At 36.2% G+C, this 144,179-nt stretch overlaps 10 protein-coding genes, 2 long non-coding RNA genes and 3 pseudogenes across 20 annotated transcripts; 9 read left to right on the top strand and 6 right to left on the bottom strand.

The window, feature by feature from the left end:
• Positions 1-36,847: 36,847 nt before the first annotated feature.
• On the top strand, positions 36,848-38,263 carry LOC147280094 (uncharacterized). Its single transcript, XM_086252129.1, has 7 exons — positions 36,848-36,912; positions 37,100-37,251; positions 37,368-37,414; positions 37,516-37,586; positions 37,669-37,782; positions 37,894-38,069; positions 38,171-38,263. Exons 2-7 carry the CDS (start codon positions 37,168-37,170, stop codon positions 38,261-38,263), a joined length of 585 nt encoding a protein of 194 aa, XP_086108255.1. The 5' UTR covers positions 36,848-36,912; positions 37,100-37,167.
• A 197-nt stretch (positions 38,264-38,460) lies between these two features.
• On the bottom strand, positions 38,461-39,024 carry LOC147280093 (uncharacterized). The gene has a single exon (XM_086252128.1). The coding sequence runs from the start codon at positions 39,022-39,024 to the stop codon at positions 38,461-38,463; it is 564 nt and encodes a 187-aa protein (XP_086108254.1).
• A 1,175-nt stretch (positions 39,025-40,199) lies between these two features.
• Positions 40,200-40,763, bottom strand: LOC147280092 (uncharacterized). Its single transcript, XM_086252127.1, has one exon. The coding sequence runs from the start codon at positions 40,761-40,763 to the stop codon at positions 40,200-40,202; it is 564 nt and encodes a 187-aa protein (XP_086108253.1).
• Positions 40,764-43,353: 2,590 nt separating this feature from the next.
• LOC147280091 (uncharacterized) lies at positions 43,354-44,839 on the top strand. 2 transcript variants are annotated; one of them, XM_086252586.1, is made up of 7 exons: positions 43,354-43,445; positions 43,644-43,784; positions 43,901-43,947; positions 44,049-44,119; positions 44,202-44,315; positions 44,427-44,602; positions 44,704-44,839. In XM_086252586.1, the coding sequence occupies exons 2-7, from the start codon at positions 43,701-43,703 to the stop codon at positions 44,794-44,796; spliced, it is 585 nt and encodes a 194-aa protein (XP_086108712.1). In that variant the 5' UTR covers positions 43,354-43,445; positions 43,644-43,700; the 3' UTR covers positions 44,797-44,839. The 2 variants fall into 2 exon arrangements, with proteins under 2 accessions (XP_086108712.1, XP_086108711.1); XM_086252585.1 differs by having other exon boundaries at positions 43,361-43,443; positions 43,633-43,784.
• Positions 44,840-46,048: 1,209 nt separating this feature from the next.
• On the bottom strand, positions 46,049-47,469 carry LOC147280090 (beta-1,6-galactosyltransferase GALT29A pseudogene; annotated as a pseudogene).
• Positions 47,470-49,514: 2,045 nt separating this feature from the next.
• On the bottom strand, positions 49,515-53,223 carry LOC147280089 (uncharacterized). 3 transcript variants are annotated; one of them, XR_015123581.1, is made up of 6 exons: positions 53,124-53,223; positions 52,829-52,906; positions 51,718-52,379; positions 51,443-51,484; positions 51,193-51,348; positions 49,515-49,830 (listed from the first exon to the last, which is right to left on the bottom strand). It is a non-coding gene; the product is annotated as an uncharacterized LOC147280089 (long non-coding RNA). The 3 variants fall into 3 exon arrangements; XR_015123582.1 differs by having other exon boundaries at positions 51,718-52,052; positions 52,151-52,379; positions 52,829-53,160; XR_015123580.1 differs by having other exon boundaries at positions 52,829-53,160.
• A 6,733-nt stretch (positions 53,224-59,956) lies between these two features.
• Positions 59,957-60,982, bottom strand: LOC147280088 (uncharacterized). Its single transcript, XM_086252439.1, has one exon. The coding sequence runs from the start codon at positions 60,980-60,982 to the stop codon at positions 59,957-59,959; it is 1,026 nt and encodes a 341-aa protein (XP_086108565.1).
• A 7,139-nt stretch (positions 60,983-68,121) lies between these two features.
• LOC147280087 (uncharacterized) lies at positions 68,122-69,441 on the top strand. 2 transcript variants are annotated; one of them, XM_086252625.1, is made up of 4 exons: positions 68,122-68,427; positions 68,519-68,612; positions 68,754-68,860; positions 69,343-69,441. In XM_086252625.1, exons 1-4 carry the CDS (start codon positions 68,334-68,336, stop codon positions 69,345-69,347), a joined length of 300 nt encoding a protein of 99 aa, XP_086108751.1. In that variant the 5' UTR covers positions 68,122-68,333; the 3' UTR covers positions 69,348-69,441. The 2 variants fall into 2 exon arrangements, with proteins under 2 accessions (XP_086108751.1, XP_086108750.1); XM_086252624.1 differs by having other exon boundaries at positions 69,321-69,441.
• Positions 69,442-71,143: 1,702 nt separating this feature from the next.
• On the top strand, positions 71,144-72,292 carry LOC147280086 (uncharacterized). Of its 2 annotated transcripts, none has more exons than XM_086249447.1 (4): positions 71,144-71,262; positions 71,354-71,447; positions 71,589-71,695; positions 72,156-72,292. In XM_086249447.1, exons 1-4 carry the CDS (start codon positions 71,169-71,171, stop codon positions 72,200-72,202), a joined length of 342 nt encoding a protein of 113 aa, XP_086105573.1. In that variant the 5' UTR covers positions 71,144-71,168; the 3' UTR covers positions 72,203-72,292. The 2 variants fall into 2 exon arrangements, with proteins under 2 accessions (XP_086105573.1, XP_086105574.1); XM_086249448.1 differs by having other exon boundaries at positions 72,178-72,277.
• A 6,176-nt stretch (positions 72,293-78,468) lies between these two features.
• On the top strand, positions 78,469-81,097 carry LOC147280085 (uncharacterized). Its single transcript, XR_015123493.1, has 3 exons — positions 78,469-78,811; positions 78,915-79,015; positions 79,809-81,097. It is a non-coding gene; the product is annotated as an uncharacterized LOC147280085 (long non-coding RNA).
• A 6,392-nt stretch (positions 81,098-87,489) lies between these two features.
• Positions 87,490-88,631, top strand: LOC147280084 (protein FAR1-RELATED SEQUENCE 5-like). Its single transcript, XM_086252126.1, has 2 exons — positions 87,490-88,251; positions 88,338-88,631. Exons 1-2 carry the CDS (start codon positions 87,490-87,492, stop codon positions 88,629-88,631), a joined length of 1,056 nt encoding a protein of 351 aa, XP_086108252.1.
• A 63-nt stretch (positions 88,632-88,694) lies between these two features.
• Positions 88,695-94,794, top strand: LOC147280083 (uncharacterized). Its single transcript, XM_086252125.1, has 5 exons — positions 88,695-88,919; positions 89,929-90,028; positions 90,101-90,201; positions 91,536-91,595; positions 94,349-94,794. The coding sequence occupies exons 1-5, from the start codon at positions 88,695-88,697 to the stop codon at positions 94,436-94,438; spliced, it is 576 nt and encodes a 191-aa protein (XP_086108251.1). The 3' UTR covers positions 94,439-94,794.
• A 12,127-nt stretch (positions 94,795-106,921) lies between these two features.
• On the top strand, positions 106,922-113,540 carry LOC147280081 (large ribosomal subunit protein uL1-like; annotated as a pseudogene). Its single transcript, XR_015123252.1, has 4 exons — positions 106,922-107,127; positions 107,224-107,389; positions 113,091-113,227; positions 113,312-113,540. The product of XR_015123252.1 is annotated as a large ribosomal subunit protein uL1-like (transcript).
• LOC147280082 (putative disease resistance RPP13-like protein 1) lies at positions 107,783-111,000 on the top strand (annotated as a pseudogene).
• A 5,894-nt stretch (positions 113,541-119,434) lies between the features above and the next one.
• On the bottom strand, positions 119,435-125,939 carry LOC147280080 (serine/threonine-protein kinase rio2-like). Of its 3 annotated transcripts, none has more exons than XM_086251313.1 (14): positions 125,822-125,939; positions 124,217-124,368; positions 124,054-124,100; positions 123,885-123,955; positions 123,689-123,802; positions 123,395-123,570; positions 123,206-123,294; positions 122,891-123,008; positions 122,590-122,663; positions 122,383-122,430; positions 121,215-121,383; positions 120,561-120,686; positions 120,065-120,166; positions 119,435-119,924 (listed from the first exon to the last, which is right to left on the bottom strand). In XM_086251313.1, exons 2-14 carry the CDS (start codon positions 124,298-124,300, stop codon positions 119,730-119,732), a joined length of 1,413 nt encoding a protein of 470 aa, XP_086107439.1. In that variant the 5' UTR covers positions 124,301-124,368; positions 125,822-125,939; the 3' UTR covers positions 119,435-119,729. The 3 variants fall into 3 exon arrangements, with proteins under 3 accessions (XP_086107439.1, XP_086107440.1, XP_086107441.1); XM_086251314.1 differs by having other exon boundaries at positions 120,065-120,160; XM_086251315.1 differs by lacking the exon at positions 124,217-124,368 and having other exon boundaries at positions 125,822-125,903.
• Positions 125,940-144,179: the final 18,240 nt, after the last annotated feature.

The raw sequence follows: 144,179 nt of genomic DNA, 5'->3' as shown, positions 1-144,179 counted from the left end.
TGAAAAAAACCAAATTATATGGTAGGTTTCATGTGATATGTGATGAATATAATGCGCGCTGGTGGCAAATACTGTTAAAAAAATGCTTTACTAATTAATAATTACATAAATTTGATTAAACAAACACCTCAGAGATTGTGTAATTTATTTCCAGTTTTTTATAAATGAAAAGAACTTATCACAGCTTTGGATTATTGTTGTTGTGCTTATTTGAAGTTATTCAATTATTACTTTCTTTGGGAATTTCAAGGACGAAATTCTTATAAGAGAGATAGATTGTGAGACCCCGTCTTTTTTCAAGTTTTATTTTAAAAATTTATTTGAGAAATAAAATATTTTGAGTTAATTTTATAATTTTTGTTTTAAATTAGTTTGACCCGTTTTTTGACTTTTCAAACTATTGGACTTTTGACTTCGATTTGTGACTAGTTGGAAAGGTCTCGAACACACGAACACATAAACGTAAACTGTGCATCGATCGAAGCTATAGTTTAAGATATATGAGCATTTAAAACGAGGGATATTTTTGTAAATTTATAAACATGAGTTTTAAAAACTCAAAATTAAATTTTTTATGTTAATTTCTCTCTCCCTCATTAGATCATTCACGTATACTAATAGTTCATATCCTTAACTAACTTTAATGCATTTTTGAAAAATTTTCTCTAAAATAAACTATAGGCCTCACAAAACATGTGTCACTTGGCTCACACCGAAACCAATTACACTTGCCCATCCTCACCGTCCATTCCAATCAAACTAATCAATCAAGGCTGTACGAAGCCCTAGCTTCTCAGCCCCATCGACAACAACACCAGCTCGTTTGACGGAGTCAAAGAGCGGCAAGACCCTGAGGCGGTGGTGGACCGGTCTGGAGAGCTCTTGGGCGAGGTCGATCTCGACGGCGGTGACGCCGATCTCTCTGAGGCGGAGGCCCAGCTTGTCGCCGACGCGAGAGGCGACCTTGGCGTCCCAGAAGATTTGGGAGCGAGGGAAGCGGTTGAGCTTGGCTCGGTACTGGGCTACGAACTATTGCTCCGAGGAGGACGCCATGGCTATGATTGAGGAGCTGCTGGGGTTCGTCACCTGGGCTGTGATTTCCCCTGCCGCGCCCGTTAGACTGGGTATTTGAGATTTTGAGCTCGGGTTACTGTTACAGTGGTAGGCTGGGTATTTGAGCGAAATTTCGCTCAAATTCAAAAAAACTTGCTGTTGGGGCATTCGAAATTTCACTCGAAATTTCGGCGAAATTTCGAATATTTCGCCGAAATTTTCCGAAATTTAGTCGAATTCGTGTTAAAATTTCGGAACCCCTAAAAAACGAAATTTCGCCGAAAACTTCGAAATTTAAACCCTTGGACTTACCAAAGGAGTGGTATGAAAAAGACAGTTTAAGGAAAAGATGAAACAACAATCATTTAGAAAAAGAAAATATAAGGATAAGACAAATAGCAATTAATTAGCAATTATTTAGAAAAATAACAATATAAAGATAAGACCAAAAAAAAAAACAATCATTTAGAAATAATTCAGAATTAAATAAATATAATAAAAAGCCAAACAATTGGCATTTAGGGTATACAAAAAAAAAGTAATATAATAAATTGAGAAATAAATATCAAATATGTATGAGATAAATGGTCATAAAAAATTATGAAGTAAATTTCAAAATTATATATTAATTTAATAAAAAAATTTAACATATATATGGGATTAAGGATTAAATTTTTAGAGTCAAAATTATTAGTTAAATTACATGTGTAGGACTTTGCCATAGCTAGAAGCGAATAACAATTTAATTATATTTAGTATTTAATTCTAATTTTCTATTTAATTATTTTGCATAAAGTCTAATGTATATATATTGTACGTACATAAAGGGAACTTTTATTAATCTCTTAAATGTAGTTCAATGATCGAAATTGTCTATATTTATGTCTTTATTTTAGTATTTATCAGATATTATTTAACGATTTAATCAATCATTTGATTAAATAGAGATAATTTTAGTGTTTATCTAAAACAATATGCTTGTCTATTTATATTGTAACAATTAAGTGTTTAAATGACGTCTGATTTATTTAATATATATATTTTTTTTGTAAAAATGATCATTGAAAGAAGACTTAAAAAGTAGATAGTTTTGATTATTTAACTACAACAAGAAGTGGGCCCTACAAAGAACCCCTTAAAGAGGACTAGCTGCATGAACTTCTCTCTAACAAACTCTTCCCACCATGATGTGAACTGTGAGGTAGCCTCGGTCGAAAGCGGCCGAGCAACCAAAACCAAAGCCAAAGCGTTATGAGCATTGTGAGTATTGGCGGAAGAGACACCGCCAAGAGCTCAAGCGGTTAAAGGACAAATGTAGGGGTTTCAGGCAATACTGAACAAACCCAAACTGATGGGTAACGAACTGAGGATTGTAAACTTCAGCCCCAATCTTTGAACCCTGCTTTTTAAAACCCCCCGTTGCAAGTCATGGGGAAGTAGGAAGCTTTCCCAAAGGTCCCGAAGACGAACTAAAACCGTCTATTTGTTTGATCAAAGTTAGATATACAAATGATTTCTGATTTGACTAATTTTTTGCAAGAATGATCTATGAATAGAGATCTAAAAAATAAACGTTCAGATTGTTGAAAATATATGGAAGTGGGCCCCATGAGCTATCCTACAAATAATTTTATTTGTAGGATCCTACAATGGAGTCTTCTTGATATATACATACATACAGGCTCCTTCTATTGAGATATACCTCAACTTATTTATGTTGAGGTATGACCTTGTTGGGGCCCTGACGAGTCGTTTTGTGTCGATCCGAACAATTTATTTTTTACATCTTCATTGATAGATCATCCTTGCAAAAAATTAGCCAATCGGAAATCATTTGTCTATCTAAATTTGATCAAAGAAATGGACGAACCAAATATTTTCGATAAAACCGTCCATTTGTTTTATCAAAATTAGATAGGCAAATGATTTTCGATTTGACTAATTTTTTACAATGATAATCTATCAATGAAGATGTAAAAAATGAACGGTTTGGATCGACACAAAAAGACTCGTATGGGCCCCAACAAGGTCATACCTCAACATAAATAAGTTGAGAAATACCTCAATAGAAGGAGCCTATATATATGATGTTTGCTTGACAAGAAATAGCCATTGTAGCATGAATTACACTTTAACATAAGATTTTTTGCTTTCCTTTATTTGACCTCACAAATAGAAATCATAATTAATGACCAAAAGATAAAACCACCGATCCGATTATCTGTATGATTTAATCTTAAACTTCATTCATATCCAATAATTCATAAAATTGTGCATTTGTCTCCACTCCACAAATCTAAAGATTAAATCTGCATAGGATAGGGAATTTAATATGTATGTGGATTTCTGTACGTCCTACAGCTTTTTCTTGCTGTTGGCACTAAGTTGCCGTTGGAGCATGTATTTACTCAATTGCCCCTGAGGTTGCTGAGAAACACATTGTTATTGAAGGGGACTTGGTTGGACATTTATGCAAATCAAGGTGGAAGTGGTAGATTTATTATTATATTTGGTGCCTCAATCTCTTTGAGGTACAATATTCATTTAATTCCTGCATAATGGGAATAATTAGTTATATTATCCCAAGACTTGTTATCGGGTAAGGTCATGTTCATGTGTGTGTGTGTATTCTTTGGAATATATTAATATATCTGTGTTTCATAAATCTGATTATCTGAATGTTTATTTTTTATTTTTTTTATTTTGTGAATGCCATTATGCCAATATCCATTCTCTGGGCATTTGTTCAGTTTGTCTACGCAATTGTCACACAGGTGAGTTGCAGGATTAATATTTAGAATTTCTACAATTGCATCAATTTTTGTTATTCTTTTGTTAGAGATTTTAGACTGTGAGATTCCTATATATGATTACTTGTAATGAAGATGGGAAGTTCATTCAAGAAGGCTATATTTTGATAGATCAAAATGAAATGCCTCTCTCGGTTTCACTCAAACCCATCATAATACTAGTAAAATTCAATAGAATGAAGTCAAGTGATTTGATGCATTGCAATGTACATTGCTTAAACTTTATCTAGACAGACAAAAGCTCATTTGTTCTATGTAGTTTTGACATTTTATTTACTTTTTATTGTAAATTAATTTCATCCCAAAGTGTATACATTCAACTTAATTCTTTTCACAAAAAGAAAAAACTTAGAATCAAGTTTGGTAGATGATTAGATCATAAGTTGACCCAATGTTCACACATCCATCATTGCTAGACACATCAAAACAATAAAATTTCAGAAATTCAAGTCTCTTTTTTTATTTTATTTTTTTAATTTTTTTATTTATTACAGTGAGGAGGAAAGAAGGTTCAAATCCGGATGTGTAAAGGGGAGAGCTTTTGTCCTGGGCCAACTAAGCCAACCCCAATTCACATTTCAAGTCTCTTTTTAAGCTTAATAGAAGAAAATAAGCTCATATTCTTTTTTGACATCTATGTTCCCATGTCTGCCAAGGAGCATTTTTACTTATTCAGTATACCTTACATATATCATGAGTAGGAAAGGCATGCAATTCCGCCGAGATATAAGGGCAGTGGTTGGAACTTGGCAGTATAATAATGAATTAATGATTGCCATCAAGGTATAATATAATCACTATGAGAAAATTAGCAGTATAACAATTATCAAACAATGCCCAAATTCTAGAAATGTATATTACATGAATAAGAGAGAGACCCATATCAAGAAATGTAAACAGTCAGCTGACTCTGAACGCTAGAAGAAGGAACCTTCGAATAAATAAAAGATTTTCCAAATAGTATATAGCTGCACCAGCCCAAAATAATAAATCAAGCAAGCCAAACTCAATGCACAGCAAAACCTGCTATGAAAAACGCACAGAAAAAACCACTAAAGGAAAAAAATTAAAACAAAATCATTAAACTAAATGAAGAAAACCCAATGACCAAAATTTATTGTGCAGCTTTAAAACCCAAAATGTATTTAACTTGAAATTCAAATTGGAAGAGACACAAACAGAGAAAAGAAGCTTACCAAGATCACCGAGTAGAGAGAGACAACGAGCAGATTGTAGCATAAGACCAGGGCGAATCCAGAATTTGAAACTGGGGTGGGCTGAAAAACTCCTCGACGGTACGAGGAAAAGCAGCAATATGCAACTAATAAGAATTAAAAAATAATAATAATAATAATAATAATTGTGTTTTTTTTTTTTTTTTAATCACAGGCTTAGTTTTTAGTAACATACTAACGTAGGTTTTAAAAAAAATAAAAATAAAAATTGGGATCGGCTTTAACCTTCTATGTACATCGCATAAGATGAACAAATAAGTCTAAAAAAGTGATTGTGGTCAAATATGATAATTGAACGGCTAGGTTGAGACTGAGAAAAAAAAAAAAAAAAAAGGATAAAAACAATGTTTTATCGTTTTTTAAAAAACTCCATTGTTTAGTTTTATTTCTAAAAGTTATTTTTAAAAAGACTAATAATAAACATGTTTTTTTTTTTTTCACTTAAAATCGCTTAATTAACCTTTTTTCATGTCCTCTTCTTAACCTATTACTATAAGGAAACCGACTAATATACAATTGTAGTAGAGTTGTACATTAATTACTATACCTAATGGAGTATAACAACTAGGATTTTGGAATTTTTGTTTGTCTTGCTTAACCGTGGAATTTAAATCTAAGTATTTATGTAATTCTATTCACACTTAAAGGTGAAACAAATTCAGTTCTTTTTTTTTTCTTCATACCCTTGCACAATAAATTCATGGCTAAGATTTTTTTTTTTTCCAAGTCTAAGATTAATAGTTAAAGCATAAACAAGTAGAGAAAAAGCAAACATAGGATCCGGATGCGATTAGCTAGGTAACCACCTAAGATTAGCTAGGTAACCACCTAAGACTACGCTTTTGTTTGTTGTTATGGTTTTAGAGTCCTACCAAGTTTTATCTAGTTGTCCTCAATTTCCACATGTCAATTTCTTTGGGGAAGGGAGAACGAGGATTATTAGAGCACATATCTTCTCAAACGGATAAAACCCAAACCATGTAATTAAGGAAGAATTTTGAAAAGCAACGAGGGACCATAGCACGGTCAGACCTGATAATGACTCTACTCTGTTTGTAAACCTCAAATAAAAATAACCCAATAATATTCTCACACAAATCTAACTAATAAAATCAAGAAAGATGATAGAAGCAAACGAGAGCAAAAAAAGAATTTGACTTTTCATTAGTCTCTCACATCATAAATGCATCCACTATATCTCAGTTGTATGGTATGACAAAAGCCAAAATACAAAGTGACTGTTGGTACCAGGCCCAAAAGGACTGCCACGTGTCACTTCTTAAAAAATCGCAACAGGAAAAAGAAGAGGACTACAAAAGTCAAGGTAGTCAAACTCACTGCTTAAGGACTAGCTATTGTATTTTAGGGATTCTTAGAATGTGTGTCCCTGTCTCAGCCCCCTTGATTTGAAACGCAAGAGTCAAGACCCATGATACAATGAAAATAATGAATCACCCTGCACTTTTTGAAATTCTCTCTCATTAGGGTTCATGTTAAGAATGACTGTACTACAAGCCTAATAGAATGTTACATATGCCAAAGTCTAGTCTCTGAGTGAAAACTGACAGGACCGCCCCCGGATTTCCACCCTGAAACCCGGAGAGGTCCTGCGGGAATCCAAAATCAAGGAAAATCCTACCGAAAATTCGGCAAAACCTCCCCTGAAAATGGACTAACCCAGAAACTTCAAAAACCTGTTAAGCACTTCTAAGTCTTTCAGCCACCTCTACCACAAGCAAATAAAGGGTCTCGGACCCAACAATTTTCAAAGAAAACCCACTTTAACCTTAGGAGTTGTTATCAGAGCCACTAATCATTTACAATAAGTTTTTACAAAAATAAACATGGCGCCTACAGGGTCCGGGAATGAGAAATGGATGCTATGCCTCGACGCGTTTGGCTCGACCTCCACCAAAGCTACAACCTGGGGGAAACAATTTGACAAACAAGTAAACCGTGAGATGACTCAGTGAGTGGACAAGTTTATGGAAATGAAAAGAAAGAAAATCTTCTTGTTTAGAAAATCCTTCAAAAACACATTTAGCTCTAAAACCTCACGTCACTCTTTGAAATCCCCCAGTTTTAAAATCATTTCCAAGCTTTAAGAATATTATGAAATCAATGGAACTTAGGAAAAATAACTCAAAACACTTTTCTCAAAAGCCAATCATTTAATTTATCAAAATCATAATAAAATCGAAATCATTATAAAACTCGAAAGATATTTCTCACTTGAAATCCATATTTAAACTCTTGAAGATACCAATTTCATTTTCCACCATGCTATATACCCTGAATAACCTGGCCACACACACGCGTGGAGTAAATCCAACACGTGCAGGCAATATCCTGGCCATACACACGCGTGGAGTAAATCCAACACGTGCAGGCAATATCCTGGCCATACACACGCGTGGAATAAATCCAACACGTGCAGGCAATATCCTGGCCATACACACGCGTGGAGTAAATCCAACACGTGCAGGCAATATCCTGGCCATACACACGTGTGAATAAATTCAGCACGTGCAGGCAATTCTGTAATACGTACACGCAGAGCAGCCCCCAAAGGGCGAAGCATCCCGACACACGGCCCAAAGCCTGTATGTGCATCGTGATGGGTCCCAAAGACCTATTAAATCTGATAACCTGGAGGGTACTGCAAAGGTGGTTTGAAAACCATTTTTAATATCTCAATGCCACGCAAAATAATTTCTTAAAAATGAAAAGTCCCAATGAGATTATCACACATTTTATTTGCTATCAGCTCAAGGCTTACTCAAAACTTTGAAATCGATTTATTTTCAATAAATTCTTGTATAAATCATGTTTGAAATCGTATATCTCTCTCGACTCTTAAAACCAAATTAATTCATCAATCTCGTGTGAAAAATCATTTAATAAGACTTAAGGTAAGAACATTAATCAAACTAATGGAAATGTAAACTTTAAAAATCATAATCATTTATAACAAATTCAACCCCAAATTATTTTAACTCAAACCATACTCAAATAAAACTCGGGATAAGCAAATAAATTAAACCATAAAGTAAACAAAATGCTTTTAAAACAAAAGTCCACTCACAGTGATAGCCCTAGCTTCGATCCTCCGCCGGATCGTCACGAGCCACGGTTGTCTCGCCTAAGATGGAGGTGATTGGCGCCGGAAAACTGGTCGGAGAAGGGAGGAGAAGCCGGCGGTCAAGACTGCCCTTTCCAAGCTGGATTCGCGTGCAGAGGCGGCTGGGCTGGCTGGAAGAGGGCCGGGCTGAACTAATCGGCCGACGTGGGAGGTCGCCGGTGGTCGGGTCGATGGAAAAGCCGCCGAAAGTGGCTGGGTAGCTGGGTTGGCCGCGCACAGAGAAAAGGGGGAGAGAGAAGGCCGGGGGGTGGTCGGCGCCTGGGGGAAAGCTCGCCGGAGCCAGAGGCCAGGTCGGCAAGTGGTGGTCGACGGCGAGGTGAGTGGGGGTGGCTGGGGCTGGTGCGCGCAGGGGAGAGGGTGCGGGGGTGGAGTGAAGACAGGGAGAGAGAGAGTGCGGGGAGAAAGATATATAAAGGAGAGAGAGAATGTTCTAGAGAGAGAGAGAAATTTCTAGAAAATCTGATTTTTAAACCCCAATTTGTCATTTTACGAAATTGCCCCTCGCTTCAAACGCCCATATCTTTCAAACTGTAACTCGGATCGAAGCGTGCTACGTGTCTATGAACTCATGAACTCGAAACCTTTTCAACGGACCTAAAGTCAAAATCGAAAGCCCTTTTATTTTAAAAGTCAACTTTTGAGTCAAACCCAATTTAAAACAAAAAAAAACTAAAAATTTAAATCAAAACCCCTTTTTATTTTCCAAATACAATTCAACATCATTTTTAAAAAAATCTCTTAAAAACATAGTTAAATAAAAAATTTAAATTTCTAGTAAAAATTTGGGTCGGGTCGTTACAACCTTCCCCCCTTACAAAAATTTCGTCCTCGAAATTTAGTAGAAAACTTTAATTTAAGTGAATTGTAGTTGCAAACTTTTATCGCCCATCAAATCAACCCTCCTTTCAACAACCATAAATAAATTTAACCAAGTCTCAAAATAAAAACTTGAAAATGCGATAGAAACGTCAGACTCTAAATAAAGTTTTCAGGGATAACACTATTACGAAGTAAATCAATTTAAAATCTTTAAATCATTTGAAAACCACTCTAACCTACAAAGCGAGAAAATTTATCTCTTATCGACAAATCAAACGAGAATATGTGACACGCAAGAGTGTGTGTATGTCCCAGAGTCTATCAAAATATTGCCTTATGCCTAGAGATGGATAACGTACCCATGATGACATCTGGTGGCGCCAAAGCGTCCTGCTGCGTCATGACGAAAACTCTGCCCTGGTCTCTGGGGCGTCCTGGTTGACCCCTCTGCTGTCCTCCATCTCTAATGACATGGCTGGACTGAGCTCTATTACTAGACGTTGCACCTGCGGTCTGCACTACTCTTTGCCCCTGACTCTGGGCACCTGAAGTCTGTCCCTGTTGAGGGGCCAATCCCGAAGATCCTCCAATATATGATCCAACCGAGAGACTTGACCAAAGTTAATCTCTCCTTATATGTTGTACCTCGCTTCTCTGATCCGAACAAAGGTAGGTTGTCGCTATGTCGATATCCAGAGGTGAGCCACAAGCTCCTGTCTCGAAATTATGGTGATGACATGCCCTGAAATTTGTTAGGTGATCCATTAAAAATTTTATCATTGTACCATGGAAGTATACGTCACGAATAGGTAACGAGAGAACGTCTTCGTGTCCATAAAAATCAAGATGAGACGTCAGGATCGTTATCAGTGCATGATCGTGTATTACACTGTCCATTCGTGACAATTCAAGATCGGTATGCTAACTTATTTGCTTGACTTGACTCATAAATCCTCAACTAGCGCGATTAACCATCGTAATGCAAATAACCTTTCTCCTTACTTGAAGGAAACCAAAAGTCTTGCTCCAAGTGATTAGTCTCTGTGGTCCATCACGCTTCCGCTGCGCTACTCCGATTAACCCTTTAATCTCTAAATGTATCCAACATAATTATGATCGCAACTTCAAGTATCAATAATTACTACATCTTCCACACCATTCCTTACGTATCCATGAAAAATGAGGAATAAATTCTGATCGTGAATTAAGGAGTTAAGGCTGAAATATAGGCGTACCGTAGTCCTAACACTCACGTTAATCGAACAAACTATACCCCCAAAACTTACCACAACTTCTTGAGGTCGGCCACGTCGAGGAGGCATATCCATACAAGCTGAGGAAAACCTTTGCGTTCACCGAAGGATGCACACGAGGTGCCGAGTCTACAGGAATTTAAAACCTAATGCTCTGATACCAAGTTGACAGGACCGCCCCCGGATTTCCACCCTGAAACCCGGAGAGGTCCTGCGGGAATCCAAAATCAAGGAAAATCCTACCGAAAATTCGGCAAAACCTCCCCTGAAAATGGACTAACCCAGAAACTTCAAAAACCTGTTAAGCACTTCTAAGTCTTTCAGCCACCTCTACCACAAGCAAATAAAGGGTCTCGGACCCAACAATTTTCAAAGAAAACCCACTTTAACCTTAGGAGTTGTTATCAGAGCCACTAATCATTTACAATAAGTTTTTACAAAAATAAACATGGCGCCTACAGGGTCCGGGAATGAGAAATGGATGCTATGCCTCGACGCGTTTGGCTCGACCTCCACCAAAGCTACAACCTGGGGGAAACAATTTGACAAACAAGTAAACCGTGAGATGACTCAGTGAGTGGACAAGTTTATGGAAATGAAAAGAAAGAAAATCTTCTTGTTTAGAAAATCCTTCAAAAACACATTTAGCTCTAAAACCTCACGTCACTCTTTGAAATCCCCCAGTTTTAAAATCATTTCCAAGCTTTAAGAATATTATGAAATCAATGGAACTTAGGAAAAATAACTCAAAACACTTTTCTCAAAAGCCAATCATTTAATTTATCAAAATCATAATAAAATCGAAATCATTATAAAACTCGAAAGATATTTCTCACTTGAAATCCATATTTAAACTCTTGAAGATACCAATTTCATTTTCCACCATGCTATATACCCTGAATAACCTGGCCACACACACGCGTGGAGTAAATCCAACACGTGCAGGCAATATCCTGGCCATACACACGCGTGGAGTAAATCCAACACGTGCAGGCAATATCCTGGCCATACACACGCGTGGAATAAATCCAACACGTGCAGGCAATATCCTGGCCATACACACGCGTGGAGTAAATCCAACACGTGCAGGCAATATCCTGGCCATACACACGTGTGAATAAATTCAGCACGTGCAGGCAATTCTGTAATACGTACACGCAGAGCAGCCCCCAAAGGGCGAAGCATCCCGACACACGGCCCAAAGCCTGTATGTGCATCGTGATGGGTCCCAAAGACCTATTAAATCTGATAACCTGGAGGGTACTGCAAAGGTGGTTTGAAAACCATTTTTAATATCTCAATGCCACGCAAAATAATTTCTTAAAAATGAAAAGTCCCAATGAGATTATCACACATTTTATTTGCTATCAGCTCAAGGCTTACTCAAAACTTTGAAATCGATTTATTTTCAATAAATTCTTGTATAAATCATGTTTGAAATCGTATATCTCTCTCGACTCTTAAAACCAAATTAATTCATCAATCTCGTGTGAAAAATCATTTAATAAGACTTAAGGTAAGAACATTAATCAAACTAATGGAAATGTAAACTTTAAAAATCATAATCATTTATAACAAATTCAACCCCAAATTATTTTAACTCAAACCATACTCAAATAAAACTCGGGATAAGCAAATAAATTAAACCATAAAGTAAACAAAATGCTTTTAAAACAAAAGTCCACTCACAGTGATAGCCCTAGCTTCGATCCTCCGCCGGATCGTCACGAGCCACGGTTGTCTCGCCTAAGATGGAGGTGATTGGCGCCGGAAAACTGGTCGGAGAAGGGAGGAGAAGCCGGCGGTCAAGACTGCCCTTTCCAAGCTGGATTCGCGTGCAGAGGCGGCTGGGCTGGCTGGAAGAGGGCCGGGCTGAACTAATCGGCCGACGTGGGAGGTCGCCGGTGGTCGGGTCGATGGAAAAGCCGCCGAAAGTGGCTGGGTAGCTGGGTTGGCCGCGCACAGAGAAAAGGGGGAGAGAGAAGGCCGGGGGGTGGTCGGCGCCTGGGGGAAAGCTCGCCGGAGCCAGAGGCCAGGTCGGCAAGTGGTGGTCGACGGCGAGGTGAGTGGGGGTGGCTGGGGCTGGTGCGCGCAGGGGAGAGGGTGCGGGGGTGGAGTGAAGACAGGGAGAGAGAGAGTGCGGGGAGAAAGATATATAAAGGAGAGAGAGAGAATGTTCTAGAGAGAGAGAGAAATTTCTAGAAAATCTGATTTTTAAACCCCAATTTGTCATTTTACGAAATTGCCCCTCGCTTCAAACGCCCATATCTTTCAAACTGTAACTCGGATCGAAGCGTGCTACGTGTCTATGAACTCATGAACTCGAAACCTTTTCAACGGACCTAAAGTCAAAATCGAAAGCCCTTTTATTTTAAAAGTCAACTTTTGAGTCAAACCCAATTTAAAACAAAAAAAAACTAAAAATTTAAATCAAAACCCCTTTTTATTTTCCAAATACAATTCAACATCATTTTTAAAAAAATCTCTTAAAAACATAGTTAAATAAAAAATTTAAATTTCTAGTAAAAATTTGGGTCGGGTCGTTACAAAAACCCTCATCCACTTACGCTCCGCAAAAGCTGGGACGCATGCTCCAGCCTTACTTACTGGGCGAGGACCCTAATTGTTGTAGCATGATTTCACCAAGTAGATGAACTCAGAAAAATCTTGCAAACACGAACACACCTTTGGGAGGTAAGGTGTAATAACTCAACCCAAATTTTAGTAGAAATTTTAATTTTTATTGGTTGTGGATGTTTATGACCTCAGGAGAAAAGTTTGGGTTTCTAATGGGAATTAATTGAAAGGTATCTTTAAAAATTGTGAAATTGACATGGTTGGATAGAGTACGAACTCACGAACGAGTAGGTGAAAACGGATCTCGAATGGGAGTTATGTGGAAGAAATCATATGTGTATATTGGTTAGGGGAAAATAGTACATTTGAACCCCAAAAAAAGAAAAAAAAAAAAAACCAGCCAAGGCATGCTTGTGACACATGCACGTCCAAAAAATATAAAAATAAAAGAGAAAGAAGAAGTTTTTTTTTTTTTTTTGGAAGTGTAGAAACTTCCTTAGAGGTGTGTGTGTGTGTGTGTGTGTGTGTGTGTGTGTGTGTGTGTGTGTTCAGTGGTGTTATAAGGTGGCCGGGGTGTAGACAAAACCAAACACCCAATAGAGAAGAAAGAAGAGAAACCGAGAGAAAAAGAGAAAAAAAGAGAAAAAGGAAAGGAGAGAGAGAAAGAGAGGAAGAGAGAGGATCGAAGGACGACCGGAAGGAACTAGACAATTTCTATAGGGGAATTGAGCATAATTCTGAGGTTCAAGGGATCCTAAGAAGGATCGAACATAGCTCAGCTAAATCAGCAAGTGGACTTTGTTTTATAAAATGATTTAAGATGTTGGTTCAAATTTCTAATTACTTATTTGACAAATTAAATTGAGTTTTATTTTACTTGAGAATTATTAAGTGATGATTTCATTTTGGGAAGTTTATCTATTCAATTTGTGAATTATATATATTAATGGAAAGAATAATGTGTTATTTATGCATTTAGTTGAATTTCATGTGATGCTCGGATTTTATAAGCCAATTTCTCAAAGATTTGGAATTTATGATGCGTAAGTTGGACTTTGTTTTATAAATCTTTTATGCAATTTATGATTATTTATTTTTAAGAAATTTATTTAATTATTGCATTCATGCTCAGTTGTTTGAGAGATTTAAACAAACTAGTGCACATTTATTCATATCGAAATGAGGAAAATAATATTGATTTACTATTGCTGTTTGGAAGCATGAATTTATGATTTACTATCTTGCCATTTTCGATTAATAATTTATGAGATGTTTTGGAAATCTGTTGGATTGCATAAGTTTGAAAATCATTTATTAAGTAAATATTTTGATTTGAGTAAATGATGAGTTTAGGGTTGCATTACATGATTTCCATATGGATAGTTTTTGGAAATGCTTTTTTGCATTATTTTGGGGAAGTTTTATTATTGAATTTTCGTTCATTGGAAACAATTTTCGATCGAGCAATTTTCAAGGTTTGAAAATGATTTATTAAGCGAATTTATGAAAGAGTTATATTTTCAGTTTTCATATATGAATAAATATTGTTCTGAGTTGTGGATTATTGAGTATGGAAAGCGGTTTCAAACCACCATGTTAGTGCCCTCCTCTTGACAGGTACAAATTTGCTCTGCACTCACCTAGAGATGACTTGATGGTGTATGATCATCATTATTAGCTCTTCATGCTCATATGACCAGATGAGCTTGCCCATGCATCGAGATCACTTTCAACGGGAAGTGGCTAGCTTATGATCCTGCCCGTGCATCGAGATCACTCTGCACGGGAAGTGGCTAGCTTCTGATCCTGCATGTGCACCGAGATCACTTTGCACAGGCAGTGGCTAGCTTATGAGTCTGTCCGTGCATTGAGATCACTCTACACAGGATGTGGCTAATTTATGTGTCTACCTGTGCATCGAGATCGCTTTGCACTGGATGTGACTAGCTTATGTGTCTGCCCGTGCATCGAGATCACTCTGTATGAGATGTGATTAATTTATTTGCCTGCTTGTACAAGGCAGAATTCCATATAGGTGTAAGGCCCCGTTTGAGATTGTTGTGGAGGACTCAAAAGCTGCTGTGGATGACAATTCTCAATCATCCACATCAGTTTTGGTGTTTGGTAAAAAAATGAAAAAGTGTTTTGCCCCACAATTCTCAACTCCCACAACAAAAATAGAAAGCAAGTTTGTAGGTGCTTTTAAAAGCTGCAGTGAATCGCAGCAATTACCCATAATACCCTCATTGATTTTTGAAAATCACATCTTATCCCTATTTTATTTTACGTTTTGTTCTGCTATCTTCTCCCTGAACGTTTTGTCTTTAGAGAACAACGTATTGTCTTTAGAGGACCCCTACACATCTCAATGCTTGGACCATCTCATTCTCATCTTCATCGTCATCAAACTACCCACCGTTGCCGCCTCCGACGCCATTGGACCGGAGTCATGTGAGTTAGTTCTCTTTATTATTTTTCTGTTTTTTCTACTGATTTAGGTTTGCACAATCTCTTTGTTTTTTAGTGTTTTGATTAGAATTTGTATGTGATTTTTTTATCTATGGATTGATTTCATAGATTATGAATTTGTGTTTGTGAATCCCCTTGTTTTCTTTGCAACCCATGTGTCTGCAACTCCAATACTCCTTGAACAAGAAAAAAACTTTAACAAGCAATGACAAATTTGTTAGAAAATTATGAATATGATTTTTAAGTGTTAAGAGTTATGACATCTGGTTTGGGATAGGTTTTCTAATGCCATTTTCAAGGTCTAATTTTCTCCCATTGACTGCAACACAATATGGTCGATATTATTCTTGTGTCCCTGCTCTTCTCTTTGTCTATAGCTATGTATATATGTGGCACTAGTACTTGTAGGCCTGCCCATTGGTCGGAACGAATCGGTAAATGGTCTTACCGATTCAATTTTCGAAATGTTTAATTGGTAAGTCAATTTGGATGCCGATTACCGAATCGATTTTTTCGGAATTCAGCATGTTTCAGATACTTCACAATTTGGCATTTTTCGGAATTTTCGGAATACTGGTAACAATTGTCCATCAAAGGCTTTTGAACCCAAACAATATCTAATACAACTCGAGAGAGGGAGCAATATCTGATACACAAATTACGAGAGAAACCCCATTAATCAAAACCCGAACACCTCAAAACAGAAAAACCCAATTAATCACAACCCTCACTCAATTGAAACAATTACACAAACAATCCCAAATTTCAGAGATGAGATCATGAGAGAGTGAGATCGAGAGATGAAAGAGTGATAGATGACAGACGAGAGACGAGAGATAAGAGATAGAGCAGGGAGAAGATGCTTTCATTGCATAATCAAGTAATCAACCATATATAAATTAAGTACAGAGATTGATTATAATCTACCATCAGGATGCTCGCAAATCCCAGACCTTGCCTTCGATCTACTCTAGGCTCTAGCTGCTCTATCTTATGAGTTTGAAGAAGAGATATGAAGCAAAATTGTTTTTTAGCCCTAGTTTTGAGATTGAAATCTAAAACAGCATATAAGTAGAAGCATCACTAAAACAAAACTCATTCATAAATTCAACCCAGAACAAGCTTGAAGAGAGAGGGAGAAGAGGGCGAGAGAGAGGGAGGAGAGAGAGAGAGAGAGAGAGAGAGAGAGAGGCGGCTGAAATGAGGAGTTCACGAAGAGAAGGGTTAAACAACTTAAACCTAATGTATTTAATATTAATTATCTAATATATGTATAAATATATCTACCGGTAGAATAACTTCAAATAGACATGGCAATCTAGTGGTTAAGGCGATGCCCGCGTGTCTTTTGAGCTGTGCTCGATCCCAGAATAGCATATTTCCATTTTTTTTATTTTTGGGTATTAAAAATTTAATTAAACAAACTTCTTTTTTTTGGGTCAATAATTAAACAAACTAAAACATATATAAATTAGTTTAATTAGGGTTACTAAATATTAAGTTTTTAGTTATACAAACCTATATTGGTTATTAATTAGTTTAAGGAAATGTTTCATATATAAAGTATAAACCTATATTGGTTTAATAAGGAAATGTTTCATATATATAAACCTATATCGCTATATATAAGTGTTTCTTATATAAACCTATATTTTTTACAATTTATATAATAGATTTCATATAAAAATTCACTATAACGTCACCACCACCGTTCTTGTCAACGTCATTGTTTTGGGGTTTGGACTTTGGGGTTTGGTGAGTGTTTGGGGTTTGGAGTTTTTGTTATATATGTTTTATAAGCATACGATGTGATCGTGTTCCCAACGATTCGAACCGTTCAATTTTTAGTTCCCCACTCAAAGATCATTCATGCAAAAAATTAACTCAATCAGAGATGTAGAAGTTAGGTAATGGTGGTCGAAATTATGAATGATCGTGATTTTTTAGTGATAATCGAATGGGTAGATGTATTCATATTTGGCCGATTTTTTGCAGAGATGATCTTTGAGTATGAACATAGAAAATGAACGGCTCAGATTGTTGTAATCACGTTGTAGTATTCCCAATTATTGAAACGACAATGTTTCAACGAAAAAACTAATATAATTATAGTCTTCAAGTGTATTTATATGTAGAAGCTCACTTCTCGATCATGTTTCCAACAATCTAAACCGTTCATTTTTTAGTTCCTCACTCAAAGATCATCCATGTATAAATTTAGCTTAATCAGAGATGTAGAAGTTAGGTAACGGTGGTCGAACTTATGAACGATCGTGGTTTTTCTAATGATAATCGAACGGGTAGATGAACTATAGTTTGAAAGATTTTTTGCAGGGATGATCATTGAGTATGAACATAGAAAATAAACAATTTTAATCGTTGAAATTAGGTAACGGTGATCAAGTAAGTTGAAATAAGAAACGGCTAAGTGTTGGTGTAATAAAAATATTATTAGCTTCATTTAAAATAAGGTATAATAATTTCTAAAAATATATCATTCAAATAAATATATGGTTGAAGTGAAATAAATATGAAATAGCTAGTCTATATACCATATAAGAATCTCAATTGATATAATATATGCTACAATTGATATGTAAAATATATTTAATTATCTAAAATATAGCTAGGCTAATATTAATTTTATTATTTAAAATGTGTATAAATATATACATATGAAAAATAGGTTCACAAGAGCTTGTTAGTCTAGTAGGTAAGGCATAGCAAGCTTTTCCATGAGGTCTTGTGTTTGAACCATAAAGGGTGTCATTTCAGCCTTCTTATGTTTATATTTTTTATATAAAAAATAAAAATAAAAATAAATTATATATTAAATAGGGTATTACGTTATTTAATATAGTATAGAGTATATGGTATAGGGCATATGGCAAGCTACTAATTAAGTATATTAATGTAGTTGTATGATATATATAACTAAATTTCGGAAAATTATTCGGAATTTTTGGTAAAAATCGATTCGGTGTGTTTCGGTAATGAATTTCGGTAATCGGTCAGTATACCAACTTTTTTCGGTTTTTACCAAAACCAAACCAACTTTTTCGGTATTTTTTCGATTTTCGGATTTTCGATTTTCGGCGAAGAAAAATCGATTTACCAAACCAAAAAATTTCGATCGGTAATCAATCAGTTCGGTAAATACCAAACCAATGGGCAGCCCTAAGTACTTGTAATTTGGGTTACAATTCTTTCTGTAATTATACTTGTAAATAAGATATAAAATCACTAGTCCATATATTAATCTAAAACAAGAAGGGCTAAATCTATGTTTCTCCAACTCTACAAGCTCTCTTTACTGCTTGACTTTATATGTAGTAGCTAGATTGGTTTATGTAGTGCTGGTTTGTGTAGCAAGGGCTCACATATGGATGGCAGATCTATAATATTTAGATCTAATATTATAATATTTAGATCTAATTTTCTCTCATTGCTTCTTTTAACTTAAAGATTCTTGTCATATTGGGCTGGGTGTTTTATTTCATTTGTTAGCTTAATTAGAAGGGTGTCATTCTTTCCTCTTGGAGGGTAGGTGCAAGAATAGGAAATTCAATTTTTTGGAATGGCTCATCATTGCACTAATAGGTGCTGAAATTCTTCTCTCTCTTTACGACATTGTCCACAAATCAGCACTTGCTTTGCTTTAGCACTAACGAAAATGATCTAATAATTGAAAATTGAAACATGATGTGGGTGCTTCCACATGACTGTAAAACGAGGTTTGTTTATGGGTTTTGGTTCTTCATTCAATGGTTGTAATATATGATGTAACAGACGCAAATAGCACAGTTAGATAGAATTTTAATATTTTTTGCAATCCTTTGATTATTTTATTAGTACCTTATACAAAACATATATGTTATTCCTTGTATGAATAAAGAATCATGCTCAATTTGTTATTCATGCATAGCTTGAGATCATTATCACTATACACATGCATTAAATTTGAGTATATTGTTGAAGCCAAAATACATATATACAGATGGGAAAGAAGAATAGCTCTGAAGTTAATGTAACGACCCGACCCAAATTTCACTAGAAATTTGAATTTTTATTTAATTTGGTTTTACAAAGCTTTAAAGGAAACTGAACTGTAACACCTCGAGAAAAAAATAATAATAAATAAATTTATTATTCGGTAGGCCATTTTGTTTTCACCAAAATAAATTTATTTAAATTTACCTATTATCGTTTTATTTTATAACGTGTTAATTTAAAGGTTTAACCCCGATTTTAGACTCAAATATTTAATTGGTTTTTGGTTTCAATTTTGGTCTGTTGGAAAGGTCTTTACTTAACGAACGCGTAGGTGCGAACGGTTCGTTAATCGGAGCTACAGGTTGAATTTTACAGACGAACAAAGTTTGGGGGCATTTTAGACTTTTGCGTTCTAGAGATTTTTCTAGAAAGACCCAATTTTTATTTAAATTTCCTATCTCTCTCTCTCCCCCCTCTCGGACTCACACACAGCCCCTCCCCCGACTTCTCTTTTCTCTCTCTCTCTCTGGCCGATCATCTTCTCCGGCGAGGACTTGCTCATCCGGCGACCAGAGGCGGCGAGACCTCCACCCAGCTACTCGTCGTCCTTCTCTCTCCCTCCCCATGTCTCTCATGTTTCACGTTCTCTCTCCCCTCCCGCACATCTTCTTTCTCTCACCTCTGCGTGCGCATATACCCACCACAGCCACCATCGCCGACCACCTCCCGCCGACCCCGACCACCGGCGACCTCCCCCTCAAGCCGGCCGTCACCTCCCAGTCATCCTCCTTGCCGAGCTGCCCCTCTGCATGCGAAAACTCGCCAGAAAACCACCCAACTGCCGCCCCTTCTCTTTGGCGATTCCGGCCACCTCTGACCTCCATTCGAATTGTTTTCAAGTGGGTTTTCCTCCATTTCCTATGGACTTTATGTCCCCTATACCTATCTTGATCGATTTGAGCATTTAGAAATTTGGATTTTGGAGGATTGAAGGGCCATTTCGGGTTCCTCTATAGATTTCGGATTGAAGGCTTTTCTCTTTGTTTTCTGAGATGAATTACATCCCTGAGATACCCATTGGTCGTTTAGAACCCGAAATTTAGACTAAAATTGGAGGAAATTTAAGTTTTAAGAGGTTGGAATTGTAAGATGGGAAAAATTTACAAACATGACACATATTTTGATAGTTGTTTTATTTTAGGACATAAATTTTGATTCGTGTTAATGAAGGACACATACTTTCATTTTGTGTCAATTAAGAATCATGTTTTATCTCAATTTTGGCCTGACATTAGACTCATCAAAACTCTACCAAACATAGCAAACTTATACTTGGTTTAAAGCTATGCATCTCTTCTTTACAACCATATAAAGATCACTCAAATTGGACATCTACAACTCCAGATAATTGGCCCAAAAGTAAGGTACCCGCAACTATCCAATTGGACCTCTGAGAAAAAATTTGGAAAATCGGACAGTTTCATGTAACCCTACTTTGGGGCCGATTATCTGGAATTGTAGAGATCCGATTTGGGTGATCTTTATATGGTTGTAAAGAGGAGATGCATATCTTTAAACCCAGTATAATTTTTCTGAGTTTAGTGGAGTTTTGATGGGTCCAACATCGGCCAAAGTTGAGATAAAAACTTAAAAAAACATGGTCCTTAATTGACACAAAATGAAAGTATGTGTCCTTCATTAACATGAATTAAAATTAATGTCCTGAAATGAAACAACCATCAAAGTATGTGTCCTGTTTGTAAATTTTTCCCTTGTAAGATTAGAACCCATTTCGGGTCTGTTGAGGTTTGGCTAAGGCTTGGGGTAATTTTGGTATGGTTTTGGACAATTTCATCTTTAGGATACCGAAAATTTGATATTAGTTTCGTTGGTATGCGAAGATTGCGAAATTTTGTATGTTTGGTAAATTTTGGGCTTGAAACAGCCACCTTCGACGACAACCTTTGTGATTTCGAACCCCCACTGATATTCCATAATTTTAGAGTATTTATGACAATTGGTTGAATGGGTTATCGACATTAGTTATAGTGTTTGTGGTTAGGTTGAGCCGGGAAACTTTAGGGGCGATTGTGGAGGTGATGTTGGTCAATTCGTGTAGATCGTAAACCACCGTGTAGGAATGAAAGTTGGGTGGGACGTTAGGTGTAACACACACGCACACAAAAATTTAACGTCTTCGAGATTGAGACTAATTTCTTATTTTATTATTTGTGTTATAGGCGAGACGACCGTGGCTCGTGACGATCCGGCGGAGGATCGAAGCTAGGGTTATCTCTGTGAGTGGACTCTTATTTCTTTAAATGATTTATGAAATTCGTGATTTATTTTGGATATATAAATTTTAGTTGTGAAATAGAAGTTTGAATGGGTTTTGGTTTTCTAAAGAATTCATGAAAATTCCATCAATCATTTCACACTTAATATTTTGGAAATTTATTTTGGGATTTGATCATTGGTATTAAATTTTGGATTTCAAATGTTATTTCAAATAAGTTTTCTTGTTGGACGTTAGAAAGGAAACTAGTTTCTTATTTTTATACGTATGAATTATTTCATATTTTAGCCTATGGTCAAAAGATTTGATTGGTTTTATGTGTTTGAATGGGATTTATTAAGAACTGTTTTACTAGTTGTGTTTGTACATTTGTTTTGAGGATTTAAAGTTTTGGGAATGTTATAAAGATATTCTTTATTGGTGGAAAAAGACATTATGTTTGGTTATGGGAAACAGTTTCAAATCACCTTTCAGTACCCTCCAGGTTGTCGGATTGATAGGTCTTTGGGACCCATTACGGCACACACATAGGCTTTGGGCCGTGTGTCGTGATGCTTAGCCCTTTGGGGGTGGCTCTACGTGCACGTAAGACAGGATTTCTGGCTCTGCATGCGTACGACAGATTCTCGGCTCTACGCATGTATGACAGGTTCTATGGGTAACTGACTTGATGTGTTTTATTATAAATGTATTATACGGTTTTTATGCGATCGTTTATTTTAAATTTATAAACTATTCAGAATTTTAATGTTTGAATTTTTTTTGATAAATGGTTTATGCTTTGGTTTGGTTTATTAAAATATGATAGCAACTTTGAACGTGTTTCTGTAAGCTTTTTAAAACTGGGGGATTTCAAAGAGTGACGTGAGGTCTTAGAGCTAAACGTGGTTCTGAAGGATTTCTGAATAGAAAGTTTACCTTTGTTTTCGTTTCCATAAATCTGTCCACTCACTGAGTTATCTCACCATTTCCCTATTTTTGTTTAAATTTTTTCCCCCCAGGTAGTAGCTTTGGTGGAGGTCGAGCCAATCACGTCGAGGCATATACGTCCATATCCTTATTCAGACCCTGTAGGCGCCATTTTAATTTTGTAAAAATTCCTTGTAATAGAATAGTGGCTCTGATAACCACACTTAAATTTTTAAGATGGATTTCTTTGAAATTGTTAGGTATGAGACCCTTTTTGGTTGTGGTAGAGATAGTTGAAGTTTTTAGAAGTGTTTTTTACAGGTTTATAATTTTTGGGTTAGTCCATTTTCAGGGGAGGTTCTGCCGAATTTTCGGTAGGACTTTCTTTGATTTTGGATCCCACAGGACCTCTCCGGATTTCAGGGTGGAATCCAAGGGCGGTCCTGTCAGTTAAGGCTATTTTGAATGAACATACATTGCCAGTATTTATGGACCTTTGTATCAAGTTGGTAAATGCAAGTCATTTTCCTAGTAATGGGAAATATTATCGATCTCGTGGATGCGGGATACCCACAAATTAATGGGTATTTGGGACCATATAAGGGTGAACGGTATCTCTTCCAAATTTCCATAGGGATAGCCAACCAACAGGTTATCAAGAGGTATTTAACCACGCACACTCTTCTCTTAGGAGTGTCATTGAGCGAACTTTTGGAGTATGGAAGAAAATGTGGAATATTTTAAGGGACATGCCTAGTTATTCATTTAAGAAGCAAGTGAAGATAGTCATTGCAACCATGACACTTCATAATTACATAAGGAGGCATTCCCAACGTGACAGACATTTCCATGAAAGTGAGGATGATCCAAATGACATTTTAAGTGAAGAGGAGAGTGAGGCTAATGCACAAGAAGAAGAATATACCAATGGTCATGGAGCACAAGATCATGGAGACACTAAGAAATAACATTGCTGCAAGTTTAATGAGTGCATCTACATAGTTTTTTATGGTTATTTTTCAGAATTTTAGTCATTTTGGTTTGTAATTTATGACCTTTTTTTCCCTACTGACTTCTTCACATATATATTAGTCATTTTGGTATGTAATGCATGTGATGGTTGATTATACTTTTCATATATTGGCTACCCTCAATGTTGGCGGGCTGATAAGTTTGACTGTATATCCCATGATAAAAATGGTCCAACGCTATTGTGGAAGAATGAGGTGGGGTTGCAAATAAGAAAGAAACGACATATTTGAAACTTGTGAGGTGACTTCAAATTCCATGTTAGTATATAATCATTTTGATATATAATAGGCAGTTCGATCAATATCATTCAACTTTGATAATGACTACGGTGAAAATATCATTCAACTTATATAACAGGCAATTCGATCAATATCATATAATTATTTAAACATTTATATTTTTTTTATTTATTTGAAATTAAAAAATAGGTCAATTGTTAATTATATTTAATATTGTGAACATTAATTATAATATTTTATTTATACCATTAAAATTATAATATACCCAAAAAAATAATAGGCATACTTATTTAATAATGTTGTTATTTGAAAAATTAATGCTAACACAAATTTGTAGCCAAAAATTTCAAAAACATGTAAAAAAACATTTTATTTTTACCAAACAAATAAGTGAAAGGCACTTTCAGCATCATGTCCATTTTAGTAATTATAAATAGCCACAATAGTTTTACATTACAATTTACCAAACACCTTCATACTATTTTTTGTACTCACAGCACTTTTGAAAATATAGTTTACTAAACACTCAATTGCTTTACTTCACAATTGGCTTTACTTCACAGTTGACTTCACTTCACAACTGTTTTTTCTCACAGCAATCCAAAACTAAGCCTAAGACCAGTTTATCCTCGCCCTTCATGTACGATGTAGTATTCCGCACGGGTGTATGGCCAGTTTTCCCCTGGTTACTAGTGTGGTGTGAGTTTTCGGTATCAATGTTTGAGATATTAGTTTACATTGATAATTTCAGTTGATATAAATATTCAGTTCAGATTTGAAAATTTTCAGTTTGAGCAGCTTTATTGCTTTTCAGTTTAATCAGTATTTATTTTTTAGCAGCTTTATTGCTTTTCAGTTTATTGAGTATTTTTTTGAAATGAAAGACTTCAGTTTAAAATATTTATACATTTTGACGATGTTAAGTTTAGTTCATATTTTTATTAATTAGTACTTCAAAGGTTGATTTTCAGCATGAGATCTATCATTGAGCATGATATTTTTCAGAGCTTGTATTTTCAACTGAATGATTTATTTACAAGAGGTATATGAGAATTTATTTGTTCATGTTGCATTTCATCCTTTTGAGATCTATCCATATTGCATTTTTATGAGTTTTCTTATGCATCAGGAAGATTCACGAATTTGAGATGATTTCGAAGGTGGATTGTGAAATGGTTTTAAAACTGGGGGCTTTCAAAGGAAAAATAAGCTCAAAGTGAATGAGTGGTTTATTAACATTTATATTAATTAATAAGATAACATTAATTATTCTCCTAATAATTAATCACTTAGCCTTGGGTCAACAAGCTCAAGCTTTGACTTTCCAATCTTACTCTCTAAGTAGATTAATTAATTAATTAATCCTACTTAAGGAAAGATTATGTCAAGTAACCATCCCAAATCAATCACTTGACTTATGGGCTTATTGATTGTCCTCATAAATTAGTAACTAAGTCGATCACTAGAGCTCAATGGTCTCCATCAATATATCACAGTTAAGTGAGCTCACACTAGAGCAATACTGGGATGGGTGACTCACATTGGGATGGGTGACCCACTGGGAAGTGTAATTCCAAGGAAAGATTATGTCAAGTGACCATCCCAAATCAATCACTTGACTTATGGGCTTATTGATTGTCCTCATTAATTAGTAACTAAGTCGATCACTAGAGCTCAATGGTCCCCATCAGTATATCACAGTTAAGTGAGCTCACACTAGAGCAATACTAGGATGGGTGACTCACATTGGGATGGGTGACCCACTGGGAAGGGTATTCCCAGTCTTACGCAATAACAAGTATCACGATAGTTGCAATCAATAATTGGACATATTTATCATCGGTATCATCCTTTCCTTTTGGTCTCCCACATACTTGTATGTATGTGACCCTTTAGGTTCTTATTCGATTTGGTAGTAGGATCATAATTAATCTACAAACACTTTCTAATTAATTGCTCTTTAGACTCTACAGATCACGTTGACACCTATCCATAGTTCATGGCCCCCAAACCAAATAGAATTTAGCCTCGAACCTATTCAGTTATGATTACAATACAGTATGGTCCATTCTCGTGCCGATTACATCCTGTGTATGGACCGGAACTCGTGTCAAAATCCATTAATATAATCATATATGTAATTCTGATGCTCTAGCCAGAAACTTTGTGAGTCTTTCTATCCTAGGACATTTCCTTCTTTATGGAATGTGAGAGATTCCATGTTTTACACTCACATGCCTCCATATGTGTGTCAATGGCACCCAACGTACACATGTAACTCATGCTTGATTCCGTTGGTTCATTTTGTGCGGTCAAAGTATACTAAGCACATACACAAGACATCAGTGATGTCTCTGGTCTGAGGACTAATTAGTATCTATCATAACCACAAAGTTCCTATTTGACATGCGGTAAAGCTCCATCTAGGATTCTCTATTAGTCAATTCTGTGGACGTGTCTTCAAGCTCACACCTACATACTTGCTCCAGTGTCTCTACATTGTGGCATGAGACTCACCAACCTAAAGTAAGCAAGTGTATATGGAAGTCTTGACTTATTCGAATGTTAATGCCCAGTTAACGTTACCTTCATCGACTAGGAACATTTAGGAATCTAAGTATCCCATAACACGAGACTCAATGGCCTCCAAGCTTGTCATGTTTCTTCTCTTAGATTTCTATGGACACATTCATTCACTTATACGATGATCCTAGAGTTTCAGTGTAGTGAATAATGCTTATGCCCTATTAATGTGTATTACACATTAATTGAAATATCTCTCAAGTCACTTTAACCAAACTACTTTGGTTAACCAATTGCCATTGGTTTTAGGGCATATTTCCAACACACATGTGGTGGGAGAAATGGTGGCGGAGACTGGTCGTGGTGGTGGTAGTTGTTGTAGTAGCGACCTGGTGGTATTGTGATTAATTGGCAATGTGATGAGTGGATATGAATTATTTATCTTCTGTCAAAATTGGAATTTTGAAAATGACACCAATTTAAGTGCAATTTAAAATTGGAATTTATAGCCCTCAAATCCCAAGTTTTTTTCCACATTGAATTTACAAAATCTTGAGTTAAAAGGAAATTAGAAATTAGAAGTGAAATGGGGTTGGCCTAGTTGGCCGAGGACAATAGCTCCCCCCCTACATACTCGGGTTCTAACCTTCCCCCCTCCCCTACAATAAAAAAAAAAAATAATAAAAAAAAAAAAAAACAAAAAAAACAAGGAAATTAGAACATGAAATTTCTCAAATGATGAGCTTTGTCTAAATTTCAATTTTTTTTTCCTCCATCTAAAGACACCATTATGCTTTTTTTATTTGGGATAAAGATTTGGTAAAAATGCCTGTAAATATTTACATATAATCGTTTTTTTTATTTTTTATGGATGTAGGGCACTATCACTTTTCGTGATGAGGATTTGGTAAAAATGCCTGTGATTAAGACCATGACTTTGGGCATTGATGAACATGCTTATAAAGAATACAGAGCATATTTGAAAGGGAAGTACTACACTGGCAAGACAAGTCAGCGGCTGTTGAGATGTCCCAATAATGTAGATCCTGTGCAGTGGGCGAAGATGGTGGAACATTGGGATAACCCAAAAACTCAAGTGACAACCTTAATCAAATATTTAATAATACTAATATGTGCAATTATGACTAATTTATATTCTGTTTGACTTTTTAGGAGATAGCTGTGAAAAATAAAGCTAATCGTTCTCAACAAACGATGAGCCATACATCAGGATCGTGGACATTTGAATGTCTTCGTTAAGATTATGTAGTATAGTTAATTTTTTTCATCTTATTGAGTTACAGTTTTATTTAATTAGGGCACAAAAATATATTCTAAATTATTTTTTTTTTAATGGTTTAAATTTTTAGAAGAAGAAGCATGGAGTTGAACCCGATCCCGTTACTTTCTTTCGTGTCACCCACATGCACAAAGACATTAGTTGGATTGATGTGCCATTGGAGAAGAGAGGGGTAAATATTATACTAGTTTTTTTTTTTTTCCATAATGTGTATTTTATGTTCTTAAATTTTATTTACAAATTTATCTAAATATTTGTTTATTAGATATCCATGGAGAGTTACGTTGACTCACGAGTTGAGTCTGGAGCGGATGACACTTGTGAACTTCGCACAGAAGTGTATGTTGAGGAGATGGGTCCTGAGAGGAAAAATAGAGTTCGGCTCTATGGACATGGGGTGACACCTGAAATGGTGCCTTATGCTAGGGCTCAATCTAGTACTTCTTCTCAGAGATCATCGAAGACAAGATAAGCTCTGTTGGAGGCACAGTGCCTCGAATGGCAGAAGAAGCATGAGGCTGTGCAGGCTAAGCAGGATGCCCAAGCTGAGGCAATTGAGTTGTTAAAGACTCAGCTACATCAGCAGCAGCAGCAATTGCAGCAGCAACAGATGATGATGTTTTTGCAGCAGCAACAACAAGTGATGATGCAGACACAGACACACCCGCAGAGCTCGCATCCACAACAGCCTTCTGGCCAGAGTCAGCCCCCACATTCTCCATATGGAATGTTCTCGATGCATCCTATGTACCATATGCCGTTTATGCCTCAGTCACCTTTGCAGATGCATATGTATCGGCCAGAGGTACCTTCTCAGCCATCTCCTGGTGGGTCACATCATTCTACGGGTGTTGGATTTTTCAGATTGCTTTCCGAGAATTTAGGTGATGATGAATTTCTGAGACAGTTTGGTCCGCAGGGAGGATCAGGGTCACATTCAGCTTCTGGTTCGGGTTCTGCTGCTGGACTTGAGTAGATTATTTTCGTTTGCCTACTTTATCTTATCTTTATTGATGGAACATTATTATTTGACATGTATTCTTAATTGAAAGATTTTATCTTTATTAGTGTATAATTATTATTTGAAATGTTTTATATTAATTATTTCAAATATAATTTCATTTATTTTATATATATATATATTCAATGATTCTGGCGGTTGTATCCGCCAGGAAAGGATTTTTTAAATATATTTTATTACTTTTCCTGGCGTATACACTATCAATGCCAACGGTTATATCTGTCAGGAAATTATTATTTTTATATATTTTATTACTTTTCCTATCCGCTATCAATGCCGGTGGTTATATCCGCCAGGAAATTATTATTTTTATATATTTTATTACTTTTCCTAGCAGATATACTATCAATGCCGGCGGTTATATCCGCCAGGAATTAGTGAATGCCGGCAGATATATCCGCCATGAATTACTCAATGACGGCAGATATAGCCGACGCGAATAAGTTAATGCCGGCGGATATATCCGCCAGGAAAATTTTAATGCCTTGTTAGCGTGGAATGATATTCCTGGCGGATTTAGACAGCTGTCCGCTAGGAAAAGTGCTTTGCCTGCAGTTTTAATGCTGGCGGAAACCTTATCCTCCACTGCTTCATAATCTTGGCGGATTTTGCTATTTTTCCACCATAAAATTATTTTTCCTGGTGATTTAATTCTGCAAGGAATAAGTGATTTTGTAGTAGTGACCAAATTTCAAAACTCATCATCACCGTCATTGCAAGAAGAGTTTGGAGGCACTTGAGACATGAAGCCACTTTGAGCATCCTTGGAGGAGTGACAACATCTTGGAGGCTTGGTTTCATCATCTAGTCTTCTCATTTTACTCTTGCTTTAATTTATGTTTCATATTGTGATATTGTTTGTACTTTATATGGCTAGGGAGAAGTTTCTTGATTTGGGGCTAAGGATGTCGTCCTAACCCAACTATGTAATGACTTTGTGATTTGTGATATAAATGTTATTTTGGATATGTATGCTCTTATGCTAGTTTAAAGATTATAACTTGTAAGTGTGAATTTACCACTTGTGCATATGAGAAATGTTGTCATGTAGAAATTAGATATTGGAAACCTTTAGTTTCTAAAGCATGTTGCATAAGAGTGGTAATTTAAAAGCATCTTAGTTGGATTGTTTAAATTGCTTGGATTTCTCATCCTTAGAACTTTATGCACCTAGGATTTGCTATGGCATGAATCTTATGTAGTTAGATATCATTTTGTGATTTGTGATATAAATGTCATTTTGGATATGTATGCTCTTATGCTAGTTTAAAGATTATGGCTTGTAAGTGTGAATTTACCACTTGTGCATATAAGAAATGTTGTCATGTAGAAATTAAAAATTGGAAACCTTTAGTTTCTAAAGCATGTTGCATAAGAGTGTGGTAATTTAAAAGCATCTTAGTTGGATTGTTTTAATTGCTTGGATTTCTCATCCTTAGAACTTTATGCACCTAGGGTACGTTTGCTATGGCATGAATCTTATATAGTTAGATATCATTTTGTGATTTGTGATATAAATGTCATTTTGGATATGTATGCTCTTATGCTAGTTTAAAGATTATGGCTTGTAAGTGTGAATTTACCACTTGTGCATATAAGAAATGTTGTCATGTAGAAATTAAAAATTGGAAACCTTTAGTTTCTAAAGCATGTTGCATAAGAGTGTGGTAATTTAAAAGCATCTTAGTTGGATTGTTTTAATTGCTTGGATTTCTCATCCTTAGAACTTTATGCACCTAGGGTTTGCTATGGCATAAATCTTAGGTAGTTAGCCATCACCTTGGTTGGGGTAGTTGATAACATGAATGTGAATGTGCCCTAATTCACTTTGGCTGAGGATTAGGAAGGAATCTAATATATCTAATTTGACATAATCACTAATTGCATTGTTTGTTAGATGAGATTGTTAGTGTGAATTCATAATAACCTCAAACGTACCTTCATCATCATTGAATTTAACTTGTACTTGAATTTGCTAACATTTCCATTTGTTAATTTCAAATTTTAGTGTTATTTATCATCAATTAACCAATCAACCAAACAACAACTCAACACTATACATTTACACATACCATTATGTTTAGTCTTGGCTTTGCATAGTACATGGTAGGTTGTTTGTTAGTTTTATAACCTTAAAATTAATCTAGCTTGTGGTTGAAGTCTCAATCCAATCTCTTGGGTACGACAATCCTCTACTTCTATTTTCATACTAAAACTTAACAACCTTACACTTGAGGTAAATAAATAACACCCCCTCCCACCTTCCCCCTTCCTGCCAATCTCTCATTCGCCTCCACCCATCTTCCCCCCCTTCTTGCCAATCTCTCACTCGCCTCCACCCTTTTCTCCCTCCCATCTCACTCCCTGGTTCTTCGTTCTCTCTTTTTGAGAGTTTGCTTGACCCTCTTGTGGTGAATTTGCTTGAGCTCTATACTCAAATCTGGAGGTCTCTCCTCCCTTTTTTCTTCTCCTCAAGTTCTCACCACCAAGTATCAGGTGGCCACTACTTTTGTCACTCTCCGCTTCCCGCCCTGTCATCTTCGTCAGATTCGAGACTCCTCTTTGATCTTCGGCGAAGATAGTTGGATCGTGGTTGTCACAAAAGCGAATCAGTCGCTATATCATCAAATATGTGCGCTTCGGCACGGGTGTTTGCACCTCCATCTTCCTTGGCTTCTCTTGGCCTTTTTAGTGCCTTTCTGGCAACTTTAGTGGTGGTGGTTTTTGCTCGGTGACAATGTGACGAGATCTTGGGATTTTTGTGGGCTGCCTTGCTCCTTTCCACCTCATGAGGGTTTTCTTCTTCCGAACCATGGCGGTGGCGTGGCTTCTCTGGAACACTTCTTTAGAGCATGTACAATGGCTTTTTGCTATAGGCTATGCTATATGTTATATTTAGCATGACTTTTAGTATTTAGCAATAGCTTTTATGCTTTTTGTTCCAATGGCACAAAAACTATAGCTATATGTTAGTATGTTTATATTTTTAATATATTCATACATATCGTTATAAATTAAATTTAATATATTAAATTATTTTAATAATTATATTATTGTAAATATTTTAATGAGATCTTTAATATGAGCTCAATATTAAATATATTTAAATATTATTATTTTAATACCCAAATTAATATTTTATTATTTTTCTTGTCAAAGTCAAATTTAAGAATTGTAACATTGGAATATATGACCAATCAACCCATAACAACTGCCCATCCTCATGCATTTTGTTGCAACCTTTTCCACCCACATGAATATCATTTCATCTATCTCTCTCTCTCTGGGACCCAACACTTTTTCAACTAATTACTTTCTTTCACTTAGTTTTTTTATTTTTTCTTTACCCATACTTTTTAGATGATGAGTTCACTTTTTTCTTGAGTTCCTCAATAATAATTGCTAAATTTTCTGCTATATATAGTGAAAAATTTAGCAATAGCATAACAAATGCTAAATTTAGATATGTCATTGTAACAAGCTTTTTTATCAATTCTGCTATATTTAGCATATAGCATAGCATTTAGCTATGCCATTATACATGCTCTTAGCGTTTTCCTTTGATGATTATTGACTTGGTTGGTCTCTCTTGATTATGGGTACGTTTATTTTACATGAATTCCTAATTTTTCAACATTGTTCATGATTTTTGCTGGGCTTGGTTCAATTTTTAATTTTTTATTAATGGGCATGAATTTTGATTCTTTATTTTGAATTTCATATTTATTTGTTTTCTTTTATGCTTGGGCTTTGACAAAATTCGTGTTCTTTGCCTTGCATTTTGATTGGATTTCAATAAATTCATGTTTTTGTAATTCTTACCAGGTTGATCTTAAATTCTGGGTAAAGAAAAGAAATTTTGGGTTGTTTTTAAATTTCTTAATTGTAAATTTTAGACCTTAAGGTTGGATAATTAAAACATGTGACAATAGAGTCTTAGTCCATATCTGGTTAACTCGTATATGCACCTTTCTTTCCTTCACATGGATAATGGAATATGGTCTTGTTTGGTCTTACAGTTTACTTGACAAGTAGAGCGAACAAAAGAGTACTTAAGAGGTCAAGACCTACCACTAGGATCAAAAAATTTTCTTATGTAACAATTTAATCATCCACTATAAATTCTATTAATTAATTGCCTTGAATTTTAAAGCAAACTTGATATTTACTCTAATGTTTATTCTTTAAGATCCTTTGTTCATCATGCATTGGCATTTAATATCTATCTATCACTGTCTTGAGGTAATTTTCTGTATTTTAGATATCTTTATTTTGTGTGCTAAACTCTGCTATCTTGTAATTGCCGTCACTAACACATATGCATTATTGTGACACCAAATGTTCCTCAATACCAACATCAAGTAAGTCTTAGTCTGAGGCCTTAAATCTACATAATTTGAGTAGTGCTCTGTATATAAAATAAAAATGTCTTAGTGGTTGTAGAGGCCAAAAAATTAAGCATAGACAGTGGTAGTTCTCTGAAATTCGCACTAAATTTTAGGAGTGTAGTTTTTTCCTCTTAATTTTATGTTATTATTGTTTCTTTCCTTAAAGAGATAAGGCCAACAGAAAGGTGTAACAAAATGTAGATCCATTATTTTTTCGTTTTTTGGAACATGGATGTGTCTCGTTTTTAATAAAGCCAAGTAGTGTGACTTTATTTTATTTTAATTATTTTATTCTTGTTTTCGGCCTATCATATTGTCAAATTTATTGTGATTTTTTTTATTCAACAGTAGTTTTGTCTTGTTCTTCATTGTTGGCCCATGTATTAGTGATCGGATTAGTAATAGGGTTGTAGATAGTTCAATAATGTCTTTTTTTTTTTTAATTTCTATTTATAAATTTTTTGAATACATTCGTGGCAGATATATGGGAAATAGGCTGTAAGAGAATATGATAGAAAACACCAAAAAAAGGAAAAGACTAGACGATGATGTGAATCAGGTATCCTAGCTATTTAAGGACCAAGAATTTATCTTTACACTTTATTTTTCCCTTTCAATTTCTTTTATTTTCTTCATTTTTCTCAATTTCAAGTTTCTTTAAACTGGCCCAGAGCCACTAGAGAATCCACACTTTTGTTGATTTAAAATTTTAAATCCACATTAAATGCATCAGTATCTAAAGTGTTAACCCTAGCAGTCCTCTCTCCTGACAGTTTTTCCTTCTCCAAAGCACCAACTTTAATTTGGCTAATCACCTCTCTCTCTATTTTTTTTTTTTTTTTTTGCAGCTGTATGGGGTTTGTATCTGCAAGTTCAAGATTGATTATTCCAACAACCAAAATACAGTGGAGGAATTTCAAGATGGAAAACCAATGATGGGAAAAGTAGTGGAGTACGATGAATCACAAAAGGAGAAAGCTAGCAGATATTTCCAAAATGCAAAGCAATTCAGCCATGTGCTGGATGTACATGGCATAAACTAAGATGCAAAAACCGGCAAATGGTACATCTTGTATCAAGACTTTAGGTGTCATTTAAATGACTGGAAGATAAATATTTGAACTGAGGTTCAGCCAACAGTATTTTAATAAAATCTTGAAAATCTTCAATGTTATTGCACTTCACCAATTTTAAATATTCCTCTTTAAAATGTCCAATGTTTATAAGTGGACACTTATTAGACAGAAGAAGTTATGTGGTAAGAGAAGATAAATGGGCACTTATAAACATTGGACATTTTAGAGAGGAATATACTGATATCTACTAGGAATTGGTGAAGTGCAATGACATTGAAGATTTTCAAGATTTTATTAAAATACTGTTGGCTGAACCTCAGTTCAAATATTCACCATTCCACCATGGTGACATTGGTTCATTCTTGAAATATACAAATACGAAGTTAGTTTCTTATATTTTTTCAATTTCTTGATAGTATCAGAGCAGGTGTAGCACAGGGATGGATCGGGTTTGTATCCGTAGCATTGCATGGAGGGAGTGCTGAGTGAGAGTGTTACTATAGTTTGCAATCGCTTAGGTACCTTTGGAATATATAGTACATAAGCACATGGCCATCATTTCCTTGTAAGCTGGTCTTGCAATGATAAGATATACCCATAGGTTTAATATAACAAATCTTCTGACCATTGATTTTGAGGGCTAAATCCCAATGATTGAATCAGCTGTCTTTTGGTGGATGCAGTTAAATAATTTTCATAACTTAGAAATGGCACACACTTGAAGAATGAAGAAACTGTAAGAAAAAATAAAGAAATGATAGAGAAGATTGATGGCCACGGGTCAAAACTAAGATTATATGGAGAGACATAATTATGAGCTAGTTTGGGGGTCTATATCTTGAGAATTTTATTGAGATATGATCATAAAATTAAAAGAGAGATAATTATTGAGAATTTTACACAACGTTAGTCATAATTTTTCAGTATTAGGCAATTTATGTCTCGCCATCACTATATTATACACTAAAATCTAAACCCTAATACTTTATATATTCTATATACCCTAATACTCTTTATACTCTATAATCTATACATTAAACCCTATATACTCTATATTTTTTAGGATCTTAGGTTTTAAGCCCTTTAGGATACTTTTAATTATTTTTTTATATAGAAATGTATTAAAGTTTAAGGTTTAAAATAACTAAAAGAAATCTCAAACCTTTTTTTCTTCTTTCCAATTGCCCAAAGGCCCCAAACCCCCCCCCCCCCCCCCCCCTCATTTTTTTTTTCTTTCCTTTTTTTCCCCGTGCCTCTTTCTTCAGTCTTTTTTTTATTTTTTATCTTTCCTTCCTTTTTTCCCGTGTCTCTTACTTAGCCAAGCTTTGTCTTCATTAAGTGTAACAACCCAAATTTTGGCTTATGGTAATTTTGTTAAATTTTTCAAATTTGTTTTAAGGTTTGTTTAAAGGAATTAAAAATTTCTTTAAATTAATTTTAATTAACTTAGACCTTTGGTTGTGGTTCTAGAGCTTAGTTGTGTGGAAATGAATTTTAGAAAATGAAAATTCAAGAATTTGACGATTATTAATTTTTTCAGAATTAAATTATAAGAGTAGAATTTTTCATAATTTTTTTGAAAGCAATTTGACTATTTTGAGGTTATAGAAAATTAGTACTCATCAATACGAGTTCGTAGAATTTTTCAGTGAATTATTTGGAGTCTCGAGCTATTTTTGGTGAATTTCTGAAGTTGGAGAAAATAGAAAATATGAAAATTTCGAAAATTTCGATAAATTTCGGTAAATTTCGATAAATTTCGGCGAAATTTCAAAAATTTTGGAGAAATTTTCCCGAAAAATTATTAAACATGTGTTTCGATTTCGACACCCTAAAAAAACGAAATTTAATTCCTTGGTTCTAGGGCTCCCGGTTTCTTTATATATTAAATTTAGGATTCCTCATCTTTCTCATCTCTCTTCACTCAAAAATTGTTTGTTCCGGTCATATTCTTCTCCTTCTTTCTATCTCTGCTCTCAAAATCATAGACCAAGATAATTTATTTCCCTTCAAATTTATGGTCTCACGCAACCAAATAAATAAGAAAAGAAAAGGAGTTGTTAGAAGAGGAGAAACAATAGTGACACTTGCTTTGACTTTTGCAACCCAAACCAGCTAATAGAATTACTTCCATTTATCAAATTATTTATATTTTACATTTAATGAAAGAAAAATTGTTAGAACAAATGGTGGCTATTTATAATTACTAAAATGAGGGTATTATGGGTAAAATAAAATTTTCATTGTTGCTGTGATTCACTGCAGCTTTCAAAAGCACTTACAAACTTGCTTTCTATTTTTGTTGTGGGAAATTGAGAATTGTGGGATAAAGTACTTTTTTTATTTTTTTACCAAACACCAAAACTATTGTGGGTAATTAAGAATTGTCATCCACAGCAGCTGGGAGTCATAATTGTATTCCTCTCAAAGAAACCTAGTTAGTAGTGTGGCATCTTGCAGTAATCTAAATTTATTTGATGGTATGGAACAGAGAAATGTTATTCTATGGACATCCATGATTGATTCCTATGTTGAAAATGGGTGCCTATATGAGGCACTTGGTGCGATAAGGTTAATGCTTTCAATGCACAAAATATTTTAGATTGCATGTGGTTACATAGATATGTATAACCTCTTGTGAAAAGAAAAAAATAAATGTATGATAGTTGTTGCATATATCACTGACTTGATAATGGTATACTTCCAGGTTGTCGAATATTGGGTATTGGGTTCGGGTCTCAGGTATCGAGTATCAAGTCCCGAGACTCGGGACCCAAGTGTGAGTCTAGATCTTGGTATAAACAAGTAACTGAAAAAAAAAAATGTTTTCAAGTATATCAACCAAACAAATTTTCAAAATTTTAAAAAAAAAATTCAAATTTTATACCAAACAAGTTTTCAAATTTTAAAAACTTTTATGTTAAAATTCAAATTCTAAAAAAGAATCCTAATTTTTTAAAATAGTTTTTGAATAGGATACCAAACAAGGCCTCAGCTTCCCAAGTCTAAAATAAGCAGAAAGAGCAAGGAAGATGAAGCTGAACGTGGACGTGTTGAGATACCTCACTAAAGATGATTTTAGGGTTCTAACTGCTGTGGAAATGGGAATGAGAAATGTAAATGTCTCTACTATTCTTTTATTGAAATCTTTTAAATTTCTCACGAAAGCTTACCTTAATTATCATTATATATGTATATGTATCTATATTAACTCTTCATATCCTTTTTTCAGCATGAACTCGTACCCTCTGAACTGGTGGAGCGCATAGCTTCGCTCAAGTATGCATTTAGTTTTTTGTTTTCCCCTTCATGTTGAATTTGAAATTGTCCATCTTTATTTTTTATTTTTTTTAACTCTTGTCTAATCCTTAAATTTATAGGCATGGGGGCACTTATAAAGTTCTCAAGAATCTACTCAAGCATAAGCTCTTGCACCATGACTCTTCTAAATGTACTATAAATAATGTTGTTATAACAATCAAGAATAATTGTTTTGAATTCCTCTCACTTTCTTTGTTATTATGTGCATCCAGATGATGGGTTTCGGCTCACCTATCTTGGTTATGATTTTCTTACAATTAAGACTATGGTCAACCGCGGAGTCTTTGTGTCTGTTGGTCGTCAAATTGGAGTAGGAAAAGAGTCTGGTACCATTTTTTTTCCTTTCTAATTCATAGAACACATGCTGGTGCCTGGTTGTGGTACTATATTCCAATATTACTTTGTCACTATTCTCCATAAAATTTATTTTTTTCCAGATATCTTTGAGGTGGCCAAGGAAGATGGTACAGTGCTGGCAATGAAGTTGCACAGGCTTGGTAGGGTTTCTTTTAGAGTTGTCAAATCTAAGCGTGATTACTTAAAACATCGTAGCAGTTATAATTGGCTTTACTTGTCCCGCCTTGTTGCACTCAAAGAGTTTGCTTTTATGAAGGTTCTTTTTCTCTATATTTGGCATTTTTATTTCTGTGTATTGTCCCTGTTGTGTGTTTATGATGTTGATTTTTTCTTTACAGTGTTGCTCTGCTTGAGCAGGCTTTAGAAGAGCATGGTTTTCCTGTTCCAAATGCTGTGGATTGTAACAGGCATTGTGTGATTATGTCACTTGTACAAGGCTACCCACTGTAAGTTTCTTCTTTTTAAAAATTCCATTTCAAATAATTGAATGAGAAAGGAATAGCATTCTACACAATGGAGTTACCAGATACAGTGTTTTCCTTGTGTGTTTCCTTTGGAACTAGCTCATAATTGTTTTTATAAATAGCAAACTTAAGATCTTTACCCCCACCTAGTTTGGGGGTCTCTGCTTCTAGAGAACCCATTAGTTATGTCACTGAAAGAGCCGTTATATCTTTTGACTCTTCAATGGCAGTGACTATAGGGTCATACTTATCAGTAAGACTAATAAGTATTTTTTCTACAATTTTTGTATCAGTTATCATTTCACCATAAGCTCTCAATTGATTTACTATTTCTTTTACTTTGGAATAGTAATCTTTAGCGGTCTCAGAATCTTTCATTTTAAGATTTTCTAAATCTCTCCTTAGAGTTTGTAGTTTGACACTACGTACCTTTTCATTTCCTTGAAACTCTTCTTTCAAAGTATCCCAAGCCTCCTTTGAAGTTGTAGCTCCCATGATCCTTGGAAATATGGTGTCATCCAAAGCTTGTTGTAGAGCGTAAAGAGCCTTTGCGTCTCTCTGCTCGTCCTTCTTCGCCTGCTTTCGTTGCTCAGCGGAGGGTCTTTCTGGAATAGAGAACCCACTAGTAACAATGTCCCATAAGTCTTGAGACATAAAATAGGTTCTCATCTTGATGCTCCAAAAATCATAGTTTTCACCAGAGAATATTGGAAGAGGGACAGAGTTTTGGCTAGAGTTATTAGACATGGTGGTAAATTAGGATGACCCTACGCCCAATAAGAAAGCTCTGATACCACTGTTAGAAATTTAGAGAGTGTTTAAGACACTTGTAGCTAATGGCTTGTGTAAGCTTCTATTAGCTACTTATGCTTGATATGAGAAACTTGGGTGAAAAAGTATTAGAGTGGAGTGGAGACCTTAGTTAGAAATAGGACAATTTTATTTAGAAGTAGAGGAGGAATACAAGGCTTTTAGTAGATGTCTAGGACAATAGGACTTAGGAGTAGTGGCTTTTAGTATTGCCTCTTGCTTACGCTTAGATATGGGTACATCCTATATATATAGAGAGTAGATGAACCCTCTTGACTTCTCTAGAACATCTATTAGCCACATGTTTATCATATATTCTAGATAATTCCACAAATTCTTAGACTTCTCTAGTTAAGATAGTTACTAATAGAATTATCTAGAATACTCTTTCTACTTCTCAAGCTATCTTATAGACTTTTAGAATTATGTAGAACTTTTTGGAATATTCTAGCTTTAATTTGTATGGGCTTTGAGGAAGTCTCTAGAATTTTGTAGTATTTTCCAATAATGTGCATTAATTTTCAACACTTTTAAATCTTTTCCAGATATCTTTGAGGTGGCCACGGAAGATGGTATAGTGCTGGCAATGAAGTTGCACAGGCTTGGTAGGGTTTCTTTTAGAGCTGTCAAATCTAAGCGTGATTACTTAAAACATCGTAGCAGTTATAATTGGCTTTACTTGTCCCGCCTTGCTGCACTCAAAGAGTTTGCTTTTATGAAGGTTCTTTTTCTCTATATTTGGCATTTTTATTTCTGTGTATTGTCCCTGTTGTGTGTTTATCATGTTGATTTTTTCTTTACACTGTTGCTCTGCTTGAGCAGGCTTTAGAAGAGCATGGTTTTCCTGTTCCAAATGCTGTGGATTGTAACAGGCATTGTGTGATTATGTCACTTGTACAAGGCTACCCACTGTAAGTTTCTTCTTTTTAAAAATTCCATTTCAAATAATTGAATGAGAAAGGAATAGCATTCTACACAATGGAGTTACCAGATACAGTGTTTTCCTTGTGTGTTTCCTTTGGAACTAGCTCATAATTGTTTTTATAAATAGCAAACTTAAGATCTTTACCCCCACCTAGTTTGGGGGTCTCTGCTTCTAGAGAACCCATTAGTTATGTCACTGAAAGAGCCGTTATATCTTTTGACTCTTCAATGGCAGTGACTATAGGGTCATACTTATCAGTAAGACTAATAAGTATTTTTTCTACAATTTTTGTATCAGTTATCATTTCACCATAAGCTCTCAATTGATTTACTATTTCTTTTACTTTGGAATAGTAATCTTTAGCGGTCTCAGAATCTTTCATTTTAAGATTTTCTAAATCTCTCCTTAGAGTTTGTAGTTTGACACTACGTACCTTTTCATTTCCTTGAAACTCTTCTTTCAAAGTATCCCAAGCCTCCTTTGAAGTTGTAGCTCCCATGATCCTTGGAAATATGGTGTCATCCAAAGCTTGTTGTAGAGCGTAAAGAGCCTTTGCGTCTCTCTGCTCGTCCTTCTTCGCCTGCTTTCGTTGCTCAGCGGAGGGTCTTTCTGGAATAGAGAACCCACTAGTAACAATGTCCCATAAGTCTTGAGACATAAAATAGGTTCTCATCTTGATGCTCCAAAAATCATAGTTTTCACCAGAGAATATTGGAAGAGGGACAGAGTTTTGGCTAGAGTTATTAGACATGGTGGTAAATTAGGATGACCCTACGCCCAATAAGAAAGCTCTGATACCACTGTTAGAAATTTAGAGAGTGTTTAAGACACTTGTAGCTAATGGCTTGTGTAAGCTTCTATTAGCTACTTATGCTTGATATGAGAAACTTGGGTGAAAAAGTATTAGAGTGGAGTGGAGACCTTAGTTAGAAATAGGACAATTTTATTTAGAAGTAGAGGAGGAATACAAGGCTTTTAGTAGATGTCTAGGACAATAGGACTTAGGAGTAGTGGCTTTTAGTATTGCCTCTTGCTTACGCTTAGATATGGGTACATCCTATATATATAGAGAGTAGATGAACCCTCTTGACTTCTCTAGAACATCTATTAGCCACATGTTTATCATATATTCTAGATAATTCCACAAATTCTTAGACTTCTCTAGTTAAGATAGTTACTAATAGAATTATCTAGAATACTCTTTCTACTTCTCAAGCTATCTTATAGACTTTTAGAATTATGTAGAACTTTTTGGAATATTCTAGCTTTAATTTGTATGGGCTTTGAGGAAGTCTCTAGAATTTTGTAGTATTTTCCAATAATGTGCATTAATTTTCAACACTTTTAAATCTTTTCCAGATATCTTTGAGGTGGCCACGGAAGATGGTATAGTGCTGGCAATGAAGTTGCACAGGCTTGGTAGGGTTTCTTTTAGAGCTGTCAAATCTAAGCGTGATTACTTAAAACATCGTAGCAGTTATAATTGGCTTTACTTGTCCCGCCTTGCTGCACTCAAAGAGTTTGCTTTTATGAAGGTTCTTTTTCTCTATATTTGGCATTTTTATTTCTGTGTATTGTCCCTGTTGTGTGTTTATCATGTTGATTTTTTCTTTACACTGTTGCTCTGCTTGAGCAGGCTTTAGAAGAGCATGGTTTTCCTGTTCCAAATGCTGTGGATTGTAACAGGCATTGTGTGATTATGTCACTTGTACAAGGCTACCCACTGTAAGTTTCTTCTTTTTAAAAATTCCATTTTTTTAATAATTGAATGAGAAAGGAATAGCATTCTACACAATGGAGTTACCAGATACAGTGTTTTCCTTGTGTGTTTCAATTGCACAAAAACAATTCAAATTCAAGTCCAATTTGAAGAATTTCGAAATATAACAAACACCCTAAAAATCAAATTTTTAATTTCTCAAAATTGGGAAAACACACCTTAGGGGAAAGATAGCCCGTACCTCGAAGATCATTTTTGACAACTGGACCGACGGCCAGATCTCGTCAGAAATGGCCGAAATCGGCGGCGGAAGCCGGCGGTTGGCTTGGCTTCCCGAGCTCATTGCTCCGCCGTGGGGCATCGTCAGGGCAGGAGGACACCACGGCTGAACTCGCCGTGATGAAAGGAATGAGACCCAGTGGGTCCGGTGTCGAATCGTGGCCGGAAAACGCAGATCGCCGGCGAGGAGGATCGGCTCTGTTTCGCGTCGTTTCTCCATCGGGAGTGGTCGCCGGAGCAAAGGAGTGGCATGGCTGAGCTCGCGGGGGCCTGGGGAAGAAAACCCAAGTGGTCGTCGCCCTCAAATCCGCCAGAAAAGGTGAGTCATCGCCGTAGGCCCAATCGGCCTGAACTGGGTTCGATTTTTGGGGGTTTCTGGGCTAAACGATGTACAGAGGAAGGAGGAGGGAGGAGAGGCGAGCTCGGAGAGCTTTCGTCCGCCTCCATCCGCCGCCGGACGCGCGCCCACGCGCCGGTGACAGTGCGGCGGTGCTGAATGGGCGAGAGAGAGAGAGAGTATCGGGGAGAGAGGAGAGAGAGTGTGAGGGAATCTCCAGAAATTTCTAGATTTTTGGGTATTTAAAACCCACTCCTACAAAATTACAAAATTGTCCTTCCCTTCAAATGCTCGTATCTTTCAAACCGTAGCTCCGATTAACGCGTGCCGCGTGTCTACGAACTCGTGGACTCAAGACCTTTCCAACGTGCCCAAAGTCAAAGATGAAAGTCCATTATTTTTAAAAGTCAACTTTGGGTCGGGTCGTTACAAGCTAATAGAATTACTTCCATTTATCAAATTATTTATATTTTACATTTAATGAAAGAAAAATTGTTAGAACAAATGGTGGCTATTTATAATTACTAAAATGAGGGTATTATGGGTAAAATAAAATTTTCATTGTTGCTGTGATTCACTGCAGCTTTCAAAAGTACTTACAAACTTGCTTTCTATTTTTGTTGTGGGAAATTGAGAATTGTGGGACAAAGTACTTTTTTCATTTTTTTACCAAACACCAAAACTGTTGTGGGTAATTGAGAATTGTCATCCACAGCAGCTGGGAGTCATAATTGTATTCCTCTCAAAGAAACCTAGTTAGTAGTGTGGCATCTTGCAGTAATCTAAATTTATTTGATGGTATGGAACAGAGAAATGTTATTCTATGGACATCCATGATTGATTCCTATGTTGAAAATGGGTGCCTATATGAGGCACTTGGTGCGATAAGGTTAATGCTTTCAATGCACAAAATATTTTAGATTGCATGTGGTTACATAGATATGTATAACCTCTTGTGAAAAGAAAAAAATAAATGTATGATAGTTGTTGCATATATCACTGACTTGATAATAGTATACTTCCAGGTTGTCGAATATTGGGTATTGGGTTCGGGTCTCAGGTATCGAGTATCAAGTCCCGAGACTCGGGACCCAAGTGTGAGTCTAGATCTTGGTATAAACAAGTAACTGAAAAAAAAAAAAATGTTTTCAAGTATATCAACCAAACAAATTTTCAAAATTAAAAAAAAAAAATTCAAAATTTATACCAAACAAGTTTTCAAATTTTAAAAACTTTTATGTTAAAATTCAAATTCTAAAAAAGAATCCTAATTTTTTAAAATAGTTTTTGAATAGGATACCAAACAAGGCCTCAGCTTCCCAAGTCTAAAATAAGCAGAAAGAGCAAGGAAGATGAAGCTGAACGTGGACGTGTTGAGATACCTCACTAAAGATGATTTTAGGGTTCTAACTGCTGTGGAAATGGGAATGAGAAATGTAAATGTCTCTACTATTCTTTTATTGAAATCTTTTAAATTTCTCACCATAGCTTACCTTAATTATCATTATATATGTATATGTATGTATATTAACTCTTCATATCCTTTTTTCAGCATGAACTCGTACCCTCTGAACTGGTGGAGCGCATAGCTTCGCTCAAGTATGCATTTAGTTTTTTGTTTTCCCCTTCATGTTGAATTTGAAATTGTCCATCTTTATTTTTTATTTTTTTTAACTCTTGTCTAATCCTTAAATTTATAGGCATGGGGGCACTTATAAAGTTCTCAAGAATCTACTCAAGCATAAGCTCTTGCACCATGACTCTTCTAAATGTACTATAAATAATGTTATTATAACAATCTAGAATAATTGTTTTGAATTCCTCTCACTTTCTTTGTTATTATGTGCATCCAGATGATGGGTTTCGGCTCACCTATCTTGGTTATGATTTTCTTGCAATTAAGACTATGGTCAACCGCGGAGTCTTTGTGTCTGTTGGTCGTCAAATTGGAGTAGGAAAAGAGTCTGGTACCATTTTTTTTCCTTTCTAATTCATAGAACACATGCTGGTGCCTGGTTGTGGTACTATATTCCAATATTACTTTGTCACTATTCTCCATAAAATTTATTTTTTTCCAGATATCTTTGAGGTGGCCAAGGAAGATGGTACAGTGCTGGCAATGAAGTTGCACAGGCTTGGTAGGGTTTCTTTTAGAGCTGTCAAATCTAAGCGTGATTACTTAAAACATCGTAGCAGTTATAATTGGCTTTACTTGTCCCGCCTTGCTGCACTCAAAGAGTTTGCTTTTATGAAGGTTCTTTTTCTCTATATTTGGCATTTTTATTTCTGTGTATTGTCCCTGTTGTGTGTTTATCATGTTGATTTTTTCTTTACACTGTTGCTCTGCTTGAGCAGGCTTTAGAAGAGCATGGTTTTCCTGTTCCAAATGCTGTGGATTGTAACAGGCATTGTGTGATTATGTCACTTGTACAAGGCTACCCACTGTAAGTTTCTTCTTTTTAAAAATTCCATTTCAAATAATTGAATGAGAAAGGAATAGCATTCTACACAATGGAGTTAATTACCAGATACAGTGTTTTTAATTCCTTGTGTGTTTCCTTTGGAACTAGCTCATAATTGTTTTTATAAATAGCAAACTTAAGATCTTTACCCCCACCTAGTTTGGGGGTCTCTGCTCCACAAGAGAGACAGGAGCAGAGACCCCCAAACAACAACAGAAGGCAACAGAGTATGGTCCAACCCCAAGCTAAGAACCACCGGGCCCTCAGGAGGTTCCAATCTCCAAGAAGCTGAGAGTTTGTCGGAGAGGGCGTTGAATGCATGGAAGGAGATACAACTTCTGATTTTGTTGACAATGAACTTAAGAACCGCACTTGAAGGACAGCTACAATGGTTGTAAATTACTACAGGCTTAATAATGCAACTATGAAGCTGCATGCAGGTTCCTTATAGTCCCAAAAGCTTCTTTCTGAAGTCAACAAAATCTGCCAAACCATAAACTATGCAAAAAATATGGGAGTGAACAGACCAGTGGATAGCATTACACAATCAGTCTAGGTTCCCTAAAATTAAGCAAAAATTATTTAAAGCAACTACCAATCATTTTTCACTAGGACAAAGTGCAATCGAAATGTTGGAGACAAGGTTATAAGTTTCTGAAACCAGAAATGGTAGGACTTTTCTTTGTCTGATAGAATCAATTATAACTTTCTTAGTGCTTCTTCCTTGGAAACCAGGGATATTCTTTCATGTCGGCCCAATGATGTTCCAGGATATATGATAGATTCCTCAAAATTGGCATGGAGTTGAAATAACCTTAAACACACGTGACTTTACCATTCAAGGGCCTTCAATAGAAGAAAAATTTAATTCATATAGAACCCTACAATCACAATCTTAATAATATATTCCTAATTTTTAATTTTGCATTATGGTCATGCCCCAGCCTATGTTTAACATTTACAATATAAAATGAAATACAAAACTAAATATGCTAAGCTTCTGACTTCTCATGTGAGACTATGAAGATAACATGGAAAAGGAAGAACTTGTTAAACCACTAAACTAATTCAACAGATATATAAGTTTTAACAATTACACGATAGGTTGTCCATCACATGTGAGGCCAAACTTTTGCTATGAACCTCTATACGACCATGCCTATGCTATTCAAAAACAATGAATTAGAAATGGTATTTACATGTGACAATCCAATTTATGCATTAATTAAATGCTCAAGAATTCAATTCAAGAAAGTTCAATCTCAACAAAAGCAATTGGGAACCTTTGGATTCCAGTTTTACAATTGATATTTCCCAAAACTATCTTTGACAGTACAGGGTCAAAGTATGAAAAAGAAATCTTCAACAGGTGTGCTCCTTTGACTGAATCTTAGTGGGAGACTACTATTACAACATGAATACAACAATTGAAACCTGAGAAACATATCAATTAATTCCACAAAACATATGATTCAACTGGCTAAATGTCATTGATATAGAACCACAGGAGGAATCTTGAACTTGTCTGAAATGAACGGTATTACCTGTGGTCTCTCAACCAGATCATGATAGAAAGCATACTCCGCCTCATAATCGTGCAACCGAAGCTCAGCCTTCTGATTTGTATGAAAATGATGCTTAGCCGAATCTGACTTCCCAAATCCAAATATACTAACCTTGTCACAAATTCCCAAAGCGAGCATAACAGCTTGCATACCAGAAGAGTAATGGAACATAGCACCATCATGAACAGCCCCCCAATCATCCAACGACTTCCCTGTATCCTCCACAAACCTTTTCAGTGAATAATACTTAACTATCCTCGCAGACAACACATCAAACTGAGGATCAGTCACAAGCAAAGGTGCTTTGTGGGATATATTGCATACCGTGATCGAAATCAAAGAAATGTATCGGTTGACAAATGTACATAACCATAGGCACATTATGTCCATAAGGGTGGCAAAAACAACCTTCTCTCCTAGCACAAAGATGCAAAATATTACTATTTACAAACGAAATGCTCGTTTTCGACCCAACTTTGCTCTTAAAACTCTCTATCCTCGCATTGTTCAATCGAATAACCACCTCATGACTATCAATTAGATCTCCATAATTACTCTTCAACAAAATCCCACTATTCCTAACAACTGCACACGACGATCGAGTAACATTGTTGTTGTTCCGAATCCACCAAACCATTGTGCCTATCAATGGGATGCCTAACAAGTCTAACTAAATCCAACATAATATCAGGCTGAAACCGCCTGTTTCTTGACCAGTCACTCAAAACTCTCCTAAAATCCAACCACTAACGATAGAATTGAGGGGAGCGGAGCATTACCGGTAAGCCTATGGAGGACCTCGCTCTGACATCATGGTGATTGAATCTTCTCCAGGAAGCAAAAGTCCTCTACCGTCCAAGACTTGCAAAGTTACCCTCCAACAGTTGCTCTATTTCTTGCTTGGCCTGTGCTGCACCCACATCAACGGCAGCGAATTTGAGCGGAGTAGCATTGAACACTAGCTTTGGTGGTTGGACAAGTGCCTTCTTTTCGAGCTCAATTGAGCTCAAGCTATGACGGACTGCAGTTCGACAGCTCAGCGTGGCAGCGAACACAATGAGCAGAAGAAGGCTAAATAATGGACGGACCGACATAATTAAAAGAATAACGAGCAGAAAACTCCATCATAATTATGCTGGGTTTTATAGGAGGTTCATTAATTATTTACATCACATGATTATTTCACGTTGACCAATTTCCATTTATGCATCCTTGTAAAGCATGAATGAAGTTTTTTTTTTTTTTTTTACATTTACTATTCAAAGAATAAAATGAAGTCCATGTCAATTACACTCTGATTGCAAACTAGCAGGAGCATGAAGTCCATGTTATCTAAATAAATGCCCAAAATAAATGTCAACTAAATTTATGGTCCAAACCAATAGGCCGTTGTGAACAAGCAATTGAATAGTTCAACCATGGCCATCCCTTGGGCTTGACGATCGAACAACATGTGTGTAAATGTGTAATGCATAATTTTCTTGATCGAGACTTGCTCTTCATGCCCTCCTTGTGCTCCATTAAAGTCCTAAAATGAAAATTTCCTTTGTGGTAGAAAATAATATAGCCTTCCCCATTGCTTCAAATTTATACATCAACCTCGGCTATTAGTGCTACATATGGTGCGCATACAATTTAGGCTATTTAGCCATTCATTTTCCACGTGCAATGAAGTGAACTTATGTCAAAAATAGAATGTTATGAATCCTTCTTCTAATACATCACTCTCTTTATGTAGCACAATTTTTCTTACTTATAATTATTTTACTTGTTTTTATTTCTTTTAATCTCAATTATGTATTACAAATTTAAGAATTATGAGAGCCATGTTATCATAACAATAAAAAATATTTTTTATTTCAAAAATACAATCAACCTTTTTATATCATTTTATAAAAATTCTCAATAATTATGACATAATTAATGAACCTCCTATAAAACCCAGCATGGCCTAGAAAACTCCTTACTTCTTTAACACTTGATGGAGGTGGCAATCTTTGTATCACATCAATCTTAGCCTTATCAACTTGTATGCCCTCCTTCGAAATCACATGACCCAAAACTATTCCTTGTTGGACCATAAAATGACATTTTTCCCAATTAAGCACTAGATTGGCTTCTTGACATCTTTTCAAAACTAGAGACAGATTATCCAGACATGCATCAAAAGACGAACCAAATACAGAGAAATCATCCATAAATACCACAATGATTCATTCCACCATGTCGGAGACAATAGACCTCCTGCATCTCTGGAATGTTGCGGGCGCATTACACAATCCGAACGACATCCTCCTATAGGCAAACGTACCAAATGGACATGTGAACGTGGTCTTCTCTTGATCCTCGGGTGCAATAGCAATCTGATGGTACCCACTATATTCATCCAAAAAGCAATAGTGACTATGGCCAGCCAACCTTTGCAACATCTGGTCAATAAATGGCAAAGGAAAATGATCCTTCCTTGTTGCGGTGTTAAGCTTCCGATAGTCAATACAAACACGCCAACCGGTTTGTGTCCTTTGGGGAACCAACTCATTATGCTCTGATGAGTGTGCATTTGCATCACTTTATGATACTAAAATGAGGGTATTATGCAAATTACCCTAGGCAATTTGAATAAAATTAGAGGGAGTACCTTATAACCAGAGTGAAGGTATACTACTCTATATCTTGTGTAAAAACTAAGATTATATCACTACAAGAAAAAAGCCCTTTGACAACGTGCAATGTGCGTTGTTAAAGTAGATACACAACGTGCACCTGCACGTGGTCGTACGACATGTCGTTAAAAAGTGAGATCCTTTAACAACGTGCATTGCATGTTGCCAAAAAAGGCGATGCACATCGTCACAATATCTGATCATTCGTTCATAGTGGGTGTAAGACAACGTGCGCACGTTGTAGTCTAGTTAATCAACAACATGTTGTGCATGTTGTGGTAAGATTTCAACAACACGCAATCGCATGTTGTTATTTATTTTTTGACAACTTTGAATTGCACGTTGTCATTCATATATATATATATATTTTTTTTTAATAATTTGGCAAACCAATGTTAACCACCAATTTGACCTAATAATTAAGTAACAAAATAGTTATCTATCAATTGTTCAAAATCAAAGCAAAATCATTAATCTACCAATAATAAAATATTTTTCAGTCTAATTGATAAGTAAAATAGACAAAAAGTTAGATTTTCAATAAACATCAATTCTCCATGTCGAAACTAAACAACAAAAACCAAATCTAGGACAACTTGTATTACAAAAAACCCCAACAATACTATTAGTCTTATGAAAAGAATGATCCACTTAGCTGCCAGACTTGCAATCCTCATTCAAAACATGGTCTGAACCCAAATTCCATTGAAGTTAAAGTGCATCTCCAGTAGTTGGTGTACCACTCTTCATTTTTCATTGCAGCAGCAAGGTTGACCATATAGATGCATGCCTCTGTCACCACCAATGAGAGAAAAGAATGGTAGTGAAAAAATTGATTAGAAAAGGAAGTAACAAAGAAAACAAAAAAAAAAGCTAATAATTTGAGGGAAATGATTGGAGGGAGGGAGGGCAGTATGGAGCATTTTTGTCTTTAACATGCTGTGTAATTCCTTTGCAAAAGCCAAAAGGTCCAAGTTCTTTGTTTCATGACCATACAGATACATGATTTAGTGATAAAGCAGTAAAGCTATTATTCTCTTCAACTAGCAACAAACCTTAGAAAAAAAAAAAAAGACATGTACATGATTCAAACTAGCAACAAATATAAATACAAAAATCAATGGGAGTATGGAAAAGAAATATAACAGATATTAAACTCAACATCAACTAGCAGTCCAGCTATATATATATAAAAACAAATTGAACAAAAGACATTAAATTCAACTATAAAAGACATGTCCTCATAAATTTACTGCAATCTAGCTTTATATTTTTTTTTAGCCATCACACAAATTGTTACACTATGCATCACAGACTCAAATCATGTTGAACAACTTGTTTAAACAGAAAATTTGGACACACATATGTCTTTACTTACATACACATATGTATACATGCATGCAAAGGAAATTGCTGCTACATCAATGAAATTTGTGTTTTCTTTTTCATGTTTAGACATATTTGTTGCTGCTACAAGTGTAGAGAGGTGATTTACATATTTGGTGAATTTATGTACTGATGTTTCATATATGCATGCAATTCGTTAAACCTGCTAGAATCGACACCGAATATAAATTAAATTTATGACCACTATCAAAAAGTTGAGAACAATTTATCTTTTGCATTTGGGTCAGCTGGGATTGAAACATATTATAAAGAATATTACTTCTGTAAATATGTACAAAAGCAAGATCATCTTAGAAGAATTTGCAACTATTTATTTACTCCACAAAAACTATAGCACAAGGTGGTGGCCCCACAGTCAAAATTAATATTTCTACATTTTAAGTAGCTAGAACATATCAAACGTGAAATCAGAGAAGGATGGAAGAAGGAAGGGAGGGAGGGGGGAAGGGAAGAGAGAACCTCTTACAGCTTGTAAAAAAAAAAAAAGCAAATCTGTTAAGAATAGGAGCATCATCAGTTGTTGCTCCTTTACAGCTTGAGCTAATTAAGATGGTAGTGCATCAAAATTGGATTCTCTCTCTACATAGCTAGTGTGTAAATAGTGTCACCATCCTACTTTTCTATTGCATACATAAAAAGTCTATGATTGTGTTGAATGTGTGTGTACACAAACAATTAAGAAAAACAGAAATTGAGAGAAGCAGAAAACTATTGATGCATTGACAACTAGAAAAAACTATGGAATACCTTTCAAATAAGAAACTCCAGAATCAGTGATGTTACAGTTGGATATCTGTAACTCATTCAGGTTAGCAAACTTCCTACGAGCACATGTTGGAGACATGCATCAATGATGCTTACCACTCAACATCTCCTCAGTGAGCTCCATCTACTCATTGTAGTCTGCTAAGTCATTGTACTCAGTCATTTCACCTTCATTTGATTAAATGAAAAACAATATAAGAAATAAGCAAGTAATTAAGTAGTATTGATTTACCACTCAACATTTCCTCAGTGAGCTCCATCAAGTGATTGTAGTCTGCAAAAGTCAATTAATACAGAAATTACAAGTAGTGAACTGAGGATTATGAGTCATTTCACCTTCCTTAGATTTAATGCAAACAATATGAGGAATAGGTGTATCAATGTTGGAAGGGACATACAGACAATGCAATGCTGGTATAATTTAACATTGAACTTTAAACATAATGAGGTAGTATTGATTTGTCTCATTGAATCAAGATGTCATTGTAAGACACAATAATAAATTACCATGAAAATATTTGCCGCTCATTGATGAATGTCTCCATGAAAATGCAGAGCACCATCGATGCACTTATGAAAATCCTTCAACCACGTGAATCAAATGCACATGAAAGCTAGAAATTAAAACCAAACTCAAATACAAATCATATTTAATTCATCACATAAATCAGCAAGCCAGCAAAATAATAGAAATTAAGATCAAACTTAAATGCTGAGGACTTAGTATAGAAGAAAATTCCCAATCTTCAAAAAGAAATTCATTAGAAACAAAGCAAGAGCTATGATAGTGGACAGAGTTGCAATGCCACCACAAGTTGCAAACACAATGACAACCACCAGATCTGATATCAATACGAAAACATTAATAAGAAATATCAACCAAAATTTGTTGTCACTCATATATGGAATGAATCAAAATTAAAATATAAACTAAGCTAACCTCAAGTATAATTGCAGAACATGATATTTTGAATCGAGATTAGATGTAAGGTATTGCCTGATAAAAAAAAACAAAAAACTTAGCTTAAGTCGAGTTGTTGTCACTCATATAATAAATCGTACAGGAACTTCTGTTGTTGCTTCTTTTGGTGTGTTTATCTTTGTGACAGTGTTTGTCTCCCCATATCCTGCTCATGGTGTGGCTATACTTGTAGGATCGCCTAGGAAAACTGATTGAAACCATATATATTATATAAAAAAACATAAAGAAGGTCATCGATCTTAATTATAAACCTTCATTATGAGAATTAATATAAGTGTGGCTGCAATGCGAGTTGTGCAATATTCCTTATAGCTTAGCAAGGTGAAATTAACTCTAAAATCTATATTAATTCAGACTAAACAAAAACTAGAAAAATTAAATAATGTAATAACCTGAGTGAAAGAGAAGAAACTACAACTTAAAAATTGATCCATTCCAAGTCAGAACTCATATTTTTTAACTAATCAAACCCCAAACAAAGGGAATGCATAACTCATAAGACAACACACTGTAACTCCAAATCACAATGAAAATACAACCCTAAGAATTGGGGTTTCGGAACTCTAAAAATTAAATAGAAAAATTCCTAATTTAAGAAGAGAATGAAAAGTAAACTCTTAAGTTTCTAAAGCCTACCATCAGATCAGTGAGTTTCGGCTTCAATCAGAGCAGTGATCGCAACAGACCGAGGTGGTGGGTTGGTCCCGGTTCGCCCTGATATGGTTTGAGAGAGACGAAGCAGAGAGAGCGAGGGAGGGAGGAGAGAGAGAGAGAGAGAGCGACAAACAGTAAGAGAAACCCATAAGAATGAGAGAGGAAGTGGAGAGAGAGAGAGAGAGAGAGAGAGAGAGAGAGAGAGAGAGAGAGAGAGAGAGAGAGAGAGATGGGAAAATAGGGCTGAGTAAAAAATTAGTAGGAGATTGAGAGAAACCCATAAGAGTGAGAGCATAATCTAGGAGGTTTCTGCCCTTTTTGGTTGCTATCTGAAATGGTCGTGAGACAAGAATCTGGGAGGTTTCTCTGCCTTCTTGTTTCACTAATTGATAACAAACAAGAAAACAAAAAAAAAAAAAGAAACAAATCAGATGGACGGGGATTGGGGGAGAGAATGAGTTTGGAAGAATGGGTTTGGAAGAAAGGGTTTCCATTTTTTTTTTTGGGGTGAAAAAGGGGTTTCAATTTTTTAGTGATAATAAGGAGAGGGAGAATTCCCGCATAAAATTTTGATCAACATTAATTAATATTACTGAGTTTAATTTTAACAACACACAGTGCACGTTGTTATATTTAATAAATTTCACAACGTGCACAAGTATGTTGCAATATAAACTTTTAACAACATGCAAAATCCGCATGTTGTCAAATACTTTTAAATAATACTAATGACAACGTACATTAAAGGCACGTTGTAAAATACCTTATTTCGCAACATGCATCAGTCGCACGTTGTTAAATGCATGTTGTCAAAAAGCATTTTTCTTGTAGTGTATGGAGAGACATAAAATGCTCAATTAATTTTATGACCCTAGTTTTAGGTTGTTTGAAACTAGTTTGATCTCTGTTTATTTTTGGATATCTCTAAGCAGCAACAAAAAGATGGTCCTCCTTTTGAACGGGACGCTCAACTGCTTTGGGCTTCTCAATTTTCTGATTTTAGTTGTGGATATAATTTTTTGTCCTTTGCAATCTTAATTATGGTACACTAAATTGTTGTGGATGTTGTTTTCTGGTCACTGCTTAAATTATATCAGGAGAAGAAATATGTGTGGCACATTACAATATGAAGACAATTTTATGATTTAACTGTATATTGAGTTATCCTCAACTTAACACAAGAGCACAGCAACATGCTCATTAATTCTTCTTATCCACTTCCCTAGGAAAGAACAAGAACCAAGTCACAAAGTTCTGGTGGGCTTGAGTTTTTATCCACCTTATCCTAGTTGATAATCCATGAGAGATTGATATTTTACAGGGCAAGATAGCATTTCATCCTTTTGGGCATGATCAGCATCTCTTTGAAATGTCTTAGGCTCTTGTCACTTGGTCTGATCTCAAGTGTCCTTATTTATCTTATCAGTCTTCATCTTCCACGCGATGCCCTTATCTCCCCACTCAACTTCCGTTGTTGACTTTTGGAGAAGGAAACACAGATGCATCAATGTGTTTTTATAAATTCAGTTAATTTATATCTCATGTGATCTTAAGTTTGCTCATCTTAATTTAAAATTATCACTAAATCACAAACTAGTTGATTAACTATTAGAGTTAAAGGACTTACGGTATACTACGAGAGTGCATCTGTTTTTTTAATTTTTCCAGTAAACACTAGAGTTTTTAATAGAAAAATTTTATGTGCTTCCTGAGTAATATTGAGGCCTTTATCAAAATTCCACAAAACCCCTTTTCAATAATAATGCTCCTCTTATTTGGTCAATGACTGAACGCTAACGCAGTTTGATGGTGTTGGTGTTTTTGACAATTGAGATCTCCCAACACCTTCTTGCCCATGCCTACGAATTAGTCAATTTAGGTTAAGTGAACTTGGATTGGCTCTAGTATAGTCGACCTAATTTTGAACCTCTTACTATATAGGATTGGTTAGGCTACATATAAGTTTGATACTGGACTTGTTCAAAACTTTTTCATCAAGTTAATTCAGCATGTACCCTTAATGGTCATTCTACTTAGAAAAGCTACTTGATAGGTACAGCTTAATTTAGTACTCTATTTGTCCCATTGCAATGGCTTTATATCACTTTACAAACTACTCCAAGGTATATTTGCACTATTTTCAAAAAGTGAATCTCATTGGAGGTTAATCAATTACAATTATTCTATACCACATTTATGGCTTGCCTTACTAAGTTATGAAATTTTGTTCCCAAACTGATTTCAGTTTAGCCCAAACCAGCAAATGAACCATCCATCGAACACTCACCGACACTCTGGTCTATTTTGTACCTCATTCAGTCCAAAAGCAATGAACCTCATTGAACCAAAAAAATAAAACAGAGAACTTATTTGCCACTTTACTAGACTTTCCAATATGTAGCACACAAAGGGTACTTGTAGCTGTTACTTTGTTAGCCGTCGTGTAACCCGTTTTGGCAGTCATACGGCAACCTTTCCAAAATTATTGAAAGAGAGGGGTCAATTATATCATTCATTGCCAAACATACTAAAAACTTACAGAGGTGCAAGGAGTGCAGAAAGTTATTTTCAAGTCCATATTATGAAAACCCATTTCCCATTTTCAGTTATAACACACTCACACAAAACTAAATTTGTTGTAAAAGAATGTAAAAATTTAGGGTTTGTGGAAAAGAGGAGGCAGAGAGAATATCATCAGTCTATTTCATTCATGATATAAATATCCTTATATAGAAGTAGGGTTTACTAGGTTTTGAATATTTACTAGTATGCCCCTACAACTAATTACAGGAATAGCCACATATAACAATATATTTACAACACTCCCCCTTGGATATTCCATGTCATTAGTGTTGTCTCTGCTATGCGCTTCTAAGTTGCCTCGTTAAAACCTTGCCAAGTAATAAAAACCCTGTGGGAACAAAAACAACCTTGGTCGAAGGAAAAAGAGTGCAACGCGCGTGAGTGTGGAGTAGTCGCATCAGAACCTCGAAAGTAGGTGAAGTCATATCTTCTGGATCATAAGCAGATAGTATGTCTATGGGAGCGGGGTGCATTAGAGTTGCTACACCAAAACCTTGCCCGGTAAACCCAATGGGAAAAACCCGTGGTCGAAGGGAAAAGATGAGCAAATGCATATATATCAGATCAACACATCTTCAGGATGTAGTATGAGTAGAGTGACCATGCCAAGATGTGCCCCATTAAAACCTTGCCAGGTAACAAAACCCAGTGGGACAAAATAACCTTGGACGAAGGACAAAAGAGTACACGATGGTCAAGCGAGTATGCGTCGGGATACTCCCCCTGATGTCGACTCCCCCTGAAGATTACATACTAGGAAAATCAGCCAATCTACGCAAACCAATACCTCGAACATGCATCAAGAACGTGGACTTTAGCAGTGACTTGGTGAAGAGGTCTGCATGGTTGTCTTGAGATCGGATCTGCTTGACTTCAATCATCTGATGCTCTTGTTGCTGTGGACTGAAGAAGAACTTCGGTACAATATGCTTGGTGTTGTCTCCTTTGATGAAATCTGTCTTCATCTGCTGGATGCAAGCGGCATTATCCTCATAGATAATCGTTGGTTCATCAGTGGTGGAATTCAGCCCACACGTAGTTCGAACATGCTTGGAAACTGCTCTTAGCCATATACATTCACGAACTGCTTCGTGAAGGGCTAGAATCTCAGCATGATTGGAAGAGGTAGCAACAAAGGTCTGTTTCGTAGACCTCCAAGATATTGTTGTATTCCCAATGGTAAAGACATAACCAGTTTGAGAACGCGCCTTATGCGGGTCTGATAGATACCCTGCGTCAGCATATCCAAAAGGCGGGCATCATTCCGAGGATCGAGGGGGTTCGATCCATTCCTTGATGCGTAGCTAGGGATAGAATAAGCTCATATCCGTCGTACCTTTAAGGTAGCGGAAAAAGTCTTTTATGCCATTCCAATGGCGGCGTGTTGGCGCAGAGCTACATCTAGCTAACAAGTTCACAGCGAATGATATGTTCGGTCTAGTACATTGAGACAAGTACAATAATGCGCCTATTGTACTTAGATATGGGACTTCTGGTGCCAATATCTCTTCGTTATCATCTACGGGATGAAATGGATTATTCTTAGGATCTAGACAACGGACGATCATGGGCGTGTTAGAAGGCTTCGCTTTATCCTCATTAAAGCGCCTTAACATCTTCTGGATGTAATTCGATTGATGGACCAAAATTCCATCTGCACGGTGCTCGAGCTCCAGGCCGAGACAGAAGTTCGTTCTCCCAAGATCTTTTATCTCGAATTCCAACTTCAGGTGTTTAGTTGTTTCCTTGATCTCTTCAGGAGTACCAATTAGATTCATGTCATCGACATAAACAACTACAATAGCAAAGCCGGAACTTGTTCTTAATAAACACGCAAGGGCATAGAACATTATTCACATATCCCATCCCGATCAAATACTCACTTAGACGGTTATACCACCTCCGTTCGGATTGTTTCAATCCATAAAGTGAACGCCTCAAACTAATGGAGAGCGTGTTCCGTGGTCTGGAACTATTAGAATCGGGTGTCTTAAGTCCTTCGGGAACTTTCATATATATCTCTGTATCAAAATCCCCATAGAGATAAGCAGTGACCACATTCATAAGCTGCATACTCAGTTTTTCGAAAACTACCAAACTGATAAGGTAGTGGAACGTTATGACGTCCATTACGGGGGAATACTCTTCCTCGTAATCAATCCCAGGGCGTTGAGAAAATCCTTGCGCCACTAGACGAGCCTTGTATCTCACAATCTCGTTTTTCTCATTACGCTTCCTTACAAATACCCATTTAAATTCTACAGGTTTAACATGGGGAAGGTGTAGGAACGACAGGCCCAAACACCTTTCTCTTTGTCAAGGAATCTAATTCGACCTGGATTGCTTCTTTCCATTTTGGCCAGTCGTCTCGACGTTAACATTCATCAACGGAGTGAGGTTCGATGTCATCGCTAGTTATGATTTCGGTAGCTACCGCGAATACAAATATATCATCGATGATAATCTCGTATCGATTCCAGAGCTCACTTAAGCATGCATAATTTATAGAGATCTCTATGTTCTCGGGAGTGGGTTCTAACGTTGGAGCGTCCCCCAACGTCGTCTCTTCTGGGACGGACCCATAATCCGGAACTATTTCGTGAGATGGATCGATTGAGATCGCGATGTCAAGGGGACTCATTTGTGCCAAATGTATCCTCTTCCGGGGATAAGAGTCCATCGAACCTAATGGTCAACCTCACTTCTGAGCAGGGACATATGACTGGTTAGCCACTATTGTTGTACCTCGTCCATCTGGGACGACACGTCCTCCTAGGACGACACGTCCTTCGGGGACGGATATCTTTGCAGGCACATTTGCAGCAGGTATATGTGATCTCGTCACTTTAGCTAGTTCAGAGAATGCGTCTGGCATATTATGAGTTATACTCTGTAGATCTAGAATTCTCCGCACTTCACTATCACATTGTGCGGTTCGGGGATCGAGATGAGACATAGTGGGGACATTCCACGTCAATTCACGTCGTTCTTCAGGAACGGTGACGTTCATATCTCCCCCTAACGGCGGGAAGACTGTCTCATCAAAGTGACAATCCGCAAATCTAGCGGTAAAGAGATCGCCTATCAAGGGCTCTAAAAAGCGTATAATGGATGGGGATTCATAATCGACATATATGCCCATCGTTCGTTGAGGACCCATTTTGGTACGTTGTAGCGGCGCAACTGGCACGTAAACTGCATACCCAAATACGCGTAAGTACGAAACGTCAGGTTCGTACCCAGTCACCAACTGTAACGCGGAGTAAGGTTGGGTAGCAGTGGGCCTCAACCGGACCAACATGGCTGCATGCAAGATTGCATAGCCCTACGCAGAAATTGGAAGCTTGGTGCGCATAACCAAGGTTCGTGCGATCATTTGTAATCTTTTAATGAACGCTTCTGCGAGACCATTCTGGGTGTGAACATAGGGAACTCGATGTTCAACATTAATCCCTAGGGGCATGCAATAATCATCGAAAGTTTTCGATATAAACTCTCCGGCATTATCAAATCTTCTGGACTTTATAGGATAATCCGTGTGGTGAGCCTTCTGGGCGAGAATTTTAGCAAAAGCAGCGTTTCTTGTGGACAATAGTGTAACATGTGATCACTTTGTCGATGCATCAACCAAAACCATGAAATATTTAAATGGTCCGCATGGTGGTTGGATAAGTCCACAAATATTCCCTTGTATCATTTGCAGGAAAATGATGGAGTCTTTACTAGTCTTTGCATATGATGGTCTAGTATTCAACTTTCTGAGCGAGCAAGTTTGGTATAGTGTGTCACTAAACACAAGATCCTTATTAGTAAGGGGATGCCCGTGTGATGAATTGAGGATACGGCGCATCATACTTTGACCTGGGTATCCCAACCGGTCATGCCATAGAAAGAAACTGCTCGAATTGGTTAACTTCTGGTTAACTATGTGATTGGCCTCAATCGATCGAATGGTGGTCATGTAAGACCGCTCGAGAGACATTTCGATTTCTCCAATGTACGCTTCTGGCCATACAAATTGGAGGTTATGCAAAGATATTCCACTCCATTTTCCTCAGTGGTTTCAACGTGATAACCGTTGGCTTGAATATCCTTATAACTCAACAACGTTCTTCTGGAACTTGGAGAATATAAGGCCTCATTAATGGTAATTCAGTACCATTGGACAACATAAAAAATGGGCTTTGCCATGGCCCTCTATCAGGTTGGATTGGCCTGATATGGTTGTCACAGAGATATGAGTAAGCAATAAGTTTGAAAAATACTTCCGATCTTGAAGTATGGTGTGCGTAGTAGCACTGTCTGCCAGACAACAAACTTCCCCACTAAACATGCTTATTCATAAATTTAATTCAATAGATCACATGTATGAAAATAACTTAATTGAATTAAATAATATTCGAGCATAACCAAATTTCCAAAACAAATAATCCAAATCATAAATCACCAAAATAATCCGAATAAGAAAAACATTATTCAGAAAATAAATACGGCACAAGCGCCGATCATATCCATGTCATCGAGTTTCTAGTCCTCAAAGTGTCCAGTAGCAGTCTGAAAATCAGTGACCTCTAAGGTGGTATCCATAGGAAATGATCCCTCAACGAGATTGGTCTCTCGAGTTCCGCGACTGGCGTGATACTCATTTACAGCTTGCGCTGATGCACGGCAGGTGCGGGACCAGTGATCAGTTCCTCCACATCGGTAACAGAGATCATTCTGATTCTGATTCTGGTGGCGACGGGCCGGACCAGTGTTCCTCTCATTTCGAGTTCTTGGGGCCGAGAGACCGTGGTTCCTACCACGTGGGCCATGGCCACGTTGGCCTCGGTCATACAGGCCATTCCTCTGAGAACCTTTCCTTCCATATCTCGGGCGGTCAGACTTTGTGCCTTTTCCATGACCTCGGTATCCTCTTTCGCGGTTTGAATCGCGATAAGCAACAACGTTTGCTTCAGGCAATGGTGCTGCTTTAGTACCGACAGGTTGGGCTTGATCATTTCTCATTAATAAGTTGTTGTTCTTTTCAGCGAGCAACAGAGTAGTGATCAATGCCGAGAACTTGGTAAAATTCCTCTCCCTGTATTGTTGCTGCAGGACCAAACAGGAGGCAGGGAAGGTGGAGAAAGTCTTCTCCAATAGGTCAGCTTCGGTAAGCTCCTCCCCACAAAATTTGAGGAGTGACCGGATCCGGCAGATCTCCGAATTATACTCATTCACGGATTTGAAATCCTGGAAACGAATGTTCTGCCAATCATGTCTTGCTTCAGGCAAGAAAATGGTCTTTTGATGGTCAAACCGCTCTTCCAGAGCAACCCAAAGAGCTCGTGGATCCTCTTCAGCGAGGTACTCAACTTGAAGTGCTTCCTCCATATGCTTCCTAATGAAGATCATGGCACTTGCCTTAAGAGATTCTGCGACAACATTGTCTGCATTGATTGTCGATCTCATCTTCTTGGCAGTCAAATGAAGCTTAACATCTTGAGTCCACTTTAGATAGTTTCTTCCGGAAACTTCCAAAGCGACAAAATCAAGCTTGTTGAGATTTGACATTCTTTGGTTGAAAGGAACAAATAATTATAATTAGTGCTTCGGGCAATAACATCGATAAGCAATAAATAAGAACTTCAAGTTCTATAACATGGTATAGACATGTAAAATCTACTGGTTTTATCATGTATGGTGAATTTATGAAGGAAACTTCAGGTTCCTTATACGGCATTATTGAAGCTACAGGTTCAATATTTATGTATGAACTACTGGTTCATTAATTACCTGCAATTTCTACACATATATTCTAGTGCAAAAATTTAAACAAGTAAAATATTCATATACCCAAATACAACAGAAAAATATCACAAAATTGTTTGAATAAAAGTTTCTGACATTTAGAGTATATATATTAAATGGTTTGCATAATAATAATAAACCATCAGCAGCACAGTGGTTAAGGTGCAAGGTAGTGCAAAAGAGGTCCTGGGTTCAAACCCCAGGCATGGCAAGAATTAATCATTTCATTTTTACAAAGTTTCAGGAGGCTTGCCATGTGTCAACGTGGGAGTGGCGCTGACGTGGCAGCTTGGTGGCGCATGCATGGAGTTGACGTGGCAGCTTGGTGGTGGGCCTGCTGGGCTGCCAGCGTGGCGCTGACATGGCGGGCCTGCTGGGCTGGTAGCGTGGGAGTGGGCCTGCGAGGCGCTGCTGGGCCGCTGCAAGGCTGGCTGCACGGGCCTGCTGGGCTGGCTCCTTGGGCCTGGGCTGCTGGCCTGGGCTGCATGCTTGGTGGGCTGCCTGCTGGGCAGCAAGGCTGCTGGCAGCATGCATGGCTGGGCGCTGCTGCAAAGGTGCGTGCTGCTGCTGGCAGCGAGGAGGGCTGGCTGCTGCAGGCAGCGAGGAGGGCTGGCTGCTGCAGGCAGCGAGGCGCTGCTGCTGCTGGCAGCGAAGGGCGAAGGGCTGCTGCTGCTAGGCTGCGCCTCCGCAAGGCAGCAAGGTTGCGCTGCTGTGAGGGGGCTTTCTTGCAAGGTGACGCTGCTGCTGGCAGCGATGCGAGGCGCTGCTGCGGGCGCGAGGGCTGCTGCTGGCAGCGAGGCACTACTGCGGGAGCGAGGCAGCGAGGCGCTGCTGCGCGCGCGAGAGCTGCTGCTGGCAGCGAGGCGCTGCTGCGCGCGCGAGAGCTGCTGCTGGCAGCGAGGGGCTGCTGCAGGCAGCGCGCGTGGGTGAGGGGGCTGGTGGCTGCTGGCCGCACGGGGTGGTTTCCGATCACCCCAATAAATTCTTCCTCTTTTTATTATTATTTAATCATTCAATTCAAGGAAGCATGTATAAAATATATGTAATCCCAAATAAATCAATCACATAGATTTAGGGTTCATGCCTCATGGAGGATTTTTCAATCAATCAAAGATTTCAAAACATAAACATAAAATTGTTTTATAAACCTACTTGGTTGAAGAACAGATTGAAGGATGATCCTCTATTGTTTGGCGATCCACAATCCTTAGAGCTCTTCATGCTGATAACGTGTTGTAAAAGAATGTAGAAATTTAGGGTTTGTGGAAAAGAGGAGGCAGAGAGAATATCATCAGTCTATTTCATTCATGATATAAATATCCTTATATAGAAGTAGGGTTTACTAGGTTTTGAATATTTACTAGTATGCCCCTACAACTAATTACAGGAATAGCCACATATAACAATATATTTACAACAAAATTCACTTAATGGGACACTAAACATGCAAATTACTATAAGAGGGAAGCTAATACCCTAATATGTTAGTATCCTATAGGGAATTCCGCACTTCTGATTCCGCACTAGTTGATTTCCAATGATATTTTATAACTATTAAATCAAACCATTTATAGCTCATAGTTAAGAGGTTGTTATGAAAACCATTCAGAGTTTTGAATAGACATAAAAACCATTCAGATTTTCCTTTTGCATTTTACGTTTGTCCGCACTAGTTTTGCTTCTCAAATCATTCAGAGTTGTGCATTTTGGTATTACTTATGATTCCTATAATTCAATTGAGCATCATTCAGCCCTTATATAACAGATAATTTAAAAATAACTATAATAATAATATGTTGCAGATGTCCTACAGAGTGCATTTGGAGTTCTTTAAAAAGGCTCATGGACAACTCTAAAAGTCAGAATACTCATTTTAGAGTATCATGGTGGATTAAGCCTTAATGACACTATAAAAATGTGAATTGTATAACACATGAGTATGATCTTAAGTTGTCCGCAAAATTATCTCTCTTGTTGTAAGTTTTATGGTTTTCATGTGCTAAACTTGCTATTTTTTGCCATACTCATGTGAACGTAATTGTTTCATAGTTTTTACCTAGTTAACCATTGTTATACCACGGGTTTTCTTCCAACATATTACTATTTGCTTCTCTTTCCTTGTTATAATACTAAATTAATGTATGCTCAATTGAATTAAATTAGTACAACGCATAAAACTGTATTATGCAAATTGTTCTTTCTAGATGCAATTACCCTAAGGTGGCCAGTCAAAGGATGCAAACAACTAGTGACGGGTTCAAATAGATAATGGAAATTTAATACATGCAAACATCAAACTAACAGACCAAGAGACGAATAAATGATTTGTTAAAGTATGCAAATCCATTAATCAACCTACAACTAACACGCAAGATAGAATAAATAAACTTACATAATTAAATTAAATAAAAGAAAACATCAACAAATAATGAAATCCCAATTCATATTGGTGCACAAATCAGAAACACAAACTAATATTAATTTAAAAACATAACTAAATAAATTCAGAAGCATAACTAAGCATGAAATCAGAATTCTAGAACAAAAAAAAAAAACAAAAATCAGAGATTCAACACAAGGGTGGCTGCGGCAAGAAGAGAGGAAGAAGGAGGCACCTAGCAAGCAGGAGGAACTCACGGAAAGGTGAGCTAGGGCTTGCGGCAAGGGCTGGTTCCTTCTCTCTCTCACTAGTCACGCCACCTTCTCTCTCTAACTCTCTCTGAATTCGGCTCCCTCTCACTCTAACTTTCTGAAAAAAATAAAACCTAAAAACTGAAAATAAACTAGGAGGCAAGAGCTCTAGGGTTCTGAAGTATATGACATATTTATAGAGGTGCAATCCATGAGAGGCAAGGAGAAGAAGACTTGCGGCAGCAGCTAGGGTTAGGAGCATGTGGGCTTGCGGCAAGGCTAGGCCTTGTGGGCTTAAGTGACTCACGCCTAGCCTAGCTAGGGTTCCTCTTGTCCTTGCGCATGGCTGCTGGTCTTGGGCTGAAGTCTTGGCGCATGTTGAGTGTCCAAATTGCATCATTTTATGATGCTAATTCCCTAACCTCGAGTGCAAGAACTCGATATTTTAGGTCTTGTTAGTTTGTTTTAGTGTTTTGTAGGTTAAATGAAGCAATGATGGAGAAAGAAGCTAAATGAGGCTATTTTGAGCTAAAAATGGAAAAAATGAGAAAAATAATCTTGAGGGAATCTTCTCGAAGGATCTGGAATCTGGAAGGAATCTTTGGAAAATCTCAGATAGAATCTTTTGGGGAATCTTTTTGGTCAAGGTTGACTTTTGGTCAAAGTCAAAGGTCAAAGGTCAAAGTCAATGGTCAACCATGCCACATCATATCATGACATGGACCACCCATGCAACCCATGCACTATGGGCCATGCACATAACCCTAGCCCAAAGGACCAAGGCCATACGCCTATTGCTAGCCCAAATGGTGGAAACCCAAGTTATGTAGCAATTAACAAGTGTGCATTTTGCATCACTTGTTATGCTACATAGTAACACAGACAGCTGGCTAGCTATATAGCGACGAGTCATTGTATTGTATGGGTTTTATTGTATTATTCTCATTGTACATGTATTCATGTGATGTTCTTTGTATTTTCCAAAACGTTCAATTAATGCATGATTATCTATATTGTTCAATTAATGCATGATTATCTATGATTAATTTTGGGTCTGCTCACCATCTTAATCATTTTCAGTAAAGCTCAAGGCTGAACACAACCATACCCAAAAATGATCAATTAATCATATTACCTTTTTAGGGGACACCCATTTCTCTAAATTGCTCAAAGAATAGTTGAGTGATTTCACCACAACTCCAATCTGCAATTAAAATTGTCAGAGCCCATGTCAACAAATGACAATCAAAAAGCAAAACTTGTTTTTGCAATTGTTATATATAGACCAATTTCTTTGCCTTGAAAAAGTTCTAATGTTAAAACCTTCTCATGGGCAAAGGCCAAAGACACATACATACATACATACATAAGGCATGCATTGTACAGAAGAGCAAGCTACCTTATCCCTGTAAGCTTCAACTGGGTGCTTGCCAAGATCTTGATGGAGTGCTTTGAAAATCTTTTCTTCATGGTCCTTGATGAGCTGAAGAAGGGCACTGAGTTGGTTTTTCCTCCATGCAACACTTCGGGTTCTACCACTTTTGAAGGCTTGCCTTAGCTCATCAGACAAAGATTCTTCTGCAGGTTGTGCTCTCATTGCTTCCATGACGATTATGGTAATATCTAAAAATTGTTAGATTTTGATAGTACTGGTCTGCCACTTTTAAATATAAACACCAGCAACAATTGCATTAAAAGCACCCAACTACTCAGATCAGGTACTCAATCATGCTGACGTAACCAAAGAAGAGTTCCCCTTTTAGTCTCTTGGTTCAATCATCCAACTGGTTTACCGATGAAGTAGCTGAAAATCAATTCTCCTTGACCCACCATGTCTGCAAGAAAAAAACTTAGAGACCATTTGTAACATTTTCCATCAATCAATCTTTTATCACATCTGAAAAATGACATGAAAATTTGACAGGAAAAATGAAAATGGGAAGCAGAGGATCAATCAAATAATTGACCCCTCTAGCAAATTTATTTCCCATTTTATCATTAATTTTCTGGTAGGTGGCACTTGGCAACTGCCAAAGTAATGAGAAAGGAAAGGTCCAAAATGTTTTCTTTTTCATTGGATTCTATACCTATTAATCTATTATGTTAGGCCAAAAAATTTATAATGATTTTTGTGAAAATTTATTAAAAGAAAAATTATGTGTATATATTTGGAGGATCAAGAGACTCATTTGTATGATTCGTCTCCAAAAGCTAAAATTTGCCTAAGGTAGTAGTTGAGCAAACCCCTGATGAGCTATAAATGGTTTTTACCCGTCACTAGTTGTTTATCGAAAAACCTGCACTGCACTCTACTGGCCATTTGTGGCCGTTGCAGTGAACATTCTGCTGAGAAAAATGATGGAAAAGCTGGGTAAACCAAACAAAGATTTGATTAGGACAGACCTGTATATCTCCAATTACATGGGATTGCCTCATAAGTCCATCAGATGTTTACCCGTGGATCTCCAAGTAGGCAATAGGGTTTAGAAAGCTGCATTCTACATTGCACATTCCCAGTCTTCATACAATGCTTTGATCGGCTGGGACTGGATACATTCCAATCTTTGTTTTCCATCAACCCTAATTCAAAAACTGATTATGTGGAAGGGAAACAAAGTGGAGGTTGTAGATGCTGACCCAAGACCCTTCCATGCCACGACAAGCTTTGCTTTGGCACGAACATACGATGGCGATATTGGATGTCTAAGACTTGAGGGATACAATGAGCATGGACAACCTACTAGTGTAGTATACTCTAAGTTTGAAGGGGAGTCTTCGGCCGTAAGAGATTTGTTTGATCAAGAGATTCAATGATAAAGACAACATTACCAAATTTAATCCAGTTCGAAGAAGACCAACCCCAGTGATGGAAAAGAAATGACTATAAGCTCTATCCTGGCCGAGGTTTCGATGGAGTTTTTATCAGAAGAATGGCCAAAGGAGATTGAGCTAAAGGATCTTGATTATGCCCTGGCCGAGCTCGAAGACAGATATGCCGAGGTTCAAGATCCTTTAGAAGAAATTAACCTTGGAAGCGAGGAGGACCCCCGACCAATTTTTGTGAGCAAGCTTTTAGGATCAGATGAGCCCTCTGAAATGATCAACCTCTTAAAGGAATATGGGGTCTGTTTTTCTTTGCATTATCATGAAATGTCGGGTTTAGACAGAGAACATGTTGAATATAAATTACCTATGAAAAAGGGTTTTAAGCCGTATGTACAATTACCTTGGCGGTTCTCTGCCGAGGTTGAAAGTAAAGTTACAAAAGAAATCAAAAGATTTCTTAAAGCGAATTTTATTTATCCTGTTCAATATGCGGATTGGATTTCTAATATAGTACCGATAGTTAAAAAGAATGGGAAAATTATAGTTTGCATTGATTTTAGAAATTTGAACTTGGCAACCCCAAAGGATGAATATCTCATGCCCATGACCGACTTCTTGATTGATGGTACGGCTAAACATGAACTTCTTTCGTTCATGGATTGGCATGCAAGGTATAACCAGATTGTCATCAATGAGGAAGATTTGAACAAAACAACATTTAGGTGCCCCAGCGTAAGAGAGTTGTACAAATGGCTAGTGATGCCATTTGGCCTTAAAAACGCTAGAGCTACCTATCAGAGAACTATGAACGCTATCTTTCATGACTTGATTGGTAAAACTATAGAAGTCTATATTGATGATGTGGTTGTCAAGTCTGTGCATCGACGAGATCATATCCACGACCTAAGGCAGACCATCATGAAAATGCGCAAGCATAATCTAAAAATGAACCCTAAAAAATGAGCATATTGTCTCGGCCGATAATTTTCTTGGTTTCTGTAAGACCCCGTATTTTTCAAAGATTTATTTTAAATGTTTTGAGAATTTATTTTAAGGATTTTGGGAATTTATTTAGAATTTAAAGAGGTTTTGGGTTAATTTTTAAAATTTTGTGTTAAATTGGGCGCGACAAAAAGTTGACTTTTAAAACTAGTGGGCTTTCGCCTTGGACTTTGGGCATGTTGGAAAGGTCTCGATCCCACGAGTTCGTAGACACGCGGCATGCATCGATTGGAGTTATGGTTTGAAAGTTACGAGCTTTTGAAGTAAAGGGCAAATTTGTAATTTTTACGAAAGTGGTTTAAAAACCCAAAATTTCAGATTTTTATAACAGACACACTCTCTCTCTCTCTCTCTCTCTCTCCGCGCGTCTGCCTCTCTCTCGCCCCTCACCCTCGCCGTTCCTGCCACCGGCGCGTGGCGGCGCGTCCGGCGGCGGTTGGGCTGGGTGTTTAGCCCATGCTGCTCGCCTCCCTTCTCTCTCTCTCCCAGTGGCCTTCATTTTTCCGGCCGATCATCCACGACGGAGAAACGACGCAAAACAGGGCCGAGCCTCTCGTCGGCGATCTCGCATTTTCCGGCCAAATCGCGGCGCCGGACCACCTGGGTTCTCTTCCCCAGGCCACAGCGAGTCTCCCAGTGTTTACCCCATGCTCCGATGACCTCAAACGGCGGTGGATCGAAGATGGTTGTCCGATCGTCTTCTCCGGCCAGTTTCGGCCATTTCCGGCGAGAATTGGCTGTCGACCCAGGTATTGTTTTGGCTCCTCTCGACGTCTCCTTCGTGTCTGTGTACTTAGTTTGACCCATTTGTGATTCGATTTCGATGCCCCTATTTTGCAGCCGCGGCCACTGTAGCTCCGCCTTGTGTGGCGGCGACTTTGGTGGTTTTTCTCGATCGTTGTGCCTCTTCGGAAACTCCTGGAGTCTTTTCAAGGTTCGTCGTTGTTTTTGGTGTGAATTTGTGTGTTGTTTGGGGTGGGGCAGCCACCGTGTGTGGTGGCGGCCGCCCGTTTCAGTCGTTCAGTGGCCCAATTGTGTTTCTGAATTGTATTTATGGATTGTCTGGTCTTAACAGGTACACGGGCTTGGGAAATCTCATTCCCGATGCCGTTATGCTGCCGGATTTGAGATCCGAGCAAAGGAGCCAAGAAGGGCGTTTCGGTCTTTTCGCGTGGTTAGACTGTGAGTGAAATTAGATAGTCTATTTCGTTGCTTTGTGTGCTTGTGTGCATTTGTTTGCTAGGATTTGATTTGACTAGGACTGGGTAAGTCTAGGCTTGAATCTTGAGGATGGAATTGATGAATGGTTTATGCATTGAGGTTATGAGTTAGGATGTGAACGATTCGAGATTGAGGTTAATAGTTGACGTTTAGGCAATTGATTTGCCAGAATGAGGATTATTATTTATTGATGGGATTTAAGATGTGAATTTGAGGAACTATATTTATCTTGATGCTTGAATATTTGTTGATGAATTTGTGATGGGATTGAGTAATTATGGATACTCTTGTGGATTATTTTGAGTATGGAAATTGAGGATATTATTAAGGTTAATTATTTCGTTATTTCACTCATACGAGCTCTAGTGAGCTTACCGGGTTATTTGTTCGAATGACCCGGTGTACCATGGATATGGTGCAGTGTGGTTATTGGTGTTTTGCAGGTTAAGCAGGCTGAGGAGGCAGTGAGGAGAAGACGAGGCAGTGGGACTTATTTTAAATTTGATTTAACTGATTTTATACAGTCAATTTTACATAAATGTTTTGGGCTCACACTCTGATTTATTTAACGTATTTATTTATTATATTAAGTGCATGGCTCATTCTTTGAAAAGAGGTTTAAATGTCAAGGTTTCAGTGCATTTATGGGCCCGAGGTTCGGGGTGTTACAAATTTGGTATCAGAGCTAGACCCGGCCGGAAGTGTGTGGATTGCAAGACCCAGGGACCAAGACCCTGAGTGGGCGGCTGCGCGAGGCAGTGGCGAGCTACCAGGTGAGGAGAAGTGAGTGATCCCACACTGCCCGGGTGAGGAATGGTGATGTTACAGAAAGTTTGAGGAAATCAGTTGAGAAAATGTTTGTGAAAGCCAGTTTTTGAGAAAGAAAATGATTTTCAAGTGATTTCAGAAATGTATTTTATTTGAGCCATGAAAACGTTTGAGAAAGTTTTGAGAAATGTCCCCTGCACTGCCATTGCCTATCTGCTCCTCAGCAAGTTCAGGAAAGTTGGAAGTTGGAGACTTAGTAAGAGGTATGAATTTAGAAGAGTTTGAAGTTGGAGTAAGTTTATTAGTTAGAGAACAAAGGTTCAAGGGAAATAGTGGAGTAGTATCTTTAGTTGGTTGAAGAGTTAGTTCACCGAGTAAGTAGAGTTTTGAAGTAGTAGCCAGGTAGGACCTAGGCTGTTGTTTGTTTGTCAGAACTCAGCGGTTAATGTTTTGCGATCTCTTGTGGCAACGCTTTAGTAGTGATTGAGCAACTCGTAATTGAAGATGAAAGTTCTGCAGAAGGAGAATTCAGAGTTTCGAGAACTGTGGCAAACTACTCGAGGGAATTGATGACCAAGCTGGATGCACTCGAAGATCTTGGAAAACGGATGCGTATAGAACACGACAAGCTCGTTACCTGCAGCTCTCAAGTGAAGGATTCGATCTGCATCGTATTTTATTTTCCTTCTTGCTTGTGCTTTTCTCGGTTTCTTTTAATTAAAAGAGTTTTTCTAAAGTATGATTTGGTTGTGCTTGCTTGTGTTGTGTGAGACTGTTTTGCTTTTACTTTCCCTTGGGAATTTCGAGGACGAAATTTTTTTTAAGGGGGGTAGATTGTAAGACCCCGTATTTTTCAAAGATTTATTTTAAATGTTTTGAGAATTTATTTTAAGGATTTTGGGAATTTATTTAGAATTTAAAGAGGTTTTGGGTTAATTTTTAAAATTTTGTGTTAAATTGGGCGCGACAAAAAGTTGACTTTTAAAACTAGTGGGCTTTCGCCTTGGACTTTGGGCATGTTGGAAAGGTCTCGATCCCACGAGTTCGTAGACACGCGGCATGCATCGATTGGAGTTATGGTTTGAAAGTTACGAGCTTTTGAAGTAAAGGGCAAATTTGTAATTTTTACGAAAGTGGTTTAAAAACCCAAAATTTCAGATTTTTATAACAGACACACTCTCTCTCTCTCTCTCTCTCTCTCCCTCTCCGCGCGTCTGCCTCTCTCTCGCCCCTCACCCTCGCCGTTCCTGCCACCGGCGCGTGGCGGCGCGTCCGGCGGCGGTTGGGCTGGGTGTTTAGCCCATGCTGCTCGCCTCCCTTCTCTCTCTCTCCCAGTGGCCTTCATTTTTCCGGCCGATCATCCACGACGGAGAAACGACGCAAAACAGGGCCGAGCCTCTCGTCGGCGATCTCGCATTTTCCGGCCAAATCGCGGCGCCGGACCACCTAGGTTCTCTTCCCCAGGCCACAGCGAGTCTCCCAGTGTTTACCCCATGCTCCGATGACCTCAAACGGCGGTGGATCGAAGATGGTTGTCCGATCGTCTTCTCCGGCCAGTTTCGGCCATTTCCGGCGAGAATTGGCTGTCGACCCAGGTATCGTTTTGGCTCCTCTCGACGTCTCCTTCGTGTCTGTGTACTTAGTTTGACCCATTTGTGATTCGATTTCGATGCCCCTATTTTGCAGCCGCGGCCACTGTAGCTCCGCCTTGTGTGGCGGCGACTTTGGTGGTTTTTCTCGATCGTTGTGCCTCTTCGGAAACTCCTGGAGTCTTTTCAAGGTTCGTCGTTGTTTTTGGTGTGAATTTGTGTGTTGTTTGGGGTGGGGCAGCCACCGTGTGTGGTGGCGGCCGCCCGTTTCGGTCGTTCAGTGGCCCAATTGTGTTTCTGAATTGTATTTATGGATTGTCTGGTCTTAACAGGTACACGGGCTTGGGAAATCTCATTCCCGATGTCGTTATGCTGCCGGATTTGAGATCCGAGCAAAGGAGCCAAGAAGGGCGTTTCGGTCTTTTCGCGTGGTTAGACTGTGAGTGAAATTAGATAGTCTATTTCGTTGCTTTGTGTGCTTGTGTGCATTTGTTTGCTAGGATTTGATTTGACTAGGACTGGGTAAGTCTAGGCTTGAATCTTGAGGATGGAATTGATGAATGGTTTATGCATTGAGGTTATGAGTTAGGATGTGAACGATTCGAGATTGAGGTTAATAGTTGACGTTTAGGCAATTGATTTGCCAGAATGAGGATTATTATTTATTGATGGGATTTAAGATGTGAATTTGAGGAACTATATTTATCTTGATGCTTGAATATTTGTTGATGAATTTGTGATGGGATTGAGTAATTATGGATACTCTTGTGGATTATTTTGAGTATGGAAATTGAGGATATTATTAAGGTTAATTATTTCGTTATTTCACTCATACGAGCTCTAGTGAGCTTACCGGGTTATTTGTTCGAATGACCCGGTGTACCATGGATATGGTGCAGTGTGGTTATTGGTGTTTTGCAGGTTAAGCAGGCTGAGGAGGCAGTGAGGAGAAGACGAGGCAGTGGGACTTATTTTAAATTTGATTTAACTGATTTTATACAGTCAATTTTACATAAATGTTTTGGGCTCACACTCTGATTTATTTAACGTATTTATTTATTATATTAAGTGCATGGCTCATTCTTTGAAAAGAGGTTTAAATGTCAAGGTTTCAGTGCATTTATGGGCCCGAGGTTCGGGGTGTTACAGTTTCCTTGTTACCAAAGAGGCATTGAGGTTGACAAAAATAAGATCAGGTCCATCATCGAAGCTCCTCCGCCAAAAATAAGAAAGAGCTCAGGAAGTAATAATTTTAAAAATTTTGGAAGTCAAATAGTACACAGTCATACGAGTTTGTAGGATACTTCGGCTGATGTTTCGAAGCATAGATGTATTCTGCTGAATCATTTAAGTTTGTAGAAATTTAGAAAAATAAGAAAATTGAAATTGCCTAACCGAATCGCTGATGTGGCGCGATCTGGAGCGTTGATTAGAGTTGATCGGACATCAGAAAATTAGCCAGGCTAAAAGGCGCTGGTTGTGTGAGTGAAGGCGCACCAAAAACTCAGTCCCAACGCGATTTGGGACGTACTCACGTGAATGGCCAAAAACTTGTTGTTAAGATTCAAGTTAACCTAAATGATTAACTATAACCAAGCTAAAACTCACAAGTGCACGAATCTTAATAGTATAGCATGCAACTATCTAGGTCGATTCCACAGGGATCTAGATGTAATTCAATTTTGTTGTTAAAAGATAAAAATAATTTAAAACCAAAACATAAAAAAAATGAAAGAACCCATCAGCTAGCCCAGCTGCCACAATCGCAGGAACCCACCTCCTCATGTCTAGATAGTTTTAGAGTATTACTATATAGTATTCATTTTAGTGGTAATTTAAAAGCATCTTAGTTGGATTGTTTTAATTGCTTGGATTTCTCATCCTTAGAACTTTATGCACCTAGGGTACGTTTGCTATGGCATGAATCTTATATAGTTAGATATCATTTTGTGATTTGTGATATAAATGTCATTTTGGATATGTATGCTCTTATGCTAGTTTAAAGATTATGGCTTATAAGTGTGAATTTACCACTTGTGCATATAAGAAATGTTGTCATGTAGAAATTAAAAATTGGAAACCTTTAGTTTCTAAAGCATGTTGCATAAGAGTGTGGTAATTTAAAAACATCTTAGTTGGATTGTTTTAATTGCTTGGATATCTCATCCTTAGAACTTTATGCACCTAGGGTTTGCTATGGCATAAATCTTAGGTAGTTAGCCATCACCTTGGTTGGGGTAGTTGATAACATGAATGTGAATGTGCCCTAATTCACTTTGGCTGAGGATTAGGAGGGAATCTAATATATCTAATTTGACATAATCACTAATTGCATTGTTTGTTACATGAGATTGTTAGTGTGAATTCATAATAACCTCAAACGTACCTTCATCATCATTGAATTTAACTTGTACTTGAATTTGCTAACATTTCCATTTGTGAATTTCAAATTTTAGTGTTATTTATCATCAATTAACCAATCAACCAAACAACAACTCAACACTATACATTTACACATACTATTATGTTTAGTCTTGGCTTTGCATAGTACATGGTAGGTTGTTTGTTAGTTTTATAACCTTAAAATTAATCTAGCTTGTGGTTGAAGTCTCAATCCAATCTCTTGGGTACGACAATCCTCTACTTCTATTTTCATACTAAAACTTAACAACCTTACACTTGAGGTAAATAAATAACACCCCCTCCCACCTTCCCCCTTCCTGTCAATCTCTCATTCGCCTCCACCCATCTTCCCCCCCTTCTTGCCAATCTCTCACTCGCCTCCACCCTTTTCTCCCTCCCATCTCACTCCCTGGTTCTTCGTTCTCTCTTTTTGAGAGTTTGCTTGACCCTCTTGTGGTGAATTTGCTTGAGCTCTATACTCAAATCTGGAGGTCTCTCCTCCCTTTTTTCTTCTCCTCAAGTTCTGACCACCAAGTATCAGGTGGCCACTACTTTTGTCACTCTCCGCTTCCCGCCCTGTCATCTTCGTCAGATTCGAGACTCCTCTTTGATCTTCGGCGAAGATAGTTGGATCGTGGTTGTCACAAAAGCGAATCAGTCGCTATATCATCAAATATGTGCGCTTCGGCACGGGTGTTCGCACCTCCATCTTCCTTGGCTTCTCTTGGCCTTTTTAGTGCCTTTCTGGCAACTTTAGTGGTGGTGGTTTTTGCTCGGTGACAATGTGACGAGATCTTGGGATTTTTGTGGGCTGCCTTGCTCCTTTCCACCTCATGAGGGTTTTCTTCTTCCGAACCATGGCGGTGGCGTGGCTTCTCTGGGACACTCCTTTAGAGCATGTACAATGGCTTTTTGCTATATGTTATATTTAGCATGACTTTTAGTATTTAGCAATAGCTTTTATGCTTTTTGTTCCAATGGCACAAAAACTATAGCTATATGTTAGTATGTTTATATTTTTAATATATTCATACATATCGTTATAAATTAAATTTAATATATTAAATTATTTTAATAATTATATTATTGTAAATATTTTAATGAGATCTTTAATATGAGCTCAATATTAAATATATTTAAATATTATTATTTTAATACCCAAATTAATATTTTATTATTTTTCTTGTCAAAGTCAAATTTAAGAATTGTAACATTGGAATACATGACCAATCAACCCATAACAACTGCCCATCCTCATGCATTTTGTTGCAACCTTTTCCACCCACATGAATATCATTTCATCTATCTCTCTCTCTCTGGGACCCAACACTTTTTCAACTAATTACTTTCTTTCACTTAGTTTTTTTATTTTTTCTTTACCCATACTTTTTAGATGATGAGTTCACTTTTTTCTTGAGTTCCTCAATAATAATTGCTAAATTTTCTGCTATATATAGTGAAAAATTTAGCAATAGCATAACAAATGCTAAATTTAGATATGTCATTGTAACAAGCTTTTTTATCAATTCTGCTATATTTAGCATGTAGCATAGCATTTAGCTATGCCATTATACATGCTCTTAGCGTTTTCCTTTGATGATTATTGACTTGGTTGGTCTCTCTTGATCATGGGTATGTTTATTTTACATGAATTCCTAATTTTTCAACATTGTTCATGATTCTTGCTGGGCTTGGTTCAATTTTTAATTTTTTATTAATGGGCATGAATTTTGATTCTTTATTTTGAATTTCATATTTATTTGTTTTCTTTTATGCTTGGGCTTTGACAAAATTCGTGTTCTTTGCCTTGCATATTGATTGGATTTCAATAAATTCATGTTTTTGTAATTCTTACCAGGTTGATCTTAAATTCTGGGTAAAGAAAAGAAATTTTGGGTTGTTTTTAAATTTCTTAATTGTAAATTTTAGACCTTAAGGTTGGATAATTAAAACATGTGACAATAGAGTCTTAGTCCATATCTGGTTAACTCGTATATGCACCTTTCTTTCCTTCACATGGATAATGGAATATGGTCTTGTTTGGTCTTACAGTTTACTTGACAAGTAGAGCGAACAAAAGAGTACTTAAGAGGTCAAGACCTACCACTAGGATCAAAAATTTTTCTTATGTAACAATTTAATCATCCACTATAAATTCTATTAATTGCCTTGAATTTTAAAGCAAACTTGATATTTACTCTAATGTTTATTCTTTGAGATCCTTTGTTCATCATGCATTGGCATTTAATATCTATCTATCACTGTCTGGGGGTAATTTTTTGTATTTTAGATATCTTTATTTTGTGTGCTAAACTCTGCTATCTTGTAATTGCTGTCACTAACACATATGCATTATTGTGACACCAAATGTTCCTCAATACCAACACCAAGTAAGTCTTAGTCTGAGGCCTTAAATCTACATAATTTGAGTAGTGCTCTGTATATAAAATAAAAATGTCTCAGTGGTTGTAGAGGCCAAAAAATTAAGCATGGACAGTGGTAGTTCTCTGAAATTCGCACTAAATTTTAGGAGTGTAGTTTTTTCCTCTTAATTTTATGTTATTATTGTTTCTTTCCTTAAAGAGATAAGGCCAACAGAAAGGTGTAACAAAATGTAGATCCATTATTTTTTCGTTTTTTGGAACATGGATGTGTCTCGTTTTTAATAAAGCCAAGTAGTGTGACTTTATTTTATTTTAATTATTTTATTCTTGTTTTCGGCCTATCATATTGTCAAATTTATTGTGATTTTTTTTATTCAACAGTAGTTTTGTCTTGTTCTTCATTGTTGGCCCATGTATTAGTGATTGGATTAGTAATAGGGTTGTAGATAGTTCAATAATGTCTTTTTTTTTTTTAATTTCTATTTATAAATTTTTTGAATACATTCGTGGCAGATATATGGGAAATAGGCTGTAAGAGAATATGATAGAAAACACCAAAAAAAGAAAAAGACTAGACGATGATGTGAATCAGGTATCCTAGCTATTTAAGGACCAAGAATTTATCTTTACACTTTATTTTTCCCTTTCAATTTCTTTTATTTTCTTCATTTTTCTCAAATTCAAGTTTCTTTAAACTGGCCCAGAGCCACTAGAGAATCCACACTTTTGTTGATTTAAAATTTTAAATCCACATTAAATGCATCAGTATCTAAAGTGTTAACCCTAGCAGTCCTCTCTCCTGACAGTTTTTCCTTCTCCAAAGCACCAACTTTAATTTGGCTAATCACCTCTCTCTCTATTTTTTTTTTTTTTTTTTTTTTTTTTGCAGTTGTATGGGGTTTGTATCTGCAAGTTCAAGATTGATTATTCCAACAACCAAAATACAGTGGAGGAATTTCAAGATGGAAAACCAATGATGGGAAAAGTAGTGGAGTACGATGAATCACAAAAGGAGAAAGCTAGCAGATATTTCCAAAATGCAAAGCAATTCAGCCATGTGGCATTTCTGGATGTACATGGCATAAACTAAGATGCAAAAACCGGCAAATGGTACATCTTGTATCAAGACTTTAGGTGTCATTTAAATGACTGGAAGATAAATATTTGAACTGAGGTTCAGCCAACAGTATTTTAATAAAATCTTGAAAATCTTCAATGTTATTGCACTTCACCAATTTTAAATATTCCTCTTTAAAATGTCCAATGTTTATAAGTGGACACTTATTAGACAGAAGAAGTTATGTGGTAAGAGAAGATAAATGGGCACTTATAAACATTGGACATTTTAGAGAGGAATATACTGATATCTACTAGGAATTGGTGAAGTGCAATGACATTGAAGATTTTCAAGATTTTATTAAAATACTGTTGGCTGAACCTCAGTTTAAAAATTTATCTTCTAGTCATTTAAATGACACCTAAAGTCTTGGTACAAGATATACCATTTGCCGGTTTTTGCATCTTAGTTTATGCCATGTACATCTAGAAATGCCACGTGGCTGAATTGCTTTGCATTTTGGAAATATCTGCTAGCATTCTCCTTTTGTGATTCATCGTACTCCACTACTTTTCCCATCATTGGTTTTCCATCTTGAAATTCCACCACTGTATTTTGGTTGTTGAAATAATCAATCTTGAACTTTTAAATGACTGGAAGATGGATTAGTTTAAAACGAAGATGGAAAAAGTATTTCAAATGGTAGAAAATATAAGGTACTCCCTCTAATTTGATTTGTGTATCATATTTGTCCTCCTTCTCCAACTCTTTTACTTTGACATGATTGATTGTTTTCTATTTTTTGTGTGCAGCATAATCCTTACAGGCTTGGAATATCTCCACAAAGGTGGGCGAGTCCATGGAAGCTTATTAGACAAAAGAAGTTATGTGGTAAGAGAAGATAAATGGGCACTTATAAACATTGGACATTTGAGAGAGGAATATACTGATATGGACTGGGAATCGGTGAAGTGCAATGACATTGAAGATTTTCAAGATTTTATTAAAATACTGTTGGCTGAACCTCAGTTCAAATATTCACCATTCCACCATGGTGACATTGGTTCGTTCTTGAAATATACAAATACGAAGTTAGTTTCTTATATTTTTTCAATTTCTTGATAGTATTAATTGCTGCTGTATTTAATTGTTTTTCTCTCTTTAATTTCTTAATAGTATTAATTGTCAGAAATTCTATAATGACTGCAGGCATACTATGTCTTCAGAGTCTTGACCGTTGGATGAGATATATTTGATCTAACGGATGAGAAAAAAACAAGGGCTGAATCGGTAGCCCATAATGAGAGAGAAAGAAATAACCTCTGAAAAAAAAAAAAAAAATCCTTCTGAGTCAGGGCAAACAAAAAACGCAGATCTCATTTGCTTCTTAATCTTTACCCTCTCTCTCCCGTACACTTTCTCCAATCAAAACCCAGCCGTCCGGCAGCAACGTTGGCAAAATCGGCCCCAAATATTCATGACGGCCATCCGCCTTCTCCGGCGGAGTTGCGACACCGACCACCCAAGACATCGTCCTCTCGACTCACTGATCGTCTGGGTGTCCTCCTTTAGTCCTAAAATTCAATCATGAAGGAGAATCAAAGGAGAACAGATCCAACCCCTTCGCCGGCGATCTGAGTTTTCTAGCGACTTCGAGGTCTCTCTCGGGGATCAGGTATCAGGTCATGGTCACTACCGGATCATTACAGAGGTATAATTGCGTCCTCATAGAGAGATTGTCAATCTTGTCAATTACCTTGCAATGGCTTTCTGAAATTTGTGTATTTAAATTCTCTTACTTATATGGATTTCAGAGGAATTGGTTTTTCTTGCTATGCCAGAAAATGTAATTGGTTTTTTTCTCGATTTGGGTTTTCACATATAGCAGCACAGAGTCCAGGAGGATGATCTGTTGGTATGTTTTTTTCTATCCTTAAACTGGATACATGTTGGTATGTATGGGTACAGTTTTGTATGCTGCCTTGATGCAGGAATATATGATATGTGCAACTATGTGTACCTGCATTACCTATACTGTTACGTTCTCTGAATCTAATGTTATCAGGGAGATAAAAATTGTCTGAAGTTTTAGTTTTGTGTATGTTTGTTCTGGAGTTCAAGGCTAATCCCGCATCTTATTTTTCCTATTATTTGTGTAGAGAGCATATTTCCTATGGCCATGTGCTTGCTCTTCTCTAATCTGCTGATGTTGATGCTTTTTTCTATTGTTATTGAAAGACCAATTTTATATTTTAGTTCAAGGTTTTAATAGAAGAAAATGGTAGATTGGATCAGTGCATGTAATCAACCAATTCTTAGTAGGGCATTACAATTTCTGGCTTACTTTATTGGCTCCATTTCTGATTGGTTATTTCTTAAATAATAAATTTGCATTAAAGATTTCTTTCCCATCTAAGCATTGTAGTATTTTACAATGGTTAGATACGTGTTTTTGGGTCCTGTACTCGGGTATTGTAGATCACTGCAAGTAGTGAAAACTACATGCTATAGGACCTTACATATAATTGCTTAAATGGTTTTTGTACCTTTGTGCTTGATACAAAAACATGCCACTGGACCTCTTCTTTTATTCTGTGATAGCATGACATGTTATCGACCTATTTGAATTGCATACGTGGTTCAATTTTAATTCATATTTTGAAGCATTATGTATAGCATCATCTATTAACTCATCAAAATATGTTCAGATATTCAATGCGGGATTGTTTCAAACTGCAACTGAGCATAAGGAACAGATTCATGGTAATTCATTTATTTTAATCTCTGAGAGTTCAACAATTGACCTCCACACCTCTAGGTTTCATGAAATGCAGAGCTCCTGTCTTAATGCTCCCTCTATGTTTGTCAGGTCATGTTTCTTTACAAGATTTAACATTTTTTTTTTGAAGTAAATGATTATATGTGATACTGAATTTATTCTTATGAGATTGTTACAAGAATGCTGCAAAAACATTCTATGATGAATTGTGATGGAGATATGGTATCAGCTGCACTGGTCAAATTCATGACTAAAAATTGGAGTAAGAGAGGTAGAGAAGAGAAAACGAAGGCCCTTCATCTGAGTTTTTGCTAAGAAATGGGAAGGTCACTAGTAATTCAGACTTTTTGCATGGACTTGGCAGCCGCTTTTGACTTTAACAACTAGAGACTAAATCTATTCCATGATTAAAAATTTTGGGCATGGGTGTTCAGACAATATATGAGCATGAAATTCTTCCAGGGCACAATATATTCAAGTCTCCCACTTTAGCAAGTATATGCATGCTTACCACTTTTCTTTAGCAAGTATTTAGCATGCTTACCACTTTTCTTTTCTCTGTTTTTCAGAATTATTGACCAGCATGACAAACTGAGGAAAAGAAGCACAGAAGCTTATACCACCGAGATAAGTACTACTCTTTTATCCTTCTGTCTGGTATAACCTAAGTATCATATAGCAGATAACATTGAGAAGTTAAATCACACATTAATATTCCGATTTCTTTAGTAAATGTCACACAGTACTTTTTTACTTGTTTTGTTGCCATTTTCAGCAGTTATAATTGAATAATCATGTATCTTGTGCTATCTTATGTATTTCTTTGCTATCTCATGAAGTTTTTGAATTGGGATCTAAAAGGCTCTATTATTGAAAACAAACTAATGAATGCAAATTGGGTTGGTAGTTCTGTTCGCTCACTGTATATCTTCATGTTAAAATTGTGTGAAGAAGCAACCTTGCCTCCAGACCTATTGCAGAGGCAGAGTATCTTGCCATTGTGTGGTCTGCAACGTCTCAGCAATCAACACATGAAGATTGACTAGTATTTCATACCAAGTGTGTTCAAGCTAGTTGCTGATATTTTCCAAACCACTTCCAATGGTCCCATTATGTTCTCCAAGGATCAAAATTGGTCTCTGAAACTCTCCGTACTTTTGGAACATGTATTTGAACAAATATTGATTAGTTAAATGAATGGATAAAATTTTTTATGAATGGATGGATTTTTGTTGAATGGATGGATTTTTATGAGAGAATGGAATATAAATAACATTTATAACATCCAAATCCCATTAAAAATTGACATGTATAATCTTGTTTATTTATATCAGTTTCAGGAGGTTTTATACATCGAAAAACTTGATTACGATTTCCAATCTTGTTTTGGATATCAGTTGGGCTGAAAAAACAAATGGCATTTGCTTTGTTCTTTTGACAATTCATCCATTGCGTTTGATCTGTTTAAATGATTTTAAACGATTCGACAGGCTATGTAACAATATGACTGCTTAGGATCCCAATTTTACCAGCATTATTCAATGATTAAAAAACAGAAAAAGATTTTGGTTAATACATAAAGGGGCAGCAAAATACAAGCATGTGTATTGGCACTTTTGGGTACTTGATATTCAACAAATTTTACCCAACTCAAGAATGCCTAAACATTTTGATACAATATTGATGCATTGTCAATTCTTTAGAGCATGATGTGCAATTGCTATATCAAAGTAATCGTTTGGCACCCCTGTTTGACAATCATAGTTGGACACGCAATCACGATCTATAGCATGTGTCCAACTCAACTTAAACTTACCGTCAAATGTATAAATATGGGTGGTTTGGGTTTTGGTCAAATTAGAAACTTAAACTTAAACCCGATATCCTATATCCTAAACCCTATATACTTATTATTAGGGTATAGGGTCATTTTATTGGGTTTAGGGTATACACTTTACCCTATATACATTATACTTATTAATTATTATAGTTCTAGGGTATAGTACTGTATAGTGTATATGGTATATATGAATTAAAAATGTAAAACACATGTAAATGTGTAATGTATATAGTTTTAGACTTTTAGTATAAGGTTTTTAATTAAACTTGTTAATACTTAATACCCAAAAAAATTTGATCTAAAAAAAACCCCCTACAAAATTTAAAATTCAAAAAACTAAAACTGAAAATCACTAAAACAAAAAAATTAAAACACAAAATATTGAAATTGAAACCAAAATTCCATCCTCACCCAAAATATAAAATTAACCCACCCAAGTTGAAAAAAAAATGAACCTCTGGCGCATCTCCAGACTTGTCAAATACTGTAATTTTGAATTGCATGTCAAAACCTGATTGTTAAACAGGAACTTGTATTTATTAGTCTGAGAATGTAATTACCCTTTCGTCTATACACAGTTGCAGTGCGAAACATTTTTTGGCCCAGTGATGAAGTTATCATTTTCTTGAGAGTTGGTTCAAGAAAATGGTAACTTACAATTCATTGAGAAAAAGTTACTATTTCTTGAGAAAAAAATCAAGAAAATGGTAAGTTTGGTCACGCTGGGGCTGGATTACCACTTTCTTGAACGAAGTTACCATTTTCTTGATCGATCGATCAAGAAAGTGGTAACGTGTTTTGCTTGACTGATTATGTTACCATTTTCTTGATATTTGGTTCAAGAAAATGGTAACTTCGATCAAGAATGTGGTAACTTAGCATTTCTTAAGAAAATGTTACCATTTCTTGAGGAAAAAAATCAAGAAAATTGTAACTTTGGTCAAGATTGGCCTTAGTTACCACATTCTTGAACCAAGTTACCATTTTCTTGATCGAACGATCAAGAAAGTGGTAACGTGTTTTGCTTGGCTGATTTAGTTACCATTTTCTTGAGGATTGGTTTAAGAAAATGGTAACTTGGATCAAGAAAATGGTAACTTAGCATTTCTTGAGAAAAAGTTACCATTTGTTAAGGAAAAAAATCAAGAAAATGGTAACTTTGGTCAAGCTTGGGCTTGGTTACCACTTTCTTGATCCAAGTTACCATTTTCTTGATCGAACGATCAAGAAAATGGTAGCGTTTTTTGCCCCACTAATTTGGTTACCATTTTCTTGAGGATTGGTTCAAGAAAATGGTAACTTACCATTTCTTGAGGAAAAAAATCAAGAAAATGGTAACTTTGGTCAAAATTGGGCTTGGTTACCACATTCTTGAACCAAGTTACCATTTTCTTGATCGAACGATCAAGAAAGTGGTAACGTTTTTTGCCCCTCATTTGGTTACCATTTTCTTGATGTTTGGTTCAAGAAAATGGTAACTTGGATCAAGAAAATGGTAACTTACCATTTCTTGATCTAAAGTTACCATTTCTTAAGGAAAAAAATCAAGAAAATGGTAAGTTTGGTCAAGCTTGGGCTGGGTTACCACCTTCTTGAACCAAGTTACCATTTTCTTGATCGATTGATCAAGAAAGTAGTAACGTGTTTTGCTTGGCTGATTTGGTTACCATTTTCTTGATGTTTGGTTTAAGAAAATGGTAACTTCGATCAAGAATGTGGTAACTTACCATTTCTTGAGAAAATGTTACCATTTCTTGAGAAAATGTTACCATTTCTTGAGGAAAAAAATCAAGAAAATTGTAACTTTGGTCAAGATTGGCCTTAGTTACCACATTCTTGAACCAAGTTACTATTTTCTTGATCGAACGATCAAGAATTTGGTAACGTGTTTTGCTTGACTGATTTGGTTACCATTTTCTTGATGGTTGGTTCAAGAAAATGGTAACTTTGATCAAGAATGTGGTAACTTACCATTTCTTGAGCTAATATTACCATTTCTTGAGAAAAAAATCAAGAAAATGGTAAGTTTCGTCAAGATATAATTTTGTGATTGCATGTTCAAACCTGATTGGCAAACAGGAGCTTGTATTTAATACTCGGAGAATGCAATTGCTCTTTCGTCTGTATACAGTTGCCTGTGTACGTGGTTACCACATTCTTGATGTGAAGTTACCATTTTCTTGAATTTAAGATCAAGAAAGTGGTAACTTGGGTTTTAGGCAATTTTGTGAAGTTACCACTTTTTTGATGCATCCCTCAAGAAAGTGGTAACTCTTAGTCAAGATTGGGTAAGTTACCAAATCTTGACTGAGTTACCACTTTCTTGAGGGATGCATCAAAAAAATGGTAAAACCCAAATCACACAGAATTTCCGCTCATTTCACTCTCCATTCAAAATAAATAACTTAGCCTCACCCAGACTCTCTCTCGCCGCCCTCGCCCTCTCAGTCTCTCACTTTCTCACTGAATCCTCGCCCTCTCAGTCTCTCACTCTCTCACTGAATCCTCGCCCTCTCGCCACCCTCGATCTCGCCATCCTCTCACCGAAAACTCAGAAACCCATCCCAGAAAGATCAGACTCTCTCTCGCCGTCCTGGCACTCTCGTTCAATCCTTGCTGTCGCCACCCTTTCGCCATCCTCCCATCAAAAACGCAGAAAACTCAGAAACCCATCCTAGCACGTCCATCGCCCATCATACCAGAAAACTCAGACCCTCTCTCACTGAGTTTCGAAACCTAGAAACCCAGAAAACTCACTCAGACTCTCTCTCTCACCGAGTTTCGATCTCTCAGAAACTATAAAACTCCGACTCTGTCTCTCTCACCCAGGTTAGGGCTTCGATTTGTTTACATTTGATTTTGTAGTTTTATTCATATGTCAAACTCTCTATCTCTTTCATGAATTTAATATTTGGATTTTGAACTAATTTATGCAGGCTCAGAAACAGGCACTTGCAGCAATTTAACCTGAAGCCAAGACACGTTGAATGACAAATATTTCTGAGCAGGGATGACCTGTGTTTATGCAGGTTGAATTATGTGATTTGTCAACTTCAATCCCAAATCCCTTTTATCCCTGTGCACCACTGACATCTGGGAAGTAGAGTATGAAAACAAATTGGCACTGCTAAATCAAAAGGAGAATCGGTATATTCATTTTTCTAAGGTTCTCCTTTGTGTGTTTGTTTTTGTTAGGAATAAATTTGACTATGACTATGCACAGGGACAATTACATGCATTAGTTTTATTAAAGAGTGGACAGTTGAGGAATATATGAAGGATTATCACAGTGCACACCTTTATTTCTTTACTATTGATTCTGAATATCATCTTTTCTTTGACCTCTGATATATGAAGGATTACGACCTTTCCAATTAATTGATTGCTTACTATTTTTTCGTGTGGCAATAAGAGTTTTTTCATTTGTAGTGAATAGTTATAGCTTTCCCTTTTTTTCTTTTTAATTTGTGCAAGGAAAAAGAAAAGTGGGGTTTGTTTTTATGCTCTTTTTCTTTTCAAAATCTTGGAAAAGGGGGGGGGGGGGAGGGGAGGAGTAAGTAAGTGGGGCTGATTTGTCAGGCTATTTTATTTTCCATATATGAAGGTTTAAAATTAGATATACTTTACCATGATGAGGTTCCGTTGAAATTATTCAGAAACTTGATCAGGTGGAGAGCAATATTCCTAAATAACTGGAAGGTATGAGATCATGCGTATGATGGGTTTGTTGAGCACCCTTGTAGGCTGGGTCTACAATTCATATGATGACATCCATAAACTGGAAATGCATGCACTGTTTAGCTTTTCCACTTTTTTTTGGGTGTCAATATTCATTAACTAAACTTTGCACTAGTTGAAAGACAGTATTGCTTTAGGGAGAACAAATTGAAAGTTTTACTTTTAACTTAACTTTAAAGCCCATGGTACATTTTGAAGCCATGGTAGACAGTCAAGTGAGATGTATATGTTCGTATTGAAATTATCCTGTTAATATATTGTTTCGACCTAATCTTTTTACGTAAAAAGTAATCTTGTTTTGACTAAATGTTTTTACTTTTATGCATCTCTTAATCAAAATTCGTAAACTATATTACTTTTTTGCTCTATGGAAATACACGCAGTACTTTTGATCCTCACAGCTTAATTACATTGTAGATTCCCTTCCTCTGAAAAAGCTTCTAAACGAAGAAACTCTGAAGTGGTTTCAGCTAAAGGCCCACTGAGCATACCGGGGGATTACTCACGAAAGCCCCCAGTAGGAGGTAATTTACTACTGATTATAGTATTCAATATTTAGTTTCTTTTTTTGTCCTACTAAAGCTAGAATTTAGTCTTAGTATAACCCATTTTTATTTTTATTTTTATTTTTTTGAAAAACAAAAGTAAATACCAAGTCCAAAAAGAGAAATTTAAAGCAACAAAATATATGTCCAAGAAGTGTCTATGTTGTACTTTGAAAAAAAAAAAAAAAAAAAAAAAAAAAAAGAACTATCAAATGCAATCAAGAACCACGCTTGCTTTGTGATTGTGGACTTGAAACGAGAGATTTAGATTTAGATTAAATGAAGTGACTTTATATAATATATATTTGATTCTTATTAACTACAACTTCACATTCTTATCAATATATATTACCTATGTTAACTTCTACAATTTAATTAAAATCTAGGTTATCACAGATATGTGTATATAATTTATATGTATAATAATCTACATCACGTGGTCGCATTTTAGCTTATGATTTTATGAACTCGTTACGTGCTGTTTTTCTGAGTTTGTTTTGTTGGTGCCATTGAATAATACAGTGATGAGTGCAATGCATATGCTTGAACTGAATATTGAAACAAATATGTTTGTCAAGGAAAATTCCCCTAGCTTCTATTCTTGCATCTTCTATTTAAGGAACAAGTAATTTATGTTTTGAGATTTATGTTAATGGGTTGTTTGTGTTTAATTTTGGGGGTTGAAGATGTGAGCACAAATTGCAAGACTCACAAGGTGGTTGTGCAGGGTGAGAAGGTTGATCCCATTAAGGTGCTTGAGCTTTTCATTTCAGAATGGGTTTTTTTTTCTCCATCATTTTTGTAATTATTTCTGTATTTTTTGTTTTTTAATTTGTTGGGTAGAATAAATTGGCTACTCAGGACGGGCTTTTGGGTTAAATCATCCTTCATAGTTGTGGCTTAATAATGGGTTAAGTCATGAGGGGCTTTTGTTTTTTGGGTTAAATCATCCTCCATGATTGTGGCTTTTGTTCAATGAAATTATGAGTAATTTGTTGTGGGTTCCTTTTGAGAATCTGAAATCGATGATGATAGCATGAGGTTGGTATGGTCTTGACGTTTTCCCATTTAATTTGAGGATTTGGCTTAAGATTGTTATTGGGGTATGAGTTCATGTGGATAGTTTTGATAATTGTTCGATTTCAAGGTATAGATATATTTAGGGATTTCAGAATTTGGGTTAAAATTACTCTTGACGTTTCCCATTGAGTTTGACAATTTGGCTTCAAATTGGTTCAATTGAGTGAGTTGGGTAGAATTTGGTAAGGTTTACAATTATGGGTGGTATTTTGTCTGAATAATTGGCTTGAAACTGGAATTTCAATTTTTTTTTTTTATTGTTAGTTGTGCAAAATGTTATTTGGTTGCATGTCAAAACATGATTGGCAAACAGTAGATTGCATTGACTGATCTGAGAATGCAATTGCACTTTGGACAGTTCATGAATTGCTTACTTAAAAAATATATCTACTTTGCAGCAGGAAGACATGGGTACCGTTTGTAACAGATTTGCTTCAACATCTGCACCCCACGAAGCTCAGAATGTTCCCGGTCCTTCAACCCCTACTTGCAACATGTTTCGGTTTGGTGATATTTTGCAGCACAACAAGATAAGTTATGAGCAGCTAACTGAAAATGACCTTATAGACTCCGAATTTTTGACACTGGAAGAAGCAGACAAGTTTTACAGAGATTATGCCTCAGCGATGGGATTTGGTGTTAGGGTACGTGATGGGAGATGGTCCGTGGTGACCGATAAATTCTGTAGTAGATTATGGGTTTGTGACAAGGAAGGCGAAAGAGCCGAGAAGTACATAAACTCACTGAATAAGAAGCGATGTCCCAGGGGCATCACAAGAGTTAATTGTCCAGCAGCATTCCGCATTGGCTTATGTAGGAAATGTGATTGTTATGTTGTGAAGAAATTATGTGTGGAACACAACCACTCACTGGCAACGCCACGCGAGGCTCCTCTAATCCGATCACACCGCTCTATCCCGAACGATGATCTTTTCCAGGCCACTTCAATGCGAGGTGTATCAATTAGGACGTGCCAAATATACGAGTACATGGTCGACCGAGCAGGAGGGTACCGTAATGTTGGTTACACGATCAAGGATTTGTACAATAAGGTGAATTGTAGACGCCGAGAAATCCTTTTTGAGGGTGACATTGAAGCTGCACTTGCATACTTGAGTGAGAAAGTCGACAGTGACCCCGAATTATATTGTAAGTTTAGTGTGGACGAGGTACCAACTTGTTTTGGAGAGACTCGCAATCTTTAGTGGATTACACTTGTTTTGGAGATGTTGTGCTGTTTGATAGCACTTACAAGACAAATTACTATGAGAAGCCTCTAGTGTTGTTTGTCGGTGCAAATAACCATCTATCAAGTATTATTTTTGGATGTGCGATCCTTGGGGACGAGACCAAGGAGACATACACGTGGTTGTTGAAGACCTTCGTATCTTCCATGAGGGACAAGCGGCATGAGTCGGTAATTACCGATGGAGACCTTGCTATGCACAATGCCATAGATGCAGTTCTTCCTGGAGTTCCACATCGTGTGTGTGGATGGCACATCACGAAGAATTTAGCACAAAACTTGAAAGACCCAAACTTGATTTAGGCTTTCAAGCGATGTCTATGGGCCACCTCAAGCCCCCCTGAGTTTGAAATGTGGTGGACGAGCATGGTTGAAGAATTTGGTGAATCAGAGTGGCTGAAGAATATGTATGAGATTCGTCACAAATGGGCCGAAGGATATTGTAGACATCATTTTTGGGGTAGAATGCGTAGCATGCAACGGTGTGAGGGCATGAACAGATTTGTCAAGGACTTTCTCAAGAGTGGTCCGAAGTTGTTTGAAGTTATCCCAGCTATTGACAGGGGTCTGGCACGCCTGAGGAATTCACATGTGTTTGAAGATTTTCAGATGAAGACACTACTACAATTGTATAAATAGACAACAGTCAATAGACAACGGTTCTTATTTTGTCCGTTATCTTAATTTAACACACAACGGATTTTAATAAACTGTTATATGAAGGTATCATATCCAATGCTATTTGGTCGGATGAATTTTCTTAAATGATTAAACACAATAGTTTTAAGTAAAACCGTTGTGTTGGACAAGTTACAGAAAAATAAAAAAATTTGCGGGTCTTTGTATTTGACAAAATACACGCCCGCGTTAATGAAAAAAACCATCGCGCCTTTAACCCCTCAGACAGAACACAGACCTCCTCCTCCTCGTGCCCTCAAACCCAGACTTGCTTCTTCCCAAAACCCAGACCTCCCGCACTCTCACTTTGCTCACTCTTTCTCTTTCTCTCTTCTGATTATGGCCATCACCCATCACCGTCCCTCACCACCATTGTGTCGCCCTTTCACCACCATGTACGCACTCGTCTTCTCATCACCGTCGCCATGGCTACACACATCTTCTTATCATGTCGACTCTCAGTCGTTTATGCCTTCTGAAATCACTGGATTTATGCTATCCTCCAACCAAATCACACAAAGATTTGGGAAAGCTTGAAACCCTAACCCTAATCTGGACCATTGACTTCGCTGAGCTCACACTGGGCTTTCAGGTGCTTTTTCCCTCACTTTACTCTTTTGTTTTTCCTCTGTGCTAGGGTTCTCACATGAAGTTCTTGATTATTTCCTCTACGTTGCTGAATTTGTGTTTTGTTATCTTTTTTTTTTTTTTCTTTTTTCTGTAATTTTTTTGTGGGTTTACTTTGGAGGGATTTGAGGTTAGATTCGTTTGTTTTTTGAGGTTGATTCCTTTCATGTCATCTCTTTTTAAAATTTTCTTGCTTGGTTTAATCTCATGAACTAGGATTTTTAATAGGAATTTTTGTTCTTAATTATTATTAATTTTGTTCATTAACTGTTTTCTGAGTTTTTTTTTTTAACAGAATATGTATTTACTACCCTGGAACAATCATGAAACCATCATATTACACAAAAACCATCAGCTGAATCCTTCGATTGCTGCATCAATACTTCTATATGAAGGTATGTCAGAAATTTTATGCTAACTTCTTGTAGCTGTTGTACTTATGCCCGTAAAATCCTTTCTATGTTCAGATTTGATTGAGTCTCGAATGCAGAACTTACTTACCAGAGCTTCATCTGTGATTCTTACAAATATAACCCTTGAGACATTGGATGATCTTGACGAAGTTGAGGTATGCTCATATCTTTTTTTTTTTTTTTGTACCATTAATATGATATTTTAAGCTTTTTATATTTTTATGTATTTTCAATAATTTTTTTTTTTTTGTATACGACATAGCTATGTCATCCCAACTTTTTGCGCTTGCCTTTTGATTTAGCTGTATTTTTGTATATTGACTAAATTTTGTCCCATATCAACTTAGGGATAATGTACAATCTCTAATGTAGATTGTGCTAACTTGAGAAAATAAACCATTTTCTGCAATAATTTGAACAGTGGTATTGCAGTATCCTATGTTTCTGTTTGTGATCTATATGCTGTGCCTCTATCTGTAATTGGTTTTTGTAATTTTCCAAAACATAATTTCTGCAGATAAAATTTATGGACCTTTAGCTTCCCAAATATAAAAAGCTATCTATTTCCGAATGCCTATCATAAGCGCCACTATGGGGACAGTTAAAAAAACTGTTGTGCTCCCGCAAAAAAGTGGTTTCGAGCATTTCTTTATTTCTGTGCAAACTGGAAAGGCAAGTGCAAAGTGCAAAGACAGTCAGTCTGACCATCTCTCGCCCCCACTACTCTTTCTTTCTTTCTCTCTCTTTTTCTGAGCCTTAACTTTTCACATTCTGAGCTCTGTGAGAGTTAGTGAGTCCTTTGGCAATAAGCAACTTAGCAAGAAACAATGGTGAAAGAAACTGAGTACTATGATGTCCTCAGCGTCAGCCCCTCGGCTTCCAAAGAGGAAATTCGCAAGGCCTATTATCTCAAGGTTCATTATTTCATATATATTCCTCCATTTTTCTAAATTTGATCAGATTGAAGTTTGATATGTTGTACATTTCAATATTTCATAATAGTTTTGCATTTATTTTTTAACTTCTTTTTAACCCTTTTCTCAGTTAATTTTGGTGCATTGGTATGATTCATATACAAGAATGAATAAATGAATTTCAACCATTAATTCTAAATTTATAATAGATATATTTTGTTTAATGTTCTTACCTTTCTTATGACCTTAGAATGGAATTATTTGGTGGTAGATCCCGCTTGTATGATAATGGGCTGCCTTCTTTTTGTCTATTTTGAAACATTAAGGACTGAGTGAAATGGGAATCTGATCGAGCTTCAGAAGAATATGGACCTTAATCACTTTATTGATATTTGATTACTCATACTAACACATTTTTTAAAACTTACATGTCACTTATGGGTTTATGCTTTCTTTTGTTCAAATCTTGGTGAACTATTTAACTTTGTTTAATGAGCGTTTTTATGAACTGGGAATCTTTTTCTGTATTGAAAACTCAAGAATTTAATAGGGAGAAGCTATGTGTATTGGTACAGGCAAGGCAAGTTCATCCAGATAAAAATCCAAACGATCCTCAAGCGGCTGAAAGATTTCAGGCAAGTCCACTGCTTCTAATTCTTCTTGGTAACAGCCCTTTTATGAATCAAATGGAGGCTAAATAATTATTGGTTTCCACCCTTTTAATAGAATCGGAGCCATCTAATTTTTCTTTTTCTTAAGCAATAAAATCAACTCTGATTCATTGCAGCGTTGCTCTGTCATTTATTTGCTCTGAAAATGGGTTGCTGCATTTAAGTTTTTTTGTGAAGACACAGGCGCTATTATATTGTCTTATTAACGTGAGCCGTTTTATGTTGTATCACATATTTGTATGGTCTGTTACCCTTCTTTTTTTTTTTTCTTTTTTTTGTGGGTATAAAAATCTTAATATTTGCAATTAAGTACTAGGTGAAGCTTATCAAGTTTTGAGTGATCCAGTGCAAAGAGATGCATATGATCGAAATGGAAAGTATTGCATATCTAGGTAGAATACTCTTGTGCTCACACACACACACACACACACTATATTGTCCTATCACAGAATTGTCACTTGAGCTCTTTATTGTGTAAAGGAAATGAAAATGTTACAGTTGCTTATAAAATTATACTTGCTTACAATCTTTGCGTCTTGCCTTTACTCATCTACACATTCTTGACATAAATTATGGCTTCATTTGGTGTAGTTGCTTTCTGACATCAAACTGAATCAACTTAACTTTGTTAAATGTAAACAGTCCAGTCCATATATATACAAGAAAAAAAAATTCCATAGTTGTGATTGCACAATAATAGTTAAAACAATTTGTTGTTCACAGAACTTTCTCTACATTATTTGATGTTTGCTATGTGCAACACATTTTAAAATATTGTCATTTGTTATGTTGTTATGAAGTCTTAATTTGTTGTGATTGATTTGAAGTTACAAGATGCAAAGGACATACCTCTTGACAGGGTAAGGCATTCACTTGTGAGATTAACTTCAATTGATTCCCACTCATTAAACTTATTTTGAGTGATTTTGTTGAGTGGATAATTATATTGGCTAGATGTATCTGTTTCAGATCATTTTATTATTGAGTTGGCTTTGCCTGCTCTGGATTTTCATGAACTGAATTACCTCCTATTGGATCATACTATTCTTATCATGCTTACGTGGTTGCAATTCATGTTCCATTTAGTTGTTGCTTTAGTTGCGGGTGGGGTGCTTAGCCACACACAAAATATCTACCTCATAAATTATGCATGATTACATTAAAGACCCATATGGTATCTGTTAGCTAGGGTGCTAAGTTTAGTTGTGAAACCTGTAAAACCCCTTTGATGATGCATTTGACTTCAACTTGTAACTTTTCTTTTCTTTTCTTTAACTTACATTAAAGACCCATATGCATTTGACTTCAACTTGTAACTTTTCTTTTTGTATGATTTCAGGTTGCAGTGAAGGAAGCATCACTACAAAAAGTCATTCTTGAAATCGTAAAAGGAAAGTGGGAGCAGGAGAGGGACTAAGTTCTGCTTGCCACCATTGATGACTCTTGTAAGCATGTTCGAGATTTATTAATTATTGCTTAAACAAGCATGCATTTGTAAGTATGATTGTGCATGTAAAAGAGTATTATATGCCAAATTAGATATGGTAATTAAACTTTGTATATGGATGCTTGGGGTGGGAGCTGTGGAGAGATGTGTTGAGGGCAACGCTGGAGCATGGGCTGGCACCCAAGTCGTGGACTGACTACTTGTACTTGTCAGTGGGTGGAACTCTTTCCAACGCTGGAATGAGTGGCCAAGCTTTCAACCATGGACCTCAGATTAGTAATGTTCATGAGCTTGACGTTGTTACAGGTAATTCATTCACACTTTCTTATATATATAACTATTCTATAGATCATTTTTTTGTAAGCTAGGTTTTCAATTCAGTATTTTATATCAACCATTGAGATCAAAGAAAATGATGATTTTAGTAGATATATTGTGGTGTATTTGTTGTTTGATCATTAAACTAATTAATCTTTGTCTGTATGAACGTCCAAATAGAAAGGCAGTTAATGTGATATTCCTTTGTGGACTGTAGCATATTAATTAATGTATGCCTTCACATGGGCTCTTTTTTGTTAAATGATACAACAATATGATTGTCATCAATCACATTAGTAAGTTGTTGTGGGTTGCTGCCAAATATACATTTTGATTAATGCATGGTGATTGGTGGTTGTGGGTATGTATGTTCAAATTCAATCTTTGGCAGTATCATGATATCAATATTGCATTAATGACCTTAATTCTTGGATTAATTGCAGGTAAGGGTGAGCTCATGACATGTTCAAAAGAGTGAAACTCAGAGTTGTTCCACGCTGTTCTTGGTGGGCTAGGGCAATTTGGAATCATCACTAGGGCTAGAATTGCTCTTGAACCAGCACCCCAAAGGGTATCTCTCTCTAGCTCTTCTCACTCTCTATGTAAACAAAAGATAGGCATGCCACCTTGATAGTCCCAGGAACCTCAACTGCTTTCAATTAACCGAACAAAGATGGGAAATGGGTCTTAGAAATAGATGAATTTTAAATTGAGACCATAGATTAACAAATGCCCCTTACCCCCCAAAAAAAAAAAACAGTATGAACAAATGAAATGCAAGCAGGGATAGTGACATGCCATCACAAATATAGAGGGCCAGGGAGGTTGGGACATTGAGATTTAGAACTAATCCTCTTCTTTCTATTTGTGGTGTTACATCATTATCTTTGTTACATAAAATTTTTGGTTGAATTTTATTTTTAATTAGTACTCCATGTTTGCCTTGTTTTAGTGGGAACGAAGGCAAGACAACACTTATACCCAAGAAGATATCGATGAAGTCCGGGCTGAATGGGCAAACTTCGTGGGCCAGTTTATGTAGACATTTCTGGTTGGATTTTTGCATGACACCTTTTTTACGTAGGCCATATGTTTAGCTAGACTAGCTTTGGGTATATATGATATATTGATTACTTTGCTAGATTAGCTTGGGATGATTGATAGGCTAGCTGCTGGATAATATTTTGATATATATATGGCAGCAATTAGGTTGATTCATTAGATTGATGCCTAGTTTTTTGGAAAGGTATATATGGAGGGTTTTTGTTTATGGCATATATGGCTGGTTTTGTGAATGAAATTGGGTTAAGGGAGCAAGGTACATATATACAATTACTACCTTTAAATATCTTATATTATTTGGTTATATTAGAAATTCCAATCCTTTATTATTGTGAATTGGTATTTTGTAAATGTATAATTTATTAGGAATGTTAATTATGAAGGGAATCAATTAATGGTTGTACCAAAACAACCTATCTCATCAATCAGATTCTGCATTGTTTGTTCATAATTGCATTGTGGTCAAAGACAATTGGGAGTTTCTAAAAACAGATGTAAACAGGCACATTATACAACAGTTTTTCGATAAAAAGCGTGGTCTGTGCCCTTGACTTACAATGGTTCAATATCATAAACCATTGTCTAATTCTTAAGCATACCACACAAATCTTAAGAAGCCATTGTGCTAAGTACCTTCATACAATAGTTTCTAATCCAAAAATCGATGTACCAAATAAGTATATACAACGGTTATGTGGTTAATATTTAATTTTCTTAATGCATGAATACAACGGTTTCATATAAAACACCGTAGTTTGAAAAACCTATAGACATGGCAATACACATATTATTCAATAGATTAGACAACGGTTTTTAACAATAAACCGTTGTTTTAATGGCTATTTCACCTCGTGTTTCTACCTAAAATAGTTGTAAAACTAATTCTTTACTTAACATAACCGTTGTTTAACATATATATACACATCGGTTTTTAAATATAAACCGATGTTTAAATTGGCACTCAACAACGGTATCTTCCAAATCATTGATTTTAAAGGTTGTATATACAACGGTGGTACATCTATAACCGTTGTGTAGGTGCACCAGGACAACGGATTTTATCCGTTGTCTATTGGGGGTATGAATAGACAACACTCGATTAGACGACGGTAAATTATAAACTTAGACAATGGTGAAAATCCGTTGTCTGATTGCTATTTTGTAGTAGTGAGAATTCGAAACAGGTGCTGACAACTCATCTTAATGCATTGGAGCGGCATGCAGCAAACTTGTACACCGACAAAGTCTTCAGGTTAGTAAGGGAGGAGATAAATAAGGTTGCTTCACTTGTGACCGCGCAGCTTGTACAATTTGGGAAAAGTCGCATGTATGTAATTCATACATATGGTGAAGAACATGTTCAGTTCAAAGTTTTATGCCACCATATCAAAGGTATCTTAGAAATAAATTGCACATGCAATCTCCTTAAATCACAGGGCCTCCCATGTTGCCATGTTATTAATGTCATGAAGTATGAGAATCTGAAAGAGTTTCCGGAATCTCTCATTCTTAAGAGATGGACAAAGTCAGCGAAGGAATCAGCTTATGGTATCCCACTGCCTGACAACATTGGTCCCGACGAAGCACGAGAATTAGCGAGGTACAGATATTTGAGTACAAGTTGCAACAAACTGTGTTTCCTGGCTTCCAGAACAGAGGAAGGTTTCAATTTGTTGAATAATGAATTAAGTAGGTTAGCACCATTGTTGGATGGGTTTGGGAAGCAAGTAGGAGATACCCACCTTCGCTTCCGTCGAAATGCTGCTCGACCAAACAACATTGTTAGAGATCCAAACATCGTGAGGACCAAGGGAACCCAAGACACAGGAGGCAGACGGGGAGGCAATGGAAGAAAATGCAGTACATGTGATGTATTTGGTCATGACAGGCGCAACTGTCCCAAGAGTAAGGAACACCGTAGAGGAAATAAGAAGCGAAATGGCAGCAGGAAGATTGAAAGTGACGGCGATGCGGAGTAGCAGCAGGTTGAGCCGCAGATGCAAAGTTTCGTCTTGAACACTTGAAAGTCCCATAACAAAAAATTATTATGTATTGCTATTATTTATTTGTAGCAGGATGAGCCTCAGTGTCGTCTGGAACACTTTTACGTCCCATAATAAACAATTATTATGTAGAGCTATTATTTATTTTTAATGTGAAATTAATTTACATTGTAACTGTTCCTGAATGTAAATGCTTGATTCTGACATTGCTTGTTTATTAAGTAAAAACTATTACAAGGACCAATTAAATTTATAGTCTTTACGAAACTAGACAAACTCACATCTCCACATTCTAGCTAAGTACATGTAGGGAATCAAATTGTAAAGGAAATGAGACAAAAGGATTCCGCCAAAATATGTTAGTAGGACACACTTACTGTCTAAATGTACAAACATGGGTGGTTTGGGTTTTGGTGAAATTAGAAACTTAGACTTAAATTATAGCCCACCCAAGTATGATACAATGTTATGCAATGTCAATCCATTATAGCCCGATGTGCAATTGCTATATTAAAGTATTCTTTTGACACCCCTGTTTGACAATCATAGTTGGACATGCAATCCTAAACCCTAAACCCTCAACCCTAATACCACTACTACAAATACCCCCCTACTAATATCAGTGAATAACTGATGTCTATTCATGTTTTATGGCAATGTCTAGGCAGGCGATATCTAATGTACCTTGTTAAGATATCGTTTTGACACTGATATCCATTTTGAGGTTAGACATCTTTTTTATTTTAATTCTAATATCTAATAGGCCCTTTAGATATCAGTTCTCCAATTTTCTAGTGAATTAAAATTCTGAATATGATATTAAAGATAGGAAACACATCGTTAATTACTATGGAAATGATCTAAATTCTTATTTAGACATCAGTTCTGTTATATTTATCGATATGGTAAACCCATTAAATGTATTTTTGTATGCTTTCTACATCATATTTAATGTGATTTTGGATATGTAAACTACCTTAGATATCGTTTTATGCGCCCAGAACTGATCTACATGCTATGTTACATATTGAGTTTTTTCTATTATAAGATGTTTGAATGTATCTAAAACATCTGTATTTAATCTATAACTGATATAATATTGAGTTTTTTCTATTATAAGATGTTTGAATGTATCTAAAACATCTGTATTTAATCTATAACTGATATAAAAGACAATGTTGGACATCAAGTTTTCTATATTTATTGATATGGTAATGTTACTTATATATTGGTTGTTTTTGATAAACTAATATGCATGCTATTTTATATATCTGTGTGTAAATAAACTGATATGAAATTTGTACGATAATATCACTGTCATTATCCAATTTGTACTACAATCCTGATATAAAAGAAACTGACATTCAAGCCTGAAATTGGTGCAATCTCAATCCATTCCATTACCATTAATTCCAACATCCAATACAAGTATTTCAAGACCTTCCGAAAAAAAATTACACATTGCACCAAAATATAGAGCATATATCTATAATTAATTACCCCATCCCATCCTAGTATCTAAATTAAGGTAGCCTCCCTTTACAAAAACCAATAATCAGCGCATGCATTTACACAAAAATAGGTGCATGATTCACCGCTTCTAAAGGCTGCCTTCATTTACAAAATATTAATTGGCAGCACTTGTTGCCTTCCTTCACAAAAAAATGCGAACACCTGTTATAATTCAGCTTCATTCACAAAAGAAAACCTCAACTGTTATGTCAGACATGAAACAAACTCAAAGATTTGCAATTTAACAGTCAAACTCAAATAAAGAATAAAAATAAAAATCTCCAACAGTCAACAGGAATACATGCCAAACAAGATGCAAATGGTTTTGGGACTTCTTATGATTCATCCTTATTCAATTTCCCAACGCAAAGACATGCAAACATATCACAGCCACCATAACCCACTGGTTTTGTGAAAAAGGAAATTGTGAGTGATGCAACTAATAATACCAGATAAACTTGTCAATAAGCTCTAAGCAACTGAAAAACTAGGAAAACAATGGATGAATGGATGAATCCAATGTAAGTTATTATATAGTAACAGGGCATGAACTAAGTAGTCTAATAAAAACAATCAATCATAACCTTGTTGATCATTTACTGAATTTGATCAACAACCATTTCAACAAGTTAGCTAAGAAGCAATGTATATGGTCTGATATCACACTGCTCATCATTAATTACTTCTAAATATGTACTTTGCAAGCTCAGCTACATAAAGTAACAAATGGACATATGTCGCTTACAAAATATAATTTACTCCAAAAGAAAACAAAAAAAAAAATTATGAAACACACTACCTCATCAAAACCATGACCAATATAGGCAAGCTCTATTCATTCTTCCATGAATCTCTCCAACCCCTTTTTTTTTTCTCTAATTTAATAGCTTCAATTAACACATGTAGATCTTCTGTTTTCCTACAATGCTATATTGTTCTTTTTCTTGTTTTTTTTTTTTTTTTTTCTTTTTCATCTAACCCGCTCCAATGTCCAATCTCAAACAGAGGAATCAAAATGTATTTTCAATTTCTGTAATATATGGCATGAAGTGTTAAAGGGAAAAGAAGATGAGTGAAGCTAATGAATAAAAGGAGAAATAAAGGTAGATAAAGAAAGTGCAATCATCCAGTTTTGCTTGGCTGAAAAGGTTGGGAACTTGGAGATAATGTTTAATGCTCAGAGAATAAAAAGTTGATCAAAAGACAGGGTTGAGTGAGTAAAGAACTAAAGACATTGCTATTTCTTGATTTTATTCTTTTAATTATAAGTTAACAGTCAAATGATAGTTGTTAACAAAGTTAAAGTAGCTATTAAGAAGAGGGACATGTGTCAAAAAATTAGCTTAGGGGACATGAAAAATGGAGACAGCAGATCTTTGCTCCACAAACATTATATCCACAAACCATTTAAACAAGCGGTACAGAAAAATAACTAATAAATTTCTATAACACTGAATTAACGACATTATTAATCAAGCTTATAGTTTAAATATTGCTAGGTGACTATAACTATTGCAGCTTAATTATATACTACAATATCAGTTGTTTGTGTAGTTTAACTATTGCTCTCAAACCACAATGCTTTCAATGTTTTTTATTGATTGCATTCAAACTCAACAGAGTATCACCCAATCCTACACTACAAGAAACATGCCAACAAACAAATTTTCTCTAGCAATTTGTTGTGGTAACTACTTAAATAAAGCATGCATTAGGCATAAGGCATGGCATATGATTTGGAAAAATGACTAATCAATTTAGAATTCATGTTCCTGCAATCTTTCAATTCCTTTATGATACTATCCTGCACTTGAAAATATGCACATTAAGAACTGATTGAGGTTTCTAAACGGTGATATGAAACTTTTCTTTTCATCAAAAATATATGGTGTAAATATAACTGACATAAATTAGGACTGTTGTAAATATAACCTGTGTTAATCAGTGGACAACTTTTGTAGGCATTGCAGTAATGACTCCTCATTCTGTTACATTTGGTTCATCAATAAAGAAAACTCATAAGCCTAAATTTCCAGATCCATAGACAGATATTAGAACAAAAAAGGAACAAGACATGCTAAAAGGTGAAAGTAAAATTGGCTTATAAATGACAGCAAAACTCATACACCGCATACCCCTGCCAACTATATCTACTATAAGTCTATAACACATCATCCCTAGATAACCCCCTCCCCCACGAGATATTAAATAAATATTGTAAAAGACATGAGAATCTTGGCTTCACGTACCTAAATGACACAACCAAGAAAAAAAAATTACTTTGAGCCAAGTATGAAGTTTTCCTATTATTAGACTAACCCTTACCAAAAAAAAAAAAACTAAAAGATTATGACAAGATAGGAAGCTAATTTAATTCATGGCAAGCAGAAATCTTGACAACAACAGCTGGTAATAGCAATAAAAATACCGGTACTAATTTATAACCAACCAAAAGAAATCATACAATGCCATGAAGTCGATCAATATTTACCAATGAAAACAGTACTCTAAATCCAAGAAAATTAAATAGAAAGAAAAGGTGTAACAAACCTTTAATTTGTGGAGGATGACAATCATGACATCAATTCCTTACAGACTAGTGAACATGGAAATCTACCTGTTTAAAGTCACCACTATGCTCATCTGTGTGTGTAAAGAAAATGCATAAGGCCTTGACAGTAGAACCATAACCAAGAAAGAGAAGTCACTTGGGAAATGATTAATATTGTTAATTATTGATAAGAATGCTTTAATTCTTACATGATCTTTGGTCGGTTAATTAAGAAACCTTTCATAATCTTCAAACTGTTATAAAGATTCATGTAATACGAGAGGTCAACTAAGACCTATAGTAATTCGGGACAAAACAACTGACTGGATGGGAGATAAGCTAAATAACTCAATTAACGACTAATATAAACAATAATATATAATAAACTTAATAAGCATTGAAATTAGATTCACCTTGAAGTTCACACCTATTTCTCATAAAGGCTTTATAATCATAAAAAAAAAAAAAAAAAAAAAATTGGACCAAGTCAATTTTCAATTGATTGATTGAAAGTATAGTATATATTGCTGCAGTTACTATGTCTTACATATGCTTCTACTTATTTCATGAAAGAAAATGAATTTGTGGATTTGAGCTAATTATGGATTTAGAGTTTATATTGCTGTGTTAATAACTTTGGGAACTATTGAACACTAGATTTTAGTTGTAATTAATAATGGGTATGACCTAAAGGTCATAATCTCGTTCGAATTGTGATGAAAGCATAAAGGGCAGTCAATTTAAGTAAGATATCTCACGGAAGGCAACAAACATGGCACAAAGCATTCAAGCATTTAGTCATCTCAGATACATTGAATTGAGTACATGAAAGAAGAGTAATGTACACATCCCTAGCTATAGTGTCCAGTTATCTTCAATGGGACGACATTAACTTCCAGTGTCCTTGTCTCCCGTTAGTACGGGGATTTGATTTGAGGGGATTGGTATTTCGTTGGACATCGAATTGTAGATGCGTACCTTCAAATAAGATAAGGACACTGTTACAACCAAAAATTCGAAAACAATAATTTATTGGTAATTGAAGTGCATGCTTAGTCTAAAGAAGTGCATGCTTAGTCTACCTAGCTATATGCGAATATAATTAGTGAACAAATAATTTCACACAATGACCATGGAAACAATGGCATTAATATTTAAGGTCATATAAAGTTCTATGTGGCTTTATGTTTATGTGCAAAAAAAAATATCAGTTGGCAAGACACAGGCCTTCTAGGCAAATTAATGAGCATAACAGTTGAACAAAATAGGTTTTGCAAAATTTAACTTCATAGTTGGCAGTTCATTCGTAATTGTCAAACAGTAGGTCCTTTCTGCCATTTTAATATTGCAATTGCATTTCTATCCTAACAAAATTGTAACCTTCAATCAAGACTTCAGACAACACCATCGCAAATGAGCTAACCCAACAAAAATGATATTCACAGGGTTTCATGTATGTGCATAAGTGATCCCACAAGACAATCAAGCAATACCACAAGAGCACAAGACAATCAACCAATACCACAAGCCCACAAGACAATCAGCGAATAGCACAAGACCATTACCTTGAAATGTTGATTGCAGAAGGCAGAACAGAGGATGACCACGACGGCGGAAAAGGAGGGCGAGGGATGAGGTACGCTTCAGTGTGGGTGAAGATGCCTGCCAACTTTGGGCGCTGAGAAGACGACAACGGCAAAGGAGGAAGCTGAAGAGAGAGTGCGCGCGAAGAGAGAGAGTGGGAGGGAGAGTGCGCGCGAAGAGAGTGTCTGTGGTACGTTGAAGTTGTTTGAAAACTTCAGAAATTGAAAGATAGGGAGAGAGAAAGACAGAGGAAGCTTATAAGCTAAGCCAAAGGGTTGCCTGCTGTCACATGTGCGTTGCACATGTCTTTTTTTTTAGATATTTAGCTGTTAACCTCTAAATCTTTGTTACACAGGTTAGCTTTTTCTTGTTTTGAAAAATAGCACACTCGTCCCCCAAGTCCCATCGGAGCAGATTTGACTCACCCTGAGAATGGAGAAGCTTCCAGCCCCTCCATTGCTGCTGTAAAATTCTTTACCACCAATAACTTCTTTCCGCAATGTAAGTTGAGACCTTGTTGCTAATGGATGTTTGTACTATTGTAGGTAGTAGCTTCCCAGGATTGGTCTGAAGTGACCAAATATGTTGGATTAGTTTGTGCTGAAGCTCAAAGACAGGAACTCATTCAAGATTTATATAAAACATGGGAAGACCCTGTTCGTGGCACAGTCAGTGGTGGCATGATAAGGTATGAGAACTCTCGAATCACTTCTTTTGAACTTTCTCAAATAGTCAGTACTTCATTGGTTCAGTCCCATTTGCTTGTACCAACCTTCTCTTGCCCATAGGCAAGCACACCAATATTCCCCAAAGTCTAAACTCATACAGACCCTTCAATTTGTTCCCTCGATATTCTGCTTGCATATAATGCTACTTTCTGATGGAAATTGTTGCCATTTTATCTTTTTGTAAGGTGTTAATATTCTATCTCAATATCATATTCTCTTTTGTCCAGGGATCTTCTGGTTTCGTGTAGGAAGGTAACAGGGCAGAAGCCACTAAGGATTGTATTTTACAGGTACATGTTTGTATTCCTAGGTCCCCATTTGCCCACAAGTTTATGACTCTGCTCCCCATTTGCTTGACCCTTTTTTTTTTTTTTTTTTTCATGAAGGACTCCTGGGTTAAGCAAACCAACATTCACATTTAAAGAAGTAAATCTGAAGGTGTTTGATCTGCAAGACAAGGTATTGTTGCAATTATGTTTCTGGATTAAGAAAATAATTGCTATGTTCTTTTCTTCCACTTCAAATTTCAAATTTCATTTATCCATATATTCAAATCTCAACCATGTTCTTTTCTTAATGATATGAAAAAAGTGATTCATAAATGCAGTTTTTTATTGTATGCAATTTGATAACAAAGTCATCTTTATTGAAGCATCCCAACTAATATTTTAGATATAATGTTTCAATACTTTAACTTTCTCATTTAATTTTTTCAATTTTAATCACAGCCTATTTTATGTCATCATTTCATCTAATTACAATATTATAACATTTTACCTTTTCATCCATTACAATATTTGTCCGCGGCATCAAATATTTTTTGTTTGCCTTTTCTTTGCGTTTGCTTGCTTGCCCTCTGTTTTTCTTCCTGGGTTTGGTTTGCTTGGTCGTCTGCATTGACCTGCAAGGTCGTCGAGCCTGTGAGTTTGTTTTGGGGGTGGCATTGTTATCAAATTCCCTCCACTTAATGCATGTGAATTTAAGCTTGCTAATTTTTTCCCTTTATGTTGGCAAAGATGGCAGTCTTTGATTTTCGTTATGGACTTGATTTCATTTGGTTTGCAACCCTTGAAAGGTTGGTTATGTCTAAGGCTGGTCTTGAAAGTAGGCAAATGAATGAGATAACTAGATATCTCAGGCCGTTGAATATTTAGGACCCCAAAATTTTATAAATCCATTGTATATTATGTCTGCTTTTGGCAAGTTTTTACCTAAACAATAATGTTAATAAACACATAAACATGTTGTGAAATCATTTATTTTATCTTCAGGTTTCTTAAATAGTTGATGACATGCCCAAGAATAAGATGGTTTAATGGTGAATATTGACTATGTATAGATATAGCTACTTAGCTGGCTACAGACGTCGCTTAATTGATTTTGAAAGCTAATTCATTAGGTTTCTCAATTCAATTGTCCAACGTAAAATGGACATGCAGTCATTTGGGCCACGACTTTAAGTCTCTTAAAATAGAGATTAGGCTTTCTGGTTTTCTTTTTTTCTTTGGTGAGGGGTGCTGTGGAAAAGTGGTTCCACTTTTTTGCCTTCTTATATAGATTATGATTTTAGTAGGTATCGATTCATGATTAAAACACTCTGATTAATCAAACACTTTGATTAAAATATTCTGATAATTTTGAATTAGTACATGATACTTCTGTATTGCTCATAAAGTTAGAGGTTCTTCCTTTGTTTTCAAATTTGCATTTAAATACATTTTTACAAATCAGTTAATTTGTACTACTGTGCAAAATTGCTTTTGACTGCTGATCTTTATGCTTAATCTATTAATTAGTATAAGTTACCAATTATCATAACATTTTAACTTGCAAATGCAAAAAAAAAAAAAAACATTTAAAAAAAAAGGTACAATTAGGATTGGTTTGGCTGCTTGGAACCTCAATTACATCCAGCTTTAGTATGCCCCAAATTTCATACACTTGCTCCACATTTTATACACTAGCTGCACATTTGCACATTTTATAGGCTTGATACAGATTATTATGCATTGGTTGAAAATTGGTTTTTTTTTTTTTTTTGACTTTCTTTCCTTGCATTGGTTTCAAATTCTGAAATGAAGTTCATTCTTATCTTACAGCTGCTTTAAATTGGTTAGAAATCTCACGTCCCCTTAAATGAAGTTCTGTTATATTTTTCAAATTTGCAGCCAAGCACAACAAAAGCCCCTCACAGAAGGCAGCCAGCAAGAACAACAACCCCCCTGTCCCACAAAGCAATGAAGTGAAGAATACCCTAGCACGAGAGATTTAAAGCCCTCAAACATACTTCTTGGGGATGACATGAGGGCCAAGGTTGCTGACTTTGGTTTGGTTAATACATAAAGGGGTATTATTGCAGCTGGCATCAAAATACAAGCATGTGTATTGGCAAACTCTGTATTGGCACTTTTTGGTACTTGATGTGTAAATGTGGATATGTTGTCAAAATATGTATTGACACTTTGGTAAATATTATGTTTGGATACACACGGATGTTTTCTTCAGTGATATGCCCTTATTAGCATATTGTGATACATGAACATTTGGAGTAAATATTATTGCAATGTCAATCTATTCCAGCCCGATGTGCAATTGCTATATCAAATTGGCAGTTTGACACCCCTGTTTGACAATCACATTTAGACATGCAATCTATTTATATTTTAAAACTTTTAGAATACATATGTTGTGGTTTACAAAACATAAGGTGTTTTCTTGTCAATCTAAAAGGATTTTTGAGTACCGATATTGACCTCTAATATATTGTCTGAGTTAATTTAGATCAATATACTTGATATAGTATATAGTGGGATGACCGGAAGTGCTTTGGCCATTTATTGGAGGCTTCCAATAAAAATTACCAATTTTCACCCTACAAAGTTGAAGTGGAAATCAAAAGTACCATTCCCTGCCCAAAAACTTAAAATTGAAACCAAATTTGCTTCCCCTCCCAAAAAATGTGTTTTTATGAAACTAAAATTCATTCCCCACCCAAAATATTGAAATTGAAACCAAAATTTCTTCCCTGCCCAAAATTATTAAAATTAACCCACCCAAGTTGAGAAAAAAAAAACACATTGTTATTATGTCATTTATTTTTACTTAGCATGTATAGCCTTCGCAATCAGCCTTTAATTTATGAATCATCACCTAGTTGTTGAAGTTAATGTCTAAGTTGATTTATGCATAACACAAAAGTTCTGAAAAATGTGGCTCAAGCCAACATTTTCAGAAAATTCTACCTACTTCTGCTCAAAGGCAAAACTTTTGGACGTAGGAGGACAATCGATCTGTATGCATCCTGAAAATTATGACAATTAAGTGTTTGAGACGTTACTTTTTCATGTGCTTGGAATGAGTAGATTAACTGGGGGTTCTAATCATTATTTCAGAAATTGAGGATTAAAATTAATAAGTTCATGTTCGTTAGTAAATATTCAGGCACTCCAATTTAAACTAGCATAGGATAATTGGGTATGTTAGACTAGACAAATACATTCCTTTTGTGAGAGATGCTGAAAAAATACTGCCATGGGCAAGGGCTTGCCTCTATAATAATATGTCTGCTAGGAACCTGAGTTGTGCACAAGGATGTAGTAGACCTATCATTCAATCCCACGCAGAGTAAATGTGTCAAAGGAGGCATTCTTCAACATATGCCGCCTCTAGCGCGTCTCCAGACTAGTCAAACTGTGTAATTTTAAATTGTATGTCAAAACCTGATTGTCAAACAGGAGCTTGTATTTAGCATTCTGGAAATGCAATTGCTCTTTTGTCTGTATATAGTTGCAGTGCGTAACGTTTTTTGGCCCAGTGATTCTGTTACAATTTTCTTGATGTTTGGTTCAAGAAAAGGGTAACTTCAATCAAGAATGTGGTAACTTACCATTTATTGAGAAAATGTTACCATTTCTTGAGAAAAAAAATCAAGAAAATGGTAAGAAAATGTTACCATTTTCTTGAGAAAATGTTACCATTTATTAATTTCATAATATTTTTGTGCATTATTGTATGACATGCTAAGTGGCTATTTTTTAGTGCTACCATCTTAGTATTTCTGACTGTATCTATGTCTCTACAGTAAGCGTCAGAGTGATACTCTCAGAGAGGGTATTTCCATTATTATGAATGTGTCCAAGGAAAAGAAGCGTAACTTCACTGAGACCATTGAACTTTGAAAAACTATGATCCCCAAAAGGACAAGCGTTTCAGTGGTTCTGTTAAGTTGCCACACATTCCTCGTCCAAAGATGAAGGTCTGCATGCTTGGAGATACTCAGCATGTTGAAGAGGTAATGAATTTTTTGCTCAGATAAAGCATCAACATAAGATTGAATTAGTGGATTTCTTTGTGTTCTGTACTGTTTTCTTTGTTGATTTAATTACAGGCTGAGAAGTTAGGTTTGGATTACATGGATGTAGAAGGGTTGAAGAAGCTAAACAAGAACAAGAAATTGGTTAAGAAGTTGGCCAAGAAATACCATGCCTTTTTAGCATCCGAAGCTGTCATTAAGCAGATCCCCCGTCTTTTGGGTCCTGGTCTCAACAAAGCAGGTGGGTAGGCAGTCTGCTTAGGAAGAGTATTTGAAATTTTTTTTGATTGCTGCTTGCTTTCTGAACTGTAATATGTGCATATGCAGTATTGATGTTCTTAAAAAATCATTCCTTTATTTGAACTTTTTTTTTTTTGTTGTAAGCTGCTCTGGTATTTATCATGAAGTTTTTGTGAATTGCTCAATCTGTTGAATTGTTAATAGTATTGTTTGAAGATGAAGATTTTGTTGAATTGCTTGTACTTGCATTTGTTTAACTATAGTTCTTTTCTTGTCTTATTTTGGTTCAATTCATATGCGCTGTAGGAAAATTCCCAAAGTCACTGCTGGACGGCTCCGGGAGTTGAAGATGAAGTTGTGGTCAGTGAATGCAGTGCTGGATGATGCAGAAGGGAAGCAAATCAGAGACCCGAGAGTGAGGGAGTGGCTTGATGAGCTTAAAGATGCTCTCCATCATACAGAGGACCTGTTGGATGAGATCAAGACTGAAGTCCTGCGACGCCAGGTGGAAGAAGAAGAATCTGGGAGCAGCAGCACTCGTCAGGTACACAATATCACTTCTCCTTCCTTGCATGAACTTGACAAAACTCTTGAACCCAGAATATTGGAGATTCTTGAGAGGTTAGAACTTATTGTAAGTGAAAAAGATGTGCTTGGTTTGAAAGAAGATGTTAAGGATAGCCTACATGCATATGCAAGGTTACCTACAACTTCTTTGCCTTTGGGAGAAGACTCTGTATTTGGAAGGGAGAAGGAGAAGGACAACATCATCAAATTATTGCTAGCGGATGACGTGACTGGCAATAAGATAAGCGTGATTCCCATTGTGGGCATGGGGGGGATTGGGAAGACCACTCTTGCTCAACTAGTATACAACAATGATCGAGTACAGCAACATTTTCACCTCCGAGCATGGGTTTGTGTTTCGGAACAATTTGATGTTGTCAAAATAACACAAACAATTTGTGGGTCAGTCACTTCAGGAACGTGTGATCATATCACAGACCTAGATAGGCTTCAAGTTAATCTCAAGGAGGCTTTGATGGGGAAAAAGTTTCTCTTTGTTCTTGATGATGTTTGGAAAGTGAATCATTCCCAATTGGATCTCTTAACTCGTCCCTTTGAGAACGGAAGCCATGGAAGCAAGATCATTGTCACAACACGTATTGACGATGTTGCATCTAGGATGGGCACTCTTGGTCAAATTCACCGTCTGGAGCAAATTTGTGAGGGCCATTGCTGGTTAATATTTGCAAAACATGCCTTACAAAATGCAGGAGTGAATACACATCCAGATCTTGAAGTAGTCGGAAGACAAATTGTTACAAAGTGTAAAGGTCTTCCTTTAGCTGCAAAATCACTTGGGAGTTTATTACGCTCTAAATTAGATCCGGAGGAATGGGAAAAGATACTGAAGAGTGAAATATGGGAGTTGTCAGATATGGAGATTCTGCCGGCTCTATGGTTGAGTTACCATTATCTACCTCCACATCTCAAGCGTTGTTTTATGTATTGTTCAATATTTCCCAAAGATTATGTATTTCAAAAATCAAAATTGATTTTGATGTGGATGGCTGAAGATCTCTTACAACCTAAAAACAAGAATATAACCATGGAAGAAACTGGGGAGGAATACTTTAATGATCTAATGTCAAGGTCATTTTTTCAACGTTCCGAGTTTCTATTCTCAAGTGGTTTCATCATGCATGACCTTGTTAATGATTTAGCAAAATTTTTATCCGGAGAATTTTGTGTTAGGTTGGAGAACAATGATGACTCTGTCAACATTGTGAGCAAGACTCGTCATTTTTCGTATATGAAGGGACTTGATTCTGATGGCTCAGAGAAATTGGAAGCTTTATATGAGGCCAAACATTTACACACTTTTCTACCCTTACCATCATTAAATGTATATGGTGTACTGCATGATCTCTTGCCCGCGCTGCAATATCTAAGATTGATCAATTTATCAGGATATGATATTGGTGAGTTGCCAAATTCAATCGGTAGCTTGAAGCATCTTAGGTACTTGGACTTATCTTACAGTGGAATCCAAAAGTTACCTGAGACGATGTGTACTTTATATAATTTACAGACGTTATTGTTGGAAAAGTGCTATGGTCTTGCTGAGTTGCCAACTAACTTTGGAAGACTAATCAGCTTGCGCCATCTTAATATCACGGGATGCGAAGAGTTGAAAAAAATGCCACCACATATGGGGAGATTGAGAGATCTACAAACGTTTAAAGGCGAGTTTGTCCTAGACAAAGACACTGGGCGTAACATTGCAGAGTTGAAGGAGCTTAAGTCTTTGCGCGGACAACTTGATATTTCTGGGCTTCATAATATTGTGAGGGCCGAGGATGCTTTGGAGGCCAATATGAGGGATAAGAAGTATCTCAATCAACTATGTTTAAAATGGGGAGGTGATACTGAGGATTCAAAAAAAGATGGAGAAGTGCTTGCCAACCTCCAACCTCATACAAACCTAAAAATACTCACGATCCGTTCTTATGGGGGTACAAGATTTCCTGGTTGGTTAGTAGATCATTCTTCCTCCAATCTAGTTTCTCTAAAACTTGTGAAATGTGAATATTGTTTCTTCTTGCCACCACTAGGGCAGTTACCCTCCCTCAGAGAGCTTGAAATTATTGAGTTAAATGGGGTGGTGTCCATAGGCCCTGAGTTTTATGGTGACGATACTTGTGGAATGGGGGTGCCATTTAGATCTCTGCAAGTTTTGAAATTCGAAAGTATGCGGGAGTGGCAAGAATGGTCTTATGTTGGAGGCAATCAAGAGGGTGGAGCTTTTCCTAATCTTTGTGAGCTTGTTCTGGAGGATTGTCCCAAGCTAAGTGGGAGATTCCCGTTAGACTACTTCCCAAAGCTTGAAAAGCTCACAATCTCGAACGCTAATGTAGAATCCCTTGCTACTTCCCAATGCCCTAAACTCCTCCTATCCCTCACTGAATTGGAAATAGAGGAATGCCCAAATTTGGTGTGTTTTCCCGATGGAGGGCTACAAGCGCCCAACTTGACTTCAATTTATATCTGGAGATGTAAGAAACTGAGGTCACTGCCAGAAGAGATGCACACCCTTCTCCCATCTCTTGAGACTATTTATATAAATGATTGTCCAGAATTGGAATCATTTCCGGAAGGGGGATTGCCACCAAAATTACAATCACTTGATATCTATGATTGCAAAAAAGTGATTGCAAAGCGTATGCAGTGGGGTCTACAAAGACTCACCTCTCTCAAGCGTTTGGAGGTAGGGGCTTCGAAGGATGTGAAGATGTAGATTCGTTTCCGGAGGAGGGGCTGCTGCCCACCACTCTCACTTCTCTCAGCATCTTCCAATGTTTGAATCTTAAGACCGTGAACGGCAAGGAGTTGAGACACCTCACCTCTCTTCAAAGGTTGTGGATTTGGAGTTGCCCTGAGCTCCAGTGCTTGCCAGATGAAGGGCTACCCACTTCTCTTTCTGAACTACAAATAGAATGTGATTGTCCTTTGCTAAAACAACGGTGCCAGAGAGAGACAGGGGAAGATTGGCCCAAGATTGCTCACATCCCCAACATATTCTTTGGTACCGATAACCAAAGAATATGATGTGCGATGTCCATGATTGGGTCCCACTTTAATTATTCCATCTCAGTCAGGTACTAATTCTGCAGTCTATGCTTGTAAATTTCATTTTTCAGCAGCGAATCTAAAAGCCCTTACTTTGATCAAACATATATGCATATTCAACAGATCGACATCCAATCGATTGAAATCTCCCCTGGTTTCAAATTTCTCTTACTATTTCTTTTTCGACATATTAGTTTTTACATTTTTTGCTTACTCTTTCTTTCTCCTTAAAATTCAGAAACAAAGTAGATCCAATGGCTGTGTAGACTCCTCTAGTTTACGGTTTGTTCAAATTCCAATGCAAGTCTTAATTCCATTTTAGTGAATTGAGGTTATTCAACATAAGATAAGTTATGTGTAAGATAAGATTTAAACTCAGGTTTAGAAGGATTGCTAGAAATTTCAGAAGTAAGGGAAGACAATAGAATTGCTGAAAATGCCAGATGGGCAAGAATATAAGAAGATATGAACTCAAGAAACAGTTTCTTAGTAGGCTAAGCAGATTAAGACAACAAGAAGATTGAACCTCTTAAAAGATAAAGATAGAGACTGAATTCACTCCAGGTGATTCACACCCAAACTTGGTTTCACACCAAAAATTTCCTTTCTCAAGTTAGAGACCAGAAAATGTTTTGATAACCATTTTGAATCCTAATTAAGAAGACATAGAGTGCAGTTTGAAATATCAATCAATACCAGCTGGTACTGAATTTGGATATGTCCTATATATGTGTTGATGGTGTGGCATAATACTCTAATGCTTAAACATATGCCGAATTTTGTGATATAATACTAATGCTAGCATGCAAATTGTAGATCCAGAGCATTGTGAACAATAAGCCTTGATTGTTTGTCTCAAGTAGAACAAGAAATTAGGATTCCAACTTAACTTGGACCTGAGGTTGAAGAGCTGGGTCCTTGTCTTGCCTGATGTCAATAACTTTATACATCTTTTTCTAAGAATATAAATATATTAGTATAAGAATAGTTCTTAATTTATCAATTTCCTATTTCCTAATAGTATACAATTGTTTTTTGGGTACAAACAGTATTGGATTTTTTTTTTTTTTGGTCCTAATAGCATCATCATCTTATATGTTCTGAGTTGGACATTACTTGATTCTTGTATGAGGATGTAAAACTTTTGGGGTTTGTACATTCTTTGTATATGGTTGTGTCCAATTCAATTTTTATATTAATGAATATTTCTTGTGGTCAGGAAGTTGATGGTAGTTTATGATAATAGCAACTTTAGGTTGTAAAATACTGGCATCTGTGGGTCAGAATTGGAGTGTTAAAAGAAAAAGAAATGATAGTAATAAGGCCCTGTGTCAAAGCAGGTAGGGAAATAGTGATATAGGTTTCTCTTGGGAACTCCAGATTTGTTCAAGGTTTATACTCTTTTTTTTCTTTAAAAAAACTGTGATGTCATGTTTCATGTTTCTGGTTGGTTGCTCCGCTTATCTGTCATTGGTGATTAGAAATGCCACTTTTGCCTCTTGCTTTATGATGTGGAAAGGGGGAAGGAAACAAAAGTAACGTGCTCTATAAGATTGCATGCATTTCCATTCCTTGTTTTGGGTCTCTAGTTTCCCTCTTGTATGTGTGATAGTAGTTGTAATCTTCCCTATTTATTTGCTATTTTTGGTGTGATCAAATCCTGTTTTCTTCTGTTACAGAACCTTCTTTGTCGTGAGCCACTCAAGCTTGTAGATGGTGGTGAATCTCATAGAACTTTTGTTTTTATAAAGGATGCTATTGAAGCTTAATTGTTGATGCTTGTAAGTAAAAACAAAAAAAAAAAAATTGAATTAATATTTAGTATGCAAAGGAAGTTGCCCAGTAGTGCGATATTGTTTTCTTCAGAAAAATCCTGCTAGGGCGAATGGTCACATTTTCAATGTGGGCAACCCTAACAATGAAGTTACAGTTAGGTAGCTTGGTGAAATGATGACTGAGGTGAAGAATTGTCTTTGATACTACTTCTTCTCTTTAGTTGATTAAGTTGCATTAGCAGTGTTACTTTAAATTTATGTGGATATGAGGATTGATGTTTCTGCACATTGCAGGTTTATGCAAAGGTAAGTGGTGAACCAAAACTGGAGAAACCCACCATTGATGTAAGCTCTCAAGAATGCTCTGGAGTGGGATAATGATGATAGTGACAAGAAAATTCCTGACATGACTATTTTCAATGAGCAGCTTGGTATATATCCTTGCCTCATCTGTAATCTAATTGAGCTGTGTGATTGAACAGCATTCTGACTGTGTAATGGGCTTTGCATGACAGGTTGGAATCCAAAGACTTCGCTCTGGGACTTGCTTGGGTCATTTTTGTTTCTGTCATACTGGTGCAGTTAGTGAAATAGTTCATGGTAGGGCTCAGCAATTTGTGATTGAGATGCATGTCTGCAGAATATATCTTGATGTCCTTAGGGAACTATATCATATGTTACTGTAATTTATCACCAGAGCTTTTGCTAGGACATGCTGGGGGCAATAGGCCATTATACAAGTGAAGTCGTTTCTGTTTATTGGGATTTGCTTGTAATTCCTCTGTTTTGTCCTAAGGGTGTTGTATTCTTTTCGATAATCCTCTCAGGCTCTTGTTTTTCTTTTTATTTATTATTAATTTATTAATTTCATGCATTTTGCAAAATATTAGACAAATCAAAGACTATTTAACCGAAGGATATATGGTGTTAATTTTAGTGTTTATAAAAAACACAATGTCCTATTTATTCGTCATAATTAAGCATCTGTCATAATTAAGCATTTAAATTGTGTCCGATTTATTTGATTTTTTGTAAGAATAATCATTGAATGAAGATTTAAAAAGTGAAAGGTTTCGATTATTAAATTACAACACAAAGTGGGTTGGCCCTAGAAGGAACCCCTTAGAGGGGATTTACAATTTAATTATTTTATGTCAGGTATGTTACCTGAGTCCTCTAAATAGAAGAAGCTTTCACTCTTTGATTAATCATTTAAATAAGTATATAAGAGGATTCTTTGTGTGACCAACTCTACATTAGAGTTTGATGATCAGAGTCCTCTATTTTTAAGTCTCCATTCAAAGATCACCTATAAAAAAAATTAGACAAATAGGAGACTAATTAACCATTTGATTAGATGCTGATAATTTTAGTGTTTATTGGAAGCACTATGTCTGTCTATTTAATTTGTTACAATTAAGTATCTAGATTGTGTTCGATTAATCTAATTTTTTATAAGGATAATCCTTGAATGAAGAACTATTACATGGAATGTTTCCATCATTGAACTACAATGCAAAATGGGTTACAAGAGATCTCATAAAGAAGACTACATACAATATAATTAGAGTGCTACTATTCTCACCCTTCTGTCCTATTTTCCTACCCACCACTTTATAAAAATATTAATCACTTGTTTAATTTTTGTGAAATGACCTCTAAAAACTTATGTAAACAAAAAGATAGTTTACCCCTCTACTTCTCTACACCCACATAAACTCATTTCATCTTCTCTTCGTATTCCACACTTTAATATACAAGGAAAACCACTTTAGATTCATGAACAATAATTTCTTTTTCTTTTTGTCTTCTGCAGAGTAATTCACAATTTGATCCTAAAATATTGTTTCCAACATATGATTTTGTCTCGATCATTCATATTCCCAAATTTCCCTTGTTTTTTCTAATTGTTTTGTTTGATTTCTTCTCTTATTCACAATCACACCCTAATATAAACGTTCTTAGGAACATTACAAAGTTATAATATATGGGTTTATTTAACCTGCCCCCTCATCTCTCACTCTCTTCCTATTTGATCTAGGAGTATGTATGAGGTTGTATATTGGTTCAAAATTTGGTGGGTGAATAGAGTTTATGGTTTATGGAAGAAAGAGAATATGGAGAAAGAAATTTGGTGGAAAAAGTGTTTATTAGTAAGGGTATTTTAGGGACATTGGCGGATGAAAAAAAGAGGATTATTATTTCTTAAAATTTAAAGGGGTGTAATTATAGGGTGGGTGAAAAAATAGGACATGAAGGCGGGAATAGTAGCACTCTATAATTATTATGCATATATAAAGACTCTTACATTAGTCCCTTAAGCTTTCATTAATCATTTAAATAAAGCTATTATACAATTCTTTGTGAGGCCCACTTCACATTAGAATTTGATAATCAAAGCTGTCTATTATTTAAGTCTCCCTTTAAGAATCACTTATGCAAAAAATTAGACAAATCGAAAACTATTTAGACACGTAATTGTATGTATATAATCACAATTATCGAATATGTAATCACACTTACCGTATATGTAATCACACTTACCCAATATGTAACCGGACTTACCAAAAGAGTGGTATGAAAAAGACAATTTAAGGAAAAGATGAAACAACAATCATTTAGAAAAAGAAAATATAAGGATAAGACAAATAGCAATTAATTAGCAATTATTTAGAAAAATAAAAATATAAAGATAAGACAAAAAAAAAAATCATTAAGCAATAATTCAGAATTAAATAAATATAATAAAAAGCCAAACAATTGGCATTTAGGGTATAAAAAAAAAAGTAATATAATAAATTGAGAAATAAATATTAAATATGTATAAAATAAATATATATTGGATTAAGGATTAAATTTTTAGAGTCAAAATTATTAGTTAAATTACAGGTGTAGGACTTTGCCATAGCTAGAAGCGAATAACAATTTAATTATATTTGGTATTTAATCTTAATTTTCTATTTAATTATTTTGCATAAAGTTTGATGTATATATATATATTGTACGTACATAAAGCGAACTTTCATTAATCTCTTAAATGTAGTTTGATGATTGAAATTGTCTATGTTTATGTCTTTATTTTAGTATTTATCAGATATTATTTAACGATTTAATCAATCATTTGATTAAATAGAGATAATTTTAGTGTTTATCTAAAACAATATGCTTGTCTATTTATATTGTAAAAATTAAGTGTCTAAACGTTGTCTGATTTATCTAATATATTTGTCTTTTTGTAAAAATGATAATTGAAAGAAGACTTAAAAAGTAGATATTTTGATTATTGAACTACAACAAGAAGTGGGCCCTACAAAGGAACCCCTTAAAGAGGACTAGCTGCATGAACTTCTCTCTAACAAACTCTTCCCACCATGATGTGAACTGTGAGGTAGCCTCGGTCGAAAGCGGCCGAGCAACCAAAACCAAGGCCAAAGCATTGTGAGCATTGTGAGCATTGGCGGAAGAGACACCGCCAAGAGCTCAAGCGGTTAAAGGACAAATGTAGGGGTTTCAGGCAATACTGAACGAACCCAAACTGATGGGTAACGAACTGAGGATTGTAAACTTCAGCCCCAATCTTTGAACCCTGCTTTTTAAAACCCTCCATTGCAAGTCATGGCGAAGTAGGAAGCTTTCCCGAAGGTCCCGAAGGCGATCTAAATAGCTTTGATTCAATAGTGCATGTCGGTCAGCCAGGCAAACTCAAGAAGGCCTTTTCCGACCTTTCAAACAAAAAAAAACTTACAAAGACAGTAAAAGAGGAAATTAAAGGAGGATGTTCATACTTTTTTGGAAGCTGCCGATTTCCAACCTTAGTAATTTTAAATTCTAATATGCACTTTAATTTATTTGTTCTTCATTTTCCTGCATTTTCATTAAATTTTGGTTTTATTTGTTTCTCTCTAGTTAATTAATTAGATTATGCATTTACTGTTCACACTCGCGTGATTTCTTATATTTCGAGGGTTATCTTTGCTTTGATTTTGTTTCCACACTCCACTGTTATTTGTTAGACTTTGATTTTGCATCCATTACTCGCACTTTCACATTCGCAAATCACATCACCATCATTACCCTAAGTCCTTGCGGCCAAGGTAGAACCTACGGCCGAGATTGCATTCCTTCCCTGACCACAAGTTCTTGACTGAAGAACGGATTCACACAACTCATCAACAAATATACGCTTGGCCTCTGGCCACGTATTGGCACGCGTAACGCATGTGAATGACATAGTTTCCCTAAACACACGGCCCTCTCAACACGTGGCCGAGAGAAATTAGAGGCTAACAGATGTGGATCCTGTGTGTATGTGCTAGTTTTACGCAACATATATATAGGAGGTCTCCATTGTAGGATATCTCATGGGCCCCACTTCTATGTAGTATTTCAATAATCCGAATAGTCTATTTTTTAGACCTCTATTTATAGATCATTATTGTAAAAAATTAGCCAAATTGGAAATCATTTGCCTATGTAACTTTGATCAAACAAATGGACGGTTTTTTCGAAAAATTTTAGTTCGTCTATTTGCTTGATCAAAGCTAGATAGGCAAATAATTTCTGATTTGGCTAATTTTTTGCAAAAATGATCTATGAATAGAGATTTAAAAAATAGATGATTCAAATTGTTGAAAATATATGGAGAGGACCCCATGAGGTATCCTACAAATAAGTTTATTTGTAGGATCCTACAATGGAATCTTCCTAATATATATATATATACAAGAATGCTCTAAAACTAACTAGTTAGTAAGTTAATATAAAGCTAATCACCATATTGGGCCCACCACACAATGTAATCTCAAAATCTGAACCGTCTATTTTTTAGGCCCTACTTCAAAGATCATCCTTGTAAAAAATCTCCAAAATCGAAAGTCATTTAGTCATTTGATTATAACAACAATTATTTGTATACTTTTATCGAAAACATTGATCGTCTATTTATTTGATTTCAATTAAATGACTAAATGATTTATGATTTAGTTGATTTTTTGCAATGATGATCTTTGAAGTATGACTAAATAATTGATTTTTTGGATTATGAGATTAGTTATGTGGTGGTCCCAAAAGTATGGTTAGCTTCGTATTAACTTGCTAATCAGTTAATTTTAGAGCACTCTTATATATATATATATATATATATAAATGATGTTTGCTTGACAAGAAATAGCCATTGTAGCATGAATTACACTTTAACATAAGATTTTTTTGCTTTCCTTTATTTGACCTTACAAATAGAAATCATAATGACCAAAAGATAAAACCACCGATCGGATTATCTGTATGGTTTAATCTTAAACTTCATTCATATCCAATAATTCATAAAATTGTGCATTTGTCTCCACTCCACAAATCTAAAGATTAAATCTGCATAGGATAGGGAATTTAATATGTATGTGGATTTCTGTACGTCCTACAGCTTTTTCTTGCTGTTGGCACTAAGTTGCCGTTGGAGCATGTATTTACTCAATTGCCCCTGAGGTTGCTGAGAAACACATTGTTATTGAAGGGGACTTGGTTGGACATTTATGCAAATCAAGGTGGAAGTGGTAGATTTATTATTATATTTGGTGCCTCAATCTCTTTGAGGTACAATATTCATTTAATTCCTGCATAATGGGAATAATTAGTTATATTATCCCAAGACTTGTTATCGGGTAAGGTCATGTTCATGTGTGTGTGTGTGTATTCTTTGGAATATATTAATATATCTGTGTTTCATAAATCTGATTATCTGAATGTTTATTTATTTATTTTTTTATTTTGTGAATGCCATTATGCCAATATCCATTCTCTGGGCATTTGTTCAGTTTGTTTGCAGCTATAGTACCTTACCACTCTACGCAATTGTCACACAGGTGAGCTGCAGGATTAATATTTAGAAGTTCTACAATTGCATCAATTTTTGTTATTCTTTTGTTAGAGATTTTGGACTGTGAGATTCCTATATATGATTACTTGTAATGAAGATGGGAAGTTCATTCAAGAAGGCTATATTTGATGGATCAAAATGAAATGCCTCTCTCGGTTTCACTCAAACCCACCATAATAAGTAAAATTCAATAGAATGAAGTCAAGTGATTTGATGCATTGCAATGTACATGGCTTAAAACTTTATCTAGACAGACAAAAGCTCATTTGTTCTATGTAGTTTTGACATTTTATTTACTTTTTATTGTAAATTAATATCATCGACATCCCAAAGTTTATACATTCAACTTAATTCTTTTCACAAAAAGAAATAACTTAGAGTCAAGTTTAGTAGATGATTAGATCATAAGTTGACCCAATGTTCACACATCCATCATTGCTAGACACATCAAAACAATAAAATTTCAGAAATTCAAGTCTCTTTTTTTAATTTTTTTATTTATTACAATGGGGTGGGAAGAGGGTTCAAATCCGGATGTGTAAAGGGAAGAGCTTTTATCCTCGGCCAACTAAGCCAACCCCAATTCACATTTCAAGTCTCTTTCTAAGCTTAATAGAAGAAAATAAGCTTATATTCTTTTTTGACATCTATGTTCCCATGTCTGCCAAGGAGCATTTTTACTTATTCAGTATACCTTACATATATCATGAGTAGGAAAGGCATGCAATTCCGCCGAGATATAAGGGCAGTGGTTGGAACTTGGCAGTGTAATAATGAATTAATGATTGCCATCAAGTTATAATATAATCACTATGAGAAAATTAGCAGTATAACAATTATCAAACATTTCTTTCATTTTGAATAAAATTGATTGCCATACATATGCTGCAAACAGTAGGCCAAGCTACTTCCTCTCCTGTAGTACAAGTCTAATAGTTGAAAATCTGAATTTCATGCGATGCCCGCAGCCTCCATTTTGTATGCAACTCTAGCCTCCATCAGGACATTTTTGACCCAAATTAAGTGGACATCTTGGATTTTGTGGTGGGACTTCACAAATTCTACCAGCTGCTTAATTGTTTCTGGACTTTGGAATTGTGAGAGGATCTACCACCCTTGTCTTTGTAGGTATTTCTGGAGGTGGAGGCAAGAGTTTTTTGTCCTCCACGGGCAGCTGTTATGGCACGTCGTCTAACCTTGTTCAAGCACTTTATCAGCTCAGCATCATTGTCATTCACTGCCTCTTCATCTCCCTCCTGTGAAAACAAGACTACTGTAAGGGCTTTCTAAACAATAATATCTGCCAGGCCACAACTGACAGCACACTCCAAAGCCTAGCCAAACGAGAACTTTAAATCTCTGTAGAAAGCACAGTATAAAGACAGAATAATTCTACCTTGTTCACATCTTGATATTCAGGTTCACTACTTGGACCTGCTTCACAGTTTCTTATATTGCCCTCTACTTCACCTTCCTCATCATGCTCTAAAGTCTGATCCTGATGAATTACAACAAAGCAGAAGTACAAACTCAAAAATGTATGATTCAAGAATGCAAATAATATTAACAGATGCAAAATAACTAAGCTGGATTAACCAAGCACATAATAAGCACTGCCCAAATAAGAACCCTGTTTTTTCTTTTTCTGAATAACTTACTAGAATGCCTCTCCAAATAAGAGAAAGTTTACAATCAAAAGACACTTTTTCCACTACCCAATTTCTTATTATTATACAAACACAAGAAATCTCCATTTACTCTGCAAATACAATATCATTTATGATTTCACCAATCTTCATTCTGATATAAAGTATAATTACTTAAGACCTCAATTGGTGACTCAGATCACTTTAATTTATTCGTGATATCAACATCAAGTGAAAAAAATGTACCTGATCTAGCAAATGCAGCGAATCAACACCCTTCATATTTGCTTCATGTAACACACAGACGTGTGTGCCATATCCAGTATCTTCATCACCAGAACTAGAATCCTTTTCGATCCCTCCTTCAATGAACTGCATGCAACAATGTGGTATTGAAGAACATTATTAGATTCATATATGTTTAGTATTTGACAGCAGAAGCGTTAAAGTAAAAGGCATAACCCACAAACAGATTTAGCAATGAAAGTACAAATGTTATGTCATGAGTCTGAGACTTTGAATACCATACATGTGATAACACAGAGTGACCACTTTTGATATAATGGTTAAATTATCCAAAAGGCACAAAATCAACCAATTGTCACTCAAAGAACCAAAAGTAGGTGGAAAAACATGAGTGCTTCCGAAGTACAATTAAGATTGTGACCACAGCCTTGACTATACTGCAGTCAATGTCCCATGAAATGTTTTGCCTAAAGGATGGGGGACATTCCATGTAAAAAATAAAAGAGTTCTAAAAATTGGCATTTTTAAGTAGCATGAGACTATCAGAATATTCAATAGGCTATGGTATTTAATGCGGGTATAATATAGATATGGCTCCACGAATACACATAGAGAATGTGGCAATTAAATCTACCATGATTCACAACATGATACCTTCTCAATGTCTTCCTGGTCCTTCCTAGTAAACCCACTGGCAGCAAGTTCCTTGTCCAGAAAACCAGAATCCTTGGCTATTGAAGAAAAACAAGGCCTGCCACTCTCATCTGTGTCAACCTCTGTGCCATCATTATCATCTGGACATTCTTGAAAAGACATATTGAACCTGAGAGAAAAAATCATAACAAACTAGAGTAAGCCTTTATCCCAAACTTTTCTTTTCCCTTGGGCTTATAGAGGATCTATGAACCAGTGGTTGACACCAATTGTGTAGGAGGTAACCAGTGGTTGTTGTGAGTCACTAGAAAAGGTACAAAAACAAGTCTCCTAGACTGTCATTCTGTGGATGTTTTTCTAATTCTTATGCTGACAGTTTCCTTTTTAATTATGGCTTCAAATATCAATAAGCTGCCAGCCTGCATGTTTTCTTATGCAGTCAAATTAGCTAATTCCTGCTATCCCACATTCCCACTCCAATTAATATCACAGTAAAGCATTGATTAATAGGAAAAAAAAATTGGAAATGCCTATTATTAATTGAAACAAACAAATCAGGGAAAAAAATTAATATTAGCAAAATAATGTATAAAATATAAATAGTTTAATTATAAATAATGTATTATATGGTTTTTATTAAAATATAAAAATAAAAAATATAAATACTAGTTGATTGTCTGTAAATGAAAAATTATGCGTAATTATGTATATGATTATGGAATGGATCCAGAATAAAGTTACAAGATGAACCACAACCCAGAATACCGTACCAACTGAACCTACACCTTACGCACCCCACCCTGTACGGAAAAAACTTCATATCCCGTATATGTGCCCATTCCACGTACCAACTCAACCCACAATCCAGGTAATCAGTGAACCGACCAACCTAGTTAGTTCTTCAATGCTCATTATATAGATATATAGATATCCTGATATTAGTTTTTCAGCCATAAATTCATGCAACCAAGTAAATATTTCACATATTCAGTATTGTTTTTAAGTTCGCTGTATACTATTAAAATAGCGACAAATATCATCTGAATGCATTTCTTCAAGCCAACTTGAAAAGCTTTTCGGGGGTTTTGCAACCTTGAATGTTATAAACATCCAGAAAACTAAAATCACTAAAATTTCACAATAGTTTTAACAAAATTAAAAAACAGACCTCTTTCTGAAAAACTTAAAAACGCATTCAACGTCACGGTCAAAGTACCTGAAACATGGGAACTTCATAGAATGAAAATATGATATCTGATAAACAAAATGACTTGGAAAGGTATACAAATTAGATCACTATGACAATTGACAATCAGAAGTTACAATAAACAGTATGAAAAGATGACAGGTGTTTGTAAGTAACAGAGCTTCTTACATCTGTGCATTATGATGTGATACAGAAACCATTTGTGGAAAATCAATCATGGTGACCTTCTCGTTATCATCAATCTAAAAGAAGAGAAATTGGAAAATAATTACAAGTTTAACAATGAATTGAAATAGGAAGCCAATGAGGCATTTGGACTGTATATATTAACTGTATTACCAATACAACCATATAGAAAAAACTGTTTCGTGTGAGAGCAGAAGAAGGTAACACAATGACATGAGTATGAAACATAATGCAACCTAGAAGTTCCAAAGATGTTATTCCAGAGACAGCCTCAAATGCATACCATAATGTTAAATTCATTGAAGTCGCAGTGAATTAAACCATGTTCTGCCAGACGAACAACGAGTCCAATGATTATTTCAAAAACCATCTCTGGATTTTGCAATTGCTTCACCTGCATACTGCACTGGACAGAGTGAATTTCATAGCTCCATGAAACAGCGTGATCATAGATTATTATTATTTTTTTTTCTTAAGAAAGCTAGTTCCAAAGGAAACACACAAGGAAAACACTGTATCTGGTAATTCCATTGTGTAGAATGACAATCCTTTCTCATTCAATTATTTGAAATGGAATTTTTAAAAATAAGAAACTTACAGTGGGTAGCCTTGTACAAGTGACATAATCACACAATGCCTGTTACAATCCACAGCATTTGGAACAGGAAAACCATGCTCTTCTAAAGCCTGCTCAAGCAGAGCAACAGTTTAAAGACAAAATCAACATGATAAACACACAACAGGGACAATACACAGAAATAAAATGCCAAATATAGAGAAAAAGAACCTTCATAAAAGCAAACTCTTTGAGTGCAGCTAGGCGGGACAAGTAGAGCCAATTATAACTGCTACGATGTTTTAAGTAATCACGCTTAGATTTGACAGCTCTAAAAGAAACCCTACCAAGCCTGTGCAACTTCATTGCCAGCACCGTACCATCTTCCGTGGCCACCTCAAAGATATCTGGAAGAAATAAATTTTATGAAGAATAGTGACAAAGTAATATTGGAATAATGGAATAAAGTACCACAACCAGGCACCAGCATCTGTTCTATGAAATAGAAAGGAAAAAAAATGGTACCAGACTCTTTTCCTACTCCAATTTGACGACCAACAGACACAAAGACTCCGCGGTTGACCATAGTCTTAATTGCAAGAAAATCATAACCAAGATAGGTGAGCCGAAACCCATCATCTGGATGCACATAATAACAAAGAAAGTGAGAGGAATTCAAAACAATTATTCTTGATTGTTATAACAACATTATTTATATTACATTTAGAAGAGTCATGGTGCAAGAGCTTATGCTTGAGTAGATTCTTGAGAACTTTATAAGTGCCCCCATGCCTATAAATTTAAGGATTAGATAAGAGTTAAAAAAAGAAAAAGAAGATGGACAATTTCAAAGTCAACATGAAGGGGAAAAAACAAAATTAAATGCATACTTGAGCGAAGCTATGCGCTCCACCAGTTCAGAGGGTACGAGTTCATGCTGAAAAAAGGATATGAAGAGTTAATATACATACATATACATATATAATGATAATTAAGGTAAGCTATGCTGAGAAATTTAAAAGATTTCAATAAAAGAATAGTAGAGACATTTACATTTCTCATTCCCATTTCCACAGCAGTTAGAACCCTAAAATCATCTTTAGTGAGGTATCTCAACACGTCCACGTTCAGCTTCATCTTACGTGCTCTTTCTGCTTATTTTAGACTTGGGAAGCTGAGGCCTTGTTTGGTATCCTATTCAAAAACTATTTTAAAAAATTAGGATTCTTTTTTAGAATTTGAATTTTAACATAAAGTTTTTAAAATTTGAAAACTTGTTTGGTATAAAATTTGAAAAATGTTTTTAAATTTTGAAAATTTGTTTGGTTGATATACTTGAAAACATATTTTTTTTTTCAATTACTTGTTTATACCAAGATCTAGACTCACACTTGGGTCCCGAGTCTTGGGCCTTGATACTCGATACCTGAGACCCGAAACCCAATACCCAATATTCGACAACCTGGAAGTATACTATAATCTAGTCAGTGATATATGCAACAACTATCATACATTTATTGTTTTCTTTTCACAAGAGGTTATACATATCTGCAACCACATGCAATCTAAAGTCTTTTGTGCATTGAAAGCATTAACCTTATCGCACCAAGTGCCTCATTAGGCACCCATTTTCAACATAGGAATAAATCATGGATGTCCATAGAATAACATTTCTCTGTTCCATACCATCAAATAAATTTAGATTACTGCAAGATGCCACACTACTAACCAGGTTTCTTTGAGAGGAATACAGTTATGACTCCCAGCTGCTAGTGAAGTATAATTACTGACTAGGTAACTACTGATGCAGTGAACATTCATAGTAGTAAACTCAACCATACAAAATTGGCACCTATCAAAACACATTCATCTACGTGCATGTCATTCTAAGTAGATAACAAAGAAATAACAAGTGGTGAAACAAAGCTCTGTAGTATGCTTTATTCCCTCAAATATATAAATAGAGCTTTCTGGAGCCAAATTGATGTATCAATTCTTAACATACCGCAAAGGATATCTTTCTAAGCAATTAAGGGGCATAGCCTGTGGCCAAAAAAAACAAAGGGGCATAGCCTAAGCTTGAATCCACAACTTGTTCTCTTTAATTTTGAGAGATTAATGTGAAGGAAGCTTACAAGTCAAGCCTATACCCTGCACTGCCAGAATACTGACCAAGAAAAAAACAAAGAATTTTTATCTAGGAATTGAATATCTCACCTTCTTCAAATATGTTGGAACTCAAATCAACACAAATAATTCAATTAGCAGATACTCAATGTTGAGGAACCAAAAACAATGCCCAAATTCTAGAAATGTATATTACATGAATAAGAGAGAGACCCATATCAAAAAATGAAAACAGTCAGCTGACTCCGAACGCTAAAAGAAAGAACCTTCGAATAAATAAAGATTTTCCAAATAGTATATAGCTGCACCAGCCCAAAATAATAAATCAAGCAAGCCAAAACTCAATGCACAGCAAAACCTGCTATGAAAAACGCACAGAAAAAACCACTAAAGGAAAAAAATTAAAACAAAATCATTAAACTAAAGGAAGAAAACCCAATGACCAAAATTTATTGTGCAGCTTTAAAACCCAAAATGTATTTAACTTGAAATTCAAATTGGAAGAGACACAAACAGAGAAAAGAAGCTTACCAAGATCACCGAGTAGAGAGACAACGAGCAGATTGTAGCATAAGACCAGGGCGAATCCAGAATTTGAAACTGGGGTGGGCTGAAAAACTCCTGGACGGTACGAGGAAAAGCAGCAATATGCAACTAATAAGAATTAAAAAATAATAATAATAATAATTGTGTTTTTTTTTTATCATGGGCTTAGTTTTTAGTAACATACTAAAAAAAAATTGGGATCGGCTTTAACCTTCTATATACATCGCAAAAGACACAAAATCATATATGAACAAATAAGTCTAAAAAAGTGATTGTGGTCGAATATGATAATTGAACGGCTAGGGTGAGACTGAGAAATAAAAAAAGAAAAGGATAAAAACAATGTTTTATCGTTTTTAAAAAAAACCCCATTGTTTAGTTTTATTTCTAAAAGTTATTTTTAAAAAGACTACTAAACATGTTTTTTTTTTCATTTAAAATCGCCTTAATTAACCTTTTTTCATGTCCTCTTCTTAACCTATTATTATAAGGAAACCGACTAATATACAATTGTAGTAGAGTTGTACATTAATTACTATACCTAATGGAGTATAACAGCTAGGATTTTGGAATTTTTGTTTGTCTTGCTTAACCGTGGAATTTAAATCTAAGTATTTATGTAATTCTATTCACACTCAAAGGTGATACAAATTCAGTTCTTTTTTTTTTCTTCATACCCTTACACAATAAATTCATGGCTAAGTTTTTTTATGCTTGAGGTTGAGATTAATAGTTGACGATTAGGCAATTGATTTATTAGAGTAATTATTATTATTGATGGAATATTATGTGATTGAGGAATTACGGACTTATGAGGATTAATTAGTTATGCCTTGGATTTATTGCGAATATTTTGTGGATTGTAAATTGTGATAATTGACAAAAAATATTTTGAGGCCATGTGATTTCTTATTAAGGATAAATATTTACGTCATTTCATTCATACGAGCTCTAGTGAGCTTACCGGGTTGTTTTTTTAAATGACCCGGTGTACCATGAATATGGTGCAGTGTGGTTGATGTTTTGCAGGTTAAGGAGGCTGAGGAGGCAGTGAGGAGAAGACGAGGCAATGAGACCCATTTTGTTTTGTTTAAACGTTTTTGTACAGAGGTTCTATATAAATGTTTTATATGAAAGAAATTTATTTATTTATATTTATGTGTATGGCTCAAAGGAAAGAGAAAACAAATTTAAAAGGTTTGATATTTCAGTGTTTTAGTGGGCCCGAGGTTCGGGGCGTTACATAAACTATTGAGGCCATATTAGTGGGAACCAAACGATGTGATGACTAAGGTTAATCCATGAGCATACAAGCATTGGTACGGGGCGAGAGCTCCCTCAATTTTTTTATGCACTAACTTGGTCACGTTGTAGGTTCATAACTGATCAATCACCTCAACCTAAGGTAAAATTGGATTTAAGTAGAAACCCTTAGGTATTTATGAAAGTACAAAAATACGGTCTTAGTAGACTGGTTTCTAGAACTTTCTGTGAATGTATGATCGAAAGGAAGGTCATACCGAAACTGCTGCAGTTCTTCTTGTAAACTAAGTTATTGTCGAACTTGGATTTCCAACTACCAAGGAAGGAGATCGATTAAGTACTATTGGTGTTGTGAAGAAGCAAAAAAAAGTTGAAAGATTGGACTCCACATAGGGGGAACTCACACCCTATTTGTTAGGACTTTTCTGTGTGTGCATGTATGATTGTTGCCACTTTTTGTAAAACTTGTTTTACTTGGAATTTGAAATGAATACCAAGTTGTAGCTCGCAAGTATACGAATCGTTTAGTGTAGCGATAGCGTATAAGTACGAGGTTGATCCCATGAAGAATGAAATTGGCAAAGCACTATTTCACTTAACTAGCATTTATTGAAAGCAGTAAAAGAATGGGGGTTGAGAGGTGAACCTAACCTAAGTGCATGAAAAGTAAAATGTGCCCATTGACATGCTAATACTCAGATTCCACCTTAATCCTTAGTTATACCCTAACTATGCTAAAGTTTTGCCTAGCAGCTAAGTTTTGAATATATACTAGTGGCAACAGTCACTTACCAGATAGATTTAACTAGTGACTAGTGGTACTATCATCTACCAGCTAAGTTTACTAGTTACTAGTGGCAAATATTCAACATATTGTGTTCCCTTAAGCATGAACACAATATGTTGGATATTTTCCCCTAAGCAGTTAACTATACATGTTCTCCTTCAGTTACAGTCGACTGAGCTGTTAACCATGTATAAAGTCATTAAGTTTTGTGAAACGACCAAACATGCAAACAACATGCAGACATGTATAGAGTTAATAAATATTATTACACAATAACTCAGAAGCCCGTAATAAAAGTTGTTACGTCCGTCCCAACCATGTGCTAGCGGGCTGCCTTGTGCTTGCAAGGCCTTGTGGTGCACAGAGCTTAGGCCCTTGCGTGTGAGCTGCCTTATAGTGGTCCATTTGGGCCTCATTTCGTTTCTTCTTCGTTGTATTGCATCCGGAAGCCCAAATTTGTCTCCAAAAGTGCACATTTTAGCCCATTTCACCAAATTGCCTCGAAAAACCTAAAAACACAAAAACAAAAGAAAACATACAAAAATATCGAAGTCTAGCAAGCTAAGTTAAAGAGCTAATGTATAAAAAGATGATGGTGTGAACTGCCTTCTAGTGGTCCATTTGGGCCTCATTTCGTTCCTTCTTCGTTGTATTGTATCCGGAAGCCCAAATTTGTCTCTAAAAGTGCACATTTTAGCCCGATATTGATTAGATGATTTCAGAGTTTTGTAACCTAGGGTTTCAATCCCCTAAACCTCCAGAGGGGTTTGTACGGATGAGCTAGTCGAGTTGTTCAGTTGAGAGGCTAGCTTATGAGGTACATACTGTGTAATGGCTACTCTCGCTACGGTACCTAATCTTTCTTGTCGGTAAGTGTATTTGTCTATTTTGTGATTGATCATCAAGTAATATCTAAAACTTAAGACCCTTAACGATTTACAAAGACCGCTTGAGCATGCACGAAATATTTCAATTATTAGCATCGGTTGGGTTATTGATGGTGAAATCTTTTTGTTTTATAAGTATTTCAAATTATTTTTCAAACCTAGTTAGGGTCCTCTGAGAGAAGCGATGAACATATGTAATGCTTACCTCCTACTACTACTCTTTTGCAAATCACCATTTAGATGACGATTTTGATTGAGTTGGGTGTGGCAGTTGCATATATTGGTTGGCGTCCTACAAGTCCTCCTCCTTTCCTCTTGATCCAGAACCCAGGACTTTTGCTATTATCATTCGTCTTTTGTTTATTTGCACTCTAAGTGTTTGTAAATATTTTGAACATCGGTTTCATGGTTGAGTTTGCTTTATTTGTAAAATATTTTTTAAACATGATCTTTAAAGATATTAAAATCTATTAGGGTAGTTTATAGGTGTACATCGGACCGGGCCGGCCCAAGTCCAACATGAGCATGACTCGTTTAAAGTCGGCTCGGCCAGGGGCAAATCCAGGATTCTGAAATCGGGGGGGCTGAACTGAACTTACCTTAGGTTTTTTTTCCTAATATGAAAAATCACTAATTATCGATACTATTTGAAAATTCTCTTTCAATGTGAGAATTGTATAAGCTTAATCGATGGTGAGACTTGGCCTTGAGAAATGAAAAAGATGGAGTTTTATGTGTTTTGAGGATGGGGTATACTGGAGAATTTTTTCAATGTAACCGATACACCGCTACGTGGTGTAAGCAATCTAACGTGTAAGGGTATTATAAGACGGTATGTTTATATATTAGTAGGGTATAATATTAATAACATCTACTTATATTACGACATATATATTGGTTACACTACGTGACGGTCTATCAGTTACACAAATGTATAGGGAAAGAAGTAAGGAACACGAGGATTGGGGAAGGGAAAGTGGGTATGCTTAATGCTTTCCCTCATAAGTAGGATTTGGGCTTGGAGACATAAGTTGGATTTGGACTTGGGTTATTTTATGTGTTGTGGGCTGGGTTATAGATAATACAAAAAAAATAAAAAAATACAGGGGCAAACAATCAAAATATATATAGGTAATACAAAAAAAGAACAAAACTGTAGGGGCTGCAGCCTATGTAGCCCCTAATGTAGATTCGCCATTGGGCCCGGCCCGGCTAAGATTTTCTATCCCGTTGGGCTGACCCAAACCCAAGTTCCATAAATAAAAATATTTCCAGAAAACTAAAAATACAATTATATATTCAATTACAAAATTATTTCTTAGGCTTAATTATCGATTTACCACCCAAAATTGTAACTCATTCTCACTTTACCACCTGAAAGTTTTTTTGTCCCAGATTACCACCTGTAACTTACATCCGTGTCCCATTTTACCTTGTTCCGTCAACAATTCCGTTAATGCTGACGTGGCGCGCTGGATGTGCGCCACGTGTCACATCTTTTTTGTATTTTTTGATTTTTTTAATTTTTCTATTTTTATAAACTTTGAAAATTAATTAAAAATAGCTCTGAACTTAGAAAAATACACGGAAAATTCCTACCGACTTGTCTTAACTAGTACTAATTTACTATGGGGTCAAAATGCCAATTTTTCCTCTAAAAATTTTCAAAAAATTTGGAAAGTTCAAATTTATTTCTAGAAAATTAAAATACTCTAGACTCTTTGGAAATTCATAGAATAATCTCCCGAACTCCAAAAAATATGAGGTCTGCACCGTTAGTCTTCTAAAAACTAACAATACCTTTCTCGTGAACACTTGCTACCCAAAAGACCTCTCGGTCTTAGAGAAAAATAAAATTCCCTATAAAATAAATTCTAGAAAAATTCTAGAATTTCTGTAAAGTCTCGAAATAATTCTCTAAAACAAGCTTTTGGTAATTTTTCAAAATATTTTTGAGAATTTGTCCAAGAGTTTACGAAAATTCTAGAATTTATTTAATAGAGGAAAATTTATTTTAATTTTTTAGAAATAAATTTGGACTTTCTAATTTTTTTGAAAATTTTTAGAGGGCAAATTGGTAATTTAACCTTATAGTAAATTAGTACTAGTCAAGACGAGTCCGTAGGAATTTTTCGTGTATTTTTCTGAGTTCGGAGCTATTTTTAATTAATTTTCAAAGTTTATAAAAATAAGAAAATAAGAAAATGCGAAAAAAATAAAAAAGATGTGACACGTGGCGCACATCTAGCGCGCCACGTCAGCATTAACGGCCAGATCGTCAGCATTAACGGAATTGTTGACGGAACAAGGTAAAATGGGACACGGATGTAAGTTACATGTGGTAATCTTGGACAAAAAAACTTTCAGGTGGTAAAGTGGGAATGAGTTACAGTTTTGGGTGGTAAATCGATAATTAAGCCTTATTTCTTATTAATTGCTATTTTTAAAAAATTTATATTGACATTGTTGATTAATTTAAAAAATAAAGTCTTTGATTTATTAAATAATAATAGAAACTTAAAGTAATTAATCGAGCTGGCTCGGCCCAGCATGAGTACAGCATGACCCGTTATGGGCTGGGCTGGGCCGACCCGACCTGATTATTAAATGGGCTGGCCCGAGCACGACGCAAAGCACGAATAAGCGGCTTTTAAACGAGTCAGGCTGGCCTGCTGTACACCTCTAGGGTAGTTTCAAACTCAAACCCTAGAGGGCTGGTATTTTATCCTAAATATTAAGAATTTCCCTCTCAATAATCTTGTATATATTCTTAACTCTGATTCAACCTGTACTTCCTCTAAAACAAAAGGGCTTAACTCATTCTAAGGGACTCCAGAATATGATGCTTAGGGACTAGGTATTGTATTTTAGGGATTCTTAGAATGTGTGTCGCTGTCTCGCCCCCCTTGATTTGAAACGCGAGAGTCAAGACCCAAGATACAATGAAAATAATGAATGACCCTGCACTTTTTGAAATTCTCTCTCATTAGGGTTCATGTTAAGAATGACTGTACTACAAGCCTAATAGTATGTTACATATGCCAAAGTCTAGTCTCTGAGTGAAAACCCTCATCAACTTACTCTCCGCAAAAGCTGGGACGCATGCTCCTTACTTACTGGGCGAGGACCCTAATTGTTGTAACATGATTTCACCAAGTACATGAACTCAGAAAAATCTTGCAAACGCGAACACACCTTTGGGAGGTAAGGTGTAATAACTCAACCCAAATTTTAGTAGAAATTTTAATTTTTATTGGTTGTGGATGTTTATGACCTTAGGAGAAAAGTTTGGGTTTCTAATGGGAATTAATTGAAAGGTATCTTTAAAAATTGTGAAATTGACATGGTTGGATAGAGTATGAACTCACGAACGAGTAGGTGAAAACGGATCTCGAATGGGAGTTATGTGGAAGAAATCATATGTGTATATTGGTTTTGGGAAAATAGTACATTTGAACCCCAAAAAAAGGAAAAAAAAAAAAAAAAAAACCAGCCAAGGCATGCCTCTGACACATGCACATCCAAAAAATAAAAAATAAAAGAGAAAGAAGAAGATTTTTTTTTTTTTTGAAGTGTAGAAACTTCCTTAGAGGGGTGTGTGTGTGTGTTCAGTGGTGTTATAAGGTGGGGTGTAGACAAAACCAAAAACCCAATAGAGAAGAAAGAAGAGAAACTGAGAGAAAAAGAGAAAAGAAGAGAAAAAGGAAAGGAGAGAAAGAGAAAGAGAGGAAGAGAGAGGATCGAAGGATGACCGGGAGGAACTAGACAATTTCTATAGGGGAACTGAGCATAATTCTGAGGTTCAAGGGATCCTAAGAAGGATCGAACATAGCTCAGCTAAATTAGCTAGTGGACTTTGTTTTATAAAATTATTTAAGATGTTAGTTCAAATTCTAATTACTTATTTGAGAAATTAAATTGAGTTTTATTTTACTTGAAAATTATTAAGTGATGATTTCATTTTGGGAAGTTTATCTATTCAATTTGTGAATTATATATATTAATGGAAAGAATAATGTGATATTTATGCATTTAGTTGAATTTCATGTGATGCTCGGATTTTATAAGCGAATTTCTCAGAGATTTGGAATTTATGATGCGTACGTTGGACTTTGTTTTATAAATTTTTTATGCAATTTATGATTATTTATTTTTAAGAAATTTATTTAATTATTTCACGCTCAGTTGTTTGAGAGATTTATACAAACTAGTGCACATTTATTCATATCGAAACGAGGAAAATAATATTGATTTACTATTGCTGTTTGGAAGCATGAATTTATGATTAACTATCTTGCCATTTTCGATTAATAATTTATGAGATGTTTTGGAAATCTGTTGGATTGCATAAGTTTGAAAATCATTTATTAAATAAATATTTTGATTTGAGTAAATGATGAGTTCAGGGTTGCATTACATGATTTCCATATGGATAGTTTTTGGAAATGCTTTTTTGCATTATTTTGGGGAAGTTTTATTATTGAATTTTCGTTCATTGAAAATGATTTTCGATCGAGCAATTTTCAAGGTTTGAAAATGATTTATTAAGCGAATTTATGAAAGAGTTATATTTTCAGTTTTCATATATGAATAAATATTGTTCTGAGTTGTGGATTATTGAGTATGGAAAGCGGTTTCAAACCACCATGTTAGTGCCCTCCTCTTGACAGGTACAGATTTGCTCTGCACTCACCTAGAGATGACTTGATGGTGTATGATCAGCATTATTAGCTCTTCATGCTCGTATGACCAGATGAGCTTGCCCGTGCATCGAGATCACTTTGCACAGGAAGTGACTAGCTTATGATCCTGCCCGTGCATTGAGATCACTCTGCACGGGAAGTGGCTAGCTTATGAGTCTGCCCGTGCATTGAGATCACTCTACACAGGATGTGGCTAGTTTATGTGTCTACCCGTGATCGAGATCACTTTGCACTGGATGTGACTAGCTTGTGTGTTTGCCCGTGCATCGAGATCACTCTGCATGAGATGTGACTAGTTTATTTGCCTGCTTGTATGAGGCAGAATTCCATATAGGTGTAAGGCCCCGTTTGAGAGTGCTGTGGAGGACTCAAAAACTGCTGTGGATGACAATTCTCAATTACCCACAGCAGTTTTGGTGTTTGGTAAAAAAATGAAAAAGTGCTTTGCTGTAACGACCCGACCCAAAGTTGACTTTTAAAAATAATGGACTTTCGTCTTTGACTTTGGGCACGTTGAGAAGGTCTCGAGTCCACGAGTTCGTAGACACGCGGCACGCGTCAATCGGAGTTACAGTTTAAAAGATATGAGTGTTTGAAACGAGGGGCAATTTCGTAAAATGGACAAATTGGGTTTAAAAATTTAATTTTTCTAGAAGTTTCTCCCTCTTTCTAGAATATTCTCTCTCTGATTATTTACATCTCTCTCCCCGCACTCTCTCTCTCCTCTCTCCCGGTGCCAGTCTCTCTCGCCCCTCACCCTCGCCGCGCCTGTCACCGGCGCGTGACGGCGCGTCCAACGGCGGCTGGGCTCGGGTTTTGGCCTGCCGCCATCGCCTCCCTCCCCTCTCTCTCCCTATGGACTACATTCCACCGGCCGATCACCCACGACGGAGAAACGACACAAAACAGGGCCGAGCCACCCCGCCGGCGATCTGTGTTTTTCGACGGAGTTGCGGCGCCGGACCACCTGGGTTCTCTTCCCCAGGCCACGGCGAGTCTGCCCATGACCTTCCCTCACGACGGTGACGCTCCACGACGACGATTCGACGCCACAAGGGTTGCGGCTGCACCACCGCGATTCCACTGTTCCGGCAGAAATTGGATGGCCGGACCTACTGGGCTTTGTTGCCCTCGTCATGGTGAGTTCAACCATGGTCTCCGTTCGTCCATACGAGGCTCCACGACGGAGCAATGAGCTCGGGAAGCCAAGCCAGCCGCCGGCTTCCGTCGCCGATTCCGGCGTTTCCGGTGAAAATTGGCCATCGATCCAGTTGACAAAATCGATCCTCTAGGTACGGGTAATCTTTCCCCTAAGGTGTTGATGTTAAATTTTAAGATTTTAGAAATTCGATGTTATGGTTTATGTTATTTTCGAATATCTTGAAATTGGACTCAAATTCGTGTTGTTTTTGTGCAATTAAAGGTTCAATTATATGATTAGGATTGTTTGGAGTTGAATTTGGGTATTTTTAAGTTTGTGCCGCCGCTGCCACCGTCGGCTCCGCCACTTGTGGCGGTGGGTCGGGTGATTTTTCCTTGTCAATCAGCCTCCCCAGGACATCTAAAGGCCAATTCTAGGGTTTGTTTGCATATTGGTGAGTGTTTGTGTGTTGTTAGGGCTGGGCAGCCACCGTGCGTGGTGGTTACCGTCCATTTCGGTCGTTGAACGGAAGTTGTGAACTCTGAATATTTAAATGTTGGTTGTCTGGTCTTAACAGGTACATGGGCTCGGGAAATCTCATTCACGATGCTGTTATGCTGCCGGATTTGGTATCCGAGCAATGGCACCGTGAAGGATATTTCTGTCTTTTACGTAGATAAATTGTGAGTGAAACGTATCGGTCTTTTAATGTAGAGTACCGTTAATAAATCGTCGGTTTTGTGTGAGTTGATGCTTTATGTTAAAGGAAGCCCAGTATAGGGTTCAGACCATGAGAAGGAATTGACGAAAATTGAGACTAAGGGATTAAGTGAGGATTTAGCAATTATCATACAATAGACTGTGAGTAGGAATGTCAAACAAGTGAGGAAGGGTCGTGAATAGGGATCAATTTCAGAAAGGTTTCAGTATAGTTCAGGGTAGACTGTGAGTGGATCCTTGGTTTTCGTAATGTTTTGTACGTTTTATAATTTAACTCTTTTCTTGATTTATTTGAGTATGGACAGTTTTCTGGAAAAAGGTTTTGGTATTATTTTGGGAAAGTTTTATTAATGAATTCCTGTTCTTTAGAAAATGAGTTTGAATCGAGCAGCTTTCACAATTTGAGAATAATTTTATTTAAGCGGATTTATGGAAAGATTTAAATTTCAGTTTTTATCTGGAGGAGTAGTTTTGAGAGGTGGTTGATTGAGATATACAGAAGCGGTTTCAAACCGCCATACTAGTACCCCCCTTCAGCAGGTACATAATTGCTCTGCACTCGCCTAGAGATGACTCGGCAGTGTATGACCAGCACAGGTACATAATTGCTCTGCACTCGCCTAGAGATGACTCGGCAGTGTATGACCAGCACAGGTATACAATTGCTCTGCACTCGCCTAGAGATGACTCGGCGGTGTATGACCAGCACAGGTGTATATTTGCTCTACACTCGCCTAGAGATGACTCGGCGGTGTATGACCAGCACAGGTATACAATTGCTCTGCACTCGCCTAGAGATGACTCGGCGGTGTATGACCAGCACATGTGTATATTTGCTCTGCACTCGCCTAGAGATGACTTGGCGGTGTATGACCAGCACAGGTACATAATTGCTCTGCACTTGCCTAGAGATGACTCGGCAGTGTATGACCAGCACATGTATACAATTGCTCTGCACTCGCCTAGAGATGACTCGGCGGTGTATGACCAGCACAGGTGTATATTTGCTCTGCACTTGCCTAGAGATGACTCGGCAGTGTATGACCAGCAGTTTCCCGGGTACTAGTGTGGCGTGAGATTTCAGTTTTGTGTTTTTATTTCAGTTATTTTAACAGTTTTACAACTTGAAAATACTATTAAATCTTCAGAGTTCGAACCACAGATTTGAGATGACTTAAAAATGGATTTGAGAAATAGTTTTAAAGTTGGAGGGTTTCAAAGAGCGTCGTGAGTGAAATTGGATAGATGTTTGTTTGTACCGTGTGTTGTATGGCTTTTGTTCGTTAGGACTTGGGCTGGTTAGAACTTGGTAAGGTTTAGGCTTGAAGCTTGAGAAGGGAAGCGAGGGTGATTATGCCATGAGGTTATTAATTAGGATGTGAATGTTTGAGATTGATGTTGAGGTTAATAGTAACGATTAGGCAATTGATTTGCAAGAATACTTTATTATTATTATTGATGAGATTTGATGTGCATATGAGGAGTTTTTGATTACCTTGATGTTTGGATGATTGGTGGTGGAATGTTTTGTGATTAAGTAATTATGGATATTTTGTGGATTGTTTTTGAGTTTGGGGATTGAGAAAATTATTGAGGACAATTATTATGTCACTTCACTCATACGAGCTCTAGTGAGCTTACCGGGTTTGTCGTATAACCTGGTACACCATGGATGTGGTGTATGATTTGTGTTTTGCAGGTCAAGCAGGCTGAGAAAGCAGTGGGGAGAAGACGATGCAGTGGGACCCAGAGAGATTTATTTAATTGTTTTTACTAAGTGGTTTGTTTAAAATGTTTTTGACAGAATTATATTTACTTACGTTGTTGTGCATGGCTCAAAAGTAAGAGAAAACAGATTTAACAGTTTGATGTTCAGTATTTTCATGGGCCCGAGGTTCGGGGTGTTTCATTTGCCCCACAATTCTCAACTCCCACAACAAAAATAGAAAGCAAGTTTGTAGGTGCTTTTAAAAGCTGCAGTGAATAACAGCAACAATGAAAATTTTATTTTACCTATAATACCTTCATTGATTTTTGAAAATCACATCTTATCCCTATTTTATTTTACGTTTTGTTCTGCTATCTTCTCCCTGAACGTTTTGTCTTTAGAGAACAACGTATTGTCTTTAGAGGACCCCTACACATCTCAATGCTTGGACCATCTCATTCTCATCTTCATCGTCATCAAACTACCCACCGTTGCCGCCTCCGACGCCATTGGACCCGAGTCATGTGAGTTAGTTCTCTTTATTTTTTTTTTCTATTTTTTCTACTGATTTAGGTTTGCACAATCTCTTTGTTTTTTAGTGTTTTGATTAGAATTTGTATGTGATTTTTTTATCTATGGATTGATTTCATAGATTATGAATTTGTGTTTGTGAATCCCCTTGTTTTCTTTGCAACCCATGTGTCTGCAACTCCAATACTCCTTGAACAAGAAAAAAACTTTAACAAGCAATGACAAATTTGTTAGAAAATTATGAGTATGATTTTTAAGTGTTAAGAGTTATGACATCTGGTTTGCGATAGGTTTTCTAATGCCATTTTCAAGGTCTAATTTTCTCCCATTGACTGCAACACAATATGGTCGATATTAATCTTGTGTCCCTGCTCTTCTCTTTGTCTATAGCTATGTATATATGTGTCACTAGTACTTGTAATTTGGGTTACAATTCTTTCTCTAATTATACTTGTAAATAAGATATAAAATCACTAGTCCATATATTAATCTAAAACAAGAAGGGCTAAATCTATGTTTCTCCAACTCTACAAGCTCTCTTTACTGCTTGACTTTATATGTAGTAGCTAGATTGGTTTATGTAGTGCTGGTTTGTGTAGCAAGGGCTCACATATGGATGGCAGATCTATAATATTTAGATCTAATATTATAATATTTAGATCTAATTTTCTCTCATGCTTCTTTTAACTTAAAGATTCTTGTCATATTGGGCTGGGTGTTTTATTTCATTTGTTAGCTTAATTAGAAGGGTGTCATTCTTTCCTCTTGGGGGGTAGGTGCAAGAATAGGAAATTCAATTTTTTGGAATGGCTCATCCTTGCACTAATAAGTGCTGAAATTCTTCTCTCTTTACGACATTGTCCACAGATCAGCACTTGCTTTGCTTTAGCACTAACAAAAATGATCTAATAATTGAAAATTGAAACATGATGTGGGTGCTTCCACATGACTGTAAAACGAGGTTTGTTTATGGGTTTTGGTTCTTCATTCAGTGGTTGTAATATATGATGTAACAGACGCAAATAGCAGAGTTAGATAGAATTTCAATATTTTTTGCAATCCTTTGATTATTTTATTAGTACCTTATACAAAACATATATGTTATTCCTTGTATGAATAAAGAATCATGCTCAATTTGTTATTCATGCATAGCTTGAGATCATTATCACTATACACATGCATTAAATTTGAGTATATTGTTGAAGCCAAAATACATATATACAGATGGGAAAGAAGAATAGCTCTGGAGTTAATGTAACGACCCGACCCAAATTTCACTAGAAATTTGAATTTTTATTTAACTTGGTTTTACAAAGCTTTAAAGGAAACTGAACTGTAACACCTCGAGAAAAAAATAATAATAAATAAATTTATTATTCGGTAACCCATTTTGTTTTCGCCAAAATAAATTTATTTAAATTTACCTATTATTGTTTTATTTTATAACGTGTTAATTTAAAGGTTTAACCCCGATTTTAGACTCAAATATTTAATTGGTTTTTGGTTTCAATTTTGGTCTGTTGGAAAGGTCTTCACTTAACGAACGCGTAGGTGTGAACGGTTCGTTAATCGGAGCTACAGGTTGAATTTTACAGACGAACAAAGTTTGGGGGCATTTTAGACTTTTGTGTTCTAGAGATTTTTCTAGAAAGACCCAATTTTTATTTAAATTTCCTATCTCTCTCTCTCCCCCCTCTCGGACTCACACGCAGCCCCTCCCCCGACTTCTCTTTTCTCTCTCTCTCTCTCTGGCCGATCATCTTCTCCGGCGAGGACTTGCTCGTCCAGCGACCAAAGGCGGCGAGACCTCCACCCAGCTACTCGCCGTCCTTCTCTCTCCCTCCCCATGTCTCTCATGTTTCACGTTCTCTCTCCCCTCCAGCACATCTTCTTTCTCTCACCTCTGCGTGCGCACATACCCACCACCGCCACCATCGCCGACCACCTCCCGCTGACCCCGACCACCGGCGACCTCCCCCTCAAGCCGACCGTCACCTCCCAGTCATCCTCCTTGCCGAGCTGCCCCTCTGCATGTGAAAACTCGCCAGAAAACCACCCAGCTGCCGCCCCTTCTCTTCGACGATTCTGGCCACCTCTGACCTCCATTCGAATTGTTTTCAAGTGGGTTTTCCTCCATTTCCTGTGGGCTTTATGTCCCCTATACCTATCTTGATCGATTTGAGCATTTAGAAACTTGGATTTTGGAGGATTGAAAGGCCATTTCGGGTTCCTCTGTAGATTTCAGATTGAAGGCTTTTCTCTTTGTTTTCTGAGATGAATTACATCCCTGAGATACCCATTGGTCGTTTAGAACCCGAAATTTAGACTAAAATTGGAGGAAATTTAAGTTTTAGGAGGTTGGAATTGTAGGATGGGAAAAATTTACAAACATGACACATATTTTGATAGTTGTTTTATTTCAGGACATAAATTTTGATTCGTATTAATGAAGGACACATACTTTCATTTTGTGTCAATTAAGGATCATGTTTTATCTCAATTTTGGCCTGACATTAGCCCATCAAAACTCTACCAAACTTAGCAAACTTATACTTGGTTTAAAGCTATGCATCTCCTCTTTACAACCATATAAAGATCACTCAAATTGGACATCTACAACTTAAGATAATTGGCCCAAAAGTAGGGTACCCGCAACTATCCAATTGGATCTCTGAGAAAAAATTTGGAAAATCGGACAGTTTCATGTACCCTACTTTGGGGCCGATTATCTAGAATTGTAGAGATCCGATTTGGGTGATCTTTATATGGTTGTAAAGAGGATATGCATATCTTTAAACTCAGTATAATTTTCTGAGTTTGGAGTTTTGATGGGTCCAACATCGGCCAAAGTTGAGATAAAAACTTAAAAAAACATGGTCCTTAATTGACACAAAATGAAAGTATGTGTCCTTCATTAACACGAATCAAAATTAATGTCCTGAAATGAAACAACCATCAAAGTATGTGTCATGTTTGTAAATTTTTCCCTTGTAAGATTAGAACCCATTTCGGGTCTGTTGAGGTTTGGCTAAGGCTTGGGGTAATTTTGGTATGGTTTTGGACAATTTCATCTTTAGGATACCGAAAATTTGATATTAGTTTTGTTGGTATGCGAAGATTGTGAAATTTTGTATGTTTGGTAAATTTTGGGCTTGAAACAGCCACCTTGGACGACAACTTCTGTGATTTCGAACCCCCACTAATATTCCATAATTTTAGAGTATTTATGACAATTGGTTGAATGGGTTATCGACATTAGTTATAGTGTTTGTGGTTAGGTTGAGCCGGGAAACTTTAGGGGCGATTGTGGAGGTGTTGTTGGTCAATTCGAGTAGATCGTAAACCACCGTGTAGGAATGAAAGTTGGGTGGGACGTTAGGTGTAACACACGCGCACACAAAAATTTAACGTCTTGGAGATTGAGACTAATTTCTTATTTTATTATTTGTGTTATAGGCGAGACGACCGTGGCTCGTGACGATCAGGCGGAGGATCGAAGCTAGGGCTATCTCTGTGAGTGGACTCTTATTTCTTTAAATGATTTATGAAATTCGTGATTTATTTTGGATATATAAATTTTAGTTGTGAAATAGAAGTTTGAATGGGCTTTTGGTTTTCTAAAGAATTCATGAAAATTCCATCAATCATTTCACACTTAATATTTTGGAAATTTATTTTGGGATTTGATCATTGGTATTAAATTTTGGATTTCAAATGTTATTTCAAATAAGTTTTCTTGTTGGACGTTAGAAAGGAAACTAGTTTCTTATTTTTATACGTATGAATTATTTCATATTTTAGCCTATGGTCAAAAGATTTGATTGGTTTTATGTGTTTGAATGGGATTTATTAAGAACTGTTTTACTAGTTGTGTTTGTACATTTGTTTTGAGGATTTAAAGTTTTGGGAATGTTATAAAGATATTCTTTATTGGTGGAAAAAGACATTATGTTTGGTTATGGGAAACAGTTTCAAATCACCTTTCAGTACCCTCCAGGTTGTCGGATTGATAGGTCTTTGAGACCCATTACGGCACACACATAGGCTTTGGGCCATGTGTCGTGATGCTTAGCCCTTTGGGGGTGGCTCTACGTGCACGTAAGACAGGATTTCTGGCTCTGCATGCATACGACAGATTCTCGGCTCTGCGCATGTATGACAGGTTCTATGGGTAACTGACTTGGTGTGTTTTATTATAAATGTATTATACGGTTTTTATGCGATCGTTTATTTTAAATTTATAAACCATTCAAAATTTTAATGTTTGAATTTTTTTTGATAAATGGTTTATGCTTTGGTTTGGTTTATTAAAATATGATAGCAACTTTGAACATGTTTCTGGAAGCTTTTTAAAACTGGGGGATTTCAAAGAGTGACGTGAGGTCTTAGAGCTAAACGTGGTTCTGAAGGATTTATGAACAGAAAGTTTACCTTTGTTTTCGTTTCCATAAATCTGTCCACTCACTGAGTTATCTCACCATTTCCCTATTTTTGTTTAAATTTTTTCCCCCCAGGTAGTAGCTTTGGTGGAGGTCGAGCCAATCACGTCGAGGCATATACGTCCATATCCTTATTCGGACCTTGTAGGCGCCATTTTAATTTTGTAAAAATTCCTTGTAATAGAATAGTGGCTCTGATAACCACACTTAAATTTTTAAGATGGATTTCTTTGAAATTGTTGGGTATGAGACCCTTTTTGGTTGTGGTAGAGGTAGTTGAAGTTTTTAGAAGTGTTTTTTACAGGTTTATAATTTTTGGGTTAGTCCATTTTCAGGAGAGATTCTGCTGAATTTTCGGTAGAATTTTCTTTGATTTTGGATCCACAGGACCTCTCCGGATTTCAGGGTGGAATCCAGGGGCGGTCCTGTCAGTTAAGGCTATTTTGAATGAACATACATTGCCAGTATTTATGGACCTTTGTATCAAGTTGGTAAATGCAAGTCATTGTCCTAGTAATGGGAAATATTATCTCGTGGATGCGGGATACCCACAAATTAATGGGTATTTAGGACCATATAAGGGTGAACGGTATCATCTTCCAGATTTCCGTAGGGGTAGCCAACCAACAGGTTATCAAGAGGTATTTAACCACGCACACTCTTCTCTTAGGAGTGTCATTGAGCGAACTTTTGGAGTATGGAAGAAAATGTGGAATATTTTAAGGGACATGCCTAGTTATTCATTTAAGAAGCAAGTGAAGATAGTCATTGCAACCATGACACTTCATAATTACATAAGGAGGCATTCCCAACGTGATAGACATTTCCATGAAAGTGAGGATGATCCAAATGACATTTTAAGTGAAGAGGAGAGTGAGGCTAGTGCACAAGAAGAAGAATATACCAATGGTCATGGAGCACAAGATCATGGAGACACTAAGAAATAACATTGCTGCAAGTTTAATGAGTGCATCTACATAGTTTTTTATGGTTATTTTTCAGAATTTTAGTCATTTTGGTTTGTAATTTATGACCTTTTTTTCCCTACTGACTTCTTTGCATATATATTAGTCATTTTGGTATGTAATGCATGTGATGGTTGATTATACTTTTCATATATTGGCGACCCTCAATGTTGGCGGGCTGATAAGTTTGACTGTATATCCCATGATAAAAATGGTCCAACGCTATTGTTGAAGAATGAGGTGGGGTTGTAAATAAGAAAGAAACGACATATTTGAAACTTGAGAGGTGACTTCAAATTCCATGTTAGTATATAATCATTTTGATATATAATAGGCAGTTCGATCAATATCATTCAACTTTGATAATGACTACGGTGAAAATATCATTCAACTTATATAACAGGCAATTCGATCAATATCATATAACTATTTAAACATCTATATTTTTTTTGTTTATTTGAAATTAAAAAATAGGTCAATTGTTAATTATATTTAATATTGTGAACATTAATTATGATATTTTATTTGTACGATTAAAATAATAATATACCCAAAAAAATTATAGGCATACTTATTTAATAATGTTGTTATTTGAAAAATTAATGCTAACACAAATTTGTAGCCAAAAATTTCAAAAACATGTGAAAAAACATTTTATTTTTACTAAACAAATAAGTGAAAGGCATTTTCAGCATCATGTCCATTTTAGTAATTATAAATAGCCACAGTAGTTTTACATTACAATTTACCAAACACTTTTATACTACTTTTTGTACTCACAGCACTTTTGAAAATATAGTTTACCAAACACTCAATTGTTTTACTTTACAGCTGTTTTACTTCACAGCTATTTTTTCTCACAGCAATCCCGAACTAAGCCTAAGACCATTTTATCCTCGCCCTTCATGTACGATACAGTATTCCGCACGGGTGTATGGCCAGTTTTCCCGTGGGTACTAGTGTGGTGTGAGTTTCGGTCACTACTACAATAATGTAAATAGACAACACTTAATAGATAACGGTTTTGTTAAAACTGTTGTCTAGTTTCAAAGCATAACGGTTTTTTAAAAAACTGTTGTATTAATACATGGAATCTCATGATTTTTGGGCCGTTGATTGTTTATGTTTTGTCTAAACAACGTTTTTAATTTTTAAGCATTGTGTAAGCGCTAGATTTATAAAAAACCGGTGTACAGTGA

The sequence above is a fragment of the Dryas octopetala genome, chromosome 7 (assembly GCF_963921425.1).
Source record: "Dryas octopetala chromosome 7, drDryOcto1.1, whole genome shotgun sequence".
NCBI lineage: Eukaryota > Viridiplantae > Streptophyta > Magnoliopsida > Rosales > Rosaceae > Dryas > Dryas octopetala.
Note: the sequence above shows the minus strand (reverse complement) of the source record. Positions and strands in the feature narration are given on the sequence as shown.

Bases quoted from the DNA above. Each gene is read 5' to 3' on its own strand.
- LOC147280080 (XM_086251313.1), bottom strand. From the start codon at position 124,300: ATGAAGCTGAACGTGGACGTGTTGAGATACCTCACTAAAGATGATTTT. The intron at 123,295-123,394 runs GTTCTTTTTCTC...CTGCTTGAGCAG, and splicing joins AAGAGTTTGCTTTTATGAAG to GCTTTAGAAGAGCATGGTTT. The intron at 119,925-120,064 runs GTAGAATTATTC...TTGTTTTCACAG, and splicing joins AATATCAAGATGTGAACAAG to GAGGGAGATGAAGAGGCAGT.
- LOC147280086 (XM_086249447.1), top strand. From the start codon at position 71,169: ATGACCTCAAACGGCGGTGGATCGAAGATGGTTGTCCGATCGTCTTCT. The intron at 71,263-71,353 runs GTATCGTTTTGG...CCTATTTTGCAG, and splicing joins AGAATTGGCTGTCGACCCAG to CCGCGGCCACTGTAGCTCCG. The intron at 71,448-71,588 runs GTTCGTCGTTGT...TGGTCTTAACAG, and splicing joins ACTCCTGGAGTCTTTTCAAG to GTACACGGGCTTGGGAAATC.
- LOC147280083 (XM_086252125.1), top strand. From the start codon at position 88,695: ATGGTTGAAGAATTTGGTGAATCAGAGTGGCTGAAGAATATGTATGAG. The intron at 88,920-89,928 runs GTGTTTGAAGAT...TTTTTTTAACAG, and splicing joins CACGCCTGAGGAATTCACAT to AATATGTATTTACTACCCTG. The intron at 90,029-90,100 runs GTATGTCAGAAA...TTCTATGTTCAG, and splicing joins ATCAATACTTCTATATGAAG to ATTTGATTGAGTCTCGAATG.
- LOC147280092 (XM_086252127.1), bottom strand. From the start codon at position 40,763: ATGTCTAATAACTCTAGCCAAAACTCTGTCCCTCTTCCAATATTCTCT.
- LOC147280091 (XM_086252586.1), top strand. From the start codon at position 43,701: ATGAAGCTGAACGTGGACGTGTTGAGATACCTCACTAAAGATGATTTT. The intron at 43,948-44,048 runs GTATGCATTTAG...TTAAATTTATAG, and splicing joins GAGCGCATAGCTTCGCTCAA to GCATGGGGGCACTTATAAAG. The intron at 44,120-44,201 runs GTACTATAAATA...ATGTGCATCCAG, and splicing joins GCACCATGACTCTTCTAAAT to ATGATGGGTTTCGGCTCACC.
- LOC147280094 (XM_086252129.1), top strand. From the start codon at position 37,168: ATGAAGCTGAACGTGGACGTGTTGAGATACCTCACTAAAGATGATTTT. The intron at 37,252-37,367 runs GTAAATGTCTCT...TCCTTTTTTCAG, and splicing joins TGGAAATGGGAATGAGAAAT to CATGAACTCGTACCCTCTGA. The intron at 37,415-37,515 runs GTATGCATTTAG...TTAAATTTATAG, and splicing joins GAGCGCATAGCTTCGCTCAA to GCATGGGGGCACTTATAAAG.
- LOC147280087 (XM_086252624.1), top strand. From the start codon at position 68,334: ATGACCTCAAACGGCGGTGGATCGAAGATGGTTGTCCGATCGTCTTCT. The intron at 68,428-68,518 runs GTATTGTTTTGG...CCTATTTTGCAG, and splicing joins AGAATTGGCTGTCGACCCAG to CCGCGGCCACTGTAGCTCCG. The intron at 68,861-69,320 runs GTGAGTGAAATT...GATATGGTGCAG, and splicing joins TCTTTTCGCGTGGTTAGACT to TGTGGTTATTGGTGTTTTGC.
- LOC147280093 (XM_086252128.1), bottom strand. From the start codon at position 39,024: ATGTCTAATAACTCTAGCCAAAACTCTGTCCCTCTTCCAATATTCTCT.
- LOC147280088 (XM_086252439.1), bottom strand. From the start codon at position 60,982: ATGTCAAATCTCAACAAGCTTGATTTTGTCGCTTTGGAAGTTTCCGGA.
- LOC147280084 (XM_086252126.1), top strand. From the start codon at position 87,490: ATGGGTACCGTTTGTAACAGATTTGCTTCAACATCTGCACCCCACGAA. The intron at 88,252-88,337 runs GTACCAACTTGT...AGCACTTACAAG, and splicing joins GTAAGTTTAGTGTGGACGAG to ACAAATTACTATGAGAAGCC.